General features: G+C 38.5%; 14 protein-coding genes across 58 annotated transcripts in view; 9 read left to right on the forward strand and 5 right to left on the reverse strand.

Moving 5' to 3' along the window:
* The first annotated feature begins 505 nt into the window (after positions 1 to 505).
* Positions 506 to 1,348, forward strand: LOC6561121 (surface protein). Its single transcript, XM_043215540.1, has one exon. It carries the CDS (start codon positions 506 to 508, stop codon positions 1,346 to 1,348), a length of 843 nt encoding a protein of 280 aa, XP_043071475.1.
* Positions 1,349 to 4,932: 3,584 nt separating this feature from the next.
* LOC6561122 (cAMP-dependent protein kinase catalytic subunit) lies at positions 4,933 to 5,310 on the forward strand. Its single transcript, XM_001986483.2, has 2 exons — positions 4,933 to 5,079; positions 5,143 to 5,310. The coding sequence occupies exons 1-2, from the start codon at positions 4,933 to 4,935 to the stop codon at positions 5,278 to 5,280; spliced, it is 285 nt and encodes a 94-aa protein (XP_001986519.1). The 3' UTR covers positions 5,281 to 5,310.
* A 356-nt stretch (positions 5,311 to 5,666) lies between these two features.
* On the forward strand, positions 5,667 to 6,003 carry LOC116805145. Its single transcript, XM_032735653.1, has 2 exons — positions 5,667 to 5,759; positions 5,818 to 6,003. The coding sequence occupies exons 1-2, from the start codon at positions 5,667 to 5,669 to the stop codon at positions 6,001 to 6,003; spliced, it is 279 nt and encodes a 92-aa protein (XP_032591544.1).
* Positions 6,004 to 7,687: 1,684 nt separating this feature from the next.
* On the forward strand, positions 7,688 to 9,617 carry LOC6561064 (procathepsin L). The gene is made up of 4 exons (XM_032734226.2): positions 7,688 to 7,713; positions 8,311 to 8,481; positions 8,543 to 8,751; positions 8,828 to 9,617. Exons 2-4 carry the CDS (start codon positions 8,317 to 8,319, stop codon positions 9,528 to 9,530), a joined length of 1,077 nt encoding a protein of 358 aa, XP_032590117.1. The 5' UTR covers positions 7,688 to 7,713; positions 8,311 to 8,316; the 3' UTR covers positions 9,531 to 9,617.
* A 443-nt stretch (positions 9,618 to 10,060) lies between these two features.
* Positions 10,061 to 13,354, forward strand: LOC6561065 (ras-GEF domain-containing family member 1C). The gene is made up of 6 exons (XM_001986485.2): positions 10,061 to 10,215; positions 10,670 to 11,470; positions 11,536 to 12,282; positions 12,343 to 12,486; positions 12,547 to 12,752; positions 12,812 to 13,354. The coding sequence occupies exons 1-6, from the start codon at positions 10,165 to 10,167 to the stop codon at positions 13,050 to 13,052; spliced, it is 2,190 nt and encodes a 729-aa protein (XP_001986521.2). The 5' UTR covers positions 10,061 to 10,164; the 3' UTR covers positions 13,053 to 13,354.
* Positions 13,355 to 13,893: 539 nt separating this feature from the next.
* LOC6561134 (anaphase-promoting complex subunit 10) lies at positions 13,894 to 14,729 on the reverse strand. The gene is made up of 2 exons (XM_001986486.2): positions 14,507 to 14,729; positions 13,894 to 14,450 (listed from the first exon to the last, which is right to left on the reverse strand). Exons 1-2 carry the CDS (start codon positions 14,643 to 14,645, stop codon positions 13,996 to 13,998), a joined length of 594 nt encoding a protein of 197 aa, XP_001986522.1. The 5' UTR covers positions 14,646 to 14,729; the 3' UTR covers positions 13,894 to 13,995.
* Positions 14,730 to 14,792: 63 nt separating this feature from the next.
* On the forward strand, positions 14,793 to 15,562 carry LOC6559704 (U3 small nucleolar ribonucleoprotein protein IMP3). Its single transcript, XM_001986487.2, has 3 exons — positions 14,793 to 14,990; positions 15,052 to 15,263; positions 15,323 to 15,562. The coding sequence occupies exons 1-3, from the start codon at positions 14,854 to 14,856 to the stop codon at positions 15,517 to 15,519; spliced, it is 546 nt and encodes a 181-aa protein (XP_001986523.1). The 5' UTR covers positions 14,793 to 14,853; the 3' UTR covers positions 15,520 to 15,562.
* A 741-nt stretch (positions 15,563 to 16,303) lies between these two features.
* Positions 16,304 to 37,786, reverse strand: LOC6559705 (patronin). Of its 41 annotated transcripts, none has more exons than XM_032734872.2 (25): positions 37,687 to 37,786; positions 36,497 to 36,853; positions 31,692 to 32,003; positions 31,539 to 31,627; positions 31,343 to 31,478; positions 30,901 to 31,151; positions 30,722 to 30,822; positions 29,529 to 29,681; positions 28,041 to 28,145; positions 27,447 to 27,650; positions 26,590 to 26,652; positions 26,281 to 26,427; positions 26,080 to 26,209; positions 25,647 to 26,013; positions 25,467 to 25,568; positions 24,970 to 25,116; positions 22,950 to 24,656; positions 22,654 to 22,890; positions 22,388 to 22,586; positions 21,679 to 21,753; positions 21,344 to 21,415; positions 20,608 to 20,712; positions 18,837 to 19,031; positions 17,448 to 17,730; positions 16,304 to 17,379 (listed from the first exon to the last, which is right to left on the reverse strand). In XM_032734872.2, the coding sequence occupies exons 2-25, from the start codon at positions 36,524 to 36,526 to the stop codon at positions 17,235 to 17,237; spliced, it is 5,355 nt and encodes a 1,784-aa protein (XP_032590763.1). In that variant the 5' UTR covers positions 36,527 to 36,853; positions 37,687 to 37,786; the 3' UTR covers positions 16,304 to 17,234. The 41 variants fall into 41 exon arrangements, with proteins under 41 accessions (XP_032590763.1, XP_032590765.1, XP_032590769.1 ...); XM_032734874.2 differs by having other exon boundaries at positions 25,647 to 26,010; positions 37,461 to 37,786; XM_032734878.2 differs by having other exon boundaries at positions 22,950 to 24,560; positions 37,461 to 37,786.
* Positions 37,787 to 40,749: 2,963 nt separating this feature from the next.
* On the forward strand, positions 40,750 to 42,809 carry LOC6560087. 3 transcript variants are annotated; one of them, XM_032734988.1, is made up of 2 exons: positions 40,750 to 41,127; positions 42,194 to 42,809. In XM_032734988.1, the coding sequence occupies exons 1-2, from the start codon at positions 40,890 to 40,892 to the stop codon at positions 42,748 to 42,750; spliced, it is 795 nt and encodes a 264-aa protein (XP_032590879.1). In that variant the 5' UTR covers positions 40,750 to 40,889; the 3' UTR covers positions 42,751 to 42,809. The 3 variants fall into 3 exon arrangements, with proteins under 3 accessions (XP_032590879.1, XP_032590878.1, XP_001986527.1); XM_032734987.2 differs by lacking the exon at positions 40,750 to 41,127 and adding an exon at positions 41,519 to 42,055; XM_001986491.3 differs by lacking the exon at positions 40,750 to 41,127 and adding an exon at positions 41,523 to 41,938.
* Positions 42,810 to 44,926: 2,117 nt separating this feature from the next.
* LOC6560088 (transcription factor collier) lies at positions 44,927 to 80,180 on the reverse strand. 2 transcript variants are annotated; one of them, XM_001986492.3, is made up of 11 exons: positions 79,799 to 80,180; positions 73,598 to 73,815; positions 73,480 to 73,535; positions 64,666 to 64,739; positions 62,178 to 62,246; positions 49,009 to 49,090; positions 48,692 to 48,872; positions 47,940 to 48,221; positions 47,722 to 47,869; positions 47,358 to 47,647; positions 44,927 to 45,245 (listed from the first exon to the last, which is right to left on the reverse strand). In XM_001986492.3, exons 1-11 carry the CDS (start codon positions 79,972 to 79,974, stop codon positions 45,154 to 45,156), a joined length of 1,668 nt encoding a protein of 555 aa, XP_001986528.2. In that variant the 5' UTR covers positions 79,975 to 80,180; the 3' UTR covers positions 44,927 to 45,153. The 2 variants fall into 2 exon arrangements, with proteins under 2 accessions (XP_001986528.2, XP_032590555.2); XM_032734664.2 differs by having other exon boundaries at positions 47,722 to 47,866; positions 79,799 to 80,048.
* A 14,540-nt stretch (positions 80,181 to 94,720) lies between these two features.
* Positions 94,721 to 96,669, forward strand: LOC6560581 (uncharacterized protein DDB_G0271670). The gene is made up of 3 exons (XM_001986493.3): positions 94,721 to 94,938; positions 96,031 to 96,289; positions 96,347 to 96,669. Exons 1-3 carry the CDS (start codon positions 94,884 to 94,886, stop codon positions 96,597 to 96,599), a joined length of 567 nt encoding a protein of 188 aa, XP_001986529.2. The 5' UTR covers positions 94,721 to 94,883; the 3' UTR covers positions 96,600 to 96,669.
* An 8,231-nt stretch (positions 96,670 to 104,900) lies between these two features.
* Positions 104,901 to 107,136, reverse strand: LOC6571104 (glucose 1,6-bisphosphate synthase). Its single transcript, XM_001997274.3, has 2 exons — positions 106,160 to 107,136; positions 104,901 to 106,009 (listed from the first exon to the last, which is right to left on the reverse strand). The coding sequence occupies exons 1-2, from the start codon at positions 107,076 to 107,078 to the stop codon at positions 105,072 to 105,074; spliced, it is 1,857 nt and encodes a 618-aa protein (XP_001997310.3). The 5' UTR covers positions 107,079 to 107,136; the 3' UTR covers positions 104,901 to 105,071.
* Positions 107,137 to 125,645: 18,509 nt separating this feature from the next.
* LOC6559503 lies at positions 125,646 to 126,645 on the forward strand. Of its 2 annotated transcripts, XM_032734441.2 has the most exons (3): positions 125,658 to 125,836; positions 125,935 to 126,226; positions 126,286 to 126,400. In XM_032734441.2, exons 1-3 carry the CDS (start codon positions 125,813 to 125,815, stop codon positions 126,333 to 126,335), a joined length of 366 nt encoding a protein of 121 aa, XP_032590332.2. In that variant the 5' UTR covers positions 125,658 to 125,812; the 3' UTR covers positions 126,336 to 126,400. The 2 variants fall into 2 exon arrangements, with proteins under 2 accessions (XP_001986532.1, XP_032590332.2); XM_001986496.3 differs by having other exon boundaries at positions 125,646 to 125,836; positions 125,935 to 126,645.
* A 12,635-nt stretch (positions 126,646 to 139,280) lies between these two features.
* Positions 139,281 to 142,428, reverse strand: part of LOC6559923 (sialin) — a 3,689-nt gene continuing 541 nt past the window's right edge. The window contains exons 2-7 of the mRNA XM_001986497.2: positions 142,199 to 142,428; positions 141,561 to 141,806; positions 140,902 to 141,357; positions 140,575 to 140,707; positions 140,268 to 140,509; positions 139,281 to 140,139 (exon numbers count right to left, since the gene is read on the reverse strand). The exon at positions 142,199 to 142,428 is cut by the window's right edge and continues 42 nt beyond it. Coding sequence (XP_001986533.1) covers positions 139,918 to 140,139; positions 140,268 to 140,509; positions 140,575 to 140,707; positions 140,902 to 141,357; positions 141,561 to 141,806; positions 142,199 to 142,428 — 1,529 coding nt within the window. The 3' untranslated portion in view covers positions 139,281 to 139,917. The remainder of the gene's footprint in view (positions 140,140 to 140,267; positions 140,510 to 140,574; positions 140,708 to 140,901; positions 141,358 to 141,560; positions 141,807 to 142,198) is intronic.

Genomic DNA, 142,428 nt, shown 5'->3' on the forward strand with positions numbered 1-142,428 from the left:
ATAAGCCAAGTAGGATTTCTCTTATTAAGCAGATGCGATGTTAACAAATGTCCAAGAATTTCTTAAATCAAGAGCTTGCTTACTTGAAATAAGTTCTTTAATTATGAAAGGTAGTCAAGTAACTCAATCATCCCAGAAATGATCTATGTTGAAAACTAAATCAAATTAAGTTTTTTTTTTTGACTTAATCTTTTAACTTTTAGGAGTTGTTCTTCTATTTTTTAATCATAAAAAAAGACATAGGAATTTGAACGTATTAAAAATGTAATTTTACTGAATTTTTAACCGTTTTTTTCTCTGAGTGTATTGTAAGTGGTAAGTGTGTGCATATAAAATAAATAAATGCCATAACACATAAGTGTCTTTAACTGAAGTCGTTCTTTGTTTCTTCGTGTATTCCTTTATCCTCATCGCCTCCGATTGTAGACGGCCCATCACCTCGACGACTCCACGCACACCCGCCGCACTCGTCAAGCTGCCGAGTACAACACCACTGCCTCTGCTCATGTCCACCAGCGGCAGTCTGTTCGCCAAGCCAAAATCATCATTGGTCGGCGACAGCTCCTCGGATGCCTCTCAGCAGCCGTCGACGGTGTGGTTCAAGCTGAATCACGATCGCTCGCTGGCCGATGCGGCTGCTGCTGCTAGTGATGTGGATGCCGATCTGGAGGCGGATGTTGAGGAGCACGACGATGCTGACGGCGATACTGATTTCGATGAACATGAGCACGAACACGAACACGAAAACGAGCACGAGCACGACAATGGCGTTGGTGGAGATTCGTCCGGTGAGCATGCGCGCGAGTTGAGCGATGGCGATGACGTCAAGGAGCACGTTTTTCCGCTGAACGACAATGAGCTGCACAACGAGATGCATTCGATTGAGGAGCTGCAGTTACAGTTGCAGCAATCGCATGATGATCACGAGGAGGACACGGCCGATGCGGATGCAGATCATGAGTCCGATGCGGAAACTGATCCTGAGACAGACTCGCACTACGAGTCGTCGGCCAGGCCAGATGCGTTGCCCAGCACCACGGAATCGCCAGCGATTGAGGTGCGTCTCAAGCAGATTGCACAGGATTTTGAGAAGATGACCAGCTCGCAGGAGCTGCAGCGTGCTGCTGTGGTCAGCAAGGATGAAATGACGCCACAATCATCGCTCTCGCTAAGTGATCTGATACGCACACTGCGTCCCAATGAGCAGCAAATCATTCCACAGATCGACTCCGACTACTCGAATGCCATGCGTGTCCTGGGCAAGACATCTGCCGTCGTCCTCAACAACAATAACAACAACGAGGATTCGCGCAAGTTCAAAGTGTTGCCAGAGCCACACAGCTTCTAAATTGAGGAGCGGGAAGATGATTGGGCCACTGTTTGTTGGGTTCCACTGAGGAATGTTCATTTCTTGGTAGGCTATTGAAATGACGCTTCTCTCTGCGGACCCCCAACAGTTTATACTATTACTCCAGACTCTCCCTGTAGAAATTAAATGATCAACTTTAGAGTGAGTGAGAGAAGGATAGTGAGAAAGAGAGCTTAAAAGAGTTAAGATACACACTTATTTACTGCTTAATTATACAAATACATATACTATATGCTTTAATTGTATGACAAAACACAAAAAAAAAACAAACAAACTCTTGATTAATAAAAACGAATTTGGTAAATGTAAAATTGAGAATTATTCTTCCTCTAGGCAGTCTGAGCACTAAAGCCAAGCTGTGATTTATTTGTACTCATCGCAGTATAGAGCCTAAAAGCCAATAACCATAAATTATGTGTTAAACTCTAAAGCGTGGCTTGTGGAATGTTGTTGTTGCATTTATTCCTGGCTTAGTTCGCCAGAGGCTGCAAACTATCATCATCATCATCATTATGATTGGGGCTTGGCTTGTGCTCGGCAAATGTGCAAATCATTTTTCTTAATTTTAAGAGGATTTCAAAGAGTTGACGCTAGCGCATTACACAATATTTTATGTGTTGCTTCATTTCATTGTTGGATGAAGGCGAGACTGAAAATGAAGACGTGACGGACCGGACACTGGACTCTGGACACTAGATAGATAGCTCACAGTGGACGGAACACATTAAACAGAAGAAGACTCTCCCACCCGCCATTAGCATTTTTCTCTGCCTTTGCCAGCATCTTCAATTTCTTCTTTTTATTGTGCTTTGGAAACAGACACAGACACAGACGAAGTCGAAGGCGTCTCTGACTTTGACTTGAAATCTGAGTTTGTTTGATGTTCGACTGACTGAGCATGTTGCTAACACACTCAGAAAAAACTAAAACTCACAAGCTTGTCTGAATGTTAAAAAGAATCACATAAAAATATCAACATTCCAGTTTATTTTCGAGTTGATTTATATTTTTCATAACTTCAGCAGTAAAGTTATCTGAAAGTTGAATTTACTTTTGTTATTTTGTATTGTATAATTGTCGACTGAAGACAATTGTTTTAGTTTTAAATAAAATATTAATGAAAAGAAAGAAAATCAAATTATTTTTACTTGTCGATTAGGAATTAAGGACAATTACCTAAAATATATTCACAGATTTATAAATTCAATTTATGATTATTATTTCTTAAAATCACAATATAGTTGTGGTTCTCAGAGCAGTTTTAGTTCCACCTCACATCTTTTTTCGAGTGCACGGAAAGTGGTTAATGAAAGGAGTCTATACAGTTTTACGGCTGTGCATATGTGTGTACACTGTGTACACACACAAATGGGGAGATACTGACACAGACAGAGAGCCACAGAGTTGAAGTTCTGAAGACAACCTTGAAAAGCAAGGTAGGGTCCAACGAACGTACATAAAAAGTTTCTCTTTTGCTGAAACGGCAATCTCAGACCACTCACAAAAAGGTAAACATTCCTCACGTACATGTTTGAAAAGCTGCAGCAGCCACAAAAACAACAATAAGAACACCAGCAACAGGTAACTGGGATAATTGAGAGCGGAACTTAAGAAGCATTTTTCATGCTTTTCACTTGTCCTACAAAGTGCGAACAAAATGTATCATAAGGTTGTTTTATGCCATAAAAGATCATATCTAATTCACCAAGAGCTAAAATGTGTGTTAAAATTCTTCTGAGCTCTGTGCATTCGATAACCTGTACATAACATAACTTTAATAATTAACTGAATATATACATAATTTTTTCAATGAAAAAAGCTTAATGCTTTAAAGTACTGTAAAATGTAATAATTCAATTATAATTTTTGAGATGACCAATAATTTGGCTCATCTCCGGTGGATTAAAGCCAACCCATTACTGAAGAGCCTCAAGAACTGAGACTCGCAGCCCGTCCTTTGATTCAACCAACTATGAGATCGATTTTGATAAATTAAATTGTCATCAATCAAAGTTACTTTCTATATATAATTAAACCTAAATATAATCAAACTTAAAGAAAAAAAAACATTAAGTAATTATAACCATACATTAAAGGTAATTAAATCTAAATAATAGTTGATTGGTTGATTAGGGACATCGCTTTATGCTCAGATCAATGAATTTTAATCGCACGTTTTAATAATATTTCATTTGAGCGTATGCGCCATCTATATATCAGTTGTGGTACTATTACTACTACTATCACCGAATTGATCGCTCATAATATGATTCATAGATGGAAATTGGTCTTTGGATTTGTAGCTGGGTATTTGCTTGTCGATCACTCTTCAGAACTCTTATTTTCAATTAACAGCTTCGTTTTCTGTGTGATATCTGAAATGCACTTTATTAAAGTATACGCATACATGATACACAATTGCGTTATAAATCAAGTGAATCAACAACAAAAGAAGTTTTGCCAGTCATAAACACAAAATCACAGCACATTGATTGATTGCCTCAATTAATAAGATATATGTATGAAATATACCTTGTGTTACCTCATGAAATAATAAGGCTACATTTTAAAATTAACATTTAGAATGATTAAAGTTAAAATAATATTTTTTTGAAACAAATTTGAATATTAAATTGCCTCCCATAATTATGTCACTCCTTCTGAATTTATTACTTAAAAGTAAGGAAATGAATATTCAAAGTTATATAATACATTACAGTATTATGAAATTAATTATCATTATTATTAAAACAGAAATCAACTGGTTGATTTTAAATACTGAACTAACTGGTAAAACTCAAATCACAAAAAATTTGATTATTCATAATCATATGAAAATTATGGACCCAATAAAAAACAGATGGAAACGAATTTTTTTTCTCTGTATAATTTTTGCATTGTATGACAATAATTAAAAAGTAATTAAATAATAACAACCAATAAATACTGAAGTCAATAAACTAGAACAACCGTTATGCGTTACGTACATGCAGAATAGACTCATGCCATCCCTTTCTTACACACGCTGATAATAGTGAGATCAATATGTTAATCCATTTTCAACTATAAGTGTGGTATTTCTTATCCGGTCTTGAGGAAATTTGTCCAGTTGATCAATAATATGTATATGTAAATCAATTAAAAGTCTCTGCCTTTAAAATTGGGGCTTTTATTGCTATCGGTAAAACGGAGTAAACAGAGGAAGTTTTCAATCAAATGAAAAAAAAATAACTTGATCTGCCCGAGGATGTTACATACGTTGGCACAAAACTATTACACCCCTTTTATCTATTTTTAATGGGTTCAGGGGAACACAAATGTGATTCCCCGTTGGATTTGAATTAATCTCAATCCAATGACATCTATGTATAAATAATTAAAACAAACAATCAAAAATTATCAAAATCGATAGCTATAAATTCCCCTTCGACTGAAACTCGCATTTTATTCGGAGATCAGAACCAGAAAGGTAAATACTGACTTAGTTTGACACACAAATATACAGTATTAAAAGGCGCTCAATAAAATTGTAAATGTGACCATTATTAATTTTACAGAACAGAATGAAACTGTTGTTTGTTGTACTCCTATGCGTGGCTGTTGCCTCAGCCCAGCTTGGTGGCCTTGGCATCTTTGGAAATGCGGCAAATAGAGTGCAGGAAGGAGCAAACCCTATACTCTCGAGTGTGCCGATTTTTGGAGACTTTTTGGTAAGCTGGAAGAGTAAATAGCTTTGAATTGAAATTGAATTTTCTTTTTTAACTCTCCCTCAGAAACAATCGACCCAAGCATTCACTGGTCTCTTAGGTGGTGGAATGCAGCAGCAGCAACAACAACAGCCGCAACAACAACAGCCGCAACAACAACAGCCGCAACAACAACAGCCACAACAAAACCAACAAATGGGATAATTGAGAGCGGAACTTGTCCTGCACAATGTAAAATCGTATTATAAGGTTGTCATATTGTTATACTCTCAACATAAATTTATTAATTAACTTAACATAACTTAATTTTAAGCCGGCTTCTGAGAGATATTCGCTTACTTCAATTGCAGTCAATGACAAAATACATTATTTAAAATCAGGTTACACACGAAGCGGAAGCTTAAAAGTACTTTGAATTTTAAGAATTAAAATAAACATTTTACACTTTCACTTTTCGGTTGCATCCGTTTACAAAGGGAAAGGGGTTTGTATAAAAGTGGAGTTTCAATGATCCACAATCATTGCAAAGTCAGCACTTGAAACGTGAGAACAACCTTCACCAAGTAATCCTCAAACCACACTTAAACAACATGAAACTAATGATCCTGTCTCTTATTGCATCCTTTGCATTTGCATCGGCTCTACCTCAGCTTGAACGAGGCTCAATATTTGCACCGAGTGGAGTAAGTTCTCTTAAATCAAATGATAGTTCTACAACAGTAAAACCTTGCTAATTCGCAGATGTTTGAGATGACCAACAACTTGGCAGCACCTCCAGTAGACTTGAGCCAACCCATTATACTACTGCCAGTGGCCACACCCATTACTGAGGAACCCCAGGAACCGAGACTCACAGCCCGTCCTTTGATTCTCCCAACTATGGCACCAACTATGAGACCAACTATGAGACCAACTATGAGAACTTAAAAAAAAATTATTCCATTATTTCATTATGTTAACTAATTTTACGAATTAAATTGCTACCACTCAAAGTTGACTTTTATATTTATTTAAACATAAGCATTATCGCTTTTACACTAAAAAGAAATAGGTAATGAACTATAACTATAGATTAAAGGCACTTAAAACTTATTTATAGTAGATTGGCTGATGAGGGCAATCGCTTTATATACTTACAATATTTATTTGTTGACGGATTTCTTAATTTAGACCAATAAACGGTTTTCAATGGCAGGCGCCATCTATATGTCAGTTCTTGTACTACAGCGACTACCACGACTCTTGCTTCTTGCTGAGCAGTTTTGTCTGGCAAATGAAAGCGAGCACCAAGATACTGTAGATGCAGTGTCCGGCTCATCGCCGGCGGTGTCGGTCATATTTGGCTGGCGTCGATTGTGGAAAACCGCATGGGATACGGCGAAGGAATCGAAGCTTGAACTCGAAATGATCTCTCAGCAGTACGGACAACAAACAAGACAAGAAAGGGCAACACACTGGGCAATAGGGCATGCAATTTTCTAGAATAAGAGTTAGGCCCGAATTTAAAATTTTGTAGATGTACAAAATCTACTTCTTATTTTGAGTATAAATATAATGTTATAATTATTACTATTTATTACATATGCTAATTATAGTGATACTGTATTACCAACTCGATTATGTCAAATTGTCAACTTTGTTGAATTTCTAATCATATTCTTTTTGCTGAACACAAACAAGTTCCCTCCGGTTATCAACGAAAATAACATAAGATGTTAGCAGATGCATATATATATATATATATATATAAATATATGTATATAGGATAAATATATTGCTACTGTGGCGCTAATTAGTGACTATAAATCCCAAAACCAGTCGAGATTTCAAATGATAAACATCCAGTTTTGTTTGTGGTATAAAATATAATCACAGTATTTGTGTCTTACATATATGCAAATATATATTTCGATGATAATGTGCGAGCCGAGAAATAAGCTTCGTATTTACATTTTTCTAATATAATTTGCATGAAAACGCAGAATTGAATTTACGACCGAGATTGCTATAAAAGCGCAGTCTCTGGCAACTCAACAAACATTGATATTGGCGGATCAGGCCGAGAAAGGTTAATACTAACATAGTATTTTCAGTGCAAGTAGTTTAAAGTGAATGTTAAACATATAAGATGTGTGAAAAAAGAACAAAAGGAGAACGCACTCAGCGAGTGTCTATGCAATTTGTTTTTGTTATTTGTCATTTTTGGATAAGCAAACAATAAGTACTTCTTGTTGTTCTAATCAAGACTTCTGTTCTAAATACAAAACAAGTTCTCTGTGGCAATCTTCAGAAAAACCATAATTGAGCAGCAAATGCGAATATATGTATAAATGTATATAGGATAAAAACAAATATATTGCTAGACATTGTGCTAATTAGTGACTATAATTCCCCAAACCAGTCGAGATTTCAAATGCTACACGTAAATTGATTACCATCCAGTTTTAATTAATCAAAGTATATGTGAATTACATATATGCAAAAATCTCGAGAATAATGTGCGATCTTTAAAGTTTAAATTGAATTTACGACTCTGACTCCGACTCTGACTTTGACTACGATTATCGCGATTGTTATAAAAACGCAGTTTTCGACAACTGAAAGTCACATTTATATTGGCGGATCAGAGCCAGAAAGGTTAATACTGGCATAGTTTGTAATACATACAAGTCGTTTAACAAATATTAATCTCACAAAGTGAATGTATATAAAACACATAACTAATACTTATAAGTGATTTAATTGACTACGTAATCTTTGCCAATTGCACTTTAAATCAAGTCATCAAGCCATCAATCACGAGTGAATTTCAGTATTTAAGCACCTAAGTTAGGCACGGGGAATATTTCATAACCTTGGAGACCGGAATTCAACTGATTGTCATTATAAATATGAAAAATCAACCGAGATTAAGTTCAAAGTATATACCTTATTGGTTCGGACAAGTATTTTTCAAAGCACAGTTCACGACAAAATTAATATACTCTCGGCAAGGGTATTTTTAATGTTTATTTGATTTGCGTTGCACGTCTTTTTTTGCTGCGTTCAGCTGAACAAAACTAACTTAATTGCATATAGTGTAAGAATATTGTTAACGAGTTTGGAGTTCCCTTTAAAAATATCACATCAAATCAATCTCAATGTTGGCTAATTTAATAACTACAGTAAAGAGGAAAATACAATTTTCTTAAGAAATATGTAAATATTATTTTTATTTATATTATTTATTTACAGATCAGAATGAAATTGGTGTTTGCTTTACTCCTATGTGTGGCTTTTGCCTCTGCCCAGTTTGGCGGCTTTCAAAATGCGGCAAACAGATTTCAGCAAGGAATAGCAAGTCTTGGAAGCAGAATACCCTCACCACCAACGCTCACCAATGTGCAGAACTTTGGTGACTTTGTGGTAAGCTGGTAGAGTTAACAGCATCGAATTACATTTTAAATCTATTTGAACTCTCCATCAGACACAATCGGGCAAAACCTATCTGAATGCGGCAGATCGGCGATTGCGCGAGGGTCTCTTCAGTGCCCGTAAATCCTTGGTTGATGCCACTAATACGGCGTTCGCTAGCGGTGCCTCCGGTTTTGAGCAGGCTGTGAATGCCTTTGCTGATCTGACGAATGCCGAGTTCCTTAAGCAGCTCACGGGATTGAGGAAGTCAGCAAGCGGCGAGTAAGTGGGGGAGCATAGATTATTAGTTCTTTTCAGCTTATCTATAAATATTAACTCCAATTAACTCATATTCCAGGCAAAGTGCGAAGGCACATCGTTTGTCACCCACAGTGCCAAAGGGAGTTCGTGTCCCGCAGTCCTTTGACTGGCGTGAGAAGGGCGGAGTGACGCCTGTTAAGTTCCAAGGTGAATGTGGCTCTTGTTGGTCCTTCGCAACAACTGGTGCCATTGAGGGTCATGTGTTCCGTAAGACGGGCAAATTACCAAATCTGTCGGAACAGAATCTGATTGATTGTGGCAAGATGGAATTGGGTCTGGCCGGTTGTGATGGTGGCTTCCAGGAATACGCATTCAATTTTGTACAAGAGCAAAATGGCATTGCCAAAGGCGATAGTTATCCCTACTTGGATAAGAAGGATACATGCAAATATAAATCGAACATTTCGGGTGCCCAAATTACTGGATTTGCTGCCATCGAACCGAAGGATGAGGCAACGATGAAAACTGTGGTTGCCACTCAGGGTCCACTTGCCTGCTCGGTGAATGGACTGGAGAGTCTGCTCCTGTATAAGCATGGCATCTACGACGATAAGGAGTGCAACAACGGTGAGGTGAATCATTCCGTCTTGGTCGTTGGCTATGGCAGCGAGAAGGGCAAAGATTTCTGGATCGTGAAGAACTCGTGGGACAAGGCCTGGGGCGAGGAGGGATATTTCCGTTTGCCACGTGGCAGTAACTTCTGCGGCATTGCCAGCGAGTGCAGTTATCCAATAATTTAATATACTTTAATGTCCAACAATACCAAGATTATTTTCATCACATGACGAGTTGTTCTGCAATTTCAATAAAAAAATTTTATTTTTAGAGTCGCCACACGTTTCAAATTTTAGTCTTCATTGAGTTAATCCCAATGTATATTTTTATATTGATTCGAGTATTAAACACGAATTTCATACAAATTTCACATCAGCCAACGCCATTTTCCAATATTTGGTTAAATATTTACGAATTCTGTAGAGTTCAGGGCTGCAACATTAGTAACTTATTATATTTACCGATTCAAATGTGCAAATAATTATATTTCAGCTGGCATGGAATGTTCGCTTACATTTTTTATTTAAGCCAAATAAAATCCTTGACCTTATTTTGACAAAACGATTAAATTTATAACTGAATTATTGTGAATGCCTTGTTGCGCGCTCATTGGCAGTGTTGTACAATTTGTTCATGAACTGAATCAGTTCACTACGTTTTTATTCTCCATGCTCACTCATTCGTGAACAGCAACACAACACTGTCTGGTGTGGGAGATAAATAAGTAAATAAAAATAAATCGCCAGCATAAACGAAATTGTTAATTTGCCAAACGGAAACGAGCAATTAATGTTGAATAAAATGTGGCAGCCATAAAAGATGACGAGTTTGCGTCGATTGGAGCGCAAATACCCAATGTTGTTCCTGCAGGTGTGTAGTTAAACAAAAAAAAACAACAAAAAAGAATTCTAATAAGATAGCAAGCAACCGGGGTACCCAACCCACTTTTTGGTAAAGTGGGCGTTGTCACCACCCCATTGTCACAAGGCTGTTCTTAATTTCGTATTCGTTTTCGTTTGCTAACCAAACCCATTGTGCCGCGTTTCGCCATTAATAATGTTGCGTCTGTTTGTAATTCCGATTCCTATTTACAGAAATGTGCTTGATAGTCTCGTGCATTGATATTAATCCAAAGAAACCACCCCCAGGGTCATATATACATATATGCATTTTACCAATACAAAGACAACAACAACCATCACCACCACCACCTAATTGTCATACCCACTTGACTAACTGTTAACCGATCCAACAAAAAAAATAAAAATTAAAACAAAAAATGGACGAAGACATTATGAATGCAGTTGAATCTCTTTTCGGGAAGGATGTGAAAATTGTTGACTGCGAAACATCGTCTTCAGTGCAGCAGGAGGAGGTGTTGCTCATCAATGGGGTGCCAGTTAAATTGGATGGGCTGCCGGCAGACGATGCCAGTGCCATTAAGAGTGCCCTGCTCGATGGCCAGATGCCGGCAGTGGAGCATCTGAATCAGTTACTCTTTCGCGCCGGATTGGCACAGCAGCCCATCGAGGTGGAAACATCGCTGACAGTCAAATCCTCGCTGACGACCACCGAGGAGGTGCTAGTCTCACGTAACGGAAAAGTGTTGGACGAACGGACCGTCGAAACCAAAGAGCACTTTAATCATCAGTCGCATCAGAAGGAGATCTGGCAGCCAGTCAGACAGGAGAACGCCTTGGCACGTGCAACGCCGGAGAATGCACTCAAATATCGCACAAGTTCGAATTCCACATTCTCGTCCCAAGGTACAACAACTGATGGGGAACCGCATGGAATTGCCGATCGTCTTGGCCGGCAATTGAATCAAACCTTTTCGAATGCCTCACTGGTGTCGAGCAGCTCAGCAATAACTGGGTCGGATCAGGTGATTGGCTCCACATCGAATGTGTCCAATGCCACAACACTGGGCGACAAGTCTTCGAATATTAGCAGCTGTGACTCGGGCCATGACGGCCTCTTCCACAGTGTCTCGATGAGTGCGCCTTATATGCAGGGACATGGACATGGACAGGGACAGGGACGTGACACCCAAACGGATTCCTTGTACTGTGACATTCTCAGCTCAGCTGACGACACAGACGATGCAGTGTCTGTCGCCAAGCTGGTAAGCCAACCATAATCATAAATTGGTAAATTCAACCGATTGGAACTCACTCAATTCATTTGCAGAGCACCATTCTACAGATCAGAGAGTCCTGTGACATTGTCAAGGATTGCCAAACCAAAGACTTGCCAGCCGCTGGTGATTTAGCCGTGCTAGTCACGCTCCTCACCAGCTGCAGCAATGAGGATATTGAGTTCACATTTCTACTCTGTGCGCGCTTATTTGTTTCGATGCGGGAGCTGTTGGCAAAGATCATCCAACAGTGCCGGGGACAAGAGGATGTCCTGCTGCGTCTGCTTAGTCACTGGCTGCGCATATGTCCCAACGATTTTCGCAACGAGACGTTGTTGCAAGAACTACGCAGGCAGCAAAGTAGCGCAGGATTAAGTGCTTTCCTCGATGGTATTCCCGACGCACTGCACCAAGTGGATGCGAACAATCGCTTGCAACTGCAGTATTTGTTGGCCAAGCAGACCTCGGCCAGCTCGCTGGGGCGACAGAGTAGTATTAAATCGCTGAAGCGTTTCGCCGTCAACGTTTACAAATCGGACAATTTGCAGAGCAAGTGCAGCAGCGCCTTTGAACTGGCCCATCAGCTGTATGCCATCGAATATGCCTATCTCTCGCAGATACGTCTCGAGGAGTTTGTCCAAATGCTAAATACGGGCGAGTTCAAAACGTGCATGACGCAAACAAAGGCGAGCACCCTCGGCTGCAGCAGCAGCTCTGGCAAGCAACCCGAAATCAGCATTGCTGCCTATGTGCAGTGGTTCAATCAGCTCTCCCATTTGACTGCCACGGAGATACTCAAGGTAAGTGCATTTAAAACCATTTTAATCTACTCATTTAACTCATTTTCTCTCCTTCAAAAGCTTTGCAAAAAGTCTCAACGTGCGCAGATGGTTGAGTTCTGGATTGAGACCGCCTTGGAGTGCTTCAATACGGGCAATTTCAACAGTCTTATGGCCATTTTGACGGCTCTAAATATGAAGGCGATATCGCGTCTTAAAAAAACGGTTAGCAGCAATCCAAAACTTATTTACTTGCTGATTGTAAATTGCCCTCTTTGATTGCAGTGGTCCAAGGTGCAGACAACCAAATTTGAGGGCTTGGAACATCAAATGGATCCCAGCTCTAATTTCCATAATTACCGCTCGACCATGAAAGCAGCCGTTTGGCGCTCCGAGCGTGAGGATGCCAACAAAATTGAGCGTGCCATTATACCGTTCTTCTCGCTGTTCCTCAAGGACTTCAGTGCCATCAATGAGAGTCACACAACCAGGCAAGCATCTTTGAGCATACTGCATATTATAATACTTATTGATTTCTGTTCCGACTTAGACTCGCCAACGGATACTTTAATTTTGAAAAGTGTTCGCTTCTGGGCGCCCAGCTGCGAATCTTTAATAAATGCCAACGATTGGATTGTCCGTACGAGCAATTGGCCAGCGTTGTGACCTATTTGCAGAAGGCAGAAGTTTTCACCGAGGATCTGCTGATGAAATCTTCCTATGAGTGCGAGTCGCCGGATGGTGCTGACGAGAAGGATCATTACAAAGCAATGAAAGCTGCTACAAAATAATCGAACACACATTATTCGAATCATACAATAAGATTAATTTTTTTATTTTGGGCAGAAATTTGAATCGAGCCTCGCACAAACTTCCATAAGAGTTTGTACACAAATGTTTTCTGTTGTTACTTCCATTTGCATTTGCATCGCAATAACGATAATAATTTTAACTCTAAAAAAACACAATCGTATTTGTTAATTTGTACTTAAGTCTCTAGGATTATATATACAATACACAATATATTCAACTGATTGTAATCGATAGGTTGCCATTCAATTTGAAAATCCAATAAATTTGCAAACAACATTAACAAGCGCGGTATACATTGGGGTGTGGTCGGGTCTAACTTCGCCAAACAATTGAAATACAATGCCTTTTTTTAAACAGAAAATTAGTCATAAATCGGCCATATCCGTGCGGATTCTGTCGAGTGCTGTGTCAAACGATTTTTTTGATGATGGATACCAGCCAGCAATCAAATCGTCTGCGATTTCCGCAAAAAAAACTGACTTTCTGATTTGGACTGAATTCTGCATACCCTCAGACCGAAATTTTTATAAGATGACCCCATAATTCTTGAATTCAATTCGATAGAGTTGCTCATTGCGATTCAAACACACCTTATCCTTCGAAAATCGGTACGGATATGGCCGAGTTCGAGCTACATTTCTGAAAAGCAATTGCCATAGCCTACTGACCCAACCAAAAAGTATGCTTTAATAATATTGTATTTCTGCGAGTAGGCATTTATAGTACAGCCCGCAAGTATGCTTTTTATTTAATATTACGCATGATTTTCATTTTACAAAGTTAACCTTAGATTATTCTATTTACAAATATTACCGAAAATTCCACAGAATATTTGTATTTCAGAAAACTTAATTTAAGTACACAATAGAGACAAATTGAGGATGTATAATTGCTAGTTAACCTATTTGTACACATATTTAATTAACGTATGGTAGCAAATTTTTGGAAGTCAACAGAACCGAATTTGCCAAATAGCTCCAAAGGATAATGTTTGCCCTCGCCGCCACAGGGGGCGTGGACACGAATCTGTCGCATGTGTGTGTCCCGACCGTTCTGATGATTCGAAATGACGGCAATCTGGAGCATGAAGGTGCGCAGGGATTTCACATTGCCATCCTTGATGGGTATTTGGACCCAACCGTTCGGCTCGGTCAGATCAATTACTTGCAGCTCCTGCAGATCATTGAAGTTCGTCCCGGATCGTATGGAGATGCGAGAAGGTGTGTAACTCTCGTCCAGCTTGTAATCGGTGTATATATATATCTGGCTGATGTTCGTTCGCTTGTGAAATTGTATGTTGACCAAATGTGGCAATTGACCATCCGACTGCCAGTATGTATCCATTATGTTGTCTCGCAATCGCTCAACGCCAAAGCCTGAGAAGTTGGAGTAGGATTAGATAAATAACATGCAATCTTTATTGTTTACTTGCCTGGCTTGCAGGAGGACAAGCTCCAAACGGCCTGCGCGCCAACTTCTCGCACATAGCCGAGTCGCTCCTCTCCAAGTGGATCCTCTTCGTTCGTAACGGCTGTCTTCGCTGTGGATTCCTCCTCTACGGTTGCCGCCATAGCGCTTTAAACAAAATCTCACAAAAATAATTTACAATTGCGCTCGAATTATTTTAGCCAGCTCGATTTGATTCAGCTTACAACACTGTGTCGAACAGCTGCGAGCGCATTGTCAACAAACGACGCACGAACGCTTTCCAACACTCGCACATAACAACGCACATGTGCAAGTCTAATTTAGAAAATAATAATAAAATAAAATACGATTATGGTGCGTAAGCTGAAATATCATGAGCAGAAATTGCTCAAGAAGGTCGATTTCATCACATGGAAAGTGGACAACAGCAGCAAAGAGAACAAAATCCTGCGACGCTATCACATACAAAAGCGGGAGGACTACACAAAGTGAGTTCCTAGTCGTCATATAAATATTAAATGCCAATACTAAAGTAGATTCTTTGTTTAGATACAACAAATTGGCTCGTGAAATTCGACAGCTGGCGGAGAAAATAGCTAAACTTGACGCAACGGATCCATTTAAGGCCGAAGCTTCAGCGATGCTCATGAATAAATTGCATGCGTTGGGAGTTGCCAATGATCATCTTACTTTGGAGACAGCCAGCAAAATGTCAGCAAGCAACTTTTGTCGTCGCCGCTTGCCCGTCATCGTGGTCAAATGTAAGTACAAAGAAGATATTATGTGGATAAGCGGAGCCTAATCATATATATTCTTTTAGTGCGAATGTCGGAGAATCTAAAACATGCCACCAATCTCATTGAGCAGGGACATGTCCGTGTCGGCCCCGAAATGGTTAAGGATCCTGCTTTCCTTGTCTCCCGCAACTTGCAAGACTTTGTCACCTGGGTGGATGGATCCAAAATTAAGGAGCATGTACTTCGCTATAATGACATGCGCGATGATTTCCAAATGTAAACGACAATTACAATTAAATTATCCTTTTTTTTAGTACACACAATTTGAACTGAGTTTTAACAATTGTAAAGGTGGCAATTTGTGATTTGTTAAATTATCATTTTTAATAACTTTATTACATTTCATATAATAATGTTTAGAATGCATTAATATAATTCATTAATGTTTGGGAGCCTTTCACGCCAAGGGCGCCTTGGGGCCACCACACATAAATATAGTACATACATATATAAATTTGTTCTTTAGAATCAACCCTTTCACTTTTCCCTTTGCCATTTGCCCGAAGCCGAAAATAATCATTTTACTTATGGCGGTAAACACATTTTTGATTCCTTATTAGTTTCTTCACATATATTATTATATTAGCTCTATTATTGATTGAAGGCCTTTGCAAAAATAATATCATTAAAACGAAGAATGTAATAAAACAGCCACTAAAAGAACTCAGTTAAAATTATAATACGGATAAAGGAGTTAAAAAAAGTTTGGTTTTTATTCATGTATATGCATGTATGTCAATAAAAAAACAGGATGAGTGTCAATTAGGGTCTAAGGTGCACGGTTGAGCGGTCTAAAAAGTGTATAAGTTTTAAAACAGAGCATATAGACAATAAATTCTATAGTTCGATTGATGGCAGTTTTACGCTAACATGGTGAAATATCTGCGATTTCGAGGTCCTACCGCTACACTTGCAAGATTCCCTGGCCACAGGCACAAGGAGGTTGTGGAAGCCAATCCCAAAAAAATAAATATATAAAATACATTTGAAAAAACGACTTAAAATGAAGTGTTTTGAAAATATTTAGTGTGTTTTTGATCAGTGTAATACAACTTTTAGAGTCCGATTGCATTTTTCATTGGAGCATCTGACTGTATTTAATATTGTTAAATAAGTAAAATAAAATATATTAAAAAAAACACACACAATTTTGTGTTTCCATAGAATTTGTACAACAAAGACAGCTTAAAATGTCAGCCAGTTAAAAGTCTTTTTTTCAGTTTGTTGCATAGGTATATATGTATGTATCTCTGTTTAAATATTAGTTGTATTATTTCTTTTTAAACTCGCATAAAAAGTAAATATTAATTAGTCTTACAAATAAATAGCTAGTGGCGTTAAAATTAGTGTCGACTGGCGAAATTAGTTGTGGGCCCTTGGCCCCTGACAGCGGCCCTCTCACAATATCCGCATCTGCCAAAGGGTAGCCAAGATTTCGCATAAAAAACTTCATAACAATTTAAAACAAATTAATAAAATAAAGATTTTCTACAATATCTGTGTTGTTCCGTTTCTTTGAATTTCGTGTGTGTATTGTGGGAGTGTGACAAAAATGATTAAGTTATCCGCTGGATATTATTTTGGCTTTTGTGTCGGGAGTTATCTATTGAGTTTGTTTTCGTTTATTTTTTGTTGTTTTCTTCTTTTTTCTAGCTTTCTTCTTATGTTGGATACATTCCAAATCGCATTGTTATAATCAATACTATATATATCTATATATATGTTTTTTTTTTTTTAAATTCCAATTTGTTTACTGTCGCTCAAACGTGTGCAGTTAGTTATTAAGCCATAATATGCTGTACCCTGCCCAAAACCCAAGTACAGCAATCACTCGGTGCCGTTTAAAAAAACTCTTTTTAATTCGCAGTTGACTTTTAGAAGATCGCTGATTTTCAGTTTTCAGCTATGCGCAGTTGTTGCTCGATACTCTTGGACTTAAATCACAAGTGCCATATCCTTTTTACTGGGCAACTGCACCCGCTTGCCCTGCCACAGCGAATTGTGTATTGTGAAGGCGTCTATCGTGACGGTCAGATGCTTTGTGTGCACCTGTGAGAAGCATTTGCCACCTGAGTTGTATCTGCAAGCGGGCGAGATTAATGTTAGAATTGCCAAAATATACAATTGAAATGTAATTGGGATACTCACTTGAAGAACTTATCGAACATGACTTCGTCGACTTGACTAGGTCCCGTGCCGTACAGCTTTGTCACTTGATCCGTCTCGGGCATATAGCTGTAGAGGGCGCGGAATTGGCAGCCCGCGTCACGGAAGAGTACGAGGAAGTGTTTGGCCTCCGAGCGTGCAATCTTTTCCAGCACTTTCTGTTTCGCCTCACGGTTGACGGCGCCGGGAAAAACGCAATACTCGACGGCGTTTAATATAATGCCGCGATTCGATTTGGCCGCTGGTTGCTTATATAGCTTTGGACCTGTCGATTAACACAATTCAATGAGTTATGTTCAATCTTTGGTTTAATTGAGTTGATTGTGAATTTCTACTCAGTGTTAATGGCAAGCTTCTTAACTTCTGTTAAACAATAAAAATGGATTTGAACTCTTTTCGTTATGCAAACTGGAGGCTACGTGCAATTTGAGCATACATTATATCAACACAGATATTAAGACTTGAGCGAAAGCTACAGGTTACACTGAGCGAATTTCAATCTTGCCAATTCTTCGTTGAACCTGCAGCATTCGAGGGTACTTCAAAGTGTAATAGGTCCATTTTCGAAGTTGATAAGCTTGCTAGACGAATTACGCTAAGAATTACCCCCCTCAAGCGCCGAATTAATTATATGTATGCAAGTACTTACATTTTCAACTAGCTAATCTTAATTGACTACTAAATGCGAAACATTCCAAAAAAAATTACAAATTAAAACATAATTTCAACAAAATTATATAGAAAAAAACTTAGAAATAAATTGCTTGCAATTTTGGATTTGATTTAAATAATTTTTGTTGTTAAAGTCTGCAAATATTTGAAGCGGTTAATTGTGCCAATCTGGGGGTTAAGTTGAATTTTTTTTTATTTATTTGTTTTTGTTTTTTTAGTGGTATTTAAAAATACTACTTGTATATGGGAGACACATCTCCGGTTTGACTATCGAAGTCGCGGATTTGACGGCGCAACGGAAGAACGAATGGATTGTTGCAATTGCATGTTGAAATCCCTATGTACACAATACACATATGCAGAAAAACGGAAAAATCATATATATGTACGAAGGACTTATGTAGTTGATAAAAAAAACCATAATAAATGTAGATCAAACGAATACCAATTGGTATGATCGAAAAAAAAGAACACTGAACTCAACTGAGGAATGAATAAACAGAGAACTAAAAAGAGACAATACGTGACATAATTCGTATGAGGCGTTCCAAGTGATGTATATATGTATGAAGAACCAATATGTATATATATGGTGTTTGTATGTACGATTATGATGATGGTTGTTTTGTTTGTTGGTTGGTTGGTTGTTGTTTGTTGTGGATGTATAACTGAGGATTCTGATTGGAACTAAGTACAAACCCGAGTATTCCATGATTGCATTCGCAGTTAAAGAGAAATCGCTTGATCCATCATCAAATCCGCGACGCTTCGATAACAAACCTGGCGGCAAAGAGCCTGGTCCAGAGGGTGATGGCATATGCCTACCTGTCGCCGTCATTCCTGGTGACGGTGCGCGCCGTGGTGGAGTTGCTCGTCCCAGTCCCGAATCTGTGTCTAACCGGTAAGCGGGGATATCGAGGCGGTCAACATCAATCATCATCAATCACGCATCATCATGCATCAACACAGCCACATAAAAGCAGAGCACCAACAACCAGAGAGACACCAGATACCGACCAGGCAGAGAGACACAGAGAGAGAGAGCGGGGCAACCCAGTTTCAGAGTTGCCAGCCATGCGGTAAGTTCATTCGGTTGATGTGGTTGCATTATTGATGATTATTTGTTAGTCGCCACCGGATGACGTCGATGGGAGCGATCGAGCGATGAGTGGTGTTAAGGTATTATATTTTTTGTTATCGAGTTTGGTTATTACATTTCGTTTCACATTTGTTGTTAATCAATCAATCAATCAATCAAGAGTTCGGGGGTTTTTTTGTACACAAGTTTTTGAATTGAAAGAAACGAGAAAAAAGAAGAGAATGTGTGCATTGAATTTAGTTAAACAATTTTCTTTTTAAATCGTTCAAAATGTGATAAAGTTACTTAAGGCCTAAATATATGAGCTGAATCTGAATTGTGCGTGTGTATGTGGTGTGTGTGTGTGTGGGTGGTTGTGAGTGTGCATATTTGTGTGCGAGTATGTGTGCGTGTCTGAGTTAATTCACAATTGAGGAAAAAACAAAGAATGGCAATCCTGTTTCCCAAAAAAGCGGACAGTACATGACGAAAGCAAACCAGAACCACTTCCGAATTATTGGACAAGTTTGCAAACTTGGCCAACAGCCAGTTTAACAAATACGGCCCAGAAATACGGCTAGAAATACCGCTACCGCTTCCTTTTTTTTTATCATAGTCATAACGAATTAGTCAGCAAAGAAAAAATTAATTAATAGAAAAATTAGAACCATAAAACCTAATATATCAAGTACAACTAAAAACTAGTTAACAAAAATTTAACTTTAATTAGCAAATTGTTTTTGAAATATTGTATATTTATATATAGGCAAAGGAATTCATTGATATTATTAATTTTACTGTATTGAAATTCAAATTTAGCATTATAAATATGAATATATTTATACAAAAAATTACTGGCAGAATTGTATACAATTTAAACAAGAGTAATGCAGATAATACTATATATTAATATGTCGAGTTTATTTTTTTAATAATTGATTTCATAGCGAATGAAGAAAAGCTAAGGTGATATATTTCTTCTGCATCACTCTTAAGCTAAGAATAATAAAGTTATAGAAAAATAAATAACTAAAAAGAATACAAAAAACTGCCACCAGCGAAATATAAATTGAGATACGCAACTAAAGATAAAGTTTGATTGAAAATAAAATAAATGCAAATATTTCAACAACTCAGACTAATTAAATAATAAAAGAGAGACAGAAAAAAGTGAATCTGCCACCAAATGCAGTAAAGAGACAAAGACAAAGCAAAATTACTGAGACCAAAACCAACAGACAAAAAAATATAATATATATATTATATTTAAACTATTACACAAATTAAACATGAAGTAGCAGGAATCGAGTAATGATAGATAATAGAGTAAAAGTAAAAGGCAAGCAGCTGTTTTTTTTTTGTAATTTGTTTTAGCTGTGAAACGCTTCTTACCGCACAAATTCATTAGCGAATTGGACTTTCGGCCACGGAAATTAAGGGTGCTCCCCTTAGCAACTGATATACGCGACAGGGTGCGGCCCCTTTCGACAGCAGGCTCTGTAAAAATTGGCACCACGGGAGACACGCAAGAGCCGCAAGTGCATAATACGATATATATATTGATCAAGTTCAGTTTCTTACAAAAGTTCATCATGAGTCACAAACACAAAATATATATATATATGAATATGCAATTGAAGAGAATTTATATGTTGACCCCAAAACCAACAAGTGTTAAAATATAATCAAAAATTAGAAATAAATATCCAGAAAAACCTGCCCTTTTCACCCACAGCGTTTACCAAAACTCACTGGCAATTTTCCCCAGTGCATATGCTTAGCAAAAATGTGCGTTGGCAATTAGTATAATTAATATTTAATTTATGTTAAGTATGCGTTTTGTTTATAACTAGTTTTAGTTCGGGTGATTTATAGCGTGATTTTCTAGCGCTAAGCACGCGTTAATTGATAATTATTTAAAAAAAAAACAACAAAAAATAATAATTAAAAGTTGTGTATTAATTGAGCCACAAAGAAATCCAAGCCAAAAATCAAGTTTTTTTGTGGCTTTTTTTTTTTTTTTGGGTTGTTGTTAAACACAAACTAACCGATAAAAGCAAGAGTAGAAAAACCAAAGAAAAGAAAAAAAAAACTAAAGAATGCTTAGTACTTGTTACCCAGCACCAACCTCTGGAAGTTTTGTAAGATCCCCGTCGTCCAATCGGAGTTGAACTTGTGCTGGGATAGTCGTCGGGTGACTCTGTTGAACGAGATTAGTAGTTATGACTTAATGTAATACAATTCTTCTTCTTCATTGCAATCACTACTGTATTAGTTAAATATAATTAATTAACTAAATCATATCCAAACCATAATGCCCCCAAACCAAAAACGTGATAATTATAATAATAATTACTAATAATACCAGTTAACGCATGCTTAAAACAAAACCATTAACAAAATGATATTAATAAATGGTAATCAAAAGATGAAAACAATGAGAACAATTCAAACAGAAATTACCTTTAACAGTGAGGGAGTCTTGCGAGCCCCTATAAAAATCTCTTTTCATTGAGTTTGAGCTTAGTTGACCGTAGCCTGGACATATTTATGGGGCAACCAGGTTTAAAACAAAAACGAAAAATTCAACAAATTAGCAACACAAATACAAAAGTAAAATACGCTTAAGAAAACAAGAGCACAAAATTAATTAAATAAACAGAGCAGCACAGCAAGTTCGACAATGCCGAAAATACACACACACACACATTATACACAATTTGAAAGATATCTTTGGTAAACATATACCACAATTTTGAGAAAATAACATATCGGCAATCCAGACTTTGTTTCGAGTTCTTTTCTGGATAGCGCACGAGTGAAATCAATTGAACACTTGATCATACAAAAGAATATAATAATATATATAAATTAAAGGGAATATTATCAGCTAGTTGCTTGGTTATCAGTTAAAAAGCGGACGAACAATATATCTTAGTTACAGATTGAATATATATTATATTCCGAAGATGTGTCCTTTGAATGTTTCAAGACTTCATTAACAATAATGCAGTACAAGCAGTTGTACTATCTAGTAGATTTTTAAACATTTTTTTTAACATTAAGAACACGTTAGTATTTTTAAAGAAATATTCCAAAGAGTTCAACACATGTGAATATTGTTGATGTGTGTACAAATTCGAGAAGTGGCCGAGTTTAACCGAGCGCTCACCGGTTAGATTTGAACTTGAGCCTTTCTTGCCCCGACTGGAGAGGCTTGAAGCCTCACTGATATCCACGCTGGCATCGTCGACGTGAATAGTTTTGGGGCGTGGCCTCGTCACACGCTGCTGTCTTAGACGTGGCGTGGACGCGTTCGATGACTGCGGCTGCAGTTTCACATGTAGATCGGGCCGATCCAGAACTTTACCCTGCAATACAACAATACACAATATGGATTAGTATTTGCAACTGTTGATCATCAAAATTGTGACTCACTTCTCGCTCGGCCTCTTCGATGGCTTTCTTTAGTCTATGTTGTTCCAATATGGCCGCACGTCGTGCCACCTGCTCCTCCTTTTTGCGCGCACGTTCCTCCTCCTTTTCGCGCTCCTTTTCTCGCTTCTGCGAGCCCTCGATCTCCTTGCGCGCTTTCGCCTCCTCCTGCTGCTGCCGGCGCTGCAACGACAGCAACATTATCTTCTCCTTGCGTCGCTCCATTTCGTCCACAGAATCCTGCAACCAATAAATATGTTTAGCTGATCTGTGAATCTCTTACATGTCAAGGTTCTTACCGGATCCAGATTGGCCGTATCGACGCCGATGACCAGCGCTTTGTTCTTGGCTGCCTCGGCGCTGCTGCTGCTGTGCTCGGCCCTGAGTCTGGAGGGGGAGAGCGGCTGCTGCTGCAATTGTTGTTGTTGCTGTGGCTGATTGGTGAGGTCCTCAAGATGCCGACGCTCGGATGCCATGCCTGCTGGCTCGGCCGCTGATACGGCCATTTGGCGCAGCTGGATTGGCGGCTCGTCAGTGTATTTGTTGTAGGTGGCATTACCGGGCGTAACGCCGGCGGCGAAGGCGTTGTTGTTGTTGATGTTGTGCAGTTGACTTAGCGACTCACGCTTGAAGACAACTTGGTTGTCGACAAGATCGCGGCCTGGTTCCTTTTTGGGCGATTTCTTGGCGCGCAGCGGCGGTTTCGGTCGCTTCGGTTGATCGTTGTCGAAGGATATGTAGAAGCCCTTCTCGGCCTGCTGCTCCTCACCGCTGCCACCAGAACCACCACCACCGCCGCCACGCGGATCCTGAAAACTGTTGGCCTGAATGGAGGGGCGCGACGGCGACGGTATGCGGTAAGTGAGATTCCCGCTGGTTATATTTAGTTTATTGGAAATCAGCTCGCCACTATCGTAATCCTCGGAGCTGCTGCCACGTCCGCTGTGCGCCGCTGGCATCTGTTGCTGCTGCTGCTGTTGATGCAATCGTTGCTGCTGCTGCACCACAAAATCGGAGATGCGTGTCGACTGCATCGATTCGATAATGTTGCGCTCCAGCTCGTCCACATCCTCCTCGTCGCCAATGAAGCATATGCTCTGTGGCGCCATCATATCCTCATGCTGCCCCATCGCCATTGCCATTGCCTGCTGCTGCTGTTGCTGCCCCATTTGCCCCATATTCGCACCCTTGGGCGAGCGATTGTCGCGCAGATTCGTTAGGGATTGCTGACGCTGAACACCGTTGGAGTTGCCGCTGACGGACTGCATGCGTTGCACGTGTTGCGGCGACGATTGCATTTGGAATAGATGCTGCAACTCGCCACCACCGCCGCCACCACCTCCACCACCATTTTGATGGAGCACAAAGCCCTGAGAGGCGCCAGCGCTGGAGGGCGGTCGATTTGGCCAATTTGGCTGCTGTTGCTGCTGCTGTTGATGCATCTTCTTTTGTGTTTGCCAGGCATTCACATCCAAGAGTGGCTGTTGTTGCTGCTGCTGCTGCTGCTCGTAGGCTGCAGCTGCCGCCGAATGCGCCCAGGTGCGTCGCTGCGGATGCGAATGCTGCGGCGGTGGCTGTTGCGGCGATTCATGCAGGTAAAAGTGATTCGCCGGCTGACCGTACTCATCATAGACACTATTCCTTTGCGGATGCTGTTGATACTGCGGCTGGGGCGGAGCAGCTCCATATGGGGAGTGATTGTAGGGCGCTCCATTGTCGCTGTAGAGGCTCTGAGGCTGCATGTAATGAGCGGGCGGCGACATATACTGGCCATGCTCGTTGACATACTGCATCGGCGGCATTTGCATGGGTTGTGGATGATGATGCTGTTGTTGCTGCTGCTGCTGTTGCTGGTAGGGATCACGACTGGGCGGACGGGAATTGTAGGCGCTGACTGGCGCATTGAAGGCCTGCGGAAGATGCGGTGATGAGCCAAAGCTTTGCTGCATGGGTCGCTGCTGATAGTGATGATCAGCCAGATGCTGTTGCGAGCCATATGTTTGCTGCTGTTGCGCAAGTGGTTGCGGATGCGGTTAGAGCGAGCGGGTGAGGGGAAGAGGAGGAATCACACAGAAATTCATTCATTAAACATACAATTAGTCAAACAACAAATAAACAAATATTTACAAAACGCAGACGAGATATAAACAAAACAACAAAAAAATGGAACAAAGCCAAAATTATTAATTTCTGTTAGTTTTTGTTTGGTAATTTTGAGTGAGTGGACAGGCGGCGGCTGCGGCGGCGGCGCGGCGGATGGTGTGCGTCGTGGTGGGGTGTGCTGGGGTGGTTTTTGGTTTTTGGTGGGTGCGCGCTTACCTGATTCAGCATGTTGGCGATTTGCTGAGCCTGCATTAGTTGCTGGGCTTGCAAGTGCTGCGCCTGCATTTGACTTTGCTGGGTGGCCAGGCGGTGGATATCCTGCTGGATATCCTGCAGATTCATGTTCATAATGGCGATGCTTTGCTGTTGTTTTTATTTTTGTTTTTTTTTTTTTTTGTCATCCACACATCCAATGACCAGTGTTTAGTGGGTGTGTGTTAATGTGTGTGTTGGTAGTTGTGTGTCAATATGTTTTGTGTACAATTTGTTATGTTTGTGTTTTTTTTGTTTGTTTTTTTTTTTTGTGTCAAAGCGACCACGAACACAATGAAGGGGGAAGGCGGTGGGGGCGGGTAGAGTATAAAACGAGAGAGACAAGCGAATTAACATTTATCCGAGGGTTAAGACAATATCAAGCTTTTGCGATGGCAGAGACACATTCGAGTTGCACACAGATTCTGTGTGTGGATGCAGCGTGGGGGCGGGGAACTCACTTGGTATTTATCCATGTCAGCTGGATCGATTTCGGGCGTGCGCTTCGATTCATTGCTCATCGTCTCCCACTTCAAGACGTCCGGGCACGATTCCAAGTCCTCCTGAATATGCGACAAGAACAGCGATATTAATACATATATTTTATTATAATTTATTGTTATCCCAAACGATGATACAACCTGGCAGACCTTCTCCTGATGCCGCTGCACAGCCATTTCAATTTTGCGCTTATCCTGCTCAATGCGACGTCGTCGCTCCTCCAGTTTCATGCGCATCGTCGACAACTTGGTGGCATTTTCGATGGAGCGCAAATCATCGTCACAGATCTCGAGTTGCCAAGCGGCCGGGCTCGCTGGCATGCTGCTGGTCGATGATTTACGCACGGGCGTACTCTCCGGATCGTAACCAGTGGATCTGGCGTCATTGAAGTGCTCGTGTGCATGGCTGTAATCCCTATCGATGGAATGTTGCTTGTTACGCGCCGGCAACGGACTGCCCGCATTCGATAGATTATGTGCCGAAACCGTGGGCACATTATCCGCACTGCTAATTAAGTGAAATTCCGGCGTTAGTAGAATGCTTCAAATTGATTAACTGGACAAGGCTACTCACCTTGCCTGTCGACGCATTGAATACTTTTCCGTTTCGCGATCCTGTTTCTCGGAACCCGAATCCGTATCGTAGCCCAACTGCAGCGTGCCACGAGCATCTGCCACAGAGGAGCGCACTGCCACAGCAGGCTCTGCAAATAGTAGAAATAGTTGAATATTAACTGCTTAGTTAAAAGATGTTGATGTTGAGTGTTGTACTAACCCACACTTGTGTTGGACAGTTTGCGTTCCCTGTCCCGTTCGCGTTCGTAGCGCGTGCCCAGCGTATTTAGTTGATCCTGCGAGCCGCCAAAGTTCTCAATCGTCAACTGTGAATCTTCGCTGGAGGAGTTGCGTCGCGAGCGACGACCTGAAACATCATAAGCCATAATTAGTTGAGCAAATTAATGGGAAAACTACTCGCATTGGATAGCTAGTTGGTTAACATAATCTTGGGCACATTCACATCACACACAGACATACGTTGCACACGGGAAATGGAAAACAGCGACTGTAGAGATTTGTAGCATACCTGCAAAACTTGGACGCCGGCTCTGTTCCCAGTTACTCGGTCGACCCGCAGCGACAAAATCGCCTGTTTCGATTGTTGATTTGTGAATAAAACGAATAGCATAAACAAATATAAGATATAAGTAAGCTAGACAACAAATTAAAACACGCCAAAGAAAATGAAAAGATGAAGTTACAAACACAAAAGTGATTATGCGAAACCAAAAAAGAAAAAGTTCATGCAAAGCACTGCACTTTAACAATATCTCTCTAATCCTACAAAATACATTTCTTTCCACAAGCGAGATCTAAACAATTATTGTGTAGTCGTGTGTAATAAAAATTAATCATACATTCGTATGACATATAAAGTAAGCACACTTTAATCATTATCTTTACTCTATCAAAATGTTGGATCCTATAGAAAATAGTTGATGGCTGAGCTGAGTCGATTGTTCAGAAAACGTGTTTAGTATTTTGAAAAGCTTGTTAAACGACTCCCTTAACAGCTTTTGCCCTCTCAGACGGCTGAGTTTAGTTGTGAGCATTTCGCATATGCTTTTCAATTCAATTAGATACAGTTATTAAACAAGTCTGCAGCGCAGCGTTGCAAGCTTTCTGACTACGTGTGATGAGCAGATTAACAGTAAAAATTGCAGTAATCTTACTTGTTATCTGGCAAACGGAATACGATTATTTTTTCGTTGTTAATGGAACTAAATAGAAACAATTTCACAGATAAAACTGCATTATTATGCATGAAACTTAATTAAGACGATCTGAGGAGGATTTGGCGGTGAGTGGGTGAGTAGGTGAGCAGGTGGAGCAACAACAAAATAAATGAAATATGCGTTTTAAAGAGTGGCAGCGAAACCAAACCTCTCTCGTCTGCCTTCGATTCGACATTGTTCTTTTCTTTAGCCTGACGCAAACGAGCTGGAACCAATGGCTCCTGTTGCTGTTGTTGTGACTGTTGCTGATACTGCTGCTGTTGTTGCTGCTGATGTTGCTGCTGCTGCTGTTGCTGTTGCGAGTGCATGGATGAGAGTGTGGTAATGCCACGCGACTTGTGCACGACGAACGCTGCTGGCCACATGCCACATGCCACATGCGAATCGAGCGAGTGATGGCGATGCCGATGGCGAGACGTCGAGGTGAGGCGTGGTTGGTGGTTGTGGATTTGGGAGTCAGTTGGGCGGAAAGGCGCGCATTTACAATTGTTGGTTGTGGTTTCGGTTTTTTGTTATTTTTTTTTTTACGTTGGTGAGTGGTTTTTGAGCATGTGTGTGCGGGTCGAGTTCGGTGGTTGCGAGAATAAGAAAGAAACAAAAGGAAAAAACATAAGTAAAGAAATATATATTTGTTTTTTGATTTTTTTTACGGGTTTTAGGGCTTGCAAATTAAAAGATTCAAGTGCAGCAGAAAAACAAATGTACAAAAAATAGAAGTGTTTCAATTGTTAACATTAATTACCTTCGCCTGGATTGCCATCAAAATGATTTGATTGCATCGTTTGATATTCGGTGGGCGGAGTTGTTCTGCGATTTAAGCCGCCGCTAAATGAATTTGTGGGCGGAACTAAAAATACAAAAGATAATTCAAAAACAAAACATATAAAACACAGTCCCATAAATCATAAAATAAAAGCATCACGCAACATCAAATAAGCATATTAAAATTGTGAAAGCAAAAATGTATATACAAAAAAACAGACAGTAAATTCGACTTTCGTTGGGGTTTAAATTATATTTTATGGTAAGCAGAACTGGTGCAAAATTTTAGTAAAAAAATGTATTTCATTCAGTCTTAAGAAAACTAATAAAAATAAATAAACGATTTATTTAAATCGGAAAACTATTTGAAATGTTCATTTATAAATTATCTACTTGATATAAGGTTATAACTATTTGCTAACCTTTCAGTTGCCTTCCGTTACCTGAGCACCCATTAAACTGGTATGTAATCAAGTCATGCAAACTGAACTAAATGGCAGAAGAAAGCATCTCCGATCTCGGACATTATATATATTGCTGATCAGCATCAAAATATGCGTCTTTCTGTCGAGTACTGAGACTATAAGAACTGGAGACTTCAAATTTGGTATATAAATTCTTGAATACCACACACAAATCAAGTTTATTTTCTTTTGTTGATTACTTTCTCCATTTTGCGTCATTTCGATACAAATCGATTAGCGATAGCAATAAAAACCCCAATTTTAAGATATATCCTTCTAATCGAGTACTTCTATATCTTGCTATAATATGGACCATAATATTTCCCCAGGGCTTATAAGGTATATAAGAATAAAAATCCGATTAGATTAAGTCTCTCAGCTAATTTCACAGACAAAAGTTATCTTTTTCATTGTTTTGCTCATCTATATTTATTTACTATTTATTATATTTTAATCAGTTAGATTGGGTTCAAAAGGGTGCAGAAAGTGCAGCGGGATATTTTTGAAAACAATGTCGAGATGTGTGCCACAAGTGTAAGCAACATTCAATTCAAACTATTTGCAGGTGAAGATTCTTTTCTAGGGTGAAATTATCATCATAATACGATGTTGCAGATGCACAGATCTGCGTTGTTAGTAAAACTTAAGTGCTACAGTTATCGATTTGCGTTTTTGTTTAGTACATAATTGCAAGAACAAAGCGGCAGCAGAGTGTGTAGGGGGGTGGTGGGTGGTTGTCAATCATGAGAACAGGCAAACGAACGAACTAACAATTATAAACAATCAACAAACAAACAATGAAAATGCAAAACGTTCACGTTAAGAAACAAGGAAACAACAAACAAATGGAATTGAAGAGGGGAAAAGTAGGTTTGAGGGTGGCATTTGGGGCGGGCACACACAGAAAAAAAAAAAAATTACACACAGACACACAAAAATCTGTGGATTTCTGGTAAGAGTCCGAATGAAAAATTAGCAATTAAGAAGAATTGAAGAAGTTAAACCTTGAAACGGCGGCCGATTTGAGGGGGAGCCAATGGGCGGCTGGTCAAGATCGCTCCGTAAATCGGGTATGGGCGTTACGGGCGGCATTGTGAGCCCACGTCGATGACAGATTCCGTGCTCATTGGCGCCCAGGTGCCGCCTGGCGATGACTTCTACATATATATATGCATATATATATATATATATATATATACGTGAATCAGGTGCGTGAAAACAGATCGGTCAAAAGATACAAAGTTGTTGTTGTTGTCGTTGTTGTTGTAGTCGTGGGTGGTTGTTGTTGTGGTTGCATGTGTGTGTATATATATAGAGAGAGAAAGAGCATAGTGTTAAGACCCCATTTCAGTTGTGGCAATTTGTGGTTTTGGTTTGCACAAAGCGTTTTGGCACATAAACAAAGAAAGAGAATCAAGTTTTAAAAATCGATTTTATTAACTTAACTACTTTGTATTGCACAGTTATGATGATCAAAATTAAATGAGTGCGCATCAAATTGATCGATGGCGATTGACGATGATTCAGTGATTTTTAATAATTTTTTTGTGATGCGAGGGCAACCGCTGATTTATTGGGAGTTGAAGGTGAATTCGATTTAAACTGTTTGCATTACTCTAATTTCTCACTGCTTTTCTACTACTATTGCTGAGTGTGCGCTGCTTGAAAGCAAATTGAGTGGTGTCTTCGAATAATTGTGTATTGATATATTATAACCTACACTTCGATAATAGGAATCATAGTCATCAGTTCTTAACAAGCAGTGAGTTTATCCTCTTACCTAACATTGCTTATATGCTCCTCAAAGGATACTCAACTACAGTTTGTTTGTTTGTTCTTGGGTAAAACTCAAAAAGTTTGTTCGAATTATTTGTACAAAATTCCTATTGATAATGAGGCAGCCAAATAGAAAACAATATTTGCAGCGTAAAGAAACAAAAAGAGTAAACGTAAAAAGATGCAAAAGCAAATCAAAGGCGAAAGATGCTTGTGGCAAATTTATATTCACAGCGAAGACGACGACTACGATGACGACGACGACGACGACGACGACGATGAAGACGACTAATAATAAACATGCCCTGGATGGAAACACACAACAAGGGCCAAGGGATGTGGATACTTGGTAGAAAGAGGTCGATTGGAATGCGATGCGGTGCATTGTTTGGAATGTTCGAATATGGACTGTGCTACTTACCCTGCCCATCCATGCCCGGATAGCAGACACATTTCGCCGGATGTATCTCGAACAGATTGAACAAATCCGTCAGCAGCAAGACCAGATTCAGTTTCATTGAGCTGTCGAAAGCGAAACAGAAAGTTAAATATCAAACAACAATATAAATTTCGATTTGGGGGAATGCCATTTCAACTCACCCTCGCATATAGGTGATGTCCTCGGGCGTCATGTGGAAGACACCGTATGGCAAATGCTTTTGTGAAAAACTGCTCACCAGCAGTATATTGTGTATGGAGTCCTCCACTGCCGGCAGATAATTGATGCGCACACTTGTCCACGGCACCACCTTGGGACAGTAGTAGGAGATGAGCAGCGCCAAACAGATGCCATCGCACAGATCCTGAAAATCACGCACGGGCGGTATATCCGGCGTCTGCAGACGCGTACCCTGCGAAAATTAACAAATCAAATAACTAATTACTCAGGTAACCTTTTCACGTTCATGATTTAACAACACAATTATTTGAAAACAAGTTTTAAATTACGATTATTTAATTTGAAGCAAACGTTTTTGAAATTAGCATTTCTGGTTTCTATTCGAATACACACTTCTTTAAGACATCTAAAAATAATTCTTACGATTTCATCCGGCACACTTGACTCTAGCTCCTTGACAATGCGCTTCTTTAAGGAAGCGCACGCGTGCGATATCCAGGCGAGTAGGCCATGCTCATAGTTCTGGCCCGGAGGCACCTGATAGTTGCTACCAGATATTCTGTAAATAAAACAGAGCCTTAGTCAAGTAATGTATATAAAGAGTATTCTGACTGCTCACCTTCGAATAGCTGACGTGACGCGGTCGCCCGATGATATTTCCTTTGCATACAGAACCATCAGCGATTCTATCACAGACATGTGGGCGTTCTATGAAATGATTTCAATTTAGTTTGGTTTTGACTTTCGTTAAGTTGATTATTATTTGACTTACAATTCGCAACGGATTCGTTTGAATTAATACCGTTTCGGTAATGGGCATATCCGAGGACTCGGCAACGGGGACACCCTTGCGCGCTAGCGTCTGTAATATTGACCAGTGATTTAAGCTTTGGTAGTTGGGATCGGAGTACAGATTGGACAGCGTCTGACAATAAATTGTCGCATTGCCCAAATCGACAACGATCTGCGGCTTGAGGCGCTCCTGGTTCTCGTGATCGCGATAGAACGGCTCCTTCAGGTTGTCCGGCACGCGATTGTTGAACGCCTTCGACAGCAGCCATTTGACGGAAGCACGTTGACGAGCCTGCCAAATGAGACAGAAACGGGGTGTTTTAGTGGATGTGTCTATTTTGTTGTCTAATAAACATAGAGAGAAATGAGAGACCATTGTTTTGACAGCTATTCACATCAATCCTGACCCAAATAGGCCATGACTTGAAATGATGTGAACCAAATCTAGGATTTTAAGCAGCGAATTTCGGTTCCATTGCAATCTGATTATTTGGCTTAACGATTTCGATTTGATTCCCTGATTTCATCATTCAAAAATCGTAACAAAAGCAATATTTTTTAAATACATGTTAAAATTAGTTGCATTGAACAATTTGCGTCCAAATTTATAACTCTATTTTCTTGCTGTTTTAATGATTTGATTAGCAAACAAAATTAAAGCTATAATTGCTGTTAAAAAACAGCGCAATTTGGTTGAGCATGCTGCATTCAATTTAACATCCGGCCAAAAGCACATTTTTTGTCTGTAAGAAATTACAATCGCTGTGGAGTAGCCAAAGTCGAAGAGAAATAAACCTTCCAGTGCATTTTAATATTGTAGCAATTAAGTTGTGCACTCTGCAGTTTAGTCTGAGTATCTGTATGTGGATCTGTTGAATTGTATCTGTATCTAAGTATCTGTGCTGCATCTATGTGTGTGTGTGTGTGAAGCCATGCGTACAATCTTCAATATGAGTTCGATAAACTCGCTGTGTGTTTGGCTCTTGGCGTGCGCCGTTTCTTCAATGTGTCTGTCTGTCTGTCAGTTAGTCTGCCTATCCGTCTGTCTGTCTGTCGGCTTCAACTGTTTGGATGGTCACTCAGCATGAAAAAGAAGAGGGAATGGCCAGACCGAAGGCATAGTTGCTGTTGTTGCAACTTTTAGAATCTCAAGTGCAACAGCAGAAGCAGAAGCAGAAGCAGCAGCAACAAAATGCATCGTCAGTCGGCAGAGTGATTTCAATTTGCAACTGCATTTTCCACTAATCATTTCGACACACCACAGTCTTCACATTCTCTCTGCCACACAGAGCAATCGGTGCCCATTTTCGTAGAAGCAACTTGAGAATAGCCGCTTATTAGTTTTTATTTAAGGCTCCTTGTTCTCCAGCGTTTCGTTCAATTTTGTAATTCATCATGGCATCTTATTGGTGTGGGGAACACAAGAAACAATCTGACAGACAGGTTGAACGAGGGAGAAAAACGACGATCAGTTAATTCACAAGACTTTGGCAGCCAAAAGTGCCGCTCAGATAAGAGCCAAAATTCCTTAACTGTGTTTCTATTAGTCGTCGTCTTATCGCCCAAATGAATCAATTTTTTCTTTCTTTTGTACATACACATGTTTATAGCTTGATGTTATGTTTGGAATGTGGCGACGACTGATAAGTAAAGTGTAAATTGTGTTTACTTTCGCTTTTGGACAATTTATACAAATTGTATTTAATTAGGCATTAAATTTGAGGACGACATCTTATCAACGTTTGGTCTGATCAATTTCAAATAATATATAAAGGAAAGGAAAATAGATAGAGACAGATTTTTAAAACATCTTATCTTTTTTTTCTGATAGGCATGTAAAAGTGCCTAAAAGCTACATTATAAGATAATAAAGCTTTTTAGGACTTTTAAACGACAACTAAGCGAACAAGAAGAAAAGAAAGTAGTTGAGTGATTCATATATATATAAATGTATATTATCTTTCAAAGCTTTTCTATGAACAGTTGTAAATATTTGTATTTTGATAAAACTCGAATTGTACAAGGCAGGCGAGTGTGTCAACCTCAGATTCATGATATCGAAACTATAATCGGAGAGAAACATTTCCTGTTTATCTTTTCACATTTTTGTTTTTGTAATAAAAACTATTTTAACATTTTTCGCTCGGATTCGAGCATATTTAGGTAAGCAACAAGGTCAATTTATATTGACAATAGATGTTAATGTATTCCGAACTAAATCAATTCTGAATTTAACTTTGAAAAAGCCAAATTCCTTACAATTTTAAAATATGCAGCTTTGACGATTGATTTAAAAATTGGACATGCAGTAGCTAATGATCGATATTAAGCATAAGTATTTAAAAAAAAAAAAAATCCAAAAATGAAAAATCGATAGATATGAAGTGAGTTGAGTTGTCGAGCAACAGGTTAACATTAACGTGTCAAATATGTTTGTTGGCGTAGGTCGCAGACCGTTGTCGAACTCTGCGAATTGGCCAATACCAGTGGGCAGAGATAGAGAGACTTATTGGACAGGTGGACAGATGGACACACTTCCTGCGCAACCAGTTTCTCTTCTCATGCACTTTCCAACACACAGTACACGGCGCACCGCCAACGACAAACTGCACTTTTTTTAGTTGTTGTTGTATATGTGTTGTTTTTATTTTTGTTTTGTGTGTGTGTGTAAGAGTTACATAAATACTCGTAACTCAAATTTCGAAAACGTAAACATTTCAGGCTAGAGCAGCAGCAGCAAGAGCAACAACAACAATAACGACAACAGCTATAAACAGTGGTAATAAATCGCTTCTGATTTGGACACCCACATGGATGGCATAGTTTTTAAGTTGAGTGTCGCTTCACACACATATTTTTGTATGTATACATACATATAAGTGCATGTACATAAGTGCTAATGTGTGCGTCTGTGTGTGAGTGTGTGTATTTTTGAGCACATGCACGTTTCATATGGGAATGCTCACAATTCAAAAATTGCGGCTTGGCGCTATTTATGACTTTTTTTCTATTTTGTCATTATCTGGCATGCCAGACAAATGCGACGATGGGCTAAATTTAAATGCAAAAGGAGCACAAAAAAATTCGGAGCTTCGCGGAATGAAGACAACGTGCGCCTGCGAGAGAGGGAGAGAGAGCGAGAGAACGCCAGCAATCGTTTGAAGCTGTCGATTAAATTTGATATTGGTTTCTTTTTCTTTTTCTTTGTGTTTTTGAAAGCCCATAATGCGCTAATTGCTTAAAGAGCTTAGCAGAAACAGCAGCAGCAACAACAATAAAAACAAGAACAACAAACGGAATGGCAGCTAGATAAACATTTGGAAACATAGTCGATTGTGTGCTGCTGCTGCTTGTGAGGCGTTTAACTTTCTAGGCACTTTTTTCAAAATTCATTTGTGAACGAAGGGGCGTACAAGCAGAGGGGGAGGGGCGGCCAATACACGCACGCAAGCACACACACCCTGCTATATACAGTGTCTCACAGTTTAAAAGACGCAGTGTCTAGCCAAAAATTTAATTGCCTGCCATAAACTAATTATTCAATATTTTGGATATGTTTTCAGTTTTAGACTAATTTTAATTAATTAACTAATATTTTAATAAAAACTAAAGTTAATTTTTCAAACGTGATATAACATAAAACAAATTGGCATTTAAACATTTTGCGTTTGTTTCTTTGTTTAAACCTTATAGCACTTTAAATTTTTTGCTAGGCACTGCGTCTTTTGAACTGTGAGACACTGTATGTGTGTCTTTTTTGTATGCATGTGTTAAGCCGAGAACCTCCGAAGGTTGCCAAATTGTCAAAGAGTCAAACAACAGTCAGAGTTAATCAGTTACATTTTTGTCTCTCTTTCGTGCGTTAAACATGCACACAAACATACACATACTCATTCACATATACATATTCAAATATGAATTTAGTACAGTGGTGATTCGCAAATAATTCAAATGTTTGGGTGCGCCAAACTTTCTATTAAATAAATATGCATATTATTTATTATCGTACTTAACATTTTTCTCCTTCATTTTTTAATTTAAATTTAATAATTTTTATGGACAGACTTCAAAGTTGTTAATATTTGAGCGATCACTGTACACTGTGTTTTATAAACATAGCGATTAGGTCATGCAACAGCAGTTCAACAACAACAGCAATTTACGCAAAGTGGCAAAAGCGAGAACATTTTTTCAAGCATTTTCCGGCTGTGAGACCAATTCATGAATGGAGTTTTAAAGTTGATTGAACAGCAGCTGAAGCAGGCAGCGGGGGGTTGCCTATAAAAATAAAACGCAGCAGCTGGCCACACTGATAGCTCTGGCACTGTTGCTGCTGCTGTTATTTTGTTGTTTGCATTGGCTTTTAAAAAACCAGTCAAACGGTAAGTAGGTGTCGGTCGCATATTAAGGCGCTTTAAAGCACTTGGCCGGTCAGTGGGAGCGGCGACGACGACGTCGGTTACCTCAGCACACCATTTTGGCGAAAGAGTAGGTGGCTTGAGCAGCGAAGTCAGCGTCGTCAAAAGCCGTTACGCCTATGGCCTTTGGCAGAGACGCTGGCAGCGTTTGATGAGCGCATTTGCAAAGGCGTTAAAGCAAACTTGAACGGCGACGGCGACGACGTCAACGTCAGCGTCGCAGTCGCTGCAGGAATTTTAATGAGCGCGATTTTTAGTTTGAGAGCACACACACGTACATACAAACAAACTTTGTTAGAAGCATGTATTTGGGCATGTGTGTGGGGAGCGGGGAGTAATGACTTAAAATATATATTTAGATGTTTACCTGTCGTATTTCCTGTGTTTCGGCATCCATGTTGCAGATGACACGATGACACTGCACTTTACTACAGTTTTACCACGGCGTAGAGGCTTTTTTGACTAAAGTGTTGTTGCAGTTTACAGTTGCAGGCCGACGTCGGACGGGATGACAGTTGACGGTTGACAACACTGGCTGTCCGACGCCCAGTCTCCGCTGCACTTGCAGTTCACTTTTCTTTCTTCGCTGGCCAAGCGCGCTTTTCTTGTTGTTGTATTTTCCACACTTTCCTTATTATGTCTCGCTCTCTCTCTCTCTTCTCCTTCTTTCTCTCTTTTTATCTTTTTCTCGAGCTTGGAATTTTCACTTCAGCCGTTGAGCAGCCTAAAATCACGAACACACACATTTATAAATATATATTTACAGCAGTCAATGCATAAATATTTATAAGCACTGTTACAATTTTCGAATTTTTTTTATTTTTTGCAAATTAATTGCGCGCACGCATTTGCCAACAACTCGCGCAGCGCACAGCGAACAACAACAACAAAAACAAAAATTCACATAAAAAAGCATAGAAGAGAAGAAAAAAGAAAAACTAGCAAAAGAAAAATGTGAATCATTCACTGGGCGAACTTTGCAGTGGGCGGCAACAGGGGTGAGGGGGGACAGCTTGGAACTGTGCTTGGCACAATAAGAGAATAACAGAAGCAGTGCAGCAGCAACGGAGGGCCAGCGGCAGAGAGGTGACAATGATTTTTTTCTTTTTTTGTTGCCTGGCCACACAGCATCAGCTGTTGCAATTTGGGGTCACTGTTGACAGAGAAATGCAATTTTTGGTTAGGTCGCGTCAGCAATCGGCTAATTAGTGCACAATTATTGCCGTGGCAATTGCGGTTTTTTGCAATTTTCCACTTTTCCGCGATGACAGGCAGTATAAAATATGAAAACATTTTTCTTTTGACTTCGTTGTTGTTGCTGTTGCGCTCACCATTGTCTCTCTCTCTTTTATGCACAATATGCCGTCAAATTGGTAGACACTGTTATGCTCTTCGCTCTCATTGACGACAAGGCGTATGATGACGATGACGGCGACGTAGGCAGCGACGCCAACGTTGACGTCAGTTTGTGAGCAGCAGCGAAATGGGGACCGAAAAATCTAACAATGTGTGCGTGGTGCACACGCACATTCTTCTTAATCTATGCATTTGCTTTACCGCCTGATTTCATACAAATGCATTTTACACGCTCCGCGCTCGCTTTGTAGTTGATTTTACACAATTCTATTTGTTTCAAATGCACGAAAGATCGAATAACAACTAGCTTCTTCTCTTCCAAAATTTTCTCTGTGCGCGAGTATTGAACAACGGCGAGAGGCAGCGTATGCTAACACTGAAATTTATCAGTTCGCTATCGGCCAACCGCCGCAAACTATCAGAACTATATGGCTAAAATATCGAATCATGTGAATAAATCACAATCGTATATTTGATTCAAGTTTCAATTTGAGTTCAGCGATATATTTGAATAAATTTGAACCAGTTGCACTTCCCTTTAATATTTTTTAGTTATTCATATTTTAAAATTAATTTGCTTATTGTGTAGTTTAGTAAGAATTGTTGTTTAAAAACATTATTTTATTTGCTATACAATGATGAGAAACGTGACTAAAATTCGTGTGGGTTAATAAACTTTGCGCTTTTGCTAATACTTTCTCCGAGGCTGCACTTGACGCAGGTGTGCCCAAAATTCTGCAACTGAGCGGATACAAGAGCGGAAAGTTGTCTTTGTGGAAATACCACCAATTGAGAACGTTGTAACCATCGCAAAGTGGCACTTGAAGATCGGAATATCTGCGTATTTCCTTAAGGATCATATCCTCGGGCGTGTGCGCGGTTACAAAATCAGAGAAGAGGTCATCTTCCACCTCCTGCTTGACGGTCGCTAACGTATCACAATTTTGGCTGCTCTCTTGGGGACAGAAGCGTTTCATTAACATCCTGCATTTCTCAATTGTCTGATTTCTTTCGGTCCGTGTACATTGAAGCAATTGATTAGTTGGCGGAAACAGAAACATGGCCATCTTATGAAATTCGACAATATGATTTTGCACCAGTGATTCCAGGAGATCCATCAGTTTGAGCTTCATATTGGACTCAACTGTAGTTTGACTCGGTTGGCTGCATTGTTTTCGCAGTCGGTGCAAATGTGGTATGACCAAATGCAAAGTTGGCAAATTTTCATCCTCCAAGGTTCGGCAGCATTTCTCAAAGTGTCCAAGAAGATTGACAACCGAAGAAATTTCCTGTTGGTTATGACCACTTATATCACCGCATAAATTGATAAGCTCGGTCCAATGGGACTCGATAGACTTTAGCATGTGGTAAATGCTTTTCCATTCGTTTGGCGAGTAGTTGACCAATGGCGTCTCCAAGTTCAAGAATGCACCAGAGTTTTCCATATATTTAACCAGCTCCTTGGCTTGATTTAACATATCCTTCAGAGCGTCGACTTCCTTAAATGCAGATTCAATGACATTGCCCAACATTTTGCTAATGCAATTCACTTGCCCTTCTCCGATGATGGCATCTCGGATAGACTCACTCGATGTCACAAAAATGGGTTTATCTTCCTCCCACACGCACTGGAAATCACTCAAAATTGTATTGATTTGTGTTTTCAATAGAGAACCTGCGATAAAATTTTGATTAGATATAATGTGAGATATTCTTCAAATATATTCAATCGAATTATTATAGATTCAATTTGAAATCATTGTTAAAAATTAATTTAAATGTAAGTCATAGATTCAATTTGAAATGATAGTTAAAAACCGATTTGAGTGCACACAATTCAAATATTGAGTTAAAAATCTGATTCATTAAGTAAAAGGTCAACGTTTTTGTTCGAATCAATGAGCAATAATTCTGTTTGAGTTATTTAATTTTGATAATTACCTGTGCAGGACTCCGCATCCTGGCTGGCAACTGTGAGCAGACGACTGAATAGCTTACCATCCTTGATGTAGTGCATCGTCAGGCAAAGCTGCGTATTCTCCATGGAATTATCTGTTCGGGTGTTGCATGTGATGCTGAATCCATTTATCCTTGCCACACACACATCCCGGCGCACCTTCTCCAATTTGTCTTGATAGCAGTTGTATATATTCGCAGTTATGGCCGCTGTCTGCGGCATGAGATCATCCACTTTGATTTGGGTACCAAAATAAGCGCCCAGTTCAATAAATAATGCTGCTAGCTTCCTTAATCCGGTGTCCTCGAAAATATCCAAGGCTCGGCAATTCTCGACGGCCCACTCGGCGAGGGCTTGTGCAAGTTTCCCCTTTGTGTCCTCATCATCCAGCAATGCGTCGGAACTCTTCACTTCATCCAGTGGATCTAAATCAACGCCATAATCCTGATCTTCAGTGCTCATTTCAAGATCACTGGATATTCGCTTATTCCCATCAGAGCCTGTTTGGCCAAAATCAATGGCATTTCTGTAGCACTTGTGCCTAACCAAATTCGAAGTGCTGCCGTGGAACTTGAAGATACTCGGACATGATCGGCAAACCACATTCCTGAGTTCCGTTCCATTTTTATCCACAACCCGGGAAAATACATTCCACACTCGACTTCGACTTCGCTTGGAAATCACCTTAAATTCGCCAGTTTCGATTTTTGATCGAACTGTTGCCGTGCTGTAGCAAATCGACTGTGTTTTCATTATGTGCTTGATTCTTGAAATATTTAAATATTTATTAAACATGTGTGATTAAATGAATTGTATAATTGCGCTCACCATATACCTATATATATATAAATGAGTCATTTACATTTTATCAAGTGTGTGGCTGTTCTAAACACGATTATTTGCAGACTATCAGGTAACAGCTATCAATGATATTTAATATCATAAGTATCCGCGTTCACACAGAAGTAATATTAAGGATTAAAATAAACAGCAGCTGGTAGTGTGATTCTTAATAAAGATTTGTCAGTGATCTATCGGCCGACTACCACTTGTTATCGGTGCTTGGGCTCATTTGAATCATTCAGAAATCACACAACAGCTATATGACAATAATATCGAAAAATAAAAACTATCATTTATTTAGTGTTCTCCATATATTAAGAGAGATTTAATTTCTTAGCTCTATAATCATCATAACTTATTTTTTAATTATTTATTTAATGGTCAACTTAATTTATCTAATGGTCAACTCAATGGCCTGTGACGTCACAGTCGCTTGCTGCGAACTATGCCAGTGGTGTAAATTTTCGCATATTTGTTGGTGCATCGTGCTTTACAACACGGTTTTGTGCGTGACTAAAAATCGTGACATGCGTGTCGCAAAGTAGTTTTTACATTTTGGGTTTTACATATTATTTGTTGATTTGATAGGAATTTGACGACAACAATGCATGTCGAAAAGAAATCGGAGCTGAGAAGTCTTCTGAAATCGGGTGACAAGCGCTGTAAGCTGGTCGAGCCACGAAATGCAAAGAGTTGTGTTTGGCGTTTCTTTAACCTGGTCTCCTGTGATGATCGCATTGAGCCATATGCCTGCTGTAAAACCTGTGGCGATCTCTTGTCGTACAGCGGCAAAACCGGGACCGGCAGCCTTTTGCGCCATAGATGCTTGCACACGACTAACGGTAAGTTTTGGATCTGATATTCACGCACGCCCCCTCACACTGCCACGCGTGTTCAGAGAGCGGGCTGCGTTGTTGTTGTCATCGCCACAATTTCTGCTGGTTTGTGTGTGTGTCCTAATAGTGTTGTAGTCCACGTTAACGGGATGCTGAATAATTTCGGGTATTGCTGGCACTGGATTTTAAAAAAAATTGCACCTCCTACTTTTTGGGTGTTAATAAAAATCGAGAATCGTCAGCTGTGCGTGTGTTCACAAGATGCAAATAGGAATAGCAAGGTCGCCACCCAATAATAAAAAGAATCGAAATATAATAATAGATATATGCTAAAATACAAATCATTTTATCGTTTGGCTGCAAAAAATTTTTGATTTAGTTAATTTGTGGTTAATAAATAATTTGTTTTTTTTCCCCTTTGTTTTGTTCGATGAGACATTGTGCAACACTGTTTTGCCCCAGAGTTTTCCAACACGGTCAGCCAGCAACGCTAACATCGCTATTGCGTTTTTGGTGGAAAAAATCTGTAATTGTAATTGTGCAAAGTAATTTTGTAGATAAAACGCAATAAAAATGCCTAAAGGTCGCGTTAGCAGTGTGTGGCAGCATTATGATATCAATGAGGAGTGCGAAAACTTTGCGGTCTGCCGCTATTGTGGCAATAATATATCGCGTGGCGGCATGGCCAGCAATCTGAAGGGCAACAATACAACCAATCTGTGGACGCACTTGAGGCACAAGCATTCCGACGAGGTTATTGTCAATCCTATACAGCAACGGCCCCTTAGCCGAAACGCGGTCATTACGCTAAAGAAAGGTATGTGCACACAACAAAAAGGCGAAAAAATGGCGGGCTTATCGCAACACACAATTATTGACCTATTGACGAACCTATCGATCCCGAGCGACTCTTCACAAACTTTGGAAACTATCGGTAAATTGACGCCCAGCCCTGCATCACAGCTGGCTATGGCGCCGGCAATAACATAAATATATATTGACATCTGACTTATCGCATAGCAATAGCATAGCTCAACCGATATTCAATTTACATTTTGCTTATTTATTGCAGAGAAAACATCGCGCATTGCCAAGGCAAAGGTGGTGCGCGAACCGATTCGGGTTGCGAAACCAAAGATCGATGTGCACGCATCGATTACGGGTGCATTGCCCCAGAAGTGGGAGGAGTACGAGCAGAACGAGGAGGTCAGCGAGGATATCAAGGACATTATCTACAGTGAAGATCCGCTTTGCTACAGTCCCATCCAAGTGGTCGAGGATGAGATGCTCGAATCCGGCGAAAAAGTCACACTGATGAGCAGCGGCAGCAACAGGACAACCACAGTGCCAGTTGTCGCCACTGTCGTCTCGGGAACCACAAGTGCGGCAAAAACGTTGAAAAACAACTTGGAAACATCGATTGAACGCCTGACCACCGTCAGCGAACAGTTGAGCTATGTCATTCAGCAGCAGCAGGAGCAGCAGCTCAAGGATGATGACTACTATTTTGCACTGAGCCTGGTGCCTGTTATGCGACAATTGTCGGTTAGCCGCAAGATGTACGTGCGCTCCAAAATTCATGAGTTACTGTACAAAGAGAGTGAGGAGACTACGACTAAAATTGAATAGTAGAACAAGCATAAACTACACATGATTATTCATCATTTCAAATTTACCCAACAAAATGGGAGGAAAACAAAAAAAAAAAAAGGAAAAAAACAGAAAAAGTAACATGTACTATCTTATCAACGATTTATTCATGTAGGCTACAAATGTTTATGTTTACTTATGCTAACGTACAGCATTCTTAGGTAGGAACAATAAATTTAAGCACACATTAATGTGGATATTCATATATATATATATAAATATATACAAATATATATATATGTTTATATACATATACATAAACTTAGAATGTACGTCAAATATTTAATGCAAAACTCTTACAGACCGCTAATAAATTTACCTAAGAATTCCGAAGTTGTCATTGATGTCCTAGATTCTATGGATTCCATACAGTGAACATTCAAATCTATAAAAAGTCTGGGGAAGGATCATAGCATACTTTTAGGATGATGCAATAAGCTAAAACGAATGTGTCACGGAAATTACTTTAACTGAGCTAAATCTTAACAGATTTTGGGAGGACATGGTGCGTTAGAATCGCAAGGAGCCCAAGAACGAATGTGCATAAAAAAAATTAGCCCTAGCTCGGCCAAATCCTGACAGATTTTCGAAGGTGATGGTGCATTAGAATCGTAATGACCAACTCTAAACTGTCTGCAATCCCAGCACTTACTTGATTTTACCCGATTATCTAATATGTAAATAATTGTAAGAAATACCTTGAGAATGGTATTAGTTTATGTATGTTTTAAATAAATTTTATTTAAATAACTTGTTGAGATTTACAAAACAGAGAGTATTACTAGAATTATAATTTACAAATCGATATCTGGAGCTAATTTGTATGGCTTATGCAATGCTTAGAAACTAGAAATATTTCTTTTGTATCATTAATGCAATATTATTAATATTTTTTGCTTCTATATAGCTTTCAATAAATGTATGTGTCTCTAGCAATATGCATATATAATACAATATCAATTACAATAAACCCTACAGATCGAGTAATAAACAATAATCTTACTATGTATATGCACCCCCAAATATCGTCTATATATATATACTTGTCATATGTATATTTATATGTTTACGCTTAAGCTCTAGTCAACAAATGTTGGGCATTTAATCGTTAGTTGATTAATCTTCGATTTTGAATAGCGGATGTGTTAGTTATTGGAGTCTAGACTAAATGATGTATGAATTTTAAATATGAATGTGTGTGTGTGTGTGTGTAGTTGTAGGTGTGTGCTTATATGTTCTGATGGGATCGACTAAGTGCACGATATGTCTGCCAAAATCTTTGATAAGTATCCCTTATGTTAAGTTAATTAATTTATTAAATACAGTGCAATCGGCTGGATATAATTGGGTATAATTAGCTAGCCCAACCTTTTCTTCTTTGCATTTTATTTGTTTATTTGTTTAATGTTTTTATTTAGGTATATATCATTTTGATTATGGTTTTTTTCTACTCTGTCAGTTCGACATCGTTTTCGGCAATACCAAAAAAATAATGCGTATTTATCAAAATTTTGTTCGTATAACTTTTGGAAAATGATATGAGATATGATAAATATATAATTTGTTAATGGATCTCCGAAAAATGTCACGATGTATTGTTTTGTATATATGTTTTTGTTTTTTTATTTATTTTTTGGTATTTAATTTTCGTATACAAGCATTTAGATATATCCAAAAATTGATTTAAGTTTATTCTGTTTTTGTATAATATTATTTTCGTATTACTTTCAGATCATCATATGGTAGTTATGTAAATTGGTATAATTTGTTCTATTCACAGTTCCGATTATTATATCCAATAAATATTTGAGATATATATATATTTATGTACATATATCGATTAATCAAGCAAATCTGAAGTGTGCTAGAAACCGACCCGCCTGAAAATTTAATTCCGGTTTCGATTATAGACACTGCATTATCTTAGATCTTAGTTTAGAGCCCACGATATGATATGCGTTTGCTTTTTGTTTTTCATATGTATTCAGTTATTTGTGATATGGACTTAAAAACTTATTTTTTGGGTTGTGAATTTTCAATAATTTACAAGGACATTTATAAAAAGTAATCAATCAAAAATAAACAGCGGTTTGTTTTCTTTCGTTTTTTTTTTTTTTTTTCATTTTGCATATTTATACAATAAATAGATGAATGTATATTTTAAATATTTTTTGTTTTGAATTTGGGGAAACATTTGCATCGCTTATTGCACTTTCGAGCGTCTTTTTTTGTTCATTTGATTTGATTCATTGGTTAATTTGCTGGCGATCAACGACAACAACCACGGGGGCGGGTTCAAGGATACAAGGATCGTCACGGTCCTTGGGGCATCGGCGCAGCGGAAACAAGAGCAGTGGCCAATAGCCTCATTTAATAATAATATTATTTGGTTGATGTCACCAGCTGACTGGTGCTGTAGCCCTGTGTATTGCAGGTGGGCAGGGCAAATGGATTGAAGCTCAAGCTGCTGACCCCTGAAACGATAAGATTGAAATAGCAAATCGTTAAAATCGAATTAATTTAATTAATGAATATTGATGTATGTAAGTTTATACAATCCATAAACACTAATGATTCGGAGATCTAGTATTTTTCTGATTGAAAAATGTTCAGTGTCTGAAGCCACGGCTTGAAATAATTAAATAACTTTTCCAAGATATTATAAACTTGTATGTGAAATGAAAGCTTTGGCAAAATGATCTATATACGAATTAAAAGTGGGTTGGATTGTATTTGCTTAGTTCGTTTAAATACTTGATAAGTAATATTCGATAAGTAATTCCGAACTTAACCTAAATTTATTTCGTTGTCTATTTTATCCATTTCTATTTGCAATATTATAAGATAAAAATTAATCATAAACTTCGCGCAAGAATCTTGTTTCAAAACTTTTAACTATTACCCAAACATAATAATATTATAATATATTTAGTATATAATAATATATATAAACATAATTAATTAGTACTTTTTTTTTTAAATGAATTTGATCCAAAAGAGTGTTTCTAGATTTAAATGCAATCACACTCTAAAATGCCCTTCAATTACTGTAAAACTGTTCAGTTTTAATATATGCATATATATATATACATATATATAAATATCTGTGGGAAGTTGCTACATGTCCCTAAAAGTTTTGGTTCTAACTCTTTGTCAACCATCTTGAAAACTTAGTTAAAAACTTAGAACAACAAATTTCGCAACTTATATTAAAAAAATGTTGAAAAGAAATTATAAATACCGTTGAATTTTGTTTTAGTTGTGTGTTGATGTTGTTGCTGTTGTTGTTGTTGTTGTGGTGAATGTGTTTTGTTCTTTTTTTTTATGACCGACACAACTCGACGAAAGCACACACACATACATACACATACACACACACACACACACACATACACACACACACACCCACTCACCGTAGTCGTTATCGCTGGAGTTGGTTGAGTGCAGCATTGCTATCAGTGAACTCTTCTTGCCCAATGTCAACAGGCGCCACGCGATGAGATTGTTTCGCCGTTGTTGTTGTTGTTGTTGCCACATTTGGGGGCGTCGCTGCCCGATAAGCTAGTGCTCTATGAGTGTGCGTGTGTGTGATGTGTGTGTATGTGTGTGTGTGTGTGTTGTGTGGGCGTGTTAGCTGCTCCAATGTTGCATGCTGCTCCTGATCCATAATGATATACTGTTGTTGTTACTGCTGCTGCTGCTGCTGCCTCTGCTTCTGCTGTTGCACTTAAACTGCGGCCGCTGTCGCTGCTGTAACGGCAGGATTGTGCCAGGGCTGATGCGGATGCGGATAGTGATGCGGGTGGGTGGAGGCGGCGGCGACATGATGATGCTGCACAAGAGCTGAATGCCAAGGCGTCGACATGGACACTGTTAGGGATTAATGGCGAAAATGCACTTGCTGAGCAATTTTGTTTCACTTGGATTTTTTTTTGTTTTTGTTTGGCGGGGGCGTTGGGGGGTGTTTAAGTTAGTAGTATTTTGAGTAAGTTGTTTTGTTTGGTTTATTTCTTTTTTTGTTTTCCTTTGAGTGGTTAACTAATAAGCAAAAATAAAATAAATACATACATATATAGACTCTATGGAGTGGGGGCTAAATAAAATAAGAACTTAAGAGTGTTAAATAAAACATAAATCATCTACAAATAATAAAAAACAATATATATTTTCGATAAAACGATTTAAAATCAGCATTCTAATCTTTTTTTTTTAATTATTTGTTTAGTTAGAATATAGTTCCAACGGTTTTATGTATATGTAAATATATAATTTTTTATTTTCATGCAATTTTGATTTTAAAATTGAATAATTCAAAGTAAATAAAAAGAGATATTCTCGGAGCAAGTACATGATGCTGATCACAAGCATTTTTGTACTTTAAATGAAAATAAAACGTTCCTAAATTCTAAATTCAAGCTCATTTATTAAGCAGTATTGAGTCTACTGGATTTGAGTACACATTATATATTTTTTCCTGAGTGCACTTAGCCTTTGAAATGTGCAAAACTAGTTTAGCAAATTTGTATAAATTTTATATTTTTTATAGACTGAGGGAAAACAGACGACAAGGTTGTTGCTGGACTTACTTGATGTGGAGTTGAAGACGCTGCCGGGTGAGGAGGAGAGCGTTCCCATATTCGGTGCAGGCGCATAACCATTCGCAGTGCCTGCAACGCTGGCGGTGGTTGCTGTGGCCCCGTAGGAGCCACCCGAACTGTGGGGCGTTGAGGCGCTGCTGCAGTAGCCACCACGTGGACTGACACTGCTCGACTGGGCGCGCTGATAGTCATCCTCTGTCCACTGGCCGGAGCCATCCTGTACGCTCACCGCCAGCTGACCAGCATACGAATTGAAGCTAGTGGAGCCGCCGGGCGATCTGCTGCAGCAACGGGCACAAGGATTAGAGGATGCTGTCGCAAGGCGCCGAGTGCTTTAGGCTGAGACGCTTACCTGGGCATGGAGTAGAGAGCCTCAACGAGATCAGCGGCCCGCTTGAGTATGATCTCCTTTTGCAGTTTCTCGGGATCGCCGGGATGCCGTGGGATGAGCTTCTGCAGACGCTGGAAGCCATAGTCGATTGTGGGTTCGTTGAGTGCTGCTTGAGGCGAAACGGAAAGCTTAGACATGTTAACACCTGGACACGTGGCTGTCTCACAGTCACTACTTACAGACGTAGACAAAGCGACCGGGTGATCCTTTGCAGAACTGTTTGCTCTTGTAGGAGAGCGTCACCTCAACCACACCGGGGATGTGTCTGGGCGGTGTTTGGACCCGTATCGCATGCGATGTGATTAGTTCGCTCCACACCAGCATGGTGCCGAACACCACCTGCAAACCATCGAAGAAATTATCGCCCACAATGATCACGGTGGCGCCACCTGTTGTCCAGCCCTCGCTGGGCGATATCGCCTTGATACAGGGCGTGGCCACGGGCAGCGGTGGGTAGAGGCCTAAAAGTGGGTCAGCATTAGAAATGTTGTTAGTTGAGTGGGTCAGTGGGTTGCAGTGGTTGGGAGTTGTACACTTGGAAAAATATCTATGCCCGAGAATTTGGAAAATCGCCCTCTTTGAAATAAATATTGCTTAAAAAGAAAATTTGCGTTAAAATAAAGTTTTTGAAATTTTCAAATAGACGCTTTGCATTGCATAAATATCTAAATAATTTATGAGATATCATTGTTATTTCTAGGTCGATTTTTTAACTACTTGGGCATATTTTTTTGTAGAGTGCACAATAAATGAAGAAATGGGTTTGAGTTTGCCAATTGCTACAGAATCGATAAGAAAATCATAGAGGAAATATAAAAAAGAACAAAACAAAAAAAAAAAGGAAATCGTTTCGCGTAAACGAAAGTATAAAGAAAGAAACTAACTAAACTAAACTAAACGGATCGAATTAATTTGGAATTTAGTTACAGACCATCGTAGGTACTGTCGGGCGCTAGGGGGTGACCGGAAATGGACAGGGATGAGTTGCCTGTACCTTCCGTTGTGTCCAATCGCTTAGCGCGTCTGCCATGCTTGGAATTATTGTGCACAAACATATTATCCGAGATGGCCAGCAGTGGTCCATCAACGGCCACTTGGGTGGATATGACAACCTTTGCAGGGAGAAATAGAGAAAATATAAAATTAGAAAAATTATAGAAGATCTCTTTCATTTTAATATCGACAACTTGATTTCAATTGTAAGTTATTATATTTTGTCTTCAGGTATTCAATTTGATTGAGACACACCTGAAATCTTCTCATGTCCCGCGGATTGCCAGCATTCTTGAGGCAATTTTGATTGCACTTCAAGAAGAATTTGAGAAAAAAGCTGCAAGCACACAGAATGAAAAGGCATTAATTAATAATTGCTGAAATATATAGAGTTTTATGTCTCACTCATAAAAAAGAAGTTTAAGATTTACGATCCAGTTAATCAGATATAGATACAGATACAGTTTGAGGCTAGCGCTTCTTGTTCTTTATGAGCTGCTAATGATCGGTTGCGCCTTTTGCAGTTGTTGCTGCTGGTGCTGCTGCCACACAATCATTTTGCAGCAGATGTGTCTGGCCTCGGGGCCTGAGTCAATCCACTTGCTCTCGCTGCTGCTACTCTCCCTTCTCTACCCTCCCCACACCCGACCCGCCGGTCCAGTTGTTGCCTCGGGCGCGACAGCGCAGCGTGTGATAAGCGCTTGGACTTGGGGGTGACAGTTATGCGAATGGAATGTCCTGCAGGCAGGACATATATATATACATTCGAAATTGACACCCGTGTGTCGCGCATTTAAATGGTAAAATATACCCACAGCCCTTTTGCCACATCCCCGCCCGACACTCCATGTTGATTTTATTTGCTGAAATAATATTTGGCTGCTGTTGCCACAGCAGGCGGCAATATTCAGTACTCAGTCTCTATGTGTATTTTTTTTGGTGGCATTTTTGTTGTTTTCTCACTCGACAAATTGGACAAATTAGTGCAGGAGGCGTGTCACTCGATTCGGTATTCGAATTTGGGGCAAGGGGAACATAACAGGATCACAACAGGAACACAACAGGAACAGGCCAGAGGCGCACATCTGCATATGCGCATATTGACGGTTAATGTGTCATAAATTTGTTTATTGTCGTTATTGTGAAGTGCTCCTCAAGAGGATGTCCTCTTGAGTGATGTGAGAGATGTGTTGAAAGGTGCACCAAAAATATGCATATATTTTAGACAAGTTGGAAAATACTATTATTCAGACTACCTCAGCAAGACTAGATGAAGTGTTAAATAATTAAAAATATTTAAGGTTGAAAACATATCAATCAAATTGGATTGAGATTGGAGTACGATTGAATACGTTCAAATCCCAGTTGTGACATTGAATTTTGTAGTTTCGGAAGACCAGAGTTTGATGAACTTATATTTAATAATATTTAATTAGACTCCATGCCGAAATATCTTTTATACAACTACCTCAACAGCTTTTTCTTACAAATTATAAATATACTGTAATGAACTTTAATTATAAATTTAGTTTAAATTATTTTAGATCTCATTAAAAATAATGTTCGATCTTTATATTAAATAGTAAAAATTAAGCTATTCTTATGCGTCGAAGCTAGCCAAAAATCGAATGTCGAATAGGAATATCTGCATTTTATACAAGTTTGTTGACTTCTTACATTTCTTTGCGATACTCATGCATTAAATATTACATAATAAATAAATAAAAAACAAATTTTTGGCGATAGCACGCAAAAAGATATTTTTGGAAATGCTCAATATGGGAAATTTCAAGTGAATATTCGATAAAAACACAAAAGCCAAATTTTGGCTTATCAGTCAATTTAAGTGAAGGCGAAATTAAATGTGAGCTTTATACATAAATGTACATATATAAATATATATATGTATATATTTTTTACTTATATACAGCAACGCGTGCTGAGTTGTGAGCTGATTGTGAACTTGTTAAAAGTCTGAGTTTGACTTCGACAGCGGACTGGGAATGAAACCAGATGTGTGTTTCTATTTTTCTTTTTTATCCACTGTAGAAGCAGCAACAACAACACTAGCAGCAGCAACAACAACAACAACAACAAAAGCAACAACAGCATCGACAACAAACATCATTAACACGGCCATCGGTTGTCCCTCAAGGGACTGGAGCGCCGTGTATCTGTCAGATGCAATATCGAGTTACATACATACGTATATTGTGGCAGATACCCTCACAGATGCAACTGCAACTGAAATTTGAATACGTATCGAGTGGATATATATACATATATATATTGAGAGCAGCTTAGGTTAACTCTATTACGGATCATTCATGGTACTAATTTCACTTGCAACCACCCTCAATATCTGTCGCTGTGTGTGCATCTTTAGGGGCAGCTAATTGACTTTCTCGGAAGTATCTCGAGTCGCACGCTTGAATTACAATGTTTTCAAATATGCTGACAGGACGCATAAATTCCCAGACTCCTCGAATGTACAACGCTTGCAGCATAAATCGTTTTTAGGATTTTTTTTTTCACTTTGCATAGCAATGACTCTGTGAGAATCCTTGCTGATTCAATTTAATCTGACAGGATTTTTGGGGCAACTCGGACCTTTAAGCGATTTGTGTGTGCAATTAAAAATTCAGCTCGCGTCCTGCCAATAAATCAAAGTGTCTCCATCTTTGTCTTTTTGACTGCGGCAGCAGCAGCAGCAACAAAGTTTCCGTTGCCTTCTTTATGTGCTCGCCCTCGTCTTTGTTGTCCTGACACTCCTCTCTCGATTGCCAGCCACGCGAAAATTTTTCATTTAATGAAAAGCTACGCATCATCAAACGCCCGCACATGACATTCTGTCCATGGCCAGCTAAATGGCCAAGAATAGCGTCCATTGAGCCCATTGGCAACTGGAGCACGTAGACCCAACGAACTGCATAATTGGTCATTCATATTTGCCTGGAGAGGGAGAGAGAGAGAGTGAGAGGAGGTGTGGTGTCCTGTGGGTGTGGGTGGGTGAGGGGGTGAAGACGTGGCCGCGGGCTCTGCCAATCGCTATTCAACATTTTTAAGTACCTGCCACGGCTTTAAATGTTGAGTTCGATTCGGATTGAGATACAGTACGCGAAATGGCGAACATAATTTGTATAAGGTTATAATAATTATTAAAATATAATTAACATTCAGAAAAAAACCTAGTAATATATTTCAAGCATTTAGATTAGTCTTTCGGACATATTTTCCTGAATAACAACTTCTTTCTTGGATTAAACACCTCGTTTGAGTTATGTTTTGGTTGAGTTATGATGATTGAAATACACTTAACAAATCGATTTTCACTTGTCCAAATTGAGATAATTATAGACATATTTATAATATATAAATATTCGCCTTTCACAGCGCTCTCAATTGAAATAAAAAACAAACAAGTTAACAAGCTTCTGGCGATTTGTGTTGAATTTCCATGAAATGTTTCAACGATTAACTGTGAATTTGTGAATCAACAACAACAGCAACAGCACCAATGAAATTAACAACAAGAACAACAACAACAACAATGATAGCAACAAGAGCAACAAAAACAGGCATTATCTTTGCATCGCTCGCACAACAATTTAATGATGAATACGCAGGCACATAAATCGCTTTGGGTTGCCAGTTCTTTGGCTTCGAGCTGTCGAGTGGCGATGTTATCTCGCAGCCATTGTGGGAGCTGAAGATGGCGTTAACAGAATGTGGCCCAAAGCGTTTCTGGCGCACGCCATTTGCGCCATCGCCCAGGTGAGAAACAGCTACCACAATTTCTGTCTGTCTGTCAGTCTTTACTGTCTGTCTGTCTCTCTGCCTGCCTCTCTGTCTGTCTATCTGTCTGTCTGTATATGTGTATTTTAGCTGCGGGCAACTTGGCGCTAATTTTTCACTAACGATAATATTCAAAATTTTCAACTTTATTGCCGCATAAACTCAATGACTATGGCAGGCAACGAACGCAGAAGGACGTGTACACTCAGAGAAATAAAATTGCCCTGAAAACTATATACAAGTTTTTGGTTTTTAAAACGAACTTTGAAATTGATGAAATACAGTTTGTTGAAGTTGTGATCTAATACCTTAATTAATTATTTGAATAATATATTATTTATTTTTACTCTTAAACTGCTTGTCAAAAAATTAGGAATTAATTTTTACTGAAAAGGGAGTAGACGAAGAAATTGTTCCTTTCTTATATCTTTCTATTTTTTTTTTTTATTTTTAGAAAAGTTATGCGCAACTCTCCAATATTTCAAAAGGCTAACAGGAGCAATAAATATATATAGATATATTCATTTGAGGACTTTGCATTTCGAAATTTTAGCTAAAGTAGAAAAAACGATTAGTTTGCGTATTTCAAATACAATTTTTAAAAATCACTCCAGCTACTTGTTTGTATATAATTTTTCTAAGTGCACACAGGGACACTGGCGCCCAAAACTGTGAAAACTTACTTTGGCGCCATTTCCATGGCATTTTCACGCACACACCAACACCCATCCACACACACACACACACATACACAGTCAAAAGATGGCGTCGAACGTCACCATTTTGTTGAGGTTCAGTTTCAGGTTCAGGTTCAGGGCTGATGATGTTGCTGCTGCTGCTGCTGCTGCTGCTGCTGCTGCTGTTTCTGTTTCTGTTGCTGTTTTCTATTGTCGTTGGAACTTTTATTTATTTATGCTCTTTCTCGACTTAACGCTGCACGCTTCGCGGCGCACGCACAGAAATGAACAGCCCGCAGGACCCCAATCTCTATGAACATGCCCCCCCGCCCCTGGCTCAGCGAGCAACAGCAAGCGAAAACCCAAAAACCCGTAAGCAGTTGTAAAGATTTCCTTGCCACCCAACCACCAGCACCGCCCCCCCTCAATGTCGCGTCGTCACACAATCCTTATCAAAATCGCACTTGGACTTGAACGTCTTCGTCCTCGTTGCTGTTGTCGCTGTTGTTGTTGTCGTTGAGAGTTCATAGCTTTTGGGGTCTTTGCATTGTAATATAGACTTTGAGGGCGGTTTTCTACTTATGCTCTGTTTGTGTGTGTGTGTGTGTGTGTGTGTGTTTTCTTGTGTTTTGTGTTTTGTATTTTGTGTTTTGTTACGCTTTCGCTTTCGCCTGTGGTTCATCCTTTATTTTTTTTTTTTTATATATATATATTTTTTTTTTTTTGCCGGAAGAGCGCAAAAAACAAGCAAAGAAAGATTTGTAAGGGAACTTGTTGAAAACACTTGCGCTTAATCCTGCTCACAGACTCTGAGAGCGAAAGCGAAAGTGAGTCACAATTTTGTGAGTCATAATTGTTGAGTGAGTTGCTGTCGCTCGAGAGCAAAAAGAGAGCTTTCTTTTGGCAGTGTTCATTTTGGTGAATGAATCTCACAGTTTTTGGTAGAGTTGCGTTTTGTTGTGGGTACGTCTTTATTTACTCTCTCTCTCTCTCTCTCTCTCTCTCTGTCTCTCTCTCAGTGCGTGTGTGGGTGGCTGTGTGTGCGTTTGTGTGTGTGTGTGTGTTGGGGGTTGCTTTGGGATTCAATGTCATGCCGCTGGGACCAGGGAAATACCTCGTAAATGTTTTTGTTGTTGCTCTTGTTGTTTTTTGCTTTACCGGGCAGCAACAGCAACAACAATGGCAACTTTGTTTTTGTTGTTTGCGATTTCTTCATCTTTAAACTGATTATTTCTGTAAGCACACGCATGCTGAACATGTGTGTGTGTCTCTGTGTGTGTGTGTGACCATAAAAATACCATATATAGAGGTTAAATATCAGACATCGATAAAGGCTACAAGCAGACAAAGATACAAATACAAAATGTATCTTCTTTTGTGTGTATATCTGTATCTGCAGCTGTGTGTGCACATGTGTGTGTGTGCATGTGTGTGTGTGCATGTGTGTGTGTGCATGTGTGTGTGTGCGTGTGTGTGCTTGTTGTGTGCCTACAGCCTTTAACTTTTTGCTACTCTTTATGCTTATCCTTACGTCCTGTCAGCGACAACGTCGCCTTCGACTTCGACTTCGCCTTGGTCTGCGTCTTTGCTTCCGCTTCTTAACCTTTGCCGAACTACTGAGCCATCAAATTATCGACCTTATTGAAATGCCCAAATTATGCTAACTATTTGCTACCTACTCATGTAAGGGTGTCTGTGTGTGTGTCTGTGTGTGTGTGTGTGTGTATGTTGACTGCCAGTTAACGCTTTTAATGTAATTAATTATGCAGCATGCGTAAATGGCTGAGGAAATGGCCTAAACAAGAGCTAAACTCGGCTCCATTCGACGGATTCTAATCAGACGAAATGTTTGCATCTGTAAATTTTAAATAGCATCGCGGTCATTTCAATTATGCACATCAGTTAGTTTCGCTCACACAACATGATTGTTAATTCATTGGGTCTCTCAAGATGTGTAACTCCAAACTATGTAAATCGTATGTATAATATTTCAACTGACATATGTGTTTTATAAGCAACTGTTTAAATATCTAAATCTTGAAGGATATCCATGTCAATCTAAGCCATTTGACAAGTACAATACCCTTGGTCCTATTTAGATTCTAAACTATTTGACAGCCAGAATTGGAGTTTTGCTGCTGCTCATTTGTAATTTTAAAAATAAGTCAAAAAAATCTATATATTTTGTAACAATATAAATACTTTTGAATTTGTTCCTCAATAACATATAAAAGGACATTTGAAAAGTTATCTAAGTAATTTTAAATTCAAAGCAAATCATTTGAGCAATTGTAATTTTTGGCAAATCGTTTTTAAAGCGCACAAATGTTAATCGGCAATTTAAAGATAGACATACATATATAGATAAATATATTTATGATTTAATAAACTGCTTTTCCCAGGAGTTAACGATTCGCAACGAATGCCATTTAAATGGAGAGATATACAGATAGATATATATATATATATATATAGAGAGAGAGAGAGACAGGAAGAAAGAGAGAGCTCGTGTGAAAATTTGCATTAATAATTCAATTTCAATAGACAGGCAACAAATATGCAAATTGCAAGCTCTTTGAAATGCAAAAATTCAATTCGATGCCCCCATTGATTTATGAGGTGCGAATCAAGTGCAGTCGGCAGTTGGCAGTTGGCAGTCAGCAACCGGGCTAAGAAATTTCACAAGTCTGGTTGCAGAATTGTCAGAGCGAACAGCGAGTTCAATTTCAAAAGATATCTATGGGGAAATTGTCTGGCGATAAAAAGGCAAATATACGAGCGGTATTATCTCTATAGATAATTAACTGTTATTGCCGCTCTCAGGCAGACTCTGTGTTTCTCTGTCTGTCTGACTGTCTGTTTGCGGCGTCTGCCCAATATTTCATATGCCTGTCGATTGCTGACCACAAGTGCCGTCAAATTTGTGTCTGCGTTTTTATTCACATTTTTTTTTTCGCTGCTGCTGCTGCGTCGCTTTGAATATTTGAGTAGCTACCCCAAAGAGTGTGAGAGAGAGAGAGAGAGTGATATAGCAGACACTCATTCGCACATTCGTGCAACAAACTCGTCCTCGTCCATTTGTTAACCGCCCTTCTACCCATCGTTGCCCCACCCACACCAACTACCTGGAACAGGAATCGAATGGTGTGCCTGAATGCATTTAGAAAATTAAAAATTGTAGCCACAACTAGCAGCAGCAGCAGCAGCAGCTAGCGGAAGCAGCAACAGCAACAGCAGCAGTTTTGTCATCATTTTTAGCGCGATTATCAAGGCATGCAATGGCCACAAAAACATTTGCTTGCCACACGCAGCCAATACCCTTAAACAACAGTCGTGGCAAGGTATATTGGACAAAGCAGCAAGATCGGCAACATTTTAACTAAACTTTTAATCGCTAAAGCTTTGTTGTTAATATAACTTGAGAATGAATCAGAGAAACCTAACTTAAAAGTCCCTAATGCTAAGCCGTGCAAGCATAAGTTGAATCCACAATATGCAAAGCTGCTATGCAAATATTTTTGGACGCGACTGTAAACCAACTGAACACTACACAAAAACATCAATTTTATTTGTCGCCAAACGTGGAGTTGAAGTGGGTTTAAGGGGTAAAAGGGGGCGTGGACGGGTGCGTGGGGCGTTTGCCCACCTTTGCTTGTAAGTTTGCACTTAGTTTATTTGTCGCGCAGGTAAAAAAAATACAGAAAATTGAAATAAAGCGAAGAAAATGCCAATGACGTAGATAAATGCAAAAGCGGCAAATTTCGGATTGTTTTGGCTTGCGGGGCGAGTTTCTAGCTTTTTTTTTGTTGTTGTTGTTGTTCTCTTTATCAATTTGACCAGCCACTCTTGCAAATGGCAATTTTCAGCTTTTTTCCCCTAACAGATGTTGTTGCCGATGTTTGTTTGTTGGTTTGTGTGTTCCTTAAAGTGCAGCGCACAATTTACTCAAATTAAAAAGTCGAAGCGAACAATTGACACGCGATAATCATTAATGGCCATAGGAGTTATGAGTTTGTGTGTGTTGGCATAATTTGCGTCATTACGCATACGCCAGATGTGCCTCGTAATGGGCACATGAAACGAGATTAAAATTGAACAAACAAATAAGCAAAACAAAATACCCAAATCCAAACTCGAACTCAAGCTCCAACAGCCAACACCGAAAATGTGTGAAAAAAAAGGGGAAACATGTCGCAAACAGCAACAACAACCAATAAAATGAGAACAACAACAGCAACAACCACCACAATAATAACAACCACAACAAATGCCACAGCTGACCACTGAGACCGCAGAGCAGAGAATCCACGGTGGCGACAATGCGACCACCACCGAAGTGCTCTTTAAATTCACTTAATTATGGAACACACACGAAGCGCATACCTAAAAAAAAAAACAACAACAAAACAAAAATAAAATAAAATAAAAAAAACAGCGTAGCAAACGTTGCAATCGATCCACACACAATGATCCAAGTGTCCTCGCAAATCATAAATAAAAGCTGGCCTCAACTTGCAGCTAAACCGGAGACGGAGCTGGAAAAGGAGAGCGACTCGGCGGAGAGAGAGAGAGAGAGAGGCTGGTGAGGAAGACTGCAGAGGGGAGGCCGGAGAGCAAGACTGCAGCTTGGTCAGTCTTCAACAAACGCCGCTGGTAATTGCAAATCCACAAGCCATCTATATATGTAGGTACTGTGACTTATACTTCAAATAACTACAACTAAATTTAATCGTAATTAGATTGAGACGACTTTGGATGTAATTTGTTGAAATATTTGTTAATGATCTGTGTGTAGATTGCAACTGCTTTACAGGTTGTGTGAAGTAATAAGCTTGAGCATGGATTACGGGTAAAAAAAATATACTATTGAGTATCTCAAATTTAAATGATGTATATCTTAAACTTCGTAGTTCGAAATACCTTAAAATATTTTATTATTTTAATATATTACAAATATAGAAGAATACTTTTACTTGTCCTTTATTAAAAAAGCATTAAAAAAGGAAAGACTGTTTATATTTACATCCAAAAATTACAAATTTGACTATCTAAGGACAATAAATTGTTTTTTAATGCTAAATAAACGCTAATTAAATTCACTTTATTGATATTTAATTAGATATTTATTCAACTCAATCAAACGTGAATTTCAATTACATTCCAAAAAATATCATCAGATGCAACTTTTATTCATTATTTTATTCGATCTATTTTTGAAAAAGTGTAGAAATGTAGAAAATAAAATAAATAAACTTCTGCCAATCTATTAATCATTCCTCAGTTAATATTTTTGTGATATCGATGGGAATATCACATCAAGTTAGAAGTAGATTTGATTTTTGTAATCGTTTATGAATTACGATTAGTGTTCGTTACTTTTGCCCCACTGTGCGATCTTATAGAGCATTGTGTGCACAATTTCGGCATCTGTAAAGCTCGCTGGCTGGCTGAGAACTGGCGATCGTTGCATGAATAACAGAAATTCATCAATAAAACATGTGGAAACCAAACCAGCTACTGACTGACTCCTTATTGTTGTTGTTGTTGTTGGTGGCAGCTCTCTCACGGCACACGTTCGAGCGTCATGCAAGTGGCATGAACAACAGCAACAGCAACAGCAACAGTAGCAACAACTGGGAGGGCGATGTGTTTGGCGTTTTGTCTGCCCGGTTGTTGTTGTCATATGTATCAGTTTTTGGCTTAGCCAACTGAAGCCAAACCGAGCAACGAGCCACTTTGAAATGCAAGCGACTGTTGGCCACAGTCGGAATTTTCAATCAGTTCCAATTGTTGCGCGCTCAGTGACAAGTTTCAGGCAATGATCGTTGTTGCTGTTGTTTGCTGGCTGAGTGGCAAAATGTGCGGGACCCCCAGCCAAGTTAGCGCTTTAGGCCATGTCGGCTGTGCCACAAAATTTAGTTGCGACCACATAGATTATCCGCAAAGGCAGAACGAGGCACACACAGTTGGCGGCATGATCTACTGCAAGGCATACATATCAATGAGAAGGGAGAAGGCAGGAGCGGCAACAGGAGCTGCAACAGGATGAGCAAAACTCAAATCTGTGATCCATGCCGCCCCATGCTCTGATTGGGGAAGCTGTGATTGATATGCGCCTCTCAAGCTGTAGCTGCAGTTCTGATTCTGATTCTGATTCGGATGAGGATTCTCTGCCCATTGCCGACAAAAGTTACAGCCCAACTGACAAATGCGACATGTGCCGAGTGTCCAGCTAGCGAAGCTCGATCTTGTTGGGAATGTGCTGCGGCGGGATTAACCAATTTGGTCTTGCCAGTTTGCCAGCTTGCCAGTTTGCCAGTTTGCCGGTTGGCTAACAAGGCGTTCGCATTGCGCAAATAAACAGGCGAAAAATGAATTAATAATCGTAAATATCAAGCGCAAAGTGTCGCGCCTCCGCACGTGGATATCAGCCCAGTTTAGATCGGTTGGGATGTTGGGACTGACCAGTCTGCTGGCTAGTTGCCACACAATAACTGTTCTTGCAACGGATCGGATGGCGTTGTGGAGCACGTAGCGTGCTGCAAAACACGCTCAGCAATTTTAACAAGATCATAAATGTGAGAAGCTCTGATCTTGCCGAACCAATTGAATGCGGCCAGAAAAAAACTGTGTATTTTGCACTGATTCAAGTACACTGCACAAAAACTATGATTGATTTGACATGGTTACGAATTTAGAAAAGTAAACTTCAGTTGAAGAACTCTTGACTTACATTTCAAAAATGTTTAAGTAAATAAAGCAGTACAATTTCTGAAAACCAAAATGAATTTACTAAATTCCAAATAAAAAGTTAATTTTTCTAATAATTATTTTACAATAATTGAAAAATTATTCCATTTTTTGTGTATTTATTGTAAAAATAAGAATCTATTTCTTTGCTGAGTGCACAACTAACTTGGCTAGGCAGTTGCTGCAATAGATTTCCTAATTTGCAAACTGAAACCGAAGCAGAATCTGTCTCTCTCTTTTTCTCCCTCTCTCTCCATCTCGTTCTCCTTCTCGCACATTAAGTAGACAACATAACTCAAAATACCACGAGAAGCAATCAATTAAATTTAATTATGACACCAATTATGGTCTGATTGCCAGTAACAAGCCAAGGCATAAATGAGTCCATCTCCAACTCCAACTCCGACTCCGACTCCGACTCTCGTCTAAGTCTTTTGGTCTTGGCTTCCCTTGTAGCAAAGTAATATGTAATAGAATCATTAAGTCACTTGTATTTGCTATTGTGTTTGTTGCTGTTAGTTGGCTGGTGGCTCGAGGCCAGTTGGTATTTAACTGCAGTTTTCGCAGAATACCACCATCGTTGGTAACGACTTTACCATATACAAATCTGGCCAAAAGAAAAATAGTTTTAAACACCCGTTTCTTGATCCAATCGAAGGGACCACCGCAGCTCGTGATAATCAATGATGGTCCACTAGTAATGATAATGATGTTGTTTTGCCATCCAACCACTCGATCTTTATCTGCATAAGGTGCGATTCAATCGGCAATCGTGGAAATCGTTTCACAAGTCTGTGGCTTGGCCCCAGCTGACCAATAAGGCATTCGAATTATTCACGGGTAACACGATTATGCAAAAATGTTCAACAATAGATTGGACATGTAGTATTTAAGAAATGCAACTTGGCTGGATTCAAATCAATTTAGTTCAATTGAGGTGAAAATGTACTCAATTTAAAAACTGGCTTAAGTGATAATTATGCATTTCAACTGTTGAATGAGTTTTGTTTCTAAGTAGATATATAACTATAGATATATAATCACTAGGAAATAGTTAGTTCAGTCTGATTAATAAGCAATTATCTATTTGAATTCTTATACTCAGCTGCAGCTTCCCAAATGTCTTTCTCAGCTTAAATCAATTTTCTTGCTTGATTTTATTCACATCCCAAATGCTATTCAAAACAGTTTTTCCATCACAATGCGAAAGTTAAATGTATTGTTTAATAAATGAAGTATAACCCTCAATGCAGTCTCAATAAATTAAGCTCTTGTTCTTTGAGAAGTACTCACTTTACTTGCTCACTCGCACACTATTATCCAAAAACATTCACAGGACCCTAAATAATTTGAATGAAATGTATATTCTTGAGTCTTAATCTCGGCCCCCTTTTGCCCGCCTACTGTGGCCACTTATATATAAATGTATTATTTTTTTTGTGCTGTGTGCAAACAATTTGTGTTTCTCTCTAATAATATTTCCGAAGCCAATTAGAAGCGACGCACTCCCGGCTGGAGGTCTGCCGGTCTTTCTGACAGGGAAGTGGCTGTGGCAGCCGCAAGGATGTGCATACAATTAACATAATTCGCCTGACACGTGACAGGCACAGGCACAGGCGGGGGGAGGAGCGTCAAAATCGAAGGGTGTGGGGGTTGGGTGTCAGATTGCCTTGTGCGAGTGCTGCACTCGTCTCAATTTACAATTTACAATTCCAACAATTCACAATTTATGAAAATAGAATTTGCGTTTGCCATTTTTGATGAACTTTGTATTTATTATATATATTTTTTTTTTGGCTTGCTATGAGCTTCAACGCTTTTCCTACAACATAAGAGAGAGGGAAGGAACTAAAGAGACAGAGACAGAGGGAGATTGAGAGGGAGAGAGAGCGTGTGCTGCCAGAGCTCAAACTGTCATATGTCCCTGTTGCTGTCTGGCCCTGGTCCTGGTCCTGGCCATGTTGCCGCATCATGTTTTATATTGCAGTTGATAATAATGCCAATAAATCAACGATACGCATACAAGCCGCAAAACAGGCACAAATAAAAAGCGCACACAGCGACGATGATGAAAAGCAGCTTAAAATGTCATCTTTTGTGCTATGGCACATCAGTTTGGAGTTGCAAACGATACATGTATATATATATATATATACATCTATATATATGTGGATTTATATATTTTGATATGCGGCTACTTACCGATCAATGATGACGGGGTCCGATGGCGTCTCGTTGCGGTTACCACAGCTCTTCTTATCACAGCAGCGGCTGCAGTTAAATTAAGTACAAAGAAAATCAATTGGTTAGAAAACTTCAAGTAACTGTTGTTTGTTGCCACTTAAAGCTAACAGCGAAAAATGCGAAAAACATTCAAATATATGAAATGAAAAAAATTATATATATTCGATTTGTGAAATGCTAAAAGTTATTCAAGGAAATAAATATTGATTGGCTTTAAATATGAATTAAATAAATTGCGAGCCTTTTTTTTTAATTTAAATATTTTTAAGCAGATATTTATTTTAAAAAAAGTCGGATATAATTAAGTATATATGTTTTTAATAAGTCTAAAATCTTCTTTAGATATTTATTATTAAAAAAGAATAGACAGTTGATAACATATATTGAATATATATTTTGTAATAATTAATATGAAAATTATGCATTTGATTCGGCCATATTTTTTTTAGTAATGCATTTGGCTTTTATTTCTGGGCAAACACACACACACACACAAATATAAATGCACACGCATTGAGTTCAATGGCTGCGTAATTTTTTTTTGGTCGCACAGCCTCCGGGGCAGAAATGATATTTAAGGGTATGGGGCTTAGGGGATGGGAGATGGGGGATGGGGGATGGGGGATGGCGGGTTGTTGTTCTGTTCGTTCAAGGGGTGGCACACTAACTGGGTGGCTTTAGCTAAAGCTTGAGCTTTGGCATCGTCCTGTGCGCAACATAAACATGGATGACTAAAATGGGCGAAATGCCAAACGATAAAGAAGATGCCATTGTCGCTGCCAGCAATGACTGCGACGTCGACTGCGACTGCGACTGTGACTGCGACAGAGACGCCAAGAGTTAACGCCGGTCGCCATTGTATTTGTATTTGCTTTGTGTTACGCGAAGCTGTTGATTTTTGCTGCTTTCTTAGCCAAGCCGAAAGCTAAGGCCAGCAGCAGGACCAGCACAGGAGGCACGGGGCAAAGGAGGAGAGCCAAAGTCAACCCCTGTGCGTTGTCCCCTTGTTTTGATAATGCTACGCAAACATAAAAACTGGGTGCCAATCCGAAATAATAAAAGATGGCCGGCCAACGCGCACCCTGAAGCTGCAGCTGAATGGAGTTGCCTCGTCTGGGCGGGGTAGTGGAGGGGAGGGGGGGGGGGGATGTGGACTGGCTAACGGGGACGAATCTGCGTAATTTTTTTTTTGGTTGTTTGTTTCTGCTTTTGCTGTGCCGTTTTTTTTATACCCATTTGCTTTGTGGGAGGATTAATGCGGGTATATCCCGCCAAGAAATGAAACTGAACTCAAATTAAGCAGTGAATAATTTTCAAAAAAATGTCTTTGAAATATGCAAACTATTTATTATAAAATGAACAAATGTTGAGGAAATTGTAAGGCACTTAACAACTTTGAATTTGACAGGAAAACGTATTTCCAAATTTAAATAAAAGTCAAACAATGCTGCTAAAGAATGATTTAAGTTAAGGCATTGAAAAATTATAGAAAATTACCCAAATATTGAAAATGTATTTGTATGTTGTTTAAAATATTTATTTTTGTGTAACCAAATATTCCGCCTAAGGCTTATAGCTTTCTAGGGTATATTCAAGTCAGTTAGTAGGAAATAGATTTTCATTTGTGTTATTTCGAGTCAACCTTCAACTGACAGCCTACGTTTTGGGCGCTAGAAGGGTGAACTGCCCAGAGATATGATGATGCTAGATGGCAATAGATGTGGAAGTGAGAGAAAGAGAGAGAGAGAGAGAAAGAAAGAGAGAGGGGGGGGGGGGAAGATGCTGAGAGGGAGAGAGAGAGAGAGAGGGTCTTGGTGAGTGGCTGCCATTTATACGTTTCAGCTCGCGTGCGCTTGAGCGTAAAAATAAAACGAAGGCAGCATGAACTGGACAGACAGCAAAGTATAGAAGAAAGGGGGCGGAGTGGTGTGGGGAAAATAGAATAAAATAGGAAAAAATGGGAATAGCGATGGACATCAAGGACGGGCCAGGAGGTAAACTAAAAAATCAACAATATTAAAGCAGAAGCGCTCACAACAGCTCAAACCAAAAACAGAGAAACAAAATTGAGAAAGAAAAAAAGAAACAAACAAAAGATGCGTAGTTGAAAAATCAGGCGGAAAACGCTTAAAAAAAGAAAAACAACAAATGAGCGTAGCTGCCAATTGCGGAACGGAGCCAGAGAACTTCTCAAGCAAACAATTTGAGTTTGAGTGAGTGAGTGGCTTGGAGCAAAGCTCACAAGCCAAATATATATGTATAAATACTTAGGCAAAGCCCCCGGGGAGTCAACTGGGACAAGGGAGTCGAAAGGTGTGGATTACAAGAGTAAGACAAGACAGATAGAACGAACCACAGCAGGAAGTATGAAGTGAATGCATTCGAAATCATTTGTAGATTATTAACGGAATACCCTTGATTTTTTTTGATTTTGGTTGAAACTCACCTGCACATCACCTCGTGCGTCAACAGGACACGGCACATCTCGGGATTCTTGTCCTGGCCCTCGTAGATGATGGCCTGCAATGAGGAGAAAATCGTGCACAAATTGTAAGTAATTGCTTATTAGATACTCTTGGCATGTGCCAAAACTCTCATGTCTCACCTACTTATGCGAGAGCTTATGCCAACAGTGGGCGGGGAGCGAAAGGTGAATCTGATTAAGGAGGGTATTCATAGGCAGGTGTGGAGCTATTTATTTGCTCAACTAGATAACATACATATCAGGATTTGCCTATTGACATCAGGAATTGAGACTGATTAGTAGCTATTGATATCAGGAATTGAGAGTAAGCCGACTGATTAGTTTCTATTTCCAGCAAAGAAATGTAGCCAAAACATAGTCGATGCTTTGTAACTGATTTCTTTTATTCAGTGTCTAATTTAGCTGGCTGAATATTCTTTCATTTATTATAAGTTTTCAAGCTAATAAGAATTTACAATAGAGATTGTTTCATCAAATATTTTGAGTTCTGGCAGTGGAAAATTGGCTATTTGTTGAGTTGAATATTTAGAAATTTCAAGATTTAAATGCACGATTAAGAAGAGCTTGCCTTTAAACATGTATTAAATTTTGCTCAAGTTATGTCATTGTGAAACTTAAATCCAGTCCAAAAGTTCGAATTTGCCTCAGAATCAGTTAAGCATTTAATAGCAGCTCTAATTTTATTGATTAACTGAAATGCTTGCTCACCTCTGTTGATTATATCTATCTATGTCTAACTCATTCCCAGTCTGCCCCAAAAAAGTGAACCTGTTATCTACCCCAGCCACTGCCCCATCAGAAGCACCCACACTGCCCCTCTCTCAACTCAAGTGGCACAGGTCAAATAGACACACACATAAATGCTAATTACAGTGCAACTACTCGAGAGCTGCGAGTTGGTCAGAAGGTCGCGACATATGGGATATATATACATATATACATATATACAGGCTACATACACTGCAAATATTTACACACTCGAAGCGAAGACCTCAAATTTTGGCTAATAATAACTGGGTGGTATTTGTATTTATTTAGGCGGAAAAAAAACACACACAGTGAGAGGGGCAAAACATTTTAGTGTCAGTGGCAGTGGCAGTGGCAGTCAGACTACACAGAAAGAAAAAATAATGAAAATCCTGCCATGTGCGGTGCACACGCACTTCAAGAGGGGGGCGGGGGCGGATTGGTGACCGCAAGTGCAACTCACTCTTGTCAGACAATCTGCTGCAATTTCCAGCAGGATGCTATAGCTGGAAGGGGATTTGAGTTGGGTTGGGTGCTGCTTCTCCCTTTCTCTCTCTCTCTCTCTGTCTCTGTCTCGAGTGTGTTGTGTGTCTGCGCCTTCGGCCAAACACAAACAAATAGATAAACAAATGCGAGGCAAGAAGCAACCACTGCAAAATGAATTGGCCCCGGAGCAGGAGCAGTGGGCAAAAATAAAAAGGCGCATAGTTCTCTAATTTAAAAATGATTAAAGCGGGTTGCTGCGTCTCCCCTGTTCCTGTCCTTGTGTAATCCAACACTCATCCAATGAATTAGTTGGGCCAAAAACACAGCATATGCGACAAGGGGGAGGAGTGGATGGTACTCGGGGAGTGGCTCATTCATCACTATCAGCGTCCTTGCAGCCGTAAAAATGCATACACGCAAAAGTAATAACAATAACTACCTAGATGGTTGAGCAGTGGAGAGGAGTGTACATATTTCATCCACCAGCGAATGCTGCCACTTGCCACTTGCGTCAAGGACGAGTGCGTCCCTGTGACGTCATCAGCATATGTGCATTGTTTTTGGTTGTCTCTAGCTGCGACTGAGACTCATCCCGGCCAGCCTCAAACAGATAATCAGAAATTAATTTCACTGCAACCAGTCAGGCAGGCTGGCGGGCACTGTTGCCCATTCCAACCCACTCCTGTCCACCCCCCTGCTGTGTTAAGGTAGCACATGTAAAATTATGATCATCCCTTATTATCCCGTTTGTTAGGTTAATAATTCTTCCCATCTCCCCATCACACCAAAAAAAAAAACAACATTAACAGCCTTGCCCTTAACAAAAGGATGCTCTCTAAGTCCTGGGATAACAACAACTATAAGGCAAAGGATAACATACAACCAACAGCCTAACGGGCTCAATGCCAAATACTAGTTGCCGGTTACCAATTACCAGCTTGGGCTTTTGCCCCTGCTTTTTGTGGGACAAGCAAGTGCAGCTAATTATAGAGCTGGCTCAAATCCAAATCCAAGCCCTGAAACGAAACTCATCCTTCGTCAAGGATAGATTTTTGTTTGTTTTTGGGACAAATGTGAGTGTTTGTTGTTCTTCTTCTTCTCGTTGTTGTTTTATGCGTCCTTCTAATGGACTTTCAATGTTTTTGCAAATACATTTTTTATACTTGTATTTTAATATTAACATTAGATTTTATTGAATAGATGTGGACAGTTGGATGCTGGACAGTTGGGCAACTGGACTAGTGATGAAAGGAGATTATCAATGTAAATCCCATACATACCTAAAATATATACATGTATTTATCATTAAAGTATTTCCAGTAGTCAAGATAGTTTCAGTTCAAAGCCAATTCGAAGAATTAAAAAATGTTTACCAATTTGATTTCGGACTTATAAAAAGGTTTCAATTTAGTTTTGGAATAGTTATCTTAGGCACAAGTCATAATTGGTATAACAGTATTAATCATTTGCTATTTTGTATACTATATTTAAATATACTTATTATCTTAAAAAAAGAAGAAGTAATTTCTTGTTATGTGTAATCAGCTATTCCTCAATTAATAAAACAATAAATATCGCCAGGCATCAAATTTCAACTGTGGTCCATTGGAAAATACACAAACATTTGGCTTGAGCTTGTAGCTGTGGCAACAAAGCCATCAATCATTGTGGCGATTGGAGCACTGAAACAATTAGTGCGGCTAGAAATCTGGAGAAAATCTGACTGGCAAAGTGCCGCTAAATGGTGCATCTAATAAAAAACTAAACGGATGAACACTAAAACGGGAGTAAAAGCGTTTAAACTACGATTTATCATCCCGGCTGCTCTGGTCTGGTCTGGTCTGTCCAGCTGGCAACCAGCCAGCGCAGGAGTAAAACCCAAACAGGATAACAGTAAAAAAAAAAAGAAATAGCCAACAAAAATCAACAGACAACAAGAGAAAAAAAAAAAGGAGAGAAAACTCGAGTGATGATGTGACGAGTGGAGTGGAAATGGGAAAAGGGGAGTTGCAGCTGAACATGATGATGAAAGTGGCGACTGACGAGTTGCCAATCGACAGTGGCCGTTAAAATTTAAACGCTGTGCATCAAAATGTTGCAAACATGACGCGCTTAAATGCTTTGTTTGTAATTCTCTTGGTCGTTGTTGCTTTTTATTTTGTTTCTGTTGCGCAAATTGTTATTATCGCTTTTTAAATAAAAAGCGCAGCGGCTTTTGCATTATTCACGCACTTGCAGCCTGCATATTTAACGTGCAAAATAAAAATCTCGCCAAACAAGATAAATTATCGCAGGCAAGCACTGTAAAAAAAAAACACCCAGTGTAAAGCGCAAAATATAAAAAACACATTGTGTGTATATGCATCGAGGGTTACTCTTAATTTATTAAAGCGCCATTTATCAGCGCCGGTTTCGGTACTGGGGTACCGCATAAATTCCAGGACCCAGCAACCCGACAGGCACAACAAAATACAAATAAAAACAAGCCCTGAAAAAGGATTCGGCTGAAGTAACCATCTGCATCCACACACTGCTTCAACGCTTTCTTTTCAAGTGCTTTAAATACGAGTATAAAACGAGTAAGTATCCATAATATTATTGTAATAAATAATTATTTAGATAAATAGATTTTGAACTCACAAAAGCTAACAGAACATTTTTGAATGTTTTAGTTATAGAAAATATTCAAATTCTGAATACTGAATGAATTCTGGCTGATATAGTTTTGTTTCAATTTGATGTCAGCATTAGTTTAGAGCTGTAGTACCTGGAGTGAATAATAAATAGCCAACTTTAAGTTCTCGAGTGCTTTATTAAAGAAATATTTATGTATTGGATAGGTAAGAATTTTAAAATGTTTTCAAAAGGACAAATTCGCGTTTCCCAACTGAAATTCAAAGGTCTGAGTGTTTAGGGGTGCAGAGATTACATATATAATATGTAAGTGATATTTAAACACACACACACACACATGTACAAACAACTGCTACAGATACGCAAATTTGCATAATGAGGGCGATATGAAGTGCAGCTTTTTTTTGCTTCAGCAGAGTCGACCGCAGAAATGGAAATGCACTTGCCGTGAAAGCATTTTTAATCGCATTGCACAACACACACACACACATATACACGTAAAATACTCACACACACACACTCACTTACACACATACAGAATTTACATGCCCACACACAAACAAATTAGCAGCACAGGAAATGGCGACTGTCGAGATGAAAGTGTGCAGATTTTCTGCACAATCTGTTGAATTTATTGAGTCGCCTACAGCAACATCAACAACAAGAACAACAATAACAGCAATAATAATAATAATAATAACAACAACGGCGTGCAATAAAAACAAAAAGCAATTGTGCACCGGATAAAATGGCAAAATGAAATGTGAAATGTGTTATTAATCGAAAATTTCACGCTTTATTTTTAAGTGTTGACACACAAATTAATATTATCGCTTAATTAACACACGCACACACACACACAGTGCAAGCAGACAAAGGAGCAGCACAAGCGAGAGCGAGCCGGCTGAAGGATGGGAATGAAGAGCGAACGAGAGACAAATACCGCAATGGCGTGTGATGAATGTGTTTGTATTGGTTTTGTTGTTGTTGCTGCTGCTTTTGCATGTGTCAATAGTCAATTAGTGATGCGCAATATTACAATATGGCTGCGACAAACTCGTTTTTGCATACACCCAGAAAAGAAGAAGCGCAGTTTATGCATAAAAGTAGATCAGTGAAGATATTAATGTTTCAAGAAGGTGTTATAATAAATATAATAAATCTTGAAATTCTTTGGATAAATTATTATAGACTGTTTACACATAATTATAAAATATATAAATACATTTTTAAATACATAAATAAATATATATATATATATATATATATATATATATATATGTATATATTAATATTCAGATAGCGTTTTTCTCTGAGTGCATCGTTATCACTTATGGTAAGAGCTCATGAAATTGATAAATCTCTGTTACCAATATACACACTCAAACACTTCCGTTTAAAACATGTTCACAATTACTACTCGCAGTAACAGATACTTGCAAATACATTTAAGCGGTGACTTTGACTAGTGAAAATTCTAATATTTGCTCATCTCTAACATATTCATATGCTTTTGCACAATGGCGTCACAACTGCAGCAATAACGGCGCTTTTTAGGCAACTCATTAGTTGCTGGCTGCTGGCTGCACGCATTTTTCGGCTAGCTGCTATGCACACACACACACACACACACATAGAAACCAACATATATGCTTGCAGTACATATTGGCATCCCTCGCTTATCGGAGTGCATTAATCGCCGCCTATCGTCAATCGCCAATCGCCCCTTTGCTCTTCACCCTGCTTCGCTTTTTGGGTTTAGAATTTCGCTGCGCTTTTTTTTTTTTTTGTTGGTGCTGGCCGCATAATGCGTGTAAATCGCGATAAGCGCAACTGGCTGGGCAAACCAAAGGATTTTGGGCAGTTGTCGCAGTTGGCACTCGCTTTTGTTTTATGTGGGCATCAGGATGAGAACGAGAACGAGAACGAGGACCACGACCAGAATGCCGCGAATACGTTGTGAAATATGAGCAGCAATTGAGTCGTACTCACTCTAATCCTGGTACTCCTGATGCTCCTGATACTCCTGCTGCTCCTGCTGCTACTGCTGTTGCTATTGCTCGTTAGCTCAAATTGCAATTGCGCCGCCTTCGCTGGGCGTTATCTGATCGAATGTAATTATGATTATGACGATGATTTGCTACATTACTACTACAGCCTCTCTTGCAGCAATAAAATCACCAAATCTAGCTGGGGGCAAGGGGTTCGGCACGTGACAACTGTCCGCCCATTTTTCTGTTTTCATTGCGTTCACATCAATGCCTAAGACAATGTCTCGCCTCTCTCCTCTCTCCCTGAGAGTTGTCGCTTAATCGCATTCGGCTGCTACAGTTTTAAATTTCACTTGCGTCGTCCCTGATAAGGAGCAGTCGCTTATCCCACGAATAACGGGAATAACGCACGCCTGCCTTCCTCTTGTTTACCTGTTACGCACTGTTTGTGCTTCAGATAAAAACAGAGCAGCCAACGCCTGCCACGCGTATGCAAAAAAATGACACAAAACTGAAATGAAGGGATGACATTTTGACCAGCTCGCGTTCTACTTGAATTGTTTCATATATATGTATGTGTATAGCAGTAACTCTGTCAGCTTAAGCCCACCTAATCCGATCAAATGGTTGTTCTTTTTTTTTGTTTTTGTCGTAACTCATTCTATTTTTGACTCTTTGGCAATTGTACAACACATTTGGAACTCAACTCTGACAGACAGCTAAATGCTTTGTGAGGGGAGCTTTTTAAGGGGTAGCTACGTGCACCAAAGTTGTGGGAAAGTTTCAGAAAACCATGTTTGTTAAACAAAGTTGGCAGAAATAATTAAAATATTATGGTTTTTGCAGCTTGTTGTAATAATTAATCAGGTAATAGAATAGTTGTTATTCATTCAAAATAATTTTAAATATAATTACTTTAAACGTCGTTTATAAATCATTATTATCAAAGGCAGATACAAAGTGTGAATAAAGAAATAATACATAATAACAAGTATTTATCAGTTATTTAAAATTTATGAATTTGAGAATGCGGCTTTTATTAAATTTATTATTATTAAATAAGTTATTTCTTCAAAGTCTTTAACGAACTTTCAAGGGTATTTAAACTTCGTTACACTTCGTTACAAACTTTTGAGTTTTCTCTGCAAATATTTTAATTCCGATTGCTTTTCAATTCTGCTGTTCAAGAAAATGTTGCAAATAAATGGTTAAAGCAATGAAACACATTATTGGGTAATCAAAAGAGGAGGTTTGCTCATTAATGGAGTGTTTGTAATGCGATTTGGGTCTGTTTTTAGTTTGTTAAATATTTTGCGATTAAATTCCATTTGGCACAGACACAAAGACACACACACATAATGGATTCGCCAACATTGGTGACCGGTCTGTCTGTCCTGGGTAAGGGAAGGCTATCGATAATTTGTGGGCAAATTTATTGCGATCGGGGTGCAAAAGGAACGCCCACAATGGGCGACAAAATAATGGAATACGCTGGAAGAAAGAAAGCACGCAAAGCGAACGAGCGACAGGCGAACAAACGAGCAAAATGTCTATAAAAATTTGTCACTCGAGAAATTAATTGCCCTTGAAAAAAAAGGGGGAACAGGAGGCAGTAGGCAGTAGGCAAGGGGGCAAGGAGACAGTAGTAAAGGAGGCACGAGGCAAGAAGGCAGCGTACACGCATTAGGCTCACACAAAGCTGACATATGGTGCAGCCGTTGCTTGTGTGCCGTGCCTGCAGCAAGAAGGATAACAACGGAGCACCCACAACAAAGCGCATTAACCATGTTCAATTGGATTGGGCCCAGATCATGTCTCAGTTACACCCCTTTCGGAGGCGCGACGAAAAATGCTCGTTTGCCTGGCTGGCCTGGCGGACAGGACTAAAGGACCAGCTAGCACCGTTTGACGACTCAATTTATTGGACACACACACACGCACACACACACAGAGAGGACACACTTAATTAGCCGTGACAATCAATTTCAAATGCAACTTATGCTCGAATCAGCAAAAACTCTGAAAAACCCAATGCGAACGAGCTATGCCACTTCGAGTGCACAGCCAAGTGGAAGAAATTAGTTTTCGATTGCGTGGCAAAAAAGCATTCCGACTTAAAAAAAAAGCAGCAGCAGCAGGAGCAGTTTTCAAGAGGGGGGCTGAGGTGGGTGGCAATGAACTTTAAGTGTATTGAAATTAATCTCGATGGAAGTCAGTGTAGCAATCAAATACAGTTGTCCATTTGGTCTCTCAAAGTGATTGAATGCCTTAATTGCATGCTGCTGTCAAACTTGACAACAACTTTAACATGTGTTTGCAGATAAGGGTGTTAAAATCGCTGAATGAAAATAATTACCATTAAGTAAGTAGATAACTAAAAAATTCTTACGTTCCCTGGTTAAAACTGTGGCAGTGTCTAACATTTAAATTTTTGATTTGAAAATAGAATACAACTTTTTGATAATAAGATCTATTATAATATGGAAACGATTTCCACAAGTTCTGGCAACTAAAGACTACGATGAAGAAGGGTTTTTATTAAAATTTAACAAAGATGAGTGAAAATTAAGCTAAATTTAACATTTTACAAATTTTTACACGAAACATGTGAAGATTGAAGTAGAAGTTTATTTCTAACACTTAGAATACTATTTGTTTGAGGTTTAAGATACTTATGTGTTACATTCCTATGTTTGAGGATGATTACAAGTTAGAAATTAGTTCTTTTATGGCACTAAATCTATGTGGATGAGAGCAGAAATCCTGGTAAACTGTATTTTTTTTCTATTTTGTGTATCTAACAAACACAAATATGAAAATTCTTACTGATAAATGTTTTGTAAATATATAGCAAGGGTTTCAATAACAATTTAAACAGTTTTTGGAATATATATCTCAATTAAATGTGGAAACTTACCGCTTTGGTTACGGAATCGATGAGTCTGACAAAGATGTCCTGCTCCTGTCGGGCGCCTGTAAAGTAAGAAAAACGTTAAGTTTCTTGCGATTTTTCTCAGTTGGGTTTCCAAACTTACCATTGGCGTAGAGCAATTGTAATCGATACTGGATGCCATTGTTTGTCTTTGTCGAATCCGACTCCGAATCCTTCTCGATGAATCCAATGAAGGCCGTTCTCTCGATCTCGATGGGTTGCCCCGAGCGATCGTAAAGTGCAATCACAAAATGAAAGAAATTTGACTTGCGCAAATTGCTGGGCGGCTGCTTCTCAAAGTGGGCGCGTCCAATGCCCAAACTGCAATTAGACGAATGGAAAATTGTGTGTGTTTAAAAGCAGGTTTCCCTCTAATTATGCCATTAGGCAGCGAGAGAGGGACTGAGAGGGAGCTAGAAAGTTAGGCCTATGGCTAGAGGCAATTAGACCAACTAATATGTCTCATTGTTTTGGGACGACTCAATTACTTGACAGTGACATTTAACCAGCAGCCGGTGGTCAGTTGCCAGTTGTCAGCTACACTTAGATAAATATATGAGCAAGAATTATTAAAACAATATTTGGTTTTTTGGAAAGTATTTCTATATGACTAAGCCCCTGGAAGAACGGGTCTGCAAAGTCATAAAGAAAATTTGTGAAAGTTGTGAAAGGCATTCATTAAATTCACTTTGTATTTTTAAAAACTACCCTTAAAGAATTCTTCTAGAGCAGAATTACTTCATTAACAATATATAAATAAATGCTAAGACTTTAAAAGTAAATAAATCAAGCTTTTCATTTAGAAATGTGTCTCAGGAACAAAGACCTCAAGGTTGGGAAAGTTATCAAAATGTTTTCAAGTGTATGCAGCTAGTGACTAGTGTGTAGTGTGTATATAGTGGTTAGTGGCCAGTGTCCAGAGTCGAGTGACAGCTATCATTAAAAGCGCATAAGCAACTTCAACGTGACACAATAATCCTGATGAACAAAGGAATTAACACACAACAGCTTCAGAGAGGGGAAAAAGGAAAGCAGAAAGCAGAAAGGAGAAAGGAGATGGAGATGGAGACTTAAACAGCGACTCGTGAGTTGGCAAACAAACGACAAATGTTTATGTTATGTGGGCCAAGCACAAACACTGTAATTATAAGGCCAGGACACAAACACAAAAACACACACACAGAGCCACAGATACACAAGGACTTGAACATGGGCCAAAGGCTTGTCCTTTCCACATATGCCAAATGTCAACACACACTCCTGTGTCTCCTCCTACAGCTCCTGCTCCTGCTCCTGGTCCGGCTCCTGCTCCTGCAAACGGTGAGTGGGCTGCTCACCTTATGGCAGACTCATGTCCTGGTGTCCTGCCTGGGCCTGTCAGCGCAATTACCGGACAATGCTAACTACCGCAGGATATGCGACCCTCGGACACGGCCGAGTAGTCCTGCTGCGCTTTTCTCTCTTTCTCTCCCACTCTCTGCTTCTCTTTCGTTTCGTTTCATATGCATAACGAACAATTTAATTTAGAAAATGCTGATTTTATCAGATTTGTATTATTTATTCAGGAAATGTCAAGAAGTACACCCAATCCCCTCCATATATATACACTATCTGCTTGTCTGCAATTATATACACATTTGCCAAAGGATAATGCCTGTGGACTGGCTCAAAACTGGGTGGACTCGACGCTAATGATAGCTCCAAATGATAAATCGCTTGAAAATTATCCTACCCACACCCCGAATATATCGAATAGAAGAACTCGGACTTAATTTGGGTTACGTCAACCACAGCCAAATGATTTTGATTTGAAGCACATAACTACACTTATTATACGCAGCAGTACATTAATCAATTCCCTGAAGATTTGACTGTAATAATTGCAACTTCGACATATGGAAAAAATAGACTCTATATTGGAGTTTGAGTATTACAAATTTGAAGTACCTAATAAAAAATATTGTAATGCGATTTTTGACTTTTTGTTTTATTTAAGTGTGATTTATTGATTTGGTTTATTTTAATTTTGATTGACTTTATTGATAAATATAGAATTGAATACTTAATACTGATAAGTTTATTAAAAAGTAACTTTGTGTAATCTTTTAAGATTATTTTCATAAACTGTCATAATTAACAGAATAAATGTTTATCTAAAATTTGTTTCTCAGTCAATTTCCATTAAATTTTTCATTGAAGAACTTTTGTTTTTGATAGGATTAACTAATTTGGCAGTCGCTAAGCCAAATGTGATTACAAAATTCTCGTCTTTATGCAGTACATGAATGCAATTTCAATTTTGGCCATTTTTGCGACAACAAATGAAATTAGACAATTTGTGGCTGCTGAGGCCGAGTTGCTGAAAATCGGCCAGTGCAACAGGGACTCTGCCAGGACACAGCAGCAGACTGAACAGCAGCGAGTGGGAGTAGCAGGATTTGGAGGAAGGTAACATGCTATTCCCGTTCGATGCGATTCAAATGGCAAACACACACACACACACACACAAATGCCGAGCTCTCGACCAAAATACGACACATAACTGAATGCCAGACAGACAGACAGACAGACAGAGAGACATGTTACATTCTGGGCGAAAGGTTATTGTTATGGCGCCGTTCCAAAAAAAAAAAAAAAAACGGAAAAAAGTGAACAGCAAAATATATAAACCAACGAGCAAATAAAAAATTGCGACTCTCTGTTACTCCCCCCTCCGCCCGCTCTCCAGCAGCTACTCCCCCACACTACAATGCTTTGATGACTGGCAGGGGGTGGGGCGGGGGGAAGGGTATGGGAACTTGGGAGCTAAGCACTCGATTGTTGACTTTTCCGACTTGGTCGCCGTCATTGTCAACGTTTATATTTATTTTTTTTTGCGTTGCTTGTTGTTCCTTTGTTTGCACTTGCCGCCAATTTGCGAAAAACGTTTTGTGGCCGTTTTGCTGTTGATTTTATTATGCCAACATTTAATTGTCGGAAATCGATGCCCAGGTGACCAGAGCTGGACCAGCGTGGAAAGGACGCAGGACTCGTGGTCACGTTTTGACTATTTCGCGCACGTGAATTTCCATTTGGTGTTTTTTTTGTTGTCCTTTTGTGTTCGCATTCTGAACTCTCATCGAGTGTCCTTTAAAAAGGACACTTTATTTGCCATATATTGTTGCACCTATTTGTTGTTGTTGTTGTTGGAGAAGGAGCAGTACATTTTATGGCCATTGTTGCATTGTTTCCTCGATTGCAGTCCGCTTGCAATCTTTGTTGAAATAAATTTCAAATATTTCTGATTTATGATCGAAATTGCATGTCGCATGTTGCATGCTGCATGTCGTCTGTACTTAGTACAATATGTAACAATAGATAAATAAATAAATATATTGCCAAAATAGTCTACCTACAAAATATTGAGTACGTCGACCGATAATTGTGCAATTTATTCCATGGGCAAAGTTTTTCGCATGCTTTTGTTCAAAAAAGTTTTCGACTCACAATCAACAATAAATTTAACTTTAAGTTGAGTTTTGTGTTTATTTCTGTGGATATTGGCTGGATAATAATAATTGCAAAATTATTATTATAATAATGTAATCAAAAATGATTTCAAATTTTTGAATTCTTCAACCATATTTTTGCATTTGTTAAGCAGTCTCGACTATGTTGAAGGGACAATAATAATATACTCGATTTGACTATATATTGTATTTGAAAAACTTGAAAAATGTTTTACAAACAAGAATCACATTAATGTCATATGTAGAAAGCCATTTTATGACACTTTCAAGATTAGCGCGCATAAAATATGTTGTCAGATATAAAATCACAACTTTTATGCAAGACTTTTGAAATAATTCTTTGAAAATATACAATACATAAATATATGTTAATGTATTTCGAGACATTTGAATGGTTTTGACTGACTGAAATTGACTGGGAATTAAAAACGAATAACTTTTCCGACTCGAACTGGCATAAGTCAAAAATTGGCTTTGGATTTTGAAATGGAAATGTGGATTATAATTTTACAAGAAACAGAATAAACATAGTTTGGGAAATAAGCTAATTAATATCTTAAATTTCAACCGATATACTTAATAGAGTTTTTCAGCTTAAAATCTTCTGAAAACGAATCTTTTTTGTCCAATTTGCCCAATTTATTATTTTGAAACACTCAGTAACAGTTAAAAAAGAAGAAAATACTTGTACCAAAAACTATTCAATTATTTTGACACTTTCATAGCTGTGATTAGCTGGGAAGCATTTAGAAGGCATTTCACAGTTATATTTATTTCTTTTTACCTCACATCACAGCGCATTATTTTATTGTTTGTGTTGTTGCTCAATGTTTGATTGTGATTGTGATTATGATCCCGATTGATATTTAGATTTTCTTCCTGCTGCAGATGCTGATGATTATTATGATGATGAGGATGATGATGATGAGTGTTACTGTGCCTGTTACTGTTCGTTTGATTGTGTCCGTGAGTTGTGAGTTGTGAGTGTGAGTGTTGTTGTTGTTGTTGTTGTTGCTGATTTTGCTGCTGCTGATGATGATTTGCCGTCGCTAAATGCACTGAATGAAAGCCCGCTGTCATCTTCGCACTCACACTCGCACTCGCACTCGTATTCACACTCGCACTCGTATTCGCATTCGCACTCGCATTCACAGTCGTAGTAGATGCTTGATTCGTAGTCGCACTTTCTATTTCGGCCACACGCGCACTTCTTCTTGGCGCGAACATCTCACGCTAGAAACATCTCAGACGCAACTAAACAAACAGAACAGCACAAAACACCACAAAACAGAGCTGAACTGAACAGAACAGAACAGCACAGAACAGAAGAGGACACACAGCCGGGAACACAAAGAGAAGCTTTTGGGCAAAGTTTTCTAGCAACCCCACAGCCCGGGGGCGCTCTTCTTTCTAATTCAATTGAAATGAACGCCAAGGCGAACCGTAAAAGCGAAAGTAAAGCGCCACAAACAAAAAAAATATATATATAAAAAAAAATGTACAACAACAACAAAAAAAACATCCCTTTGAGCAGCTTACGCACTCCGGGAGCACATCCCAACGCATCAGAAGTCAACCCCAGAAAGTGCGTGCGGCATCCCCAAAAATGAACAAGGAATTAACTCAATGATTCACTCAATTTCGAGTGGAACTTTGAGTGTTTTCTTCTGGTTGTTGTTGTTGTGCGTCGTAAAAAGCCCCCTTTTTGCCTGACTAACTGACTAACTGACTAACTGATGAATGGACTCACTGACTGACTGACGCTATTGCGAATAGCTTTCCCCCGTGGGGGCATTTTTATCTCGGACGTCTGCCGGCTTTGTGCAAAAGTAAACAAACGCTTTTTGTTTTTGTGGAGACTTTTTTTCTTTCTCAGTTTCTGTTTCGGCTTGTTGCCGCAACATGCAAAATGTTGCTGAAGGCATTTATTTTTGGGAACAAATGTTGCCGCTGCTTCCGTAAGCAATCAATTTGAATTTGAAGTTGTGTGTTGATCTTTAATCAGCGTGACTCATTTGGTAGCTTTCTTTTCATAGCAAATTATGTGAAGCTCAAATCGAATCATCTACAATAATATTAAATTAAATTAAGAAAAGGATTAAGCTATACTCGATTGGAAATGTTTTAAAATTTATTTGTCAAGAAGGAAACGGATAATTAATTTGCCTGAAGCCTAACTGTAATTAACTAAAGAACAATTATTGGATTAATTGAACAAAAGCACAAGCCAAAAGTTAATGAAAATTATTGGAAAACTAGATTAAAATTCCATTATTCCACTTTTGATTCTTCTCTTTCTTTCCCAACTTTAATTGATTCAAGTTCCTTAAATACCTTAAAGAATATTTAACTTAAAACTAGATAACAGCTCCTTCGGCTGTCGAGTTTTTTTTCTGAATGTAGAATCACAAGAAGAGAGAATTTTTAAGCAAAACGATTGTAAGCGTTCACTTTAACAATGCCTTCATCCATTTATCTTCAAATTGACATATTATTTGAGGATTAACGTCAAATAAAGAAGATTTAGATAATGACTATTTTACTTCTGATTAATCAAAAGTCCCCACATCTCAAAAGTTCCTTTTAAGCACTTGGAATGCCTATAAAACCAAGACGAAAATGTCGAGAAATCTAGAACAGATTAAAGACACTTCTTTGAATAGAAATTCAGCTCAAGGCACATTTAAATTTGATAAAATTCTTTTTAGAAACGGAAAGATTAAGATTAAAAATGGTTAAACATTTGGGAATCTCCGCTGATTAGAACACTTTGGGTTGCTTTAATTTGAACTTACTTGGTCTGATCGACAACTGGCTGCATTGCCCAGCGTCCGCTGAGTGGTTCGTCCTTCATGGCTGTCATTGGTCCCCGCGGCTGATTCATGTCCGCCGCCGTGGGTGGCAGTGTGAACATTAATCCGCCCGCCGATCGGGGTCCCGCAGTGGGATACAGTTTCCGGCCCCATTCCATGCCCAGCTCGAGCGTTGGCCACGGCGAGGCCGAGCTGAAGCCCGGCACCGGCTCCTCGGAGCGCAGCTTGAAGCTTTCGGTGCTGGTCAGGGGCGCTGTGCTAGCGAAGTGATGATGCTGGTGGAGATCAGCGTACGGATATTCACTCACTTTCGTATAGTTGCTTGCCGCGGGCGTTGTTCCAATTGTGGCAGCCGTTGTGAATACTTTTGTTGTTGCCACACTCAACTATTTATTTGCTGTTGTTATTGATGTTTTTTTTTTTTTTATGTCTGGGTCACTATCGCGATCTCTCTGGAGAGCAAGAGAGACAGAGCGAGAGAGAGAGAGAGAGAGAGCACGATTACAATACAAATGCAGATACAGCTACAGCTGCCACTAAAGTTTAGCCCTTTAATTTTGATGGCAACGCACAAATCGACACTGAATTGTAATTGGGGGTTTTGTGTTTTCGGCCCGCTTTTTGATTTTTGTATTAAATATATGTATATGTATGCATTGTGTATTTGTGTGTGTGTATGTGGGTGTGAGTGTATGTGTGTAGGCCTCTGGTGTAAAGTGCCAATGCACCGCAGAGAATTTGGGATTTTCGTGCAAAAATTGGTCTGTCGCAAGACACACAAGTTGAAGCGTCGCGCGCTACCGTCCCGAGTGGCTGTTAAACCCCAACTGAATCCGACTACGCTGCCGTCCGATGCTGCTGCAAACTGCGAAAAGGCAACTGCGCAGCAGCCGCAGCGAGTGCAGCGCGAAACAGCGACGCTGGCAGCGCCGCCAAACGACCAACGAGAGTTGGAAACGAAACACAGGCGACAAAACCCGCGCAGGAGTGTGTGTGGTTGAGTGTATATGTGTGTGTGTGTGTTGGTGTGTGTGTGTGTGTGAGTAGTGTGAGGGTGCACAATAAGACATAACTGGCTAAGAACAACGAATGGAAATGCTAACCTATCGCTGGGAGTGGTGGTTTTTTCTTGTTTCTTTTGTTGTTGCTGTTGTTTTTTCTGCGCACAAGGGAACCGAACTGTCAGCAGAGCATCCACCAAACGAGGGCGCGAACGTCAGAGAGAGAGAGAGAGAGAGAGAGAGAGAAAAGCAGACACGAATAGAGCGAGACACAGCAAGAGCAACAGTAGCAGCAGAAGCAGTATCAGCAGCAGCAGAGCAATGCGAGTGAGAGGGAGACAACTGCGGGAACGCTGTGAATTGGCACAGTGTAAATTGGAGGTGCCTCCAAACTGGGTGCCACATAGAGCCATTGTTGCACAGTGCCAAGTCCAGGTCGGGCTTATCTATGGCCTATTCCCTGGCAGCGACTGCCAACAATTTTCCGAGGCCCAGCGAGGCAATGAGAGCAGCAACAGCAGCGCAGCAGCAACAGCAGCAACGGCAGCAAAAGCAGCAGCCAAAAAGTGTCAACGCCCCATACCAAAAAGCGAATGGAAAACCATTTGGGAATCGGAACAAAATGTCATTGTGTGCGCGTCTCTGATTGGCCAATGCCATTTCAATGGGACTTAATCCCGTCGGCCAAAGAGCGAACACACATATTGCTCGCGAGAGAGCAAGCGGTTGCTGCTCTTAGCACAGTGCGTCGGCAAAGCAGTGGAAACGAGCAGTGCAACAGCGAAACGAATGGAAAAGTGAAACGCTCAAAAGTTGTTTTGAATGCGCATCAAATTTAAATATTCAAATTATTGCTATTATTCTAAGCCATCAAAATTTCTAAAAAATTGACGAAAATGTTTTATCTGTTCTGTTATTTTATTGCATTCGTTTTTATTTTAGTTTTTGTATTTAGAGTTTACAAATAAGTTTTATTATTTTTTTAGTTTATTTATTTCATAGTTTCTATCAGATTGTTTCTTTAGTTTTTAAATTACTTTAAAAATCTAGTGTTTCTTATATATTTAACATTTACCATATAAATATAACGATTTATTGCTTATATCTTTGTTTCAAAAACAAAACTGAGACAAAGAATGAAATATTTTCCTGGATTTTCCACATTTTCATAAACAAGTTGTCAAACAAATTTCGAGTACCTACTCGTACTCGTACTCGTACTCGGAGTCCTCTACTTACCCCCGGATTAGCAACGAGCCGTGTCATGTTTAAAATTACCAAACATCAGCGAAACCGCCCACAAATTTTCACGCCTCATCAGGAAAAACAACAGGCAGTCAGTCAGTCAGTCAAAAAGTCAGTTGAGCAGGCAAACAATTTGCATTTTCCGCATTTGCGGTTTCTCACTATGCTCACTAGAGAGAGAGAGAGAGAGAGAGAGGGAGGCAGAGAAAGAGCGAGAGGGAGCTACATGCAGGTTAGTGAGAGCAAGTGAGAGTGAGAGAGACAGGGAGAGAGAGCGGGTTGCAAGTCAAAGAGTTTGTTTGCGCTTCTGTGAATTAATTTGAGGGGTGTTTTAATCTCATTAGGTTTTCTCATGCTTGCTATATATATATATATATATATATATATATATATATATATATATCTAGGAAAAGTCAATACTAAAAAATAGCTGCAAGTGCAGCAAATAGAAGAACTGAATAATATTCACATGTGGAAATACACTTACAAAAAAAGAGAAAACAAAAATACAACTAAATTTCACTTTAAATGAAAGCAACCGCTTTTTCCCTTGATATATGCTATCTGATATAGTAGTCCGATGTTGATGATTTTTATTAGAAATATTAGAAGTATAATAACATATCTAACTTATGACTTTCGACTGGATAAATTGGTAAATAACAAAGTTTTCCATACAAGAACTCATCTAAGCCATCATTCAACTATGGCTGCTTTTCATCATTTAATCACAAATATTCAAAGTCGAATTTGAGCGAAAAAGGGATGCCCTATTTTTCCACTGTGTGTGTAAATACATATTTGTTTTATGAGTGGTATTTACAAATTTTGAAGAAATCTAGTGACAGTCGAAATGTTTCCCAGTAGAATTGGGAACACGCGTGCCAAGAAGAAGTCGCTTGGCATTTTCAGAAGTACAAATACAATATTTACTGCTCCTCGCATCGAAAGGGCAACAAAAGATGTCCCCAGACATCGCTAATTAGCCAATTGGCTGGCTGGCTGGCTGGCAAAGTCAAAGTCGACCCCAAGAATAATTTGAATTTAGCGGCTATCAAAAACTAAAAACGAAAAACCCAAAAATGGAAAAGTATGCGGCACTCATTAACGCGACAGCAGCGTCGGCCACAGAACACAAATCTGTGCCGTGAACTCGACGGCGACTTGGATGCTCCCGAGCGAATAGTCATCCCAGTTGTGGGTCCAACTCCCAGCTCCCAGTTCCCAGCTCCCAACTCCCTCTCCCAACTCCCTCTGCAACGCGCAACCTGCAACGGACGCTCGTTCGATTAACCCCTTTTATCACGCGCTATTCTCCACGGGACTTTCTCTCTCCGACCCAATATTGTACCTACGCCCGGCAGCTGTCAGCTCTTGCCTCACAGCCCCCACCCCCCATCCACAGCCCCCTTTTCCAGTTCACAATGTTGTTTGTTTTGGCGGAGAACATTGAAAATCATTGGGAAAACAGCAGCAAATTTGAATTGTTTTCAATTGGATTACATTTGATGGCAGCAGCTAAATAATTTGACGGGCAACTTAATCCAAGGCACCCTCTCCCTCTCCCAGCAATTGGTACTCATGATGGACAATTAAATGCTGGCAGTGACTGTAACTGTAACTGTAACTGTGCCTGTAACTCAAACACAGCCTGTGACTTAAGGGATTAGCCAAGTTGTGTTGTCGAACAGCCCGAAAAGCGGCTACTTATTATTACAAATGCTGCGGATTGACTTTTAACCAAAACACAAACAGACAGGGACAACAACAGCAAGAAGGAAAGAGACGGAATGAATGACGGATGCTCAAGTGACAGAGATGACAATTTAAGGCTTAGTTTTTTCTCAACAATTAAACAATTAAAAATGCACAAAAGGGGTGTCAATTGGCAGAAGAAATTATATATAATAATATGAGAAACTTTTTGGCTTGCCAAGTTAATCGGGACAAACTCAAAAATGCAACATTATCAGCCTGCAATATAATTTATTATTCAAAGGAACAATTGGTTGGCATTTCATTCTTGTTTCCTTATTTAAAACAGCTTAAGATAATTATCTAATATTTTTTTTATATTATATTTAAATATGCTTTGTTTGCTTTGGCAAATGTGCTGTTAAATATTTTTAGCAGTAATAAAAACCAATAAGATTTGCCTTGTGTGAAGTGTGCCTTGAGGCAATCATTCGCTTTATAATTCCTTAAGACAAATAAAAAATGTATTTTTATTTATTTATTATTGTTTTCATACCTTGATTGCAATACAAATAATACTATTGCAAATGAAATTCATTGATTTAATTTATTTCATTTTGTAAATTTGATGAGATTCCACATGATTTGGCCAGACGCCATTTTCAGCAAAAACGTAGCCATGAATAATTTAGATGTACAAAGCAGACTCGCATGTAAATGCCCCATTTGTCAACCATAAAGGAAAAGGAAAAGGCAAAGGGAACCAGCCGAAAGGAATACTTTTGACTTATGCCATATGCAAGACATTCACAGAGTGCAAAAGCGGTGAAATGGAAATGGAAAATGTGGAAATTTGAGGCGCGAACATTTTAATTAGTTTCCTTTTATGCATTTTTCTCAAGTGTCCTTAGTGCTATGGGGATCCTAGCTGCAGACCAATATGCAAATTAGCTATGAGTAATGTGGAGGGAAGCAGCAGCAGTCGTCAAACATAAATCATTTTTAGTTTCCAGTCTTTTTCTCTGTTTGAGCCGAAGAATCTTTATTGGAGATTCAGTTGAGCAGTCCAAGTTCTTCAAAGTCATCATCATCTATTCATGGAATTTGTTTAAACACACTCACTCTCGTGTGTGTGTGTGTGTGTGTGTGTGTGTTTCTGTGTGTAGATTTGTGCTCTCTGCGGATTTGATGCCAGATGCCGTCGCTTCTTATTGTTTAACAATAAAAGTATGTTTGGATATGACAACATTTGACAGTTGCTTTGTCTGCCAGCCAAACAAAGACGGGCCGAAGACCACCAAAGTTTCGATGAGGCACAGATAGTAATGCGATAGTAGCAATGGAAAGTAGCAATGGAAAGTTGCACATACACTCAGAGAAATGGGCGATTCCAAGTGCCAGTACAACTGAGAGAGAGTTTGGGTTTGTGTATTGTATTTTTTTAAATAAGTAATTAGCTGCATCAAACATTAACCAAATCCACATCAGCCAGAATAAAATACTTAAATTAAGTAAGAAATTTCTACAACGATTATCTGTTGCATATAAAATCAGTGTATTAAAGCTTATTTAGTTTTGAGTTGAGATTAGCATTGATTTAAGAACTAGAATACTTATTGTAGGAGTGAAATATCTTTCCTTAAGTAATAAAGAAAGTAATTCTTTGAGATATATCTGATCACATTTAAAACTGTTTTAAATATCAAATTTTCATTGTTATACAAATCGAACTGAAATAAGAATTCCGTTTTCTGGTCTGGGATTTTATTTACTCTTTGTATTTTTTGGGTTGACATTAAATAAATAAATAAATTTACTTTGACATGGTTTATACTTGATTAGAGTGCAAAATTTGTTGATTTCTCTGTGTGCACATTTTAGTTCGAGTTACTTTGATACTTTTATCAAAGTGTTGTGCTCTGTCTCTCTCTGCCTCTGCCGCCCTTAAGCTGTGCGTGTGTGTGGCAAATTGCACTTGCCACAATTGAGAAATTACCCCAGCCACGCAAGCGTTGCAAACGGGTGCTGAAGTGTTTGCCACTTGAGTCAAGTTCGGGTTTTGAGTGCAACTTGTCGTTGTAGTGTGGGTTGTGGGTCGCAAGGACGAAGGACGTTTAGGTCATCTACAGCTGCGGCACGTGGCACGTGAAGAATAACACAAAAGCCAAGCAAAATTTAATTAAATTATCTCAAACACGTGTTTGACCAAATGCAACGATTTTGCAAAACAATCGAGAACAGTTTAAATATTTACAAAGCGATTGCTAAACGTCGCCGAGGGGAAAAGTTTGAGCAAAAAAATAAATAAAATAATGATAAAAAAAAGGTTTCGTTTACATAAGTACGACTGGATATATTTATATACATTATTTTTTACTATGCTCAGATTTATGCGTTCTCAACGAGAGGTTCTCAAGGTGTTTGAACTGTTTTTTTTTTTGTTGTTATTTTTTATATTCGCACACCTCAACTGGGCTGCAGTAGTTTATCACCCCCCAAGAAGAGGCAGAAGCAGAAGCAGAAACAGAAGCAGAAACCGAGTGGAATACCTGTTTCTCGATAGACATGACGCAAAAGCAGAAAACAAAACAAAATTTAAAAAAATGAAGCAAAAAAAAAAAGCGCTATTCATAAATATTTACCAGTTGGTCGATCTGAGCGATCGGCGCGTCTGATAAACGTTGAAAGAAGGGAAAACAACTTTGAAGCCGCATGCCATAAATACGACGAATGCCAAATAAGCTGCAACTGCAACCAAATCGATTGAAAAATCTTATGAAAAATGCGTTATTGAAAATGGTTTACATTTTGACGGGTACAAAGTTCATTAGTGGCCACCGCAAACACAGCTGGCCAAAAGTGGCAAACAGTTTGATTTGTGCATTTTGGCCGGGCCAAAAGATTTCAGTTAGCCATAAGTAAATATATCATGCATTTTTATTTATTCGCATAAGTAAATCGCATTTCAAATATCGCAATGCAGGATTCGTTTTTAAACCACTTTGCTTTTATGGTTTGCTTTTTACAACTTTAAAAAATACATATTAATATTTATTATTTACCAGATTTATGCTCATAGGAAATAAGACACATTAAAGCTATAAAGTAAATTCTCATATAATTTTAAATTAAACACTAATTAAATTAAACAAACATTTAAAGTGCGAATATGTTTAAAATGAGTACAAATGTGATGCAAGTATTTTTGAATATATTTAAGTTATAGATACAACAAATCTGGTAATAAATAAAAATATATAACAATATATATATAAATGCTACATATATATTCTCGATCAACTCAATCGGTTCATCCTGTCCGCTGACATGCAAAACTAGTCTCTGAGTTATGACTCTGTTCTCCTTTTGGACTCTTGGAAAATTTCAAATTGTGTGTGCTTAAAATGATTAGTAAATTATTTAGAGCACATTCGGGGTAAGTTTACGATGTGTGCATCTCATTTGGGTTTTAGAGTGTGCCCGCTGGGAGTGCCTCCCAGCTGCAGTATAAAACGAAGGGAGGGAGGAGTGGGCTAGTGGAGGAGACCAGAGAGTGAAACCGTTGTAAGCATGCGTGCTGGGGATCCTCTGGAGAACCACAAAAACGCGAAGTGCTCGCATCATGCAATGTGGCATGAGGCATGCGGATGACTCCATCTTACTCTAGCTGTAGGGATGGGGTGCGTGAGGAGTAGGAGGTGGAGGAGGAGGAGGGGGGAATTAAAACTGTAGCTGGGGAGACATTCGCCTCGCATGACACATTTACTAGATTAATTAGCTCATTTACAGTTAACAATGTTCGTGTTAATTTCAACGAATTAAATGATAACATCGTTCGCCAAACGAAACTGGACGATGTTGTCAATAACCCCGCCCCCTACCCCTACCCGGTACCCACTCCTGCTGCCTGCCCACTCCTCGTCTCTCTCACGTCTCAAGTGACTTGTGACACTTTTTGGGCCAAATGCATGTTGACGCTAATCAACACTATTTACGGCCTGTTGCACAGTTGGGGGTGTGATGCAACATCATCGGAGGCACCTCACCGAAATCGAGGCTCAATTGTTGTTGTTGCTGCTGCTGCTCTTCGCGATTTGCATAATTTCTTTCGTCCTGTTTCAAGTCCTGCGTCCTTCACTAGGGCGCACCCATCGTCCAACGCCCTCCTCGTTTGTGCCGCATATACATAATTTGACTTCATTATGCGAACAGTTGTTGTGCCTTTAGTTTTGGTAATTTATTTCAATTTTTTTTCTGTATACCCTATTGAAAATTGGCCACACAGGGTGGTATGAACTTGTGCAAAGGCATGTAATATGCAGAAATCCGAGTGAATTTAGTTGTGTCTGCCTGCCGCTTTCTCAGAGACTTTAAGAGTTACATTCTGCAATATTGAAATATAATTTCTCGTTCACCATAAGTAGATGAAGCTAATTTCATGTTATCGATAATTGCCTCATTTGCTGATATACGATCGATTAACGATAAAAGGCGACATTTTTAATATGCGTCTTTCCCATTTGGCTTAAATATATTTTGGTATAATATTGTCCAACTGTAAAAATATCATCAACATCAAATCGGATATTTATATTTACCAAATTGCATATTAGCTACTTCAATAGGTAAAAACTGTTTGGGTTGAGGGTATCTGCCAGTCGAGCTCTCTCGACTAATAAATGCTTTATTTTTTTATCACGTGTCGAGTGCCGCGGCAATAGATTACCAGCAGCGAGTCCTTGTGCGATATCAACCCACCCCAAAAACTAAAAAAAAAAAAAATACCTTTAAAAGGGGTTAATGCGCCCTGCTGTACAATCTCTATCTCTTTCACTCCATCACTCTCGCTGTCTCTCTTTCTCTCTCTGGCCAAAAAATTTGGTCATATGCGTTATTTGTAACTGTAATTTGTGTTTATTGTCTCTGGCTGGCAAACTTTCGACACAGCCAAAGGTTCTCGCTGCAAAAAGATGGCCAAAAATAATTAAATAAAAAATATGTTTGTCAAAATAAATAAACTGTGTGTGTGTGTGTGTGTGTGTATTCTATAGCTTTGTGTACGGTATCCTTACGGTATTCATAATTAATTTTTGTGAACATTTTCAAGACTCATCATGTGCACACTGCAGCGGACCAAAGAGTGCAGTCGGGATGTATGTGCAGGATATATATGGGCCACTCCCAGGAGAGCAACCTTTTGGCCATTTAGTGCTGGACACAAACAGCACACAACACACAACAAACAACCTAACGGCACTTTGTGTAGGCGTGGCAGCCTGACTCGTCTCAAGACCGACTGACTCCCGCCCGGCATTTCTAAGTACTCATTTGAGCTGGGATATGTGTGCATATATTGACACTTGGCATTTTACAGAAAAAGAAACTCTTTCTCTGTCTCCGTTTTCGTCTCCGTTTCCGTCTCAGCCACAGTCTCAGTTTCGGACTCGTCCTTCTGCGTCCTTTTGTTTGTTTGTGTTGTTGTTGCTGTTGTTGTTGGCAACACGGATCACTTAAAGCACATAACCATGCATATAAATTTGATTATTATTAAGTCAGGCACATTAGTGCGAATGCCTGATGAGGCTAACTCGCATGTGTCCTTTTGGTCCTTGGGTCAGCCATTTTCTGTGTGTGCCCTGTGTGTGTGTGTGAGTATGGCAAAGTTAATTTATAAATACTCAGGTTTATGGTTTCATGTATTAAAATATTTAGCACACTTCTTGGCTGCCAAGTTTTTTGGAAAAAGGCGTAGACGCGGGGCGAGGGCGAGGGGTGAGGACTGTGTGAGGTTTTTATTCATAATTTATGAGTCCACAGGGCGACAGAACAAAAGCACATGTGTGTGTGTGTGTGTGTGAGTGGGTGTGATTATGAATATGTGTGTTTAAATATGGCATTCATCTTCTTTAATAAGCTGAAATTCAAGCAGCTGCCAATTATGAAAACAGGCTATTAAAGTCAACTTGTGCATGCAAGGAGAGCTTTTTAGTGAAATACCAAAATAAGTATGAACTTTATAAAGCATTGGAATGGGATTCAAAGTTCTAGTTTAGCTATAGGTAAAATTAAAAAACAGAATAATGCTAATAATGTAAACAAAGTTCGAAAATTTAAGAATGATCTTTGCATGTGAGTGAATTTGGTTATATATAATATATAATAATATAATAATGCATATCTATATCTTTGGAATAACGAAGATTGCATAGCCTTGCAGACTGGACTCAACTTTCCCGGATCTAAACTTTTCTATTTAAAAAAAAAACAACCAATTGTCCCGGAGAAAGCGGTATTATATAGTTGTCTGATGCTGATGATATTTTGTATAAAGTTTAAAGTAGCATAAGAAGAACATAAATACTATTTTAGAGAAATTTCTACAAGTTAAGTTTGGTATTTTATAGTTACAGCCTTATAAAGATTATCATCTTAGAGGGAATATAGCGACCTACAAAAAGTTTATTACATCAAGAGATTATTTCTACCTAAGGATTATTTGATGTGCATTAATTAGTATATGAAAAGTGTTCAAAGACAATCAGCTAAGTGCTCATCATCTTTTACAGTATTCAGTTCGAGACCGAGTATATAACTCATTATATTGTTTTGGAGGAGGAGGCAGTTAGTTGTCTTCTGCCTTGCGAAATGGTCACCACTTAAATGAAGCCATTCCGATTCGATGTTGGGCTTAGCGATTTCAATTATCAGCCTTGTATCGGGCTTGTATCCGGAGGGGGTTGCTTGCGCTTGCAACACGGAACATGCAACCGCCGATTAGCACGTGCCGCTAGTTCCGCAATGCCCTACCCCCGTCGACCTGCTGGGCTGGCGCCACGTGACCTAAATGAGGCCGGAAGCTGTATATCTGAAAATAAACATAATTATGCCAACTACGGGCTGCAAGAGGCGGATGGTGAATGGAGAATGGCGAAAAGCGAGTTTCAATCTGATAAACGTCGCAAATCGGCAAACACGCAACAACATTTGTCATCATCAAACAAAGTGGGCGTGAAAATTGCGGATGATACACCGGCCGGAAGGAAGGAAGAGAGGAAGGATGTATGTACCGTAACAGCTTCCTGGGCGGATGCAATCATGTCTGGGCGTGTGCCCAGTTTGCCAAAATGGCATTACGACTATTTGCCTTTCCCATGGAAAACACAGCCGAATTATGCAATCGCAGATAAAATAATAATAGTTCTCCAAGTTTTGTGGACATTGATATGGCATATGCTTTTTATCTGTAACTGAATCAGTAATCTTTGTACAAACTCGGATATATCCAAGGAGTATGTGAAAGCTTGGCAGGTTTATAAATGAATATTTTTGAATATTGTGTTTAATATTTATTTTATATATTTTTAAATATTTTCAAAAGACCAGCAATACAATGATTTCTTAATCCCAATGGAATTTACTTCAAGTATAAATCGTAGATGTTCTAAGTAGTTAATTTTCTTCTTTTGTTGAGCACTGTTTTTCATGTTATTTTATTTTATTTTTACTCATTTTTCTAAGTGTATTCGGGCACACTTGGCGGCTGAGTTCTTACTTTTCTTTCTGTTATTGAGCACGGTTCTGCTTGTCGGACTTATTCTTATGCACTTGGCGTATTTCACTTACCTCACTGTATTTCATGTTTGACCAGCACGTAGCCATCTGTATTGTGCTGCATTCATTACATTTTAATTTGGTGAACTTCTTGATTTCTTGGCATTCCTGTGGACTGTCAGCCATTTTGGAGTTGCTTGCTATGCGAGGCTGACAAACGGATTGGTCTCTGCGAAATGTGTTGGTCCTTGGCACTTGCTATTCATATTGTGGGTAGAGGAAACTAATCATGTCCCAGCAGCTGCCATGCATTATTTTGTGCACATTTTCTGATTGCAAAAATCACCGGAGAAATCAGCAAAGTGCGTGACGATTCGCCGGACGAACTATGCGGGAAAACAATCCACAATCCACAACTACCCGTCAGCGGCAAACAATTGTAGCCTGTTTCGACAGTGGGCCAAATTTGGATCATTTTGTTGACTAATCGAAATGGAAAAAAGCAAGACAATTTTACTGCTGACAATCACAATTACTTCTTTTTTAAAATTTTATCTATATATTAATATGTATTAGATATTCTTTAAAGATTTCAGGAGGCATTAAAATAAGTAGTATTTTTTTTTCTCGGTATAATAAATAATTAGTTAGTCAGCTAAAGTTTTAATTATAGACTTAGATTGTCATGTGAAGACTTCAAAATCCTGGACCCAACAGGTCTATAAATCATAATGATTCTTTAAAATTTCATAGGAAAATTCGAATATGTTTTGCATATTTTATATCTAAAGGATCAGCTGCTTTAATTACTCAAATTTAGAAATGTGAAAATAAGAAAAGATATATATATAATAATTCTCAGGCGAATTGCTAAAAAGTGAATAATTGAAAACCAGACAATGTGACAGATACAAAATGATAAAGTGATATTTTGTTGGTAGACTTTGGGATACTTTAGTACTAATATAAGTACATATCTGTAGTATACAATTAAAAAGCCTTCGATGAGGTGTGAGTGAGGGGGGGCGGAAGAGGATGTGATGCTTTAAATGGGAAACGCAAGCCAATAAATCACAAATACTGAGGCCAATTTCGGCACGTCGAATTCGAGTTTAGCACTTAGTACCCATGTCCCGTAGATGTCCAGGCATTTGTCCCAGGTCGCCTGTCAGACATAATCACCTTGAGCCGCAAATGCCCCCGAAAAAGACAGCAACCACACAACAACAACAACAACAGACACCCTCTCATCAGCCAAGTTCAGGTCATTTTTTGTAGCGTCTAACGAATCTATTCTCAAAGGAAATTTATGCCGTTTGTCTCTCTGTGTGAATGAAATATTTTATTTTGGTTTCTATTTTATTTCTTGTATTATTTTTTTTATTATGGCTGGCCCGTTTCAGTTTTTAACACATTTGTAGACAATTTTTGTAATTTCAACACGTTGCAAACATCCGAGGGCGAAAAGTTTTCGCAAGCCCAAAAATTTGTTGTTGTCGAAATTTTCGCCAGTGTCCACATTTCGGACACAAATGATTAATGTCCCGACAGTTCTCAACTGAAAATAATAAATCGTTTTTTTCTCAGTTTTTCTCTAAAAAACAGGGGATTATTTTTACGAATGAGCATAAAAGTGCCCTGTCAGCATTTGCAGAAGCGTTTTTATTTAATCTTTAGGAATAAACGTGCTCAAAATTCAAAAATACTTCCTGCAAATTTCGATATTCAGTTGCATTTTCTATTAGTTTTATAATCGTCCTTCAATGTTATGATTATTTTTATAGAAATAAGGTTACAGTGAGTGGCGTGCCGCGTCCACTGAATAATCATTAATATATCTATTAAATTTAGAAAATATTGGAAGATATGAACAATTTTTATATCTTTGCTTTCAGAGGTTAAGCAAGCAAGGGTAACAACCCCATCATATATAAAAATAAACAGAGGAAGTCATAATAAAACGCAGATCTATGTTGACTAATTTTGGGCCGTGGACAAAGAGACTTGAAAGAGATAGATAGATAGAGATAAAGATAGAAATAAAGATAGAGGAAGATAGGTAGAGAGGTAGATTAAGCTAGTTGAAAGTTTGGCATAGATAATATAATCGAAAAAAGGCTTTAATTTTAATGCTGCACGTTTGCTGAACATTTTGTGATGATTTGAATTTCTTACTGGTTTGCGATTTTTTTATTGACATGTCGAGCAACTTACTGTTTTTATTAAGCCCTAAACTCATTTAAATTAAACAAAACATGTTAAAGTTACGCAAATATATGTAACTGACAAAATTGAAGCCGAAAAATTCCATATTCTCACTTATACAAAGGGAATGCGATTCTTTCATTTAGGGTATCGACAAGTTTTGCTACTTGTTTTTATAAGGAGAAGCTTAACTGATTTTGTATTATTTGATGTTATATAAGAAACTGGTAGATAATGGAATTAAAAATTCACATAATATTATCATTTTGGATATTTTATGTCGCAAACATTTAAATCGATTTACTAACTCGTGCGGTAATTGTTTATCTAATTAGTCCGGTTTTAGGCTTTTATTTTATAAATCTTTACGACTCTCGTCTTCCAGATGCTGGAGAAATCGTAGAAAATTCAGTTTCAAGTTTTAAATATAACCTTTAAAGCTAAAAGTACATAAAAAATCATTTGTTTTCTGAATTCAAACACCTTTTTCTCATTGTAACACAAAGTTCGAGGTTATTGCCCGAAACAGCAAAATAAGAAGCTAAGATAAAAAATCCACAAATAAGGTCAGCGAAAATAAATTCAATACTCCAAACTCAAGAGCTACACTTGGCCCAAAGAGAAGGCTAAAAAGAAGCTTCCAACTGAGCGGGAGACTCATGCAGCCCTGAGCAAATTCACTGAATAATAAAACAAACAAACAAAAAAAGGTAAAAAAAAAAATTAAGTAAAAACCATAAATATACAAAATCAAGTTTGACAAAAATCTGCCAATAATCCAAATTAACAGACGCCTAGTATTGATTATCTTGTTTTGCTAGTTATTTTTATTATCATTCCAATATGGGATTTTTTTCATCATCACTTTTCGTTGGAATATTTACTCGAGAAGTCTGGAATGAAAGGAAAATATACTAAATAATTACGTTGAATCATCGCAATTACCAAATGTAACTCAAGTGCTCGCCTCTGGCTCTCCAGTTTTTGGCTTAAAGATTTTTCTTTTTTGATTTTATTACTTTGAGTTCTTTTGTTTTCGCTTTAAGCATTGACGTCTCCGCTTGGGCACGGCTTTTTGGGCTTGAGCTTGGGCTTGGGCTGAGTGCTGTTTGGGCAGCTTATTCTTCTTCTTCTCCTTGTTATTTGCGCTGACGTAGTAGCGCTAAAAAATTTCCATATAAAAGCCAGCAACAGCGACAACGTAAGTTTAGTCGGTTTTGGATCTTTAAAGTGTTGCGTTCGTCGCCTAAGTCTTTCGTTTTGTGCATCTTCGTTGATCAGTCGCACTGACTGACTAATTTATCTGTGTTGCTTGTGCTTTGTGAACCCGTTGTTAGATCTGTGTGTGTTTTGTAGCTAAACTTAACAACATGAAGTACACAATCATCGCTTTGTCTCTTTTCGCTGTCGTTTACGCCGCTTCCGGTGAGTACGATCACTGCGACTGATGATCATCGTGTGGATGATCATTTGGAGTCATGCGTCATCACTCAAAACTTTAGTATAGAACCTACTAAAGTTAGCGATTCAATTACATCATCTTCTATTAGTAACGCGGCTTGGTTATTAGAAAAAAACAAACTCAACGATTGCTATTATCATCTTCATCTTTATTTTATTCATTATGAACGTATTTTAAGACGTGTATGCTAATGTGTGTGTGTGTGTGTGTATGGGATTAAAAAAATTATAAGCTACGCAGCCAACAAAATGTATATGTGTATCTATATGTATAAAGATTTACGTCGCCAAAAAAAAAAGTTTAAAGTAATAGAATCAAATTTGCATATCCATGTCTAATAGAATTATTGTGTCTACGTTTGCAAACTCAAACAAGTTTTTCATTTAAAAACAATCAAATTTAAACAAAATAATATGCAATTTCCCAATTAACGATAAATGTATGTTAATTGTTCTTTTTTGTTCTTTCTTTAATATTCAAAACGGTTTGCGATACATATCAGAAATTTCAAAATACCCGCTAATTAAATTAAATTATTAATACATATGTACAAGTACTACAGAGTAATATTTATGAATATATCTAAATATATTTTGAACTATTAATATTGGGTATACTTCCTCATTATTTATTTTTGAAAGGTTTAAAATAGCCAATGAATATTTTTGACTTGGCTGCAATCGCTCATTTGTATCTTTATCTAAGAGCTAAAAATAATAATTAAATAGTCATTAGTGCATCAAATTTTAAGTAAAATAATTAAAGAAAAAAACAACATCAAAGTATTAAATTGCTGTACTTTATTGAAATGCGCAAACAACGATTTCTAAGAACTTGTATATATTATTTTTAATAACCTTTAAGACACAAAGATGTAGTTAAGCTATTAGATGCACAAACTCGTTTATTTAACATTGTTTAAGAGTTTCTAAATATAAATTGGATTACTCATGTATATCTATATATTTATATGCAAATTGCAATCGTCACAAACAATGTGAAACGATTAACTTTAACTTTTGTATCAAGTATTAACATGTTTGTTTTTTTTACAGATGCTGGCCAGTTCGTGCCAAGAGCGTTCTTTACTTTGGACTCCGAGGGTCGCCAATCGAATGTGCATCCAGTCAATGCTCATTTGCTGAGACGTCTGCGTCGTCAGACCGTGGGTGTCTCATCGTCATCGTCATCCTCATCCTCGTCATCATCTTCGTCCTCGTCGGGCAGTGGACAAGTTGTAACCAGTTCGACACATCATGTGCAAAATGCTGATGGATCCAGCTACAGTGGCGGAACTGTTCAACAGATCGTACAGTGAGTAAAAAAACATACCAAAAACTAAACCACATTTTCATAATTAATTCTCTTTAGGCCCACATTTGAAATTGGACAACGTTTTGGTGAGGACTCTGCCTCGGGCACTGCATCTACTTCGAACTTAGGAGCCGGCATTGGTCTGTCGTCAACAGGATCGCAGAGTACACGTCCCCATGGAGTTATTCACTCCTACTCCGACTACAAGGACAAAACAGGCCATTATCAACACCATGAGATGCATAGCACTATTGGCAAAGATGGCAAGTGGAAAACTGATAAGACCAGCTTCCAATATCCTCGTAATTAAGTGCCCTTTTAGATTAATGGCCGAGAGCCTGTTGATGTGAAATAAGAAGTAAAGTTCATAAACAAACACACACACACACACATGTGTGGCTTTGTTTTTTTTTTTTATTTTGCAAGGACATTCGTTCAATTGGTTGCAAGTGGGCGTAGAATACCTTAACGCCCACCGACTCTCCGCTTGGTTGAGCCTTTAGACACTTTAGATGATTGCATCCTGGTGGTTTAATTTCGCAAAAAGTGCACATCCTGCTCCACTGGGCACAAACAATGACAAGTGGGCGTGTGCGTGGGCGTGGGCATGTGCACAGCCAGTGTTGGTAAGTGCTTTCAGCAAATTTACCCAACGATGCAGCACTAATGCCAAAAGAAACTAGCTCTCGCAGGCTGTTAGCGCTGATTAAAACAACACGATGACAAATGGCAATGGCAAACTATGATGTCAGTATGCCTAATGTGAAGCAGGGGGGTGGTGCGGGTGGCATAGGCATGTAAATCAAAAGATGCAGCCGACAACAAGACAAGATATGAATATGTTATTTGCTCGGGGAATTGCCCAAATCTCAACAGGTAGACGCACTTTGGCACCGGCTTAAATGTTAGCTGCGACAGCGTTCAAAAGTCGCATCGAATACAAGTTGCCACACATATACACTAAACGACTATGTAGATATCCTATTTAAATATTTAATCATTTATTTGGGATATTTTATGTAGTATTTTGATTCTAAAAACATTTTGTTTATGTTTTGACAATCCCAAGAAAGATTTTTGTTTCTTTTGGAAAATTATACGATAATATATTTCATAGGTAAGTATTATTTCTCATTCTCAGACTAATTCATATTTTAGATACATATTCTTTTCTGAATCGAAGTCTGGTAATACAAAAGTGGATTACAAAGTAAGTAGTTTCTCTCTAATTGATTCTAGCTCATGTGTGTGTGTGCATTGCGTATACCCGTTCTAGCAATTGTCGAGGATATAATAAGCTCACACGAGCGCACAACCTCAACACCATTTTCCCCCTCCACCTCCTCCCCCTCCTCCTCCAACGAGCTTTCCACCTTCCAAATGCTGACAGACAAACTTTTCTCAACTTCGCTGGCTGTCGACTTGGCGCACGGCTTTTCAAAAGTTTTTAATTATTATAATTAATTACTTTGATCTCTGCAGCCGCAACTGTTTTTGGGGCCACGGCTCTTGCCCCTTTCAGCTGTTGTCTGTCGTCTGTTGCCTCGACTATTCATTTACTTGATTATGCTGGGGTTTGCGGGTAATTCGTTTAGATGCCTTCTGCTACACGTTCTCAGCACTCAACCGTGTGCCTCGACTCCATGTGTGGCTCGACTTTTATTAAAATTTATTCCACGTAATTGCGAAAGTGTAATGAATTTATTAGCGCATGCATTAAATCAAACCCAACAAATAACGATCTCATTTGTTGTTTGATCTATGCGTGATTATGAGTCTAAATATTAAGATTGTTCAGTTCCAATATGAATTCTGAAATAAATGAATAGCTCATAAATTGTGTTGAAAATCCATTCAAAGTTAAAGCATTGGTAAGTTCAGGATATCCTGCAAAGGTAACTTAATGTGTAATTAATTATTTCTAGCAGAAACATCATTTTTTAATCATCAAAATATGGTTGCAGATGTAATAATCATAAGATATTTGAGTAATTGTTTTGTTTTTTTTTTGATGTCTTGCCACGAATTGTTGCAATGTGCTCTTAAAGCTCACTGCTGTTTCGCAATATGTGCGGAACTGTCATGAGCATAGTGACTATTGGACTGGGCACAAAACCCATCGAATACTGAAGCAATCGAGCAATACGCAAAAAGCACATTGCGGCAGTCGTGTTCTGAATTTTTATGAAACAAGATTGGCGCGTTGGCAAAGAGACCAAAAGACACAAAAACAAAAAAGCCACTCTCCGCTGATTGATGGGGAGTCAAGCGGAGACAACTTGTAGCAGGAGGCATCTGGCATGGAGCGCAACAAATTAAGCAACTTGTGTGGTCTTGGCCACCGCAGAAGAGACGCCACCTGGCCAGAGAGTGGACACCGATCCAAATTCAGTGCACAAACGCCGCCAAACACGAGCGATGCCGATTCCAATGACGATGACTTCAATGCTGGCCAAGTGACATTTTATTGGCGGCCGGGTTTTTTATTTTTTTTAATGCTTTTTGCTATTTAGAGGCATGAAAGCAGCGCCGAGTCCTCACATGGATAATTGACAACAGTTAATTCCATTGAGCGAACGCCGAACGCCAAAATGCCAGCTAAATTTAATTATTGGATCGGATCGAATCGAATGCGATGAACAAAATAGCGGGAGAAAGTCTGGGAGGGCGGACAGAGATCTGCCTCAAACGAGACTTGCAACTAAAAATCTGAAAACAAAAACTGCGTTTGGCTCGTCAAAATTATGATAATAATGTAGTAAAAATAATTGATATTAAGATGTTTCTCTTAAAAGGGATTCCGTTCAAAGTTCGTGGCTCATAGAACCAAAAGAGTTGGAACTCCGAGCGCCAACAGGTTCATTTGAAAACCGGTTTGCAACCTTGATTCTGAATTGCAGTGTAATCGACGAGCAAATAAAAAGGCAACAACCTGTCCGAAAAGAAGTGGCAGCCATAAAAACGAAGCTAAACCAACAAAAACTGTTTGTTGACAATAAAACGTTGACGAAAATCGCCTGGCAATATTTTTTTCTGCCATTTCAGCGGATGCAGATGCAGCTGCAGAAGGAGCAGGAGCAGGAGCAGCAAAAAACCATTTGCCTGGAACTGAAAAAAGCACGAAAAAAGCGAATCTCCGTTGTCATCCTCATCGGAAGCGGAAGCAACAACAGCATCCAGATACTGATGCTGACTGCCATCCTGATGAGCTGCTGACAAGGACGAGAATGAGGCTGAAGCTGAGGCTGAGGATGTGGATGGATACTCCAATGGTCGAATGGATGCACTTCGTTTGCTGTTTGCTGTTGACTTAAATCGTTTAGGTAAAGTTAAACAATCTTGTTCCGTTAATTGTTAAACAATGCTCAGGCAGGCAGGCAGGCAGGCAACAGGAGCAGCAGGAGCCAACTGTGAGTGAAGTCCAGGACCAGTGCTGAAGTCCGACTGAATCTCGAATAATTGATGAGAATCAAAAAACGAGCAATAAGGGAGAAGCAACTATAGATAGATAAACAATAACTGCAATGGTTAAATGTACTTTAAGCTATAACCGATAATATTTGTCTATTATTTGAAATCTTAGTAATTTAAGTACTTTGTCAACTTACTTCTTAAAGAATACTGATTATTTTCTGAATAATTAACTTACATTTTGATAAAGGACTACTAAAGATCATCAGGGATAAACATATGTCAACATTTTATCTAGCTAAGCTGATAATATTTGATATAACCTTGTAAAAGCGATTCTTTTGAAGTTTGCGACTCATTGAATGAGACATTTTCGACTCCTTCTTGGTCAGCATCACTAGCCGAGTCGATATGGGCAAATCCGTGTGCCTGTCTGTCTCTATTCGACCTAGACTTTCAATTTATTAAATAAATAAGTAATAAATTTCTAATATATATATATATATCATTAGATTGCCATTTTCTTTGGACTTATGCAATTTCTGTAGCTGATCTCGGTTTTTTTCAAAATGCTGCACAAAAATAATTATTTTCGGTTGGCGGCAAACTTTAATTGACGTTGTTAATGAACCATTTCTCAACAATATGTGCACTTTCCTGACATTTAGTTATTTGTTACTTTCCGGGGCAACGGTGAATGAAACGAACGGTGAATGCATCCCTTTCGCAAAGGCCTAAAAGGGTGGAAACCGACCCAAACAGCAGCATCCACATACATGTATCTATATCTACATATATGCACATCCTTACCACGACGATTTTCCTTGCCCACTGACCCTTGGGAATACCTAAATATTCATCCACCTACTCGAAATGCTTGACGAGAAAGGAAAAAAAATACATCCATATGAAATACAAAACCGAATTTCAAGTTCACAGCTCTGGAGACATATTTGGTTGGTTGGAGACTTTACCCCTTTGACAACATGTTGCAGTGTTCTTTAGTGAATTTGCTTAGTTATTAAATAAAATAATCTAAAATTTTTATTTAATTTCGAAATCATATTCATCATTTCTGTAATTCCCCAAAAATCTATATAAATTGAGTTCATAACTATAAACTATAAAATATAATCCCCTAAACTGTGCTTTATTATCCCATAGAAACTAGTACATAAATCTATTTGCGCTTAAATCTGAAGCTCAGACCACATTTGGGCCAACTCAGTCAGAGAGAACGAGAGAGAGAGTCGATAAAGCAGTGCGAAAGTTCTCTTTCAATGGCACGTTCTCTTTTCAAACACAATTCGCTCTTACTAACTGCTTCAGTTTCGTTCTTATTGGTGCTTTGGAATATATTGCAGTCGCTTAAGAAAATCTAATGCCACAGCCCATTTTTTTGATTGTCCGTATATGGATTTGTAACTTGTTACAATTAGATATAGACTTTTTGTTCCAAAAATATGCAAAACTGAGTTTGCAATAATTATAGGAAAAAAGGAAATTCAAATATATTTCGTGCCTTAAATTGTTACAGCTGCCAAGCTGACTATTAATGAATTCATAGCCCAGCCAAAATCTCCAAGGTTTCCGTTTCCTGTTAAATTATGGGCGCGAGACCACATCAAAAAATTTGTCTGCAACATTTTTATTTATTACGGTAAACTTTGCTACCAGAATACAAACCAAAAAAAAAAAAAATAATATATTTAAAAATTCAAATGCATTAGGTTTTTTATTTTATACTTTTTCATCGTCTGTTGCGCCCCTGAAAATCTGTGGGGTTGAGTTAGAACGACTTTGAGGTAGATAGAGTCCTGAAGGACTCTGCAATGGCATTGGTATTACAAATAAATATATCCATGCTGCACGCTAATTTAATTGAATTGTACAACGTCGAAAAATATTCCACTTTTTTGAACAAAAACAAAAAAAAAGCCAAATTTCATTGTTTGCATATTTAATAAAGCTAATCAAACACGTCGACCGAATCGCACTCACCCCACCCCAGAACCCTCCTCGTGGCAGGGGAGTGAGGGTTGCTCTATGATATTATACCCTCTGAATCGCTAGTTCCGACTCTGCATCCACATAATTTATTGGCGGGTACTCAAGGACGTGCACTCATAAAAACAACGAAAAAAAGAAGCGGAAAAAATATATATATATATAACAGGACTGTGAAAAACACAGCGGGAAACCGCTCGCGGCAGTCAAATTAATTTGTTGTCATTTTTATGCGACAAAAGTGAAAACAATAATAAACCCAAAGCACAATAACAACATCAACAACGAATACAAAAACAAATCATGGCAAAGACAAATCTTTGCAGCTGCCATTAAACCATTAGAACATTATGGAAATACTTTTCATCTGTCAAAAAATCGAAGTGCTAATTTCCTAAGTCAATTCTAGACGCTGTTAAAATCAGATATTTTTCGATGAGATATTTTAATAAATTTTGATGAACAATAGTTTAGATCAAAGTCTGTTTAAAACAGATATTTCACCTACTTTTTGATGAATATTTTATTGAAATTTCTATCTCGCGCTATAAAAAATAATCAAAAAATATAGATTTAGTTTCTAGTTTCAAAATAAAATAATAAAATAAAATATATAATTTATTTATAATTTTTCATCTTTTCTGAACAGACAATAAAATATGATAATAATCGGACATACATCTATAATGTAAATAAAATTATAATAACTTGTTCATTGAATATTAAATATTCAATTTTGCAATCCTTAACTTAAAACAATGCTTAACTTCTATAATCTTGAAATCAAATAAGTAAATCAAATGTATTTTTATACATATGCTGGCTGTGTTTGGCTTACATCCCCCTAAGTATAAAAGCAACAACAGATTATTTAACCGATGCTTATCCCAATTAATGGGAAATCAAGTGAAAAACTGCAACCGCAAAAAGCAAAGTCAACAAATGCTCGCAATTAACGCAACACACAAATTTTTGAGTGTCACCGCACTCCTCTTTGTATTTTTTTGAAAAGCTGAGCGGGTGTGGTCGATTGGGGTTGGGGGTGGATCACAATTATGATGGTCAGAGCCAGAGAGCAGCCCTTAACCCGAATGCCGGCTGGCATTCTGTCGCGCATATGGACTGAAATTGATGATGTGAGCAAGTGCCACGTAATCAATTTAGCAGCGCCTCATTTCAAATGCGAATTTAAGATGCCATTGTTGCAACACAGTCGCCCAGCATACGACGCATCCCTTGCAGCCCCTCAGTGCTGCAGGGGTGATTTGTCCAATTGGTTTCTATTCTTTGGTTGGGTGCACTGGTGCTACTCTGACAGTATGCTCATAAATATCAGCACATAACGAACACAATTGCAGTGTAATTTAACTTGGACATAGATCCAGATATTGTTACACTTGCAGAAAAAAAAAAACAGAAATCGCGAACTTCTCATTTTAAAACAGTCTGAAAACATGCCCAGTTACAACTTAAAACAAGATCTTGTCTACTGAAAGAGACTTAATATCTTAAGTTCTTATTCTAAGTTCTTCATCTAATCTTTTGACTAAAATCAACAGAACTATTATTATTATAGATTTGAAGTACAAAACATGAACCCGATTCACGAGTACAAAATTATTTGTAATGAGTAAATTTATACTTAACTCAAGCAGTTTTAATGTTTTCTTTGCTTAATGATTTATAATTATTTAGAAACATTCAAGTTGTACCTTAAAATTTTACAAGCAAATTGTAATCTAGTCTGGTTATTCCTGATTTTAAAAGAAAATCCTTCTTCCAGTGTACTAACATGCAAAAAGATAGATAGATAGATGGATAGATAAATAGATAGATGATACGCCTGATGTGCCCCATACAATTTTCGATGAAATTTAAAATTTTTTGTAAGCATTTCGTATTTGAGGAGGTAAAGGCATTCATTTCATTTCATTTAGAGAGAGAATCGTGGTCTCGTTTGTTATTTACGCGACCTTCGGGTCGCCTTTTATGTTCCTAATGTCGCATAAACAGTGCTTAATAATGCACTAACCTTCGCGTATCTTCACTAACCAAATAAACGTGCAACCCGCCCACATAAACACACATGCAAACACGAAACGCTTCCAAAATGGGAGTTGCTGGATAAATGGCAATGGGAAGGGGAACTGAGTACTGGAAACTGGGAACTGAAATGGGAAACGACTGGGCTTCGTCGACAATGATTAATATTTAATTCGTGTGCGTTGCGATATATGTCTATATATATTTTTTTTCACTTTGTATTTTGGGAAAATTTAATGGTTGACAGAAGGAGAGAAGAGACCTTTAGACCTTGATACTCTGGGAGTCTACGTTCCGTTTATCTTGCTTTGTTTTGCTTAAAATTTGACTTGATATAAATTCGGCGGATGCCTTTGGGAACCCCAAATGTTTACCGTTTCACCTGTTTACTGAACACACACGCACACACATGACTCCATTACCTTATTTTGGGCTATTGAAATATTCTGTTTGACCTGGAAAACCAAACAGACAAGTTAACAATCTTATTTACCGCCCAAAACTGACTGCCATTTGAGAGGAGAGGACACTTTTTCCTTCTCTTTCCTTCGTTCTTAATCACTGCTTTCATTATTTTTGCCGACTTGCTGATTCTGTACAATCGCCAACGATTACAAGGACTCGTTGGACACGGGGACTGCTGCAAAAATAAAGAGAAGCTCAAACTCCCCCAGAGTGCAATTAGGCAGCGAACTATAAAATTTCAGTGTTTGTCTTCGCAGATACTTTTGCACAGATATGCCGCTGCTCAAAGGCAAACACACACACACACACACACATATTGTTGCAACACCCCGCACTCCTCACACTCCCTTCTCCTTTTAATGCCGCATAGGGCAATTGCCCCGTACGCATAATTGGCCTTCTGTGGCGCCCCCACAGTTCGCTATTCCGACACTTTAATGAGCTGTCGACGTTTGTTCATTCTTTGTGTTAGCATCTTGATATCAGCTCATATGTGGCAAGGACAACAGTGGATCTGTGTGAGAATCCTTTCTCACCATTACACACATATTAATAAGATTGTAAGTCCTTCTGAATGCAATCTTTAACTTAATGTTAGAGTTCCATTTTCTTTTTTTATTTGCGAATTTTTTATATTTTGTATTTAGATATTTATTAGAAATTCAAACAATAATTGTACATTTAAATGAAATTTCTTAATTTATATTGAAACTGAAATATTCGAATTGAAAAATAGGTCTAACAAACTAAGGAAACCAAATTAATATTCATAGGAATGCAAATTTTTAACAATTTACTGAGTGCAATTTGAGAATGTATAATAAATTTCTGGACATTGAAACTAAGCCGTCATCCGTCAATCCTCATCCACTTGTGAAACAAATTCATAGATAACCGCTTGAGTCATACGCTGTAGGGTTTCATTCATGTCATCCCAATTCTTTTGCTCGGGCAGTCCAAACATTTCCGAGAAAACCCTGAGCGTGGGCTCGGAGCCACAGCCACGGAATGTGATTGTCATGCCGTTATTGAAGGTAAACGTTATCAGTTGCTTGTTGGGGCTAACTGGCAGACGCGGCTTGCGATCCGGATAGGAGGTGTCCACACCCAAGGTCAGATCCCGCACACTGACCACTTCGAATTCACCATTCAGAATGCACTGGGGATATGTGCCCGGTGTGTTTTCCTTGAAATTGCGCATCCTATCACAGACCTTGGCAATCTTACCGATATTATCATACGTTAGGGTGTTAGCCAGTGTCACATGATAGCCATAGGTATCATAGATCTCTCGCAATTTCTCGATTAGTGTCAGTTTGCGGGTACTGCGGAGATGGCAGGCCATGGTGGCCAACTGACAGGTGGCATTGATGGCATCCTTATCGGGCACATTTAACGAGAACATATAGCCAGAGGCCTGCTCGAAGGCAAAGAGTACCGTCCGACCAAGTGCTTCCAATTCGAGAGCCTTGTTACACATCCATTTGAAACCGACCAACGTCTCGACAAAGGTGAAGCCCTCGACTCTGGCCATTGCCGCCAGAATTTGGGAGCTGCCAATGCTGCCAATCATTACACAATTCGATACAACGGGTTTGGCCACGCGGATCTTGTAGCTCTCCAGTGCCCACCAGCCTAAAAGAGCGCCCAGCTCATCGCCATTGAACTTCTTCCATCTGCCTCGGGGATCGAGTTCAGCCACTGCCAGACGATCCACATCTGGATCGTTAATTAGTACAATGGTGCAGTGCTCTTCCTCAGCTTTCTTAATGGCCAAATCAATAGATCCATTCTCTTTTTTAAATTAAGAATAGAAGAAATTATTAATCTTCAAAATCAAAAATTTAAGTTATAAAAAGAACAATAACGTTTTAAGTGTTCAAAGGATAAAAATCTGTGAGAATTTTATCCAAGCTATACTTAAATTCATATTAATTTTCTTACCCAAGGGACTTGGCTTCTTGACAGTGGGAAAATCGGGATCTGGTTCTTTTTGCTGTGGCACAACAATGAGTGGTTTCAGTCGGGCCTGATAGAATGCCTCACGAATATATGGGAAGCCCACACCATGCAGTGGACTGTAGGCAAATCGCAGCTGACTACACTCATTCGTCTCCAGATATGTGGAGGGCAGCAGTCTCTTCATCTGTTCAAAGTAGGCTGGATAAACTTCACGATAGGGATCATGGAAGAGTGGGTGATCATCGAGTATGGAGAGATCCCAGGATGAGTTAAGTGGTTCCATGTTGTTGAGCATGGCCGTCTGCAATTTCTTATCATGTGGAATTAAGACGTGGGCCCCATTCGACCAAAAGACCTTGAAGCCATTCTCAATCTTTGCTGAATGCGATGCAGTCACCTCAATGCCCGCCAAGCACTTTAGATGCAGCACCGAAAAGGAAATGAATGGAGTTGGGACCATTCGATTGAATAGATAAACCCGGAATCGACTATTCAGCAGAACTGTGGCAATCAGTTGGGCAAATCGTTTACCATTATAGCGTACATCAAACCCAATGACCACGCCCTGAGACTCCCTCTTCTGTACACTCGGATATAATTCCGTTAGATAGTTACTGAGGCCTTGAGCAAATTCAATGGTAACCAGATCATTGATGGAATCGAAACCAGCCCGCATCACGGATGTCATTCCGCAGGTGCCAAAGGAAAGGGAGTTGCAGAGGCGAATGCGTAAAGCCTCCCAATCTTTTTTACTGACGGCCTCCACCACCTGTTTCAGCGTTGCCTCGTTCCTGTCCCACATTATCCAATTGGTGATCTGCTGGTCGAGGTCTGGCGAGCCGGATAGCTCCAGCGTGCTCAGAAGCTCCGCTGGCGTCACTGGTAATTTTGGTGCGAGCATTTCTCTAACAATTTTGATAAATATTTACTTGATAAAATACAAAATCATCTGTCGAGCTGTCAGCAAAAGGTGAACCAATCTGGAATCGGACCCGTTAATCGAAATTGACAGGCAATCAAAGCGGAATTGGGAACTGTATATCGAAATTAATCGATAAGCTTCTGAACCAGAACTAGAAGCAAACTAGAACCGGATTGAGTGTTTTACATTGCACAATTCTTTAATTGGGAATTTAAATTTCGAGCCAGAACCAAAATACGATTTGATTTGGTTAATTCCCAGCATGGGCGTAACTGAATCAAAAATCTACTTATATTTTTTTTCAAGTGAAGTTGCCAAAAAACATGTCAATTGTGTGTGCTTTAAAGCCACCACATTTGCATTGAATCCAACACAAATTCGCAGGTTCCACGTTCGAGTTGACCAATTGAAAATTTATGTGAGGCTCATTTCGATTTACGACCACCAAATACGACCCTTGGGGCTTAGACGTCCAACACTGGTAGCTAAACACTGACAACCACAAATTGATCCAATGGCAATTTGATTTTGGCTACTTGATGAATTTATGGCCAAGTTAGCCACTGCTGCTGCTGCAAAAAAAAAAAAGAAACACGAAGAAGGAGTTTGAATGGGCAGATGCAATAAATTTCTATACTTTTCGTAGAGAGATGCAAACTTCACTCATACACAAATAAACATATAGATATATATATATATTTACATATAAATATGTGTATGGAGAAACATTAACATGATTTCAATTTGTCATCAATTATGCAAAGCGTGTCTAGAACGTACTCCGCACCCCTAAACCCTTGCTTCAAACTTTGGCATACACAAACCGCCCCCTCCATTCAAGAGGTGTGAGTAATTTGTAACGGTAATTGGGTTACACAGGCGCATGCAACATTTAGCAGGCAGTTCCGAGTCCTGTGTGTGTGGGGATTTTGACCCCTTGACGAGGCATTAGACGAGGAACGAGTCGAGACGAGACTCCAAACCTCTGATTCTGTTCCTGCTGCAACAACATGCCCCTAACTCACACACTTACTCTGTATGTGGCACTCACACACACACACACACTGACACTTCAATTGCATTCTAAACATGCAACATTCAACGCAGTGTCTTTCGGAGCCGCAAACTCATCGGATTGCATCCACAGTTGCATCCACAATCGCACAGTCACAGTTAGTTAGAAGCACACAAAATGCATTTCGCGTCAAATTGTCAAAGTGTTAATTAAAAATGGACACTCGAATAGACAGATACATACACAAATACACATACACACACACACACACACTCACATACGTGTGTGCTTTCATATGTGAGTAGTATCCTTCCAATTGAAGTGGCAATATTGCTCTCATGTCGAGATTTTCCTTGCCATTATTCACTACCTATTTCCTTTGTGAAGTGATGGCTTCATATAGCAAATAGTTTCAAGATATGCAGCTTATAGACAGAGACTTAAGTTTAAACTGAAAAAATTACAAAGTTCTTGGCATTTATGTGCCTAAACTTTAGTTTCATAGAACTTTATCAAAGCCAAGCCTTTTTCCAATTGCAGAACCGTTTTGATCAACGTTTTTTGTTTAAAAAAGAATTATGACAAACTTCTTAACCTCTCGAGTCCCATCAAAACTCCCATAGTTAAATTATTTTTCAATTCCAAAACTAGTTTGAAAATAGTTTGTCAACTGAAGATTTCTTAAATTAAGAAAATATATTTGAAGTAAATGTAAGTAAAGTATTTCAAGCAGCGGGTTTTAACAAAAAACAATTCTAAAAGGTATATATATATATTTATTTCCCTATTTATATAAGGTTTTTGAGAGTATAGTTGTAGACAATCCTCTCAATTAAATGGATTTTTAACTATTTTTAACTGTGTTTATAATGTTATTTTGGATCTTTGCAGAAGAAGAAATCTGTCAGTTCCCTCTTTGACTAATTTTTAAGGTAGTTAGCTTTAAGTACTTTATATGTTTGTCTACCGGATTTATTGCAGTCTCAACGTTATTTTCTAATTTGCATAGAAAATAGCTGAGCAATTTACTTTTGCTTCGTTTTTTATTTTATTTTTTTTTGCTATGCCATAAAATCTTTTCTTGCGGCAACAAATATTGAGTGTTTACGGCCTACGGTCTTCTCCTGCTCTTGCCGCATAATGTGTTTGCATAATTTTAATCGTTGCGATCTGGAAATGGAAATGGGGCAGAGAGTGTGAGGTTTATTGGGGGTGGTCCCATCTCGTTTTGTTTTCGGGACGAGCCAACTGCAAAATTGGCGTTGTGTGTGCACTTTTAATGGCACCCCCGAGTGCCCTCTGCGGCAATCAACTAACATATCTCTCTATATATGTGTATCATTCTAACATTTTCAAGTCATATAACTAGCGCTATCAAACCCAATTAATATGCTAATTTAGACAGACACAAACAGAAAAAAAAGAACATCCCACTTCGCTTTTCGGCTCTGCAAGGATTTCTTAAATTATTTTTATAAAATCTGTCAAAGCTACGCTTGTCACTCGGAAATGCGTAAATCAATATATTTTAAAAGCACCTGGCTTTCGGATTGATGCTAAATCAAAACCAAATCAGTCATTTCATCAAGAAGTGGAATGGGTTTGGTTTTTTCTTTTCAAATTGACATTGACATTTTGTGCGTCAAATATTTGGCACTTTTTTCCCCGGAAAAGTGGTTTTTAATGTCTAGACCGATGACATTTAAGAGCCACACAAATCGAATGACAAATGCGTATAAAATGCAAATGCCTCAATAGCTGAACTTTTAGTAATTCTAATGCGTTGAAAAAGTTTGCTTATGCCGTTCTCAGCTGTCAGTATTTTTAAGGGATTGTTTTTGGGGGGGATAGTTTTATTTGAGAAATCACCTCAGACCATCAAATAAATTTATGTAATTTGTTTATGTGGCTTTTTCATATTTTCAATTTGAGTGGGGAATATTTTCGTTTTTTTTTTTCTTCTTACTGATGCCAAAATGTGAAAATGAAATTTACATCATTTGTTTATTTGTATCGCTCATGTCCTGTGGTCTTGCCAAAAAAGAAAAAAAAACATGTCCTTGGGGGAAACCTGCACAGCAATTCATATTTTACATTTTTATGTTAGGAAGAAGAGGCAGGAAACACATCGCAAATTTGATTACCGCCCAACAGCAAATGTTTGCATATTTGTTTGTGCTCATTTTTTGTTTTCTGTGGTTTTTTGTCCAGCCATCTTTGGCCGTCTTCCTTTTGGCCGGAATATACTTTTAAATTAACGCATTATGTTTATGTATTAGATGCAAATACAAATGCCCAGTCGCATTTTGCCCAAGGACCTTCACACATCGCTGACCAAAGGGTCAGAAATCCAATTTGAGAAATTTTCATAAAGGTTTGGCCCTTTTTTTTATTGTACCCTATGACAAAATGCATTTCGCAATAAGCAAGAACTATGGCTAAGTATTGTTAAGAAAAAAAGATTAGTTTAGTATTACATATGTAGACTTATAAGCTTACTAGTTCAATAAATATGTATCTGTTAGATTTCAACCAAAAACGTTAATTTTCTATCAAAGATATTCAACATATTAAAAAAAGCAAAATGAATACTATTATATAATAATAATAATTTATGTATATAGGGTATTTTTATAGTCAAGCTTAACATTTGAAATCTTTGTTTCTAGTTGTTGTTGTTTTGCATGTTGCCGCACATGTTCGCAAAAATCTTACATTGGCCAAATCTAAAGAACCAACAATTTTATTGCACGTCAAATTGCCTCAATGTCTGCGGCTCAGTTGACTGTGCTGCTGCCCCCTCCCCACCTTGTGGCATTTGCTCTGCTCCCTCTCACCCACGCAATCTACACAAAATGGGAGAAGCACTTTTGATTTCATTTCGCAACAGCGACGGGTAACTTGAACACTCTCGGAATGAATGCCAGTTCCTTACTCGTCCCCCCACCCAACCCACTTGTGTTTGTTTAATTGGAACCGGCCGAGCTTTGATTGCTACATGATACAGGCTAGAGGCCAGCTAACGTATACAAAGATTATTGCAGCTCATAAGCGGTGTGGCAATCACCATTAGATTTGGGGCACAAGCCGAACGGACAGACTTCTAATTGCTCAGAGTCGGGCATTGGGAGTCTAACTCGGTTGAAAGTTACTGAAGCTAAATAAGACTTTGAATGGTTTTCATTTCGAAGCTTGCAATAATATGCTGCGAGGGTTGCCAATTCAATTGAGCGAAAATTTGAAAGACAGTACGAATTAGTATGAATAAATATGAATAAAATGAGATGGTACTGTTCCGATTCTTGTTTATGAATTAACTTGATCGCATTTCATATAAGAGGAAAATTTGAGTGTTAAGTTTAAAAACCCATGGAAAACCTGCTCAAAACGTATGCAAAATGATCAAATCTTCATTGAAATCAAATTAAACTAATAAATCATTTCTATCGAGAGAGCAACCCTCGACATGTATCTAATCAGCTGAAATTTGCCGATGCGATTTTCATGTTCGAACTGTTGGAACGGGTGGTTGCGTGACGTGACATGCAAAATGACATAGTAGAGACCAACAAGCCACCTCCCACCTCCCGCCACCCACAAGCTCAACCACATCCACATCGAGTTCGCATCTGCTTGTGTGTGTCGCCATCAAAGGGTTAGAAAAAAAAAACAGGCTTCATTCGAACTTTGATGGAAATGTTCGCATTTTTGCCATCAAAACTGCCAGGATTTCTGCGCATTAACAATAAATAAATAAATCCGACATAAAAAAAAAATAGAAAAAAGAAAGAAACAAAAAAACAAATCTGAAACGTGTCAGCAGCTCAAAGTGGGTTCTGCTGATGCCAATTGGAAATGTGCCTGTCGCCGTGTGCACGAATTTGCACTTTGTCGAAAACCCTTCTATTATTGGATTAGGGGTTGGAGTGGGAATGGGGTTGGGTGGATGGGGGGAGGTACCAACTGTAGTTAGGGTTAAGTGTGCGTTGCCACAGGAGACCACTGCACAGTACAACATTACTACAGTACAGTCAAATGTGCACTGCACCAAGTCGTAAATGGCTTTTTCAGTTTCAGGCTGTCAGCTCACTTTGCATACAGAGTAATGCAGAGGATATCAAGCGCATCTGCTGACTGGTTCCATATATGTAAATATAAGGCAGAGATGTACTTAAGGCCTTAGTATATATATAGCTTAACATTGGGGGACGGTAACTTTGATCCGTCGTTATTATTGGGAAGATAATTGCATTGATCCTGATAAGAGACACAATAAGCTAAAAATTCTACATATTATATATATACAAATATATATATGATATACTCCAACAGCTATTGTATATCGAAACTCTTAACAAATAATTTCACGCATTGAACACTTTTTGCCAAAAAACAAAAAGAACATAACTTATATTAGAGAAGAGCAGGCTTCTCCTTCTGATCGCTGAAGATGAGTTTGTGGCTTCTTTGAGTGAGTATAATGCCGACGCTGACGAGAGAGGGAAGGATGGACTAAATGTTGACTTGGCAGCGATGTGGCAAAAATATAAAAATTATTGATTATCAGCGATGGCATCTCAGCGATTTGCTGCAACAAGCCACGTTTCACTTTTTTGCTGCGTATGCGACTTGGGTCTCCGTTCTTATTCCTGTACCTGTTTCCCTCCCGGCCACGGTTTCTCTACTGGATGGTGCAGATCCCATCATTAAAACCATTGTGCGATATCGACACCTTGGTCAGCACGTTGGTTTTTTTTTTTTATTTATTTGTTTTTTTGTTTTGTTTTATGTTTGTCTGCTGTTGAAGAGACAAAAAGCGAGATCGTTTCGCTTGTCGCAAGTGTTGTCAACTGGTTTTGCAACGGAATGCAATGCGAGGACGAGTTGTAGTCGGTTGACTGCTGGCTGGATGGATGGATGCTGAGCTGGAGCAGCTCATAGTTTCACTGGCAGAGTCATCGAGTGTTCTGCTCAGCAGATCGTTCATCATCATCGCGGATGACAAGTGATCAAAGATGCGAGTAATATTTTACAGGCAGTTTGTTTGTTTGTTGTGTTTACAACTCTGATCGCCATGTGGAATTGGAATGCCCACAAAACGCGTTGACACATTTTATTTGTTGCCTGCCGTTTGTGAGCTTTCTCCTTAATTGTCCTTATCACATTGTCATTAGGCCTGCCAGCTTATAAATATTTATAAGCCACGAGAAGAGAAGAGAACTGAGTACAACCAACAACTTTGGTTAGCGCACAGATTTCAGATTTTCGAGCACTGATTAAATGTTTCAATGTTAGCCGAATATGGCCAGAGGCAGTTCATAAATTATTATAAAGGGCTGAAACTCAATTAAAAGTGTCGCCAACTAACTGTTAATTACTGGCAAGAGTGCACGCAATTAAAGCCAATAAATTACAGACTAAGATGGTCCTACTTAAAACTAGCTACTACTAAGAGGGGTTTCATGGCTGGCAAGAGCAACACTACACTCAGAAAATATGGTTCTATAGAACTATATAAATTAAAAAATACAATTACATGATTTTTTCAATTATCATGAACTATAATAACTACATTTCATTTATGTTCTTATTCTTCTCTTATTGGCATTTATTCGGAATTTAAGAAATAATATTTCGAAGAGATAGTTTTTTATATAAAAAGTTTCAAGAAATATAAAAGTAAATTTGGTTGTTTACTTTCCTTTTCTATTTATTTCAGGTTGTTCTATGTTGTAGAGCATAATTTTCGCTGAGTGTACCAGCGACGCATTCACATGCTACATATTGCTGCTTAGCCTGCTGCACGTGCTGTGCATTTTCGAATGGCATTCCATCAAAGCCGCAGCCAGTAAAAGCCAAAATCATGCTACGACTTGTGACTGCTTCGAGGGTCTGCCACACTGCCCCTGCCCGGGGCTGAGCATTCGCAATCAGCCTAAAAACGAGTGGCAAGTATGACCATTTATGGCATACGAATCCTATTAAAAATTATTAGTCGCCCCGCCGTCAAAGAGCAAATTACGGATTAATGTGCAATTGGCTTACGCCCGATGCATCATCATCATCAACATCATCGTCATCATCATCGATATATATACTCAGAGCCAATTTGAAGACACATGTGCGTGTTCAGCAAACAAATTGAGTTCCTTACAAAAATTATTAGAGTTGCAATCATTGGAATCATCTCGCTTTTTAGTTAGCTGCCAATCGTCAGCTAAAAAGGCCAATATTGTTATTAATAATAACTATAATTTATTGTTAAACTTAGAGCATTTTATATTTTATTTATTAAATTTGATTGTGGTTCATACTTTATCCGACCTGTAAGCAAATATATTTCATAAATTATTGTAAAACTTGACTTTATATAAATTATTTTATATTTTTATTTACAAAAACTTCTTTATATACATTATTTTATTTTAGTTTAAATCTATTCGCATAAGTAAGCCAAGATTGATAAAATCATAGACTTATTATGCATAACCAGTTTATAACTTTTTGCTGCTTTTTGTAATTGTAATTACTTTCCTCCCTACCCTTAACACAGCTACTTTCTCAGGTTGCCAGCATGCCATTTAATATTGCAGAGGGCGACTCTATAAATTGGCTGGCCAAAAATAACACCTGCCCAAATTATTAAGTAATTAACTGAGAGCACCAAGATAGACCTAATCCTTTTTTCAACTCAAGTAGTTGTTATTGTTGTTGTGCTTGTTGTTGACTCATTAAAATTAATGGCAAGACTGACGCCAACACGGCTGTGCATATTAATGACCGAAATGTCCGCGGGGATAATAAGCCGCTAATAAGAGATTAAAAGATACTTGGCCAATAAGCCAGAGTACACGAAAGTGTACAATGGGCCCTATTCGATGGGCCACTCGATCTGACAGCGACAACTGTTTGTTTTAATTTACATAGATTTTTCAAAAATTAACTAATTGCCAAATGATGAAACTGTCAACTGGCAACTGGCAACAACTGCGGCTTGAACCACATTCCACATTCCAGTTGAGCATTAATATTTAAATTAGTAGTCAGTTAGCCAACAAGAAAATTACCGTCTTGGGAGTCGTCTTTATAGACGACCAGCTGAGATCGTTGACACCTCTGCTCTGAATTTGACTTTAATGTTTGCTATATATTAAATTCGTTGGCTGAATTCGGCGCCCAAAGGTATGCAATGCATGCAAATTAAATGCAAAATTGCCAGCAATTTTTATATGCAGGTGGACAACGTCGAATAAAGCGCAGCCCTTTGGCAATAATTAAATAAAATGCGAATTGTACTTGTACCCTGCAAAACTGCTCAAAAAGGGGTATATTGTGACATGCGTCACTTTATAAATAATGAATTGGCATTGAATGCATCCACTTCTTGACTAAATAAATAGCGCACATCATCCTACAGTCTGTCAGCTTAAAAATATTCTACATAAATATATTTAGATATAGACAAATGATATACCCGACTTAAAATAATTAGGGTATATTGCAGTGCAGCAGTCCTATTATACTTCTCACCGTTGTTTAACTTCCATATACATATATATAAATGGGATTCCAAAGGGCATTTCCCGTGTGTATTTATGGATGCACTACGCACTGGAGCTGGGGCACCAGTTGAGGAAAGGGACAGGGGGAGAGGAGATTGGGGACAGTGCGTGGCACATTTGTTTATTGTTTTCGCAATTACAATTAAAATTTTTGTCGCCCAAGCCGCGACCTCGTACTTGGTGCAAAAATTATCGCCAAGCCCATTTGCGGTAATTATTTAATGTGCTTTCCCAGGTGGGGCTCCAAAAACGTAAAGGTTGCCAGCGGCAACAACAGCAAAAAAGCAACAGCAACAACAACAATTGCAACACAAATGGAATTAACGTAAATGTAGTGCGTGCAATTCGTACACTCAGCGCAATAAATGACATCGAACTTAGAAAAGCTAAACTGACCTTAAAATCGACTCGAAAATTAAACATAATTTCTGATTTTTCATTATTTGAATTTGTATTTCTATTCTGCTTTTCATTAACACACTTCTAATGAAGATGCTTAAATCAATAATATAATCGTATTTCAAATACAAAATAGAACAGGCCGATGATTACATAATAACCAGAACTAACTGATGAGTTTGGTTCGGATAACTTGGTCAACAAAAAAGTGTCTCATAGAATACATGTTAAGTTTCATCAAGATAGCTTTTCAATATCACGACATACCCAAAATTGCGAGGCATTTAGAAAATACCTTAATTTGGAAGTAGTCATATTATAGGCCATATTTTCTCAGAGTGTAGCCCCGCCTCCAACTGCAAGTGCACCCAGAATCAGCAGACTTTGGCCAGCGTCCACCTACCTGGTTGCGCCACTGTGTCAGTTGTGGCAAAGCACTTGGCTTCGTAGGTTTTTGCACTGTTTGCTGGTCAATTAAATGTTTGCCTGAGCACGCACCTGCCTTGGCATTGCATTGTCCACCCACCAACCCACTCCCCCTTGCCGGATATGGACATGTGCGTCTGTCGACTGGCTGTCTGTCTGTCCTTGTCCTGTCCCATTGCTGGGCACTCGTCCGGCGCCCTCTGTCATAATTAATGCCAGTTAAGTCCCGTGTTCCGTCGCCCCAGGCGCGGCCACATTTCGAAGCCCACATCCTCCAACCCCTCAGCCTGACTGGTAGAGTTTTGTGGCCCGTTTTAATTCAATTTCATGCCTCCTCACAATTGTAGTGTACAATTTACGCACACTCTCTTCACCCCCCTCTCTCTCTCTCTCTCTCTCTCTCTCTCTCTCTTTTAAGTGTTTAATATGCGAAAGTCCTTACGCCCCTCCCCAAATACTCATAAAGTGTCATCCATCGGTGGCAACCGTTTACAATTAGGCGCAACTTTTTAAATATTTTTGCGTTTCTTTTTTTAAGGAAATGCTTATAATTTCCCGTGAGGCCGATTTCTAAGCGCAACTTGTTTTCTTTTTTCCTTGTTGAATTTTTATTTGCGTTTCAAGTGCTTACAAGAAGAGAGAAAACAGCTTGACAAGAATAGGGTCATAAAAATGAAACGGAACAATGATGCCTGACCTAAATTTTGAGAAGTTATATAAAGCAAATAACAACAAAAAATTTAAGTGCATTGACATAGATTGTGGTGACATCTTCCAGGTTATTTACCTCTAAAGCAAACCCAAATAGTCTGGTATTAATAATCTAGCTTAAAATGATATTCAGCTTATATTTAAGGCATGATTTATAATTACTTCAATATTTATTTGTCTTTTTGAGATGGAAGGATAAAATGAGAAAATAAATCTTCTTTAATTTTGTATTTGACTGTTTTCTACATTAAATAACAAAAATAAGTAAAACTCTTTTGAATGTTAAGGGACACTTGTCTGTATGCAACTAGAAGACTAATTGAGTAATTATTTTCCTTTCTAAAATATAATTGACTGGAAGTAGAAATTCATTCTTGAGTAAATATGTGTTTGAAAACACCTTTCATTGTTTACGCCCACAACTGGAGACACGATTTCTACATTAGTTGGGTATAGGAATGAAAACGTCTACATTATATTACTTAATAATTAGCCCTTGTGTAATCTCACCCCGCTGAGCAATTTTGAGGCACTATAAAAACAACTGGCTGATGGCGTGCAATAGTCGAGTCCTGTGGAAATAGTTTTGCATAAATAGGCTGGCCAACAAGCGTGAACTGGCAACGTGAGAAAAACTTAATTAATTTATGTCACACATTCCATTTATGCCCACTTGGGGACCCGGGGCCCGGGACCCGAGTCCTTCATAGTACATAGTCTCTGGTAGTTTTCGAGGGCGCTAATGGATGCCTATGATTAAAACTACGCATGTTTGTCCATTTAAGCTCGTAATTTGTGTCGTAAATCACTCCAAAAGAGTCACTTCCATTCGCACCTTCGGTTACCACCTCCATGGCCACATTATAATGCCTGTGTGTGTGTGAGCATGTTATGCCTAATGAGTCTAATTGGGGATGAAAACAAGAGAGCTGGCACGTAATCGACGTGTGCTTAGAAAGAACCCTTTCTATTTATTTGGGTTGAGCTTACAAGTCTTTTAGATGGCCGGATGGTGTCCGTATCATTGGATGCCAGGCAGTGTCATCGGTGTCATCTTGGCCTGCTCAGCCATCATTAGCGCCATTTGTTAAGCCACAAGCGGAGGAGGGGGTGCGGACAGAGGTTAGAGTCCGACTGTAAAACCGGTTCATTTGCATATCAAAGGCATAATCAACACCTTGCAAAACAGTCAAACACACAATATGCCTGGGTGCAGAAGCCACAACACACACACAACACACACGCTCATACATACTCATCCAAGGTGGTTCCATAAAAACCCTGTTTTATGGACCAAAAGGCAGACGGACAGAATAGCAACCGCAATGCAGCATTGACGTGCTCCATTTGCCGGACGAGCTCCAACAAGCTCCCTCTTCTTTCTCTCTCTCTCTCTCTCTCTCTCTCAATCGCTCTCTGTCTCTCTCTCTCTCTCTTTCTCTCATTTGCATGCGTACACATGTGACGCTGACCCCATTCTCCCATTCCGTTTGCACATAAACTGGTTTTCCAGGAGCAACTCATTTGCCTCCGTTTCTGGTTAGACTCTATGCTTTTTGCTGGAGGCGAGGTGTTTTGGCGGCCGTTTTTAGTGGAGCTGCCGTAAGGTGTGAAAATTATGAGCCTTGCATTAACGCTAATTGGCTCGACGTGCTCGGGATGCAAATGGCTGAAATGGCAAAACTGGCAACAACCAACTGTCATGCAATGGTAGTGCAGAGTGTAAAATGTAGTTAGATAGTGGATGCAAAGTAATGTGCATCCTACCTGCGCTACCCTGTTATGCGAATTGTTAAGGTTACTATGAGAGTGATAAATTAAGGATTTTTGCTGAAGACTGCCGAAATCCTTGAGCGTTTGTTAATAATAAATTAATAAAAATGAAAATATTCAATCTGCAATTCGCATTCAGATGTTGATTCATTAACAAAGTAGGCCAGAGTTCCATTTATATTTATATCTATATGATTTAACTTGGATATATTTATATAGCAGTCACAACTGAAGTATATTTCTTTCTGGAACACATCTGCCCACTTTACTTTATTCATAACGATTGATTTCTTCTTCTTCAAGTTGGTGATCTCACAATTGATATCGATCGATATCGATATCAATGTCATTTACATATGTTATTTTACAGTCTTATTACAACTCTAGTAGCCTGTTACCAACATTACAAGTGGCCTGCTAAATTTAGTTAACATTTTTTTTCTGTACCGTCAACATTTAAAGAATCTGTGATCGATTTCTTTATCGCTTAATAGTGATATAAAACGTTAAAATCCTCAGTTATTCAATTTTTGACTTTTTACTGTAGGTAAAGATATTAGATATTTTATTTAGATTTCAGGGATTTAGCTTTAATGATCTTATCATATCAATATTTATTGGGACTCTCATAATTCTTAAGTTGTAGACCAAGCTTTCATTCAACTTGAAAATTGAAGCTAACCACCGAAAAGAGATCCAGGAAAACTATAGAAACTCATTTATATGTCTGTTGAATGAACACTATTATTAATATCTAACTCAAGCAACTGACAATGTGGCATAAAATAGTAATTAATCTTTGTGTTAATCAGGCAGCTCTTTCCCTTTGCATTCGCATACCAACTAACAATGTCTACTATTTATTTGTAGTTGTCAAACATAGCACAACATATACATATTATATAAATAACCATATGCTCATGCATCCCCCTCCACATGCTTTCCCCCAACGTGTTCGGTGCCGCGCTGCAAACTTGACTTTCACAGCGCGAAGTGAAACAGTCTGGGAATGGAACAGAAGTCTTAAACGCCTTTTGGAGCCGGCAGCAAGCAGAAGGCAGCAAGCAGCGCCACCCCGCCCTCCCTCTCGACCAACTGGACGAGACCAACAACAATTTCTGCAGCTGCGCAGTTGGCGCCGCTGGTCTGGCTTCCAAGCAAGCGCCCCACACACATTTCAGGGGCGGAGCCATCGTCGCATTGGTGGAGACCAGAGCCTGGATGCTCGACATTAGGTGCAGCATAGCTTGAGAGCTTGAGCGACTGCCCAGCAGCCAGCAGCCGCCAAGGAGGGAAGTGTTTCGCCCCAACTCCCCATACCCCGTACTCCGCTGTGGCTGAGTCCGTTAAATAATTTAATGGCTAACAAAAGCATTTTTGCCAACGAATTTATTAAGCTCCCAAGCACAAATATTTATTTTTTTTTACCCGCTGGTTGAAGATTTTCAAATTAAAATACTCTCATACTTTGCTGGGCTTTAAATTAAATGATTCATTCTACTGGAAACTAAATATTGACTACAACAAATATTAAGCATACAAAATATCCTTTCTATCCCTATTTAAGTACACTAGTAATCTAGAGAAAAAGAGCTTAACTTTAAGAATCGGTTGAGTTTTGCGACATTTACGGCATTGGTAAGGTAAACTATGTCCAACGTTATTTTTTAAGCTAGGCCTAAGAGATTAACTTAAACTAAGACTAGCTAGTTAAGCCATGCAGAAAAGAAAGTTAGTTTTACTTAATTTGAGCTCCTTTTTTACATCTTAAAGATGCATTGCTTAATCTTATCATTTTTAGATTAAACATACTAGTTTGACATCATTTTTGTTTATATTTATATGTTTTTATCTAAATTTTTGATTTAAGTTTATAATTGAATTGTATTGTCCATTTCACAGAAAATTAAACATAAACTACAAACAATGTTTAGCAGATCAAAAATCGTATATTAATCTAAAGCGCAAATCTGTTCCTTCTAAGAATCGATTAATTTTTGATCAATGTATGGCATTTGAGGAGTAAACTATGCTCAAATGTGATTGTTTAACTTATGCATAAGAAGTTTACCTAAACGATGCAGGAGAGAAAAGTACTTCAATCCAGTTCATCTTATTGTATCTTAAAGATACACGCTATTGTTTTTTCTATAATGATAAGCAATATTTGAGACTCTGTGTAATGTGGGTAGCAACAATAGTTTCCACTTGAACAGTGGCTGCCACATAACGGTTATTTGCCACCTAAAGTGCTGTTTCATTCTTTTTTACGATTACATTCCGGGTGTAAATGTGGCTCTCGCATATGTCTGTGATTGTGGTAATTGTCATGTAATAAAAGTCAGAGTGAGACGGGGAGCGAGATAGTGATAGAGAGAGTCTTACTTGACATGTGATGAGACAATAAGCCAACGCCACTTTAGCACTTGAAGTGAACTTTTTCACCCCAGGAATGGGGTGCATAACCCCACTCGAATAAAAACTGAGTCAGCTTTATCTAACTTTACTATAACAGTAGACAAAAAAATGCCAAGTTCTGTTTTTTTAGATTTGAGTGTAACGAGTTTGGGTGGTGTGTGTGTAATTATTTGGACCTAGTGTCATGTTTTTAACCCACTCGTAAATTATAGAGATCCTTATAGCTAATATGTAATTTATGGCCGGCCTGACAAAAAGCAAAAGGAACCCAACAAAAACACACGTTAAACAAATGCGGCGGATTTTGGCGTACATTAGCCGCAGGCGGTGACCACAAAAAGCCAGAGACTTATTTTTGTGGTCACCATTTGGACACACACACAACTTTACACCTATGCTGACCTCTGGCCAAAGCAAAACCCACATCACTGACCAGCAAAACCCTTTTTTTTACAATCTAATTACTGTAGCCGCAGGGAGGGAGCAGTAGATTTTGGTTCACCTTAAAGTCGCACTTTAAATAATCCATTAGCGATTACAGAATTTGACTAGAACAGAAAGACAGAGTGTGGTGCTGTGGGGTTTTTTTTTGTATAATAAAAGGGCTTAAAAGCTAAAACCTGTTGAGTCGTTTGCTCAATTCCCCAAACACTTGCCACAACTAAAGCCAAGCCACCCACACCCAAACCCTTTTTCGCAAGGCATCTTGGCGACATCCACTTGGATATTATGGGCTGCTTTGAATAACAATCGATGGCGCGACAATGCCATTGAACATGATGATGGAGATGGCAAATGCAAATGGAAGTGGCTGCTCCCGTTCCAGCTCCTGCTGCTGCTGCTCTATATATCCTTTTTGTCTTGACATTTTACGACTGTCTGGATGCAGTTGCTTTGGTTACTTAACTTGCGGTTTTGTGTGACGCCAAACTTTTACATTTTTGGCCAAGTGATTTTTTTGTATTTTTTTTTGACAATAAATGGTTTTTGGCATCGATGCAAAGATAAAGTGAATTTAATATATAAAAAAATAGTTCAATCATCTATTTTCTTTAACTCAACTCAAATTAAACATGCTTCTAAAGTTAAAGCCATCTTCCATCAGTTCCACCTAATTAAGTGTGATTAATGAAGTTATTTAATCGCCAGCAACTGTCATCGGGTTCAGATTGGGTCATTTTAAATTCATTAATCTAATTTGAATGCATATTAAATGAATACAGACGCCAAACAAAAAACTTTACGCACAAAAAAATCGAAGTAACAAAAAACTATGTGGTTTTTTAATCAATTTAAGAAAAACAAATAAAAACTCTCGTTTGACTATATAATACCCTATATAAAAACATATAATGGGGTTAAGGGACTCCAATCGAAAAAGGATACACACAAATCTTAAAGGCCAAATTTTAAATAAAAGCGCAAATAGAAATTGAATTGGATATTGAGCAGAAGAAAGTCATTTATTATAATTTACTCTTACAATGCATATAATATTTCTGTCATTAGGTTTGTAACGCAGTGAAGGAAACACCGCCGAATCCTCCATTGATCATCATCACCGACTTTCTGACGATTAACTATTTCCTCAGTTTTAAAGCTAGATAGATATTCGAATTTTTCCAAATTTTTGCAATACATATGTATATCTGACCCGCTCACTATAATATGTAACAATATAATATATATGTAAACAGTCGAAAGATAAGTAGAATTCTCTTATCCAAATAATACAAAAGATATACTTTAAAGATAAAATGTGTTAATACTTTTGATAGCTAAGTTCAAGTAATATAAGAAAAGATTTCAATTTAATGGTGATACTATATCTATGCTTTATAATTAAGTATTTTTTTATAAATTGGCAAATTAAATTGCTGCTCTAAAATAAATGTTCAAAGTATATCATTTACTGGTAGCACATTCCAACAAATTAGATACAAAATTAAAGTGCAAATATCACTCGTTTAAAACTGATTATTAAGTTTTAAAATATTTAGTAAATCGCTGCTGACAGCTTTATGATCATAACAATTATAAATTATTATCCGAGTCTAAATGGTTATTATTTTTATTACTCATTAAACGCGCTTAAGATAATCTCTAACCATTAAGCAAATCTACAATTTTTGCGGCGAGGAAAACGATTTACCTTCATTTACTTTGTTGCAAATAATGAACAATAACAAACGAATATGAAAACAATTGAATTATGGGGAAGTCTTTTTTTTTATTTTATTTATATACTTATTTATATATATTTATTTAACACGCGCTGAGGGGCAACAAGCTTAAATTCGCAGTTGATTTCGCCAATGATCATAAATAATTCCATTACAATAATTAGTAATGCATACTTAATGATGCTTGAAAACAAATAATTGTCTAAGTATCTACAAAAAAAATTCAACGAAAACAACAACAACGAGAAAGAATTTATATCTTTGGCATGCCGAAGATTGCATACTCTTACAGAACGATGTCAAAGGTCGTCTAAATATCGCTTAAGTTTTTAGAATAACTTGATACACCAAAAAGTTTATCTTACAAGAACTCATCTTTCAACTGATAGTTCCCATGGTAGCTATTTGATACAGTTAGCAAAAAGAGAGATAAGTACCAAAATTCATTAGCTTCACTAGTTCACATAGAAACAGATCGAATCAGCTACTAATGCTGATCAATATATATAAATTTATAAATATATATATTATATATATATATATACACTTTCTGGAGTCATAGGTGTCACCTTCATTGAGTTGCAAACTTCACACTAACATTATAATGCTCTCTGTCAGACTATAATAACGAGGCGTCGCGAGGCTACAGAAACCAAGTTATTGCTGTGCTGCTGCGAGGGGGACACATTTGATATGGAGGGATGGGGGGAGAGTCTATTAAGCAGCTTAGAGTTTGCCGGCAATGGAATCTCCAACTGACTGAGGTCGCTGCCGCTACGAAACAAACAAATTAATCAATGAGGTAATCAAAATTTATTCAACAATTTGATCAACTATGTATATGCAAAATGTTTGTTGTAGTCTTAGCTGTTTTTATTGCTTTTGTTGTTCTTGTTGTTGGTGAAGATGTCGATGGCTTCTCTTCGTTTTGCACTGTGACCCACTGTGCGGTCGATCGTTGGCTTTGGGGATGACAAATGACACAAAAATACAAATACGTAGATAGTAGAAATATGCTGGCAATATGACGAAGCTTGGATACCGTTTTATTTATTTATGGATCTATATTTGAATAAGTATATTAAACAATAATGTACATAGGAAGTTGAACACTGTCTGCAAAGGTATACTAACCAAAATATAGATTTTTTCGAACAAATTCACAGATAGAAACAAATATATTGATTACTTTTAATATAATTTGAAAAATATACCCATTTAAGTTATTTATATTACTCCAAAATATTTATATACACCGAAAAAGTGAGTTTATATTGAATTTCAAAAATGACAGACCAGACAACATTTTATCATTTTTTTATTTCCTTACTCATTTTTCTTCTTTTCTTTTTAAAAATCATTTAAAGGTACTTCCCCGACAATTAATTGATATATATATAGTAACAGGGTTGTGTAAACTATACCTTCATTTGCTGTCAGTAAAGTATTATTGTTAAAAAAAATAAATAAATAAAAATTATTTTTGGCTAAAGCAATAATTTATACCCATCTAATGTGATTTTGCTTGAATAATCAGACTTAATCTATATACTATATATCAAGAATGTGAATCCTAATTATACTACAATTTCAGCTTAATTAAAAATTCATTTATCACAACACAAAAGCCAAAACAATTGTAATTTAAGCACAGTGGTTCAATATCACATAAATGGGAAAGAAGGAAGCAAAGTACTCGCTGAACAAATAAGATCTAAGAGTTCAAGCCAATTATCGCTTTGCGTCGCCAATTTAATGACCAAATTATTATACTTCTCTGTCTGGTTGAACAGGTGAATGCAAAAAAAAATCTCAGAACAAAAAAATGATATAAAAAACTAACAATTTCTCGGCGCTACATAAATTTTTGGCTCATAATTTGCGCTGGCGCAAATCTGGTAGAACAATCTGTCGCGAACAACAAAAGGCCACATATATTATGAGCATATGTATATCAGCGGTACGGGAAGAGAGTGAGGCAAAGTGCTGGGGGCAGGGCAGGGAAAGAACGTTAGACAGCTGAAAAGCTTACAGCGCCGATTCAAGCTGTGATCTGAGCTCAGTCGTCAAACGGCAGCATTTAACTAAAGTCGCAAAACTCGGAGTGGAAGCTGAGATCTCAACTGGAAACTGAAACAGAAGCAAAGGCAAAAAACCGGAACCCGGAGCCAGTAGCCAGTAGCTGGTTATTGACGTAGTACATATTCTATAATTGTGATTTACAAGATGTTTGCCTCACGACGACATTTGGTAAATTTTTTGATTGATATTCCTTTTTATTTTTTGCGGGACTATGGTTTTTTTGGTGAGTGTTCAAAGTTGGGGAATATATAAATATTATATTCCAGTTGCTGCTCCTCTTAACGTGGATCAGTCTGATGTCCATCGGGTGCCTGGCTGGCAAGCCCGAGGACAAGCCCGAGGAGACCATCAAGGAGGATGTCATTGAAATTGAGAATAAGACGCAAAAGGTCATTCGGGTCAGTCCGCATGAGTTGCCCTTGAAGCAGGATCGCACCGGTAACCACATGAATTCGGAACTTTTCCAAATCCAAACACTGCGTCCGGGCTCCCATGGGAAACGACAGCGTCAATATGTGGACTCGAAACGTATGCGTCCGGCAAGGATCCCGAGTAGTGGTGAAGCAACGCCGACCGTTTTGAAATACACGCCCGAACTAAAAGCATTTCCCAAGCAGAAGCTGAAAAGAAAGCAGCAGAAGCAGCTCCAATTCCCCATCGAGTCTAGTGGCAGTCTTATGGGCTCCAACCTGCCCGTCCAGATGACACCCGGAGTCTATCCCATCTACTATGTGGTGTCCAAGACGAACGGTCGCTTTGGCAAGTTTCCCATCAAATCCTTCGGCTCGCCCGCCGAGTTCGCCAAGTATCTGATCAAGAGCAAAGCAGAGCCCATTCCACGAGCGCAACGCTTCGATGTCAAGGGTCAGGAGGGATCGCTGGTAGTTAGACATTAGTTGGTAGTCGGTAGCTTTACTGCTTGTTTTTGTGATTCTGCACGCGCGCTTTGTTAACAATAAATTATTATTCACATGAAATTATTATATTTAATTGCTAATTAGCAAAATATCTACGATTAATTACTTTCATCTTACTATGTACTTGCATTCGGAATAAAATATGCCATAGAATTAAAGAATTTTTCATAAAATTGTGTTTGCTTTGAGATGCAGAAATAAATTTCGGATTTTTAGAAATGTCTTCTATTTTTAAGAAAGTAGAAATGTTGAAAAATCCCCTACAGAACAAAATATTATTTATTTTTAAGAAAGTAAAAAGGCTGGCAAATTCCAGACATATTTTACTTACTTATCAATCTTTAAATAATTTTTAAAAATTATATATACAATTATTATAATATAATGCACGAATTTTTGATAAAATCCCCTCATAATTTAGAAATGTCTGACCTTGTTTTTAGAATGATAAACTAGATGTTTGTATAATCTGAGCCCATTAAAAATGGCAGCAAGCATTTTCTAACTTAGTCTTAAGTTCAGGGTATTTCTTAGCCCAGCTCAGCTTTGACTTCAACATTCTTACCTTTTTCACATAAGCAATAATTCTAAAGTACCCAACCCATGTACTCATGTGCTTGCCAAATATTAAACTGAAACTGCTTCATATCGCCAACAGTCTCGAGTGATCTGAACTGAGCAGTGCTTTAAACAGATCTTGGTGGCCTTCATTCAAAGTGGCAAACTGTTGACAGCCAGCCAGCCAGTCAGCCAGCCAGTAAGAAAAGAAAAATCCGTTTATAGCCGCCAGCTGACTGAGGTTGAGGCTGAGACTGAGTCATCATACCAAAACTGTTAATTGTTGACGATTCTTCATTTCATGTCGTAATTACATAGAATTCGATTGCTGTTGTTGTTGTTTTGTTTTTGTCATATGCAAATTTGGCATCAGATCGAATAATTAAATGCTAGTTTCGAGTATATGCATAAGTATGTTCACAATTTACATACTTATGACTATGTAGCCATAGACAACAATAGATACAATTTGATTTATTGTCAGCCTCTTCTGCGTTCTATCTTCAAATTCTTTTTGCTGTTCTGCATCGCAAATTAATGATCTGCTTTCTTAAATATTACAAAGCCGTTTCGATTCTTTGCAGTTTGGCTTTTTGTTTCAGTTCACGAAACTTTCTCCAAAATGCTTGGAATTAGAACCTCTTAACACAGCAGATCATTATACTTAAGCTTTTTTTTGAACGTGAAATTTGTGTTTCTAGATTTTATCTATTGTGAATGGTGCGTAAGCACAGAGAATAGAAGTCGTTGTAAAAGTTCGGCTTTAAAGAAAATACAAAATTATATTGTATAATCCATTGAAGGGTTTCTATTATAGTTTTATCTATAGAACATCTTGGCAAATACTAAGAAACAAAAGAAGTTATATGCATATATATGGATATATATACTATTCTTTTCCATTGGGCGTTGGGATGACATTTTAAAATATTATCAGCAAGAACAGTTGTAAGAAAGTAGAAGAGTTGGTTTAGTCTGGATGAAATCTTTTGAGTCTTCTTCTAGCAAGCGAATTAATGTAAGCAAATAATTTCTAAGAAATGAGTTGGAGTTTTTATATATACATATATCAAGATGTTTGCTGGAGATTGAATTGAGACTTACAGCGTCTAATTAAGCATCATGTGATTCCATGGAACTAGCATGTCACATGAAGAGATGTTGCATAGTTTAGTGTACACTATATAAATATAATAATTTATTCAGAAAACGGCGACTATATATTTGAAATCTAACTGCTTATATGAGAACTTGTCTCTCAGTTTTAAGCTATCGATATCGATCGATATCAATTGAAGAAGAAGTTAATCGTTGTGAATGAAGTAAACTACGCAGACGTGTTTGAGAAAGACAAATATATAAGTTTTGACTACTACAATATTTTTTTTTTTCATAACAACTAATGCTCATCAATCCAATGACATATATTGTAAATGTCTCGGCAACATTGAGAGTAACTATTGTGGGTGGATTACCTGTCAAAGAGCAAATAATTTGTTTTAATTGGAAATCACACGTGCAATTTTATCGACACACTTTCAGCCACGTCAATTATTAACTGCTGCAGCAAATCACAAACCCCAACCTTCAAGAAAATGATGCTCTCGTAATAATTATGATTTTAGTGGTTGGGGCAACCGCATGGAGAAGTGGTGCGATGCAGGGAAGGGGTGTGTTGTGCTTTGTCTCTGTCTGGCTGACTGGTTGCCTGTGGTTAATCATTTCTTTGGCCCTTTTTGCTCGTCCTTCGCCCATCGCATTGCTCATTACTTTTGCTCATTTCGACATTTCATTTCATTTTATATATATTTGCGAGTGTTGGTGTGTAACCTCCAATGTGTAATGAACTCTGGCAGCAGGAATTGCTTGTGTGAAAGCATACACACACAGCCACACACACATGAGGAAGGCATGACGAACAAAGTGTGATATCGAAATTTCCCAAAGGATTCGACGCCATATTTTAGTCACGAAAAAAGATTCGCGTGCTGGAAAGTTGAACAGCATAAACTTGGCAGCAAGTGCGTGAAGAGGAGTCAAGAAATATCCGTTGCTCCTTGCATCCTTCCATGCTTATAATCAAGCGTAAAAATGCGAAATTAATCAACTTCAGCCTGCGACTGCGTCTCAAGTTAACAACGCAGAAAAAATTGAATTAAAACTTTTGCAGCGACAGCCAACTCGGGCAATCGTTCTCGTCCTCATCCACGTCCTGTCCAAGGATCTGCTGCACCCTTTCTGTGAAGAAATTCAGCTTGGGGTTTACTTTGGACGCGAACGCGAACGCTGGTTATTCAATTATGTATTTGCGCTTGTCCTGCAGTAAAAATTACAATCTACACGACAAGTCAACAAAATTATGAACACTCCTGGGCAGTAAAAAGTAAATAAAATTCACTAGCCACCAACAAAACAAAAAAAAAACCAAGTGAAAATTTTACTGTCAGTCGTAGCCGACTGCTTAATACTCTGTTACCAATCTGCCAGTTGAATAATAATAAGTACACCCTCAAATTTGATTGATTTAAGCAAATAAACTTACAAGCAATCCATCTTTAAAACTCCGTAAGATTGCTAAAGATATGATATGGATATGGCTTAAAAAGTTGTCCAAAAAGTAGTTGTCAAAAATGCCTTTAGAGCCAGGTCAAAACTACCCAGAGCCATAACTTATTCAAAAGTGACCCGATATTCATAAAGCAGATATTTTTGATTACGGTTTGACCTCTAGTTTAATTCTACATTGAAAGTTAGAAACGCAATTCTTGCTCGAAATTCATCTTAAAATTTTACCTCAAATAGTGCCTTCAGGGTCAAAACCTCCCAAAAACGTAATTGTCGAAAATCAGGGGTTTTCTATCATGGCTTGATCCCCAGACTTATACTACATTTAAAGTTGAAAACGCAATTCTGTCTCGAAGCACATGTATCTATTTATATATATCATATCATATCTTTGCCTTCAAAGTTGGAAAGGAAATTGCGAACACCAACATACTCTTCTAACTTTGATATTAAGAGTATAAAACACAGAAGAAATAAAGGAAACTTTGCTGTGTGCGACGCATCGCGGCTATATTTTGTTCGCCCTCAATTCTTTTTTTTTTTTGGGTGTATTTCTTGTGCTCCAGCATTGCGGTAATTGCAACTCTCGCCGTCCTGTGGGAAATGTGAAACAATAAATGAAAATAAATGAATTTTTGTTAGCCGAATGGCCACCTGGCCACAACTTCAACTGCAGCCAGCTCACCACAAAATAAAAATCCTAAGCTCGAGGCCAAAAACCTCGGTCAAAGCAGCTTGAAAATCAACCGAAAAAAATTGCATTTATTAAAACATAATCCAGTCAAATTTGATTTAATGGAAGATTGTCCAGTTAGCCATTGGTTGATGCTCTCCTTAACTAAGTACGTAATTTGTAAGACATTTTGGAATTAAATGTCAAATAAGTAAAATGCGAATGGGAAATGAATGTGCAGAATGTGGCATCCACCCTTTACCAAATATCTATTTATTTGCCTAGCCGTCTTTAAATCGAAAAAACAAACTGACAAACAAACCGAAATACGACCAGCAAAATGGGCACTGAGACAATTTCCAGCGAGTCGAAAGCCATTTTATCAAAAATTAATGTGTAGTTTGAACATTTTTGCGACATTATGCGAGCGTCAGACGGGTTAAAAGGCGACTTCGACTGCAAAATGATGCAAAGGGGTGTCTCGGACGGCACAGTGGAGCAAGACTAAGTAAACAACCATAACATATATTGATATATTTTATACTTCATCTAACTTAGACTGATTGAAATTAAATATGCTGGCAGACATATTAAATAAATTAATTGGAAAGAAACTTTAAAATTGATATATACATATTTTACGGGACAAAAAATATTGAATGAACTTAATGATTAAACAAAAATAGTCTGTTATTTGTTAATTTATTTTTTTTAGTCAATGAATGTATTTATTTTATTAATTGTTATTATTATTATTAATTATATGTCTTTATTTATATAATATTTTTTTAATTTTTATCACGTTCACTCCACTGTAAGCCAAAGGAACAGCAAGCCGTAGGCAGAGCGCAAAGAAAAAACTTAAAGCCGTAAAAATGTAGCCCTCATGTGCTGGAGACACCGTTACTGACAGCTCCGTCGCTCGGTGGCCGCAGAAAGTTTTGTGTGACGTTCTCCGTAAAAAGGTGGACTCCGGACAGGAGTCACAGCCGGACGACGGCTGCTTAAATATTAATGCCCCCAAGAGTCAGGCAGCAAGCCATGAATAAATTTTTGGCTATGAATTTTCAATAGCCAAATGCCGCCGCTTCCCAATTCAAAACTTATTTGCTGTAATTTCGTCACGGCTTTAAACTAACCAAGACGAAGAAGAAGAAGAAGTTGACTGTTTTTGGCTTGTATTAGGTGTCAACCACAAAAGCCACAAAGCTGAAAGCCAAAAATGGTGCTACGACCATTCGAATGCACTTTTAGCCAAATTAATTTGGCTCTCTGTCGATTTTCACATCGCCCCCATTGTGCGTGGGAACTGTGCAAGGATCAAAGGGGAAGGGAGCAGAATTTGTACTCTACGTGCGTATGGACGCCAATTGCCAATTGACCGCAAAAACCAGGCAACCAAACAAGTAACAACCAATCAGGCAATGGAGAGGGAGAAAGAGAGACAGAGAGAAAGGAGATGGACGAACTTAATCAAAAAAGCCAAAATGGGCCTGAGCGGAAAATGGTCACCCAGTTTTTAGCACGCCCCGGCAATCACATTGCCCACTGATTTTATTTGCTTATCCGGAGACTTTTATGCCCGGGCTTTTATTTGATTTTTATGCCTGCCGCTATTTCCATTTCTGTAATTGAATTGTCATTGTCCAGGCATGTGGCAAGTCCTTGCTCCTGCTCCTGTCTCCCTGCCTGGCTGCCTGCCTGGCTGCCTGACTGCCTGGTTGGTTGTGGTTGGCTGCCTGGTTAGACTGTATGACTCTTTGACTGTTTGGCGATTGTCCACCCGTTCGCATGTCGAAGCATGTCAAAAATGGTTTTGCGCTTGATTGGCGTTGGCCAACACCCAAAGGTATACAAAGTGATGGACCGGACACCGAACTGACAAAAGGGTTGCGGTCGTTGCCAGAATGTTTGAGCACATCGGAAATGGAACTTAGAAGTGGCCATTCATTGGCAAATTGGCGCAATTGATGCTGCAGGTGCTGCCTGAATGGCCAACAGCATGAAATAAGGCAAATAAAACCAACACTCGAAGTGCAAACAGCATCAATTTTTGTTGTTTTGTGTGCGCAAGCAAAAACAAATGTTTGCTGAATCGTATCTCCAAATTGAAGTGCTGTTTTAATCGACAAAAGGACAAATCATGATTAACTAGTAAGAATGCTCTAGTCGGAGATCAACTCTGCTAATACTGTTTAAGAATGAATATATGTTATGGACTTCGAGCTGGTTCTTTTTATAATTTGTACAGCTATTTACCCTTCTTACCCTTCTCTTTGAAATCGGTATATTTTTGGACAAATTATGTTCGGAAAATTCGCCAAATGTGGAAAGTGTTAAACAGGTCAAAACTTCCCAGAGCCATAACTTTGTCGAAAGTGATCCGATTTTCAAAAACGAGGTCATATTAACCATGGCTTGGTCTCTAGTTTAATACTGTATTCAAGATAGAAAACGCTATTCTGGCTCGAAGTCATATTAAAATTATAACTCAAAAACTCCTATTAGGGCCTTGTCAAAACTTCTCACAGCCAAAACATTGCCAAAACTGAGCCGATTTGCAATAACCAGGACTTTTCTATCATGATTTCAACTGTATATTTAAAGTTGGAAAAGCTAATCGGTTTTCATGCTAAAAATATATGTGCAAATATGAACAACTTGCGTTTTCAATAATGCTTCTCGAGCTGCCATATTGCTTTCGCCACCTGTTCGATTACTTAATATGTTTGTCTTCACTCACTCTTTGCTCGTTTCGAATGCTCGTTTTGAGGACACTTTGAGCAGTTTTCATATTTAAAATTCCCAAAATGGCAGTACGTGAGTTCATAACAGTTACATTTAATGGATATTGTGGCACATAATTCATCTGGATATTTTCATCACAAAGCAATTTGCGCTACATAAAACCGATGTACAACAAACAAACAAGCATATATGTACATACATACATAAATACATAAATACATACATACACACATACATACATATATCTTGAAAATTTGAAAGAAAGGGTCGTTTATAAAAAGGGGTTCCTTGAGTGTTCGCCAAGTTGGCAACAACCCTAGCCGGAGGCAAAAGTATCATTAAACTTCCGCCGGATGTGCCATTAAGTAAAAGCAGCACTCGAGCACTCCCAATGCCAATTGCAATTGACATGGCCATTCCTTAGTCTCCGTCTCCGTCTCAGTCTCATTCCCCGTTTCCAATCCCAGTGCAATCGAAGACATAATGGCATAATCGAATGATAATTTAATAAAGCCCAAAATGTGCCGTCAACATTTGAATTGTGGGGCTCTTGTTACGACGGTTAATTGAATCCTTAGCCATTTGGCTTGGAAGAAAGTAAAAACTCCTTGCCCGCATATACTATTCATATCTAAATATTTATGTGAGTGTATGTGTGTGAGTGTGTGTGAGTGTTTGTGTGTGTGTGTGTGTGTGGTGTGCATAATCAGAATGAATGTTCAACGGGGGAATTGAACTTGCATGCATATGACCAACAGTAAAGGTGAACGAATGAGAAGCCATCGAATTTGTTTTGCTTGCCTCCTTGTGGCCGAGAGTAATTCGCATTGACAGCCGCAACAAGACAATGAAGCACATATTGCTCCACTCCACAGCTTTTCCATATATTTGTGTGTGTGAGAAGGAAATTTACGTGTTCCACTTGCTATTCAATTTGCATGCACTCATGAATTATGCACCGGCCTCATAAAAGGCAATCTCAACTGCAACTGCCAGTTGCCAGTTGCCAGTTGCCAGTTTGTCCACCAAACCGAAATTTATCAGTTACACACAAACATATATTTGTGGGAAAAACAGTTATTCTAATGGAAACTAACTAAAACATTTATAAATCTAGTTTAGAAATGTTGAAGCTTTCGTATAAAATTCATTTAAATATGCTACTTCCATGTTGTTGTCTGGAAAAATATCTGTAAAGATATTAATTGATATTTATATCAATGATTTCTTTATTTTTCTTATCATCTTACCTTAGATCTTATTTGAACTCTCTGCAAATAATCTACTTGTAGTCAGATAAAGGTTCGCATCTATGTAATATATATATTCATAACAATACTTATTAAAGGCTGTGAATTTCCGCATGATTTACAAGAAGCAAAGTTGTTATGGATATGAGTGTAGTATGCAAATATTTGCCAAGATGATGAGTGACCCGCCCCGCCACGCCCCACAACGACTCTTCCAACCTGACCTGGGCGCTGTCAAATGTTGCCCGCTCGAGTGTCTATGCAAACAGGACAAACCAAAAATTGATGCGTTCATGTTTTGGTAAGCCACACTAGACACAATGAGGCAGCCGGCAGCAGGAGGCAGAGGCTGCCAATTGGCTGACCCGAACCGACCCCAAATTTAAGATGGCGATGGAGACATCGGCTGAATGCTGGCAAGACTTGCTTGCTGCTGAACTGGTATTAAAAATAATATGCAAAGTGCGGGGACCTGTTGAGATTTTCACAATTCCCAAAACAAATAACATATTCACATATTGTTGTTGCTCCACGCTCGGTCCGTGCGTACTGGCGACCACGTCCACGTGCACCAAATAGAGACGTGTCCTGTTGCAAAGACCCGCCCAACCCGGGCTAACTACATGGGGAGAAAAAGTGTGTGCGAAAGATATTGAAATTTGATTTCTTTTATTTCAGTTTTCCCAAGTAATGAACTTCTAAAAATATCCTTAAATATATTAATTTTATTTTTAAATTTCAGAAAAATAATTTTTATGCGACTTTTATCTTGTCTTATAATTATAAGCCATAAATGCTGATCATCTCCCTTGCAAAAACAAAATGTTGAATTTTATAACTTTGCTTTAATTTCTAGGCTACACTTATTTTGTCAAGTGTATTCGTATCCTGCTCTGCCGCTGGTTTTCTCCTCTTTCTGATCCTGTTTTCGGGGGGGCTGTTTATGATTTATCATCGCCAACGACAAAGTTATTTCTTCAAGATTAAAACAAGGAGCGATGCTTTTAACTGGCACACACACACACAAACATGCCTGTGTGTGTGTGACTGTGGATGAATTTGAAGAAGGCTCGTTCATTTGCCTAATGTGACAACTTTAATTTGGCGTCGCTGCTGGAGCAACGTGCAAAGTGGCTTTCATATTTAACATTCGGATATGAGGTAGACAAGATGACAGAGCCACAGGATAAATACATATTTCTATATACGTATATATAGATATATGTTAGCCGAAAAACTGACAAAGTCAACTAACTTACTGGAGCAAAACTTGAGTTTCGCCAATTCAAACATTCAAACAGCTCCCCACAGAGAGCTGTTGTTGTTGTTAGTCATGGAGCAAGTTTGTGGTGGGTAGCGCTAAAGTTTCTAGTTTCTGCCGCCTCACCAAACTAAACTAAACTAAATAAATTAGCCTGAAGGCACACACGCAAGTGCAAAGAGCAAAACACACACACACCACACACTGAGAAAACTCAGGAAAACCCACAAAACCGCAACCGCACACATTATTAATAATATTTATGATTGAGTGGGCGTATTTGGCGATTGGAATGGGTGGTCTCTCATTAAATGGGACAGAGAGTGGGTCTAAGTCCATCAGGGAGTCAAGACTGATGTGTAAATTAAAGATTATAGATGTTGCCCCTAACTACATATTTAATTATAATGAATAAGTTCACATTGCATTCTTCAAAAACCACAAAGGTTGCCAAGTTGCACAAAATTTAGAAGCATCTTAATCAATAATAAGTAGGAAAATTTATGCATCAATTTGAGAGAAATGTTAATAAACTAACCCATATTTTTGACACTTAACGACTCTAGAATTGTTTACAAGACTTTAATAACCGAAAACTTTATCAAAATTAAAGATATTTTTGATCCGTCAAAATTTTCCATATCCTTGAAGCTTGTAGTTAATTACAGGAAATGTCTTCTGCCCCACAAGGTATATAGATTTTTCTAGATATATGCCTTAATCAGACTAGAAATGGAATCATAAATGGGAAAAATACCATCAATATGGAGCAACTATGTCTTATAGCTTTCAGACGGACAATGTGTGTTTTATTTTAATTTATACTATATTTTAGATGTCGTCAAGTTGACTATGCTCAGCAAGGCTATGGAATCTGTGGCTTGCCTAAGACGTTATTTGTATTGGTCATGGGTTTTATGCTCTTCTGTAATTGTGCACTCTTTTCAGCTGTATTTTATTTTTTTCGTAAAATGTATAAAAAATGGAGTTGCCATTAAACAGATTTAAAAAATGTGTGTTGCTTATTTGCATGCCCTCAACTCTTATATGCATGTTCGCACATCCATTAATCCGATGCAAGCCCGCCCAATGCACATGGGAACAAAGGAATATATGGCATAAAAAATGGATTTGCGATGTTTTTTCACTGGGCAAATTAAATTTATTGCCACAGATACTTATACACCACGCCTCATTGTTACTGAATGCCTCCGGTACTGTAACACACGCCTGAATATATGTTGTGTGTGTGTAAACACGTGCCCCCAAATTTCACATGCAAACAGGTACAGCTACACAAATCCACCTCCTCCTTCTCCTGCTCCTCTTTCTCCTTGCATCACACACCATGCACAATTTATTCGTCGCTCTTCGTGGTCTCATTCAACGTGGCGTTTGAATGGGAATGGAAAATTATGAACCGACGTGCCCGGAACTTAGAGAAGAAAAAAAAACCGGAGAACTCGCAACCAGGCACTGAAACTCCACATATAACAAATGTAGCTGCCTAAGTGGCGCAAAAAAAAACAAGCACGGCAAAAATTGAAAATTAAAACCAGACTGCTCTAGTCACAAAAGGACCACACTAGAATATACCCTGTATACAGTATTTGTGTGTAAGTGAAAATTACAAAGATTAACTTATCGACAACAGAAGCAAATCTGCAACGAAATGTTTTTGCTTTGCCTGTTTAGTTATGATTTTGATTTACATGTTTTGCCGTTGAACTTCTAAAATATTTCAATCCGTTTGTCAGTGTCAATATGCCCCTTCATCCACATCAAATGTGTTAAGGATATAAAAACTCCGCCCCGTCAACTGCACGGTTTTCTGTTTTCTGTTTTTTTTTTTTTGGGCAACCGCCCTGTTGCATTTTGACAATGAGACAGCGCGAGACAAACGATCCCAATCCCGAACGACGCCCTCTCTCCCAGCCTCCCCCAACTTATGGTTTCAGATAGGGGTTTGGGGGGAGGGGGCTGGCTAAACGGAATAAGCGTTAATGCTTCGTTTGAATGAATTTTTGATTGCGTTGTTTACGATTGAATTTACTTCCTGCCTGCCACAGGAACATTTTTTTTTTTGTTTGTTCTGCTCCACTGGAATTTGGCAAATCCATACGCAATGTTTGTGTGTTTTTTTTTGTCTGTTTTTACTTGTTATTGTTGTAACAGCTTCAGATGAAGTCGGGCTTTAGGTTTAGCGGGCTCTTTGTTTGAAAGCCATAGAGATAACTGTTGTTTACAGCCAACAGCGACAATGTCTCTGTAGAATTCGTTTGAGAAACACGTCGACTGATAATCCAAATGGCAAAGCAAAATTGCAAGTAAGTACTTTGTACATATGCAAAATGGAGCAACAATGGGTGGGTACAGAAACAACACCTGAAGCACACTTCACATTCAATGAGCATTGGCACAAAGAATAAAAGCCCGCTGGCTTTTGAATATGCGATTAAATAAGCGATAATTTCTTATATGAATAAATAACGGCAGGCAAAATTTAAAAAGCATCAGATTATGGAAGTGGTTATCTTAATGGTCGAAGAATTTTCACAGTTTCCAATTTGAACTCTTGTATTCTTGTGTATTCTTTTCAATATTCAGTTCAAATTTCTAGCGACTTTATGGTGTTAAATAATCGCATTATTTGGCTTGATGGCACCTTCCAATTTTTCCAGCCATTACGAATGCTGGTAACGAATCGTGTAATGGGAAACCAATTAATCTCTATCAGTTTTTTGTTTTTTTCTTTTTGACTTTGCTGCGGGATCAAGTGACAGGACATTGACTGGATTAAAGAGAGTTAGAGAGTGAGTGTGTGAGAGAGAGAGATAGAAAGGGAGAGAGGGAGAGTGAGAAAGTGAGGGAGAATAAGAGTGCCAAATCGGATGAAGGAAACTGGGCATTTGTGGAATCTACGACTCCCTGGAGTGCAATCCGAAATGGATGCCAATGCAAGAAAAAACTAAGATGGTTTCGAAACACAAAAACAACACCAGTTGCCAGTTGCCAATGGGCAAAGGGCGATTCTGTGCTCGGCTGGCCACATCCTCATCCACATCCACATCCAATATCCAATTGTACACCTTGTGGCATGAGTAATGAGAGCGGCGAACTGCGCATATCCGTAATACGAATGCAACAAGGACGAAAACGATTTTACGCTTCAATCAGCTTTGATTTAAATTGCAATTATTAACTCAACTTCAACAAGTTCAACTCGCAGGCCAACTCTGTTCAAATATTAACTAGAACCGTAAGGGGCAGATATATGCTCCTCTTAGATATCCGCATAAAGTTATGCAATCATGCAATAAATGATTCCGACTAAACAAATAACTTGAAAGTTCTGAATTTACATTTATAATTGGAATAAGAGTATTTATTTTGGTTACGTGCTTTTAAAGTAATAAAGTTGATCATAATTAGCCGCAAGTTCCAAAATTTGAAATTATAGACTTCTTCCAGACTGAGAAACTAGTTCGCACAGACAGAGACAGACGGCCAGTGGTATCGGAGATGTCTTCTTCAATCCGTTCCAAACTTGACAAACAAAATTAGAATACTCTCCGTATAAACATAATAAAATGTTAGCTACTCAAAGTCTTTAATTTATGTCAAAACAGACAAGTTTTCATTTATGCAAATTATTTTATTATTTAAAAAAAAAAAGTCGTCTAAGTATAGAGTACAGTATTTTATACACAAATAAAGCATTTTATCTGAGATATATTGATAAGCATCTACAATCGTTTAAATATTTTTGTTAAGTGTAGATGTATATCTATAAAAAAAAACTAAAGCTAAGCCTGTTGAATGATAAACATTATTTAGTTGAAAAGACTGCGTCAAAATATTTACTTATTCTTATCTTTGCACTTTCGTTGTCAAGTTCCGCTGGATTTTGTTTTAATATCTAGCTTAAATTGTTTCTATGGTCATAAAGCAAACTCACAGCTTTTGCCAACATTGAATAATAAATCGCAAGAGTTTTGTTTAACATTCAGTTCGCACATTTTATTTACCCAAAAGAACAAACACAAACACAATCTGAGCATGAAGTGATCGTGATTGCGATTTCGAATAGACATCTGAGTGCAATAGTTTGGCAAACAGCAAATAGCAGTCCTAATGCAATGAATCTTTTTATATTTAAGTGAGCTGTATACAAATAGAAATGAGTTTTGATAACTTTGTTGTGCCTTTTAGGCTGCTTATCACAAGCGCTGGCTTTAACTTAAATGATCTTATGCCAATTAAACTGTCCGCTCCTATCATTTATCAGCAGACTTGACTGTGGCATTAGGATCATCCTCTGCATTGACCTGCAGCGGCAGTTTCTCCTCAATTGTCTGCAGCTCCTTGAGCCCGGCATCGTGGCTGCCACTGTTCCAGGGCTGCAACGTTGACTCCGAAAACAGGACGTAAAGGATGCCGCTGCCAATTAGCATTGCTGCTGATAGCATAAAAACATGATTCCAGGCTTCCATCGTTTGCTGCATCAATGTAATAGAAACGATTAAAATATGTATAAAATGAACAACGTTTTTATATTGCTTAAAATGTTTTTATGCTGTGGAAATATCGACAACAAATATGTTCAAACAAGGAGCAATCAACTTACATTCCCCTGTGTTAGGATGCCCACTATAAAGGGTGATATAAATCCGGGCATGACACCAATCATGCCGCTAACGCCAAGAACTATGCCCGCATAGTTCGGTGATAAATCCACCATTGAGGCTAAGGGTCCGGAGGAGACGGCGCCATGGAACATCGTAGCCACTGTTAACAGTACAATGGCAGCCGTTGCATTATAGCCAAAGTATGCCAGCGCCAGCACCACAACTCCTTTGGCACCACAGCCTGCAAGTTAGATCGAATAAAATTGTGTGAAATAAATCGAATAATTTGTCGGCGACTCCACTTACAAATTGCCGTCGCCAGTTTGCGGACCTTGGTGCGACTGAGGCGATCCGTGCGCAGCAGATAATCGGCGAGCATTGAGAAGATATAGGCGAAGATCATGCGCATCAGATGTGGCATGCCGGAAAGGAAGCCAGTCTGCAAAGAATAGAAAAAGGGACATTTAAAAGGAGCTACGAGTACCTTAACTAAAAAATAAAATAATAATTTGTAAATAAAAGAATCAATTTGATAAAATGATATATCAAATTAAAAACTGTGTAATTCTTTGACAATTGAAGAATATTCATGAAAAATCGCAAAGCATTTTAGATCTTCATTTTTTTGCCTACCGCTCTGATATTCCAGTGATGTATAAGCCGGAAATATGTTGGTCCGTAGGTCATTATCGTAAACAGACCCCAGATGCCGCCCCACTGTGCCACCACGTTCATCCAGACGGGTCGCGACGTAACAATCGCCTTCCAGGGCGTCGGACCAGGCGTGCTATTCTGCACCGAGGCACCCAAGGACTTTTCAATGTAACGCTGCTCAGATTGTGCAATCCGGGGATGCTGAGCGGGACTGTCGAAGACGAGGAATTGCCAGGCAGTGAACCACAGCATGCCGAAGATGCCGCAAATATAATATACCCATTCCCAGGAGGTCCACGCGATAATATAACCGAATATTGGATAGAATAGCGCCACGCCCACCGAACTGCCCAAATAGGCGCTCACAAATTTACTGCGCTCATTGGGCGGTATCCATTTGGCAGTGAGCACATGCATCGAGGGCCAAGCCAAACCCTGAAGAAAATGTCGATAAAAGCGAAAGAGTTAAAGTCTTGAATATATAATAATAATAAGTTATTTTTGAATGAAAGGTGTTCCTTTGGCAAAAATATAAATCTTAAGCAAAAAGTGGTTGATATTCTGAATTTATATATGACGAATGATATTCAATAAATTTAAATATGCAAATATCGATTTTATTAATGAGTATTACTCACAGTAACGAATCCCTGAAAGACTCGCAGCCACAGCAAAGCTGCATAGCTCCAGTAGGACATAATCGGTATGAGGAAACAACAGAATACTCCAATGCCATTCGCCAGTCCAAAGACCAGTTTTGTGCCATATTTACGTGCCAAAATTCCGCCGGGCAACTGAAGCACCCAATGCAACCAGAAAAATGAGCCCAACAGGTTGCTCTGCTCCTTTTCATTCCAATGGAAACCATTCCTGTCGTAGTCTATCTGCAATGGGATTGGATTACTTACTAACTTGCACAGATATATGTTATTTTTTAGACATATTTATAAACAAGAAGCTGTTGCAATTATTCAATGAAAATTATTACTTTTCTTTCTTCATTTATGAGTTTATTTGAATTATGGAAAATATGCTTCAACTGATATTGTTAAAGTGCAATATAAAACTATTTTCAAAGATGTATTTTTGAAGGATGCTATTTTTTAAAGTATTTTTCATGCTCGAATAAATTTTTTCTCAGTGCTGTAAATATGAAAATTGTCAATTCCACACATAATTAAATAAATGTAATATATATAAATGACATGCGTCATGAATATGCCTCATGTTGCACTGATGCATACCCATTCGAATTCCACACGCAGCTCTTACTCACATTTGCCCAATCAAGAAACCATCGCTCCAGCGAATATGGTTCGGTGTGGTGGCCACTAGCATTCTGAGTGGACACGGCGGCCATCAGATGCGATGAGTTTGCGGAACTGGCATTTCCATTGCCCAGTTGCGTCAGATTGTGAGTCAGCGCGGACTTGGGCTCACCAGCGCCGGCAATCATGTCCACAATGGTGATATTCAAATTAATACGCAGCATATAGTTGACAATGA

This window comes from Drosophila grimshawi, unplaced genomic scaffold (genome assembly GCF_018153295.1).
Source record: "Drosophila grimshawi isolate 15287-2541.00 unplaced genomic scaffold, ASM1815329v1 contig_1367, whole genome shotgun sequence".
NCBI classification, from domain to species: Eukaryota; Metazoa; Arthropoda; class Insecta; order Diptera; family Drosophilidae; genus Drosophila; species Drosophila grimshawi.

Coding starts and splice junctions, on each gene's coding strand:
- LOC6561065 (XM_001986485.2), top strand. CDS start 10,165: ATGACGAGTTTGCGTCGATTGGAGCGCAAATACCCAATGTTGTTCCTG. Junction 12,487..12,546: donor TATCGCGTCTTAAAAAAACG/GTTAGCAGCAAT, acceptor CTTTGATTGCAG/TGGTCCAAGGTGCAGACAAC. Junction 12,753..12,811: donor AATGAGAGTCACACAACCAG/GCAAGCATCTTT, acceptor GTTCCGACTTAG/ACTCGCCAACGGATACTTTA.
- LOC6559503 (XM_001986496.3), top strand. CDS start 125,813: ATGTTTGCCTCACGACGACATTTG. Junction 125,837..125,934: donor TTGCCTCACGACGACATTTG/GTAAATTTTTTG, acceptor ATTATATTCCAG/TTGCTGCTCCTCTTAACGTG.
- LOC6560581 (XM_001986493.3), top strand. CDS start 94,884: ATGAAGTACACAATCATCGCTTTGTCTCTTTTCGCTGTCGTTTACGCC. Junction 94,939..96,030: donor TGTCGTTTACGCCGCTTCCG/GTGAGTACGATC, acceptor TTTTTTTTACAG/ATGCTGGCCAGTTCGTGCCA. Junction 96,290..96,346: donor ACTGTTCAACAGATCGTACA/GTGAGTAAAAAA, acceptor AATTCTCTTTAG/GCCCACATTTGAAATTGGAC.
- LOC6561064 (XM_032734226.2), top strand. CDS start 8,317: ATGAAATTGGTGTTTGCTTTACTCCTATGTGTGGCTTTTGCCTCTGCC. Junction 8,482..8,542: donor AGAACTTTGGTGACTTTGTG/GTAAGCTGGTAG, acceptor ACTCTCCATCAG/ACACAATCGGGCAAAACCTA. Junction 8,752..8,827: donor AGGAAGTCAGCAAGCGGCGA/GTAAGTGGGGGA, acceptor CTCATATTCCAG/GCAAAGTGCGAAGGCACATC.
- LOC6561121 (XM_043215540.1), top strand. CDS start 506: ATGTCCACCAGCGGCAGTCTGTTCGCCAAGCCAAAATCATCATTGGTC.
- LOC116805145 (XM_032735653.1), top strand. CDS start 5,667: ATGAAACTAATGATCCTGTCTCTTATTGCATCCTTTGCATTTGCATCG. Junction 5,760..5,817: donor CAATATTTGCACCGAGTGGA/GTAAGTTCTCTT, acceptor GCTAATTCGCAG/ATGTTTGAGATGACCAACAA.
- LOC6560088 (XM_001986492.3), bottom strand. CDS start 79,974: ATGGAATGGGGCCGGAAACTGTATCCCACTGCGGGACCCCGATCGGCG. Junction 62,247..64,665: donor ACGCACGAGGTGATGTGCAG/GTGAGTTTCAAC, acceptor ATTTAACTGCAG/CCGCTGCTGTGATAAGAAGA. Junction 45,246..47,357: donor CGTCTTCAACTCCACATCAA/GTAAGTCCAGCA, acceptor TTATCGTTTCAG/GGGTCAGCAGCTTGAGCTTC.
- LOC6559705 (XM_032734872.2), bottom strand. CDS start 36,526: ATGGATGCCGAAACACAGGAAATACGACAG. Junction 32,004..36,496: donor AAACACAGGAAATACGACAG/GTAAACATCTAA, acceptor CTCATTTGGCAG/GCTCGTCAACGTGCTTCCGT. Junction 22,587..22,653: donor TCGAAGAGGCCGAGCGAGAA/GTGAGTCACAAT, acceptor GTTGTATTGCAG/GGTAAAGTTCTGGATCGGCC.
- LOC6560087 (XM_032734987.2), top strand. CDS start 41,695: ATGCCTAAAGGTCGCGTTAGCAGTGTGTGGCAGCATTATGATATCAAT. Junction 42,056..42,193: donor ACAAACTTTGGAAACTATCG/GTAAATTGACGC, acceptor TATTTATTGCAG/AGAAAACATCGCGCATTGCC.
- LOC6559704 (XM_001986487.2), top strand. CDS start 14,854: ATGGTGCGTAAGCTGAAATATCATGAGCAGAAATTGCTCAAGAAGGTC. Junction 14,991..15,051: donor AAGCGGGAGGACTACACAAA/GTGAGTTCCTAG, acceptor TTCTTTGTTTAG/ATACAACAAATTGGCTCGTG. Junction 15,264..15,322: donor GCCCGTCATCGTGGTCAAAT/GTAAGTACAAAG, acceptor ATATTCTTTTAG/TGCGAATGTCGGAGAATCTA.
- LOC6561134 (XM_001986486.2), bottom strand. CDS start 14,645: ATGGCGGCAACCGTAGAGGAGGAATCCACAGCGAAGACAGCCGTTACG. Junction 14,451..14,506: donor CTTGTCCTCCTGCAAGCCAG/GCAAGTAAACAA, acceptor CCAACTTCTCAG/GCTTTGGCGTTGAGCGATTG.
- LOC6561122 (XM_001986483.2), top strand. CDS start 4,933: ATGAAACTGTTGTTTGTTGTACTCCTATGCGTGGCTGTTGCCTCAGCC. Junction 5,080..5,142: donor CGATTTTTGGAGACTTTTTG/GTAAGCTGGAAG, acceptor ACTCTCCCTCAG/AAACAATCGACCCAAGCATT.
- LOC6571104 (XM_001997274.3), bottom strand. CDS start 107,078: ATGCTCGCACCAAAATTACCAGTGACGCCAGCGGAGCTTCTGAGCACG. Junction 106,010..106,159: donor CAAGAAGCCAAGTCCCTTGG/GTAAGAAAATTA, acceptor AATTTAAAAAAG/AGAATGGATCTATTGATTTG.